Below are 144,179 nucleotides of genomic sequence, written 5' to 3' on the forward strand. Positions count from 1 at the left end.
TGTCACTTTGGCTTTCCATTTCACAGATCTGGGTCATACTTTCTGCCGTCTGCTATGTTTACTGATGCCCAACAATTGTCGAACATTGGTATTTGAACATGAACATTGATATTGCTATATTGCTATATTTCTATTGCTATATTTCTGAGAGGTTGCAATTACATATTTGCGAAAGTACAGACTGACTCCAGATTGATTTGTGATTCAAGGGTGTTTATTTCCGTGCTAATAAGTGGAGGGGGCTGTGCAATGGGCTGGGGTGATGGTGGCCGAATGTTCATGGTAGAGTCCAGTCTCTTGGTATCACAGGTGCATTGTCCAAGGGAGCATAGGAAGTGGATTAATGGCAGTTCAAAGTTGTCAGGGTGACAAAGTGGGACAAAAGGGTGACAATCAGGAGAGTGTTATTTCCTGGCGGGGGTCTTGGCAATGTTCTTTGTCTTGTTCCTGGCTCCCAGGGACCGTTTGCGGGCTGGTTCTCCTTCAGGGGGTGGGGTGCTGGTGGCCTGTTGTTCCTGTGGTGAGACCTCCTTTCCACTGGCGCCGATGGAGGTGGAGGGCTGTTCATAGTTCAGGCTAGTGTCAGGGGCCCGTTTGTGTGCCACTGTGTCCTTCATGCTGTTGGCCATGTCTGCCAGCACCCCTGCAATGGTGACCAGGGTGGTGTTGATGGACTTCAAGTCCTCCCAGATCCCCAGGTAGTGTTCCTCCTGCAGCCGCTGGGTCTCCTGAAACTTGGCCAGTACCGTGCCCATGGTCTCCTGGGAATGATGGTATGCTCCCATGATGTTGGAGAGTGCCTAGTAGAGAGTGTGTTCCCTGGGCCTGTCCTCCCCAGTCACACAGCAGTCCTCCCAGTTTCCCTGTTATCCAGTGCCTCTGTCCCCTGAACCGTGTGCTCACTGCCACTGACCCCAGGTCCCTAATTGTCTTGGGTTGGTGGGTTTGCCTGGGGTCCCTGTAGTGGTGGACACACTGCTGATTGACGTGTCCTGGAGACAGAGGGATGGGCCCGCTGGGTGGGTGCTGTGGTGCTGTTTCCTGAGGGGGGAGGCTCAGTGGTGGTTTGTGACTGTGGCAGGGGAACCCACTGTCCAGAGGTCACTGATGGGCCGGTCTGGTCATCTTGATCCAGGTGTACAGAGCTGCTGTCATCACAGTGGGCCTCTTCTGTTGGGGGACTGGATATGTCTGGCACCTCCTGTCCGGTGACATTGGGTATGGGTCCTGTTGGGGCGTAAATGCATAGTTATTGTATCTGTGTGTGCCATCTTGTGCAATGAGTGGGTTACCCTCTACTCCTGTGCTTGCATTATTGTGTTTGCCCTTGTGTGATTATTGATTTTGGGGTCTGGGTGGGTATCTGTACTAGACATGCTTTGGTGATGGGGGTCCATGCATAGGTGTTGCATGCAGGGCTTGGTATTGGGATGGGTGGGTTGTGATGGTAGGGCATATGTGAGGTGTTCGAGTGATGGGGGTGAGGGTGGGGGTATATGATGGCATGCAGGTGGGGTGGGGGAGGTAGTAGTAAAGTTTGACTTACCGGAGTCCAGTCCTCCTGCTACTCCTGCGAGGCCCTCAGGATGCAGTATTGCCAAGACTTGCTCCTCCTATGTTGTCAGTTGTGGGGGAGGAGGTGGGGATCCACCGCCAGTCCTCTGTACTGCTATCTGGTGTCTGGATACCACGGAACGCAACTTCCCCCGTAGGTCGTTCCACCTCTTCTTGATGTCATCCCGTGTTCTGGGGTGCTGTCCCACTGCGTTGACCCTGTTGACGATTCTCTGCCATAGTTCCATCTTCCTAGCAATGGAGGTGTGCAGCACCTGTGATCCGAAAAGCTGTGGCTCTATCCGGATGATTTCCTCCTCCATGACCCTGAGCTCCTCCTCAGAAAACCTGTGGTGCCTTTGAGGTGCCACAATGTGGTGTGGGTGATGTGTGTGGTGCTGTTTGTTGTGCTGTGTGATGTGTTGTGTTGGTGTGTGTTCTTTGAGGGACGTGGATGTAGTTTGAGTGATGGTGTTGTGTGCCTGTGGATGCTGGTGTTTATTATTCTCTCTCTCTCTCTGTGCCTTTTCAAAAAAATGTTGTTGTAAGGGGTTGTGGGTAATGTGGGTGTGTGTTTTATAGTGTTGTGGGTGTGTGGGTGTGGTGTGTGTATGTGTATCAGGTGTGTGTATTTGGAATTGTCCAATGTGGTTGTGTTTTGTAAATGTGTGTGTATTTTGAGTGCGGCGGTGTGTACCGCCAATGCATTACTGCGGTTGAAAGACCGCTGCGTTGATTCATGGATCGGGATACTGTGGGCGTAGTTCTGTTGGCGTGATGGTGTAGGTTTTGGTATCGCCAGTTTATCACTGACCTTTGGCGTGGCGGACTTGTGTGGGTGTCTGTATTGTGGCGGATTCCGAGATGTGGGTCGTAATACCTGTAGCGGATTTCCGCCACGGTATGTTGGCGGCCTTCAGCACGGCGGTAAGCGGGAGTTACCACCAGGGTTGTAATGAGGGCAATAGTCTCTCATAGACTAATGGTTCCTCACAAGGGACGCCTTTGCCAGCACCACTAAAGTCACCCACCTCTCATTAAATCATTAACCCCCAAGCCCCCTCATGGTCCTTCACATGGAAGCTAGCCCTGAACGCACACATTGTTTCTAGATGACCTTCACATGGGCATCCTAGACTTCTTTGTCCTTAATCAGGGGGCTGTTGATTCTCCCTCTACAATCTGGGAAGCATTTAAGTTTGTTACCCAGGGCATCAGCATGTCATAGTAATTCAGCATCTGAAAGGCATTCTGTATGCAAGTTACCAAGCTAGAAGTCGATATTTGTGCACTGGAATAGGAATTCTTCACCACGAGTAACTGTTTGGTCTTGCTGCACTTAGGGAAAAGCCTTCTGAGTATGCAGAGGAGGAGACCTGAGAGACCCACTATTTCAATTGGGAGACAGTGACGTGTGGATTTGGCGAAGGGGATAGATCGGGCAAGATGCTGGCGGATCTTCTATGTATACCCTGGGCTAGTTCATACTTCCCAGAACTCTTAGATGACCAACAGGTGCTTCATATACAGTCGAACAACGTTGTGCAGGCATCCTACTACTCTGACTTGTACACGGCCTGTATAGGCCACAACACAGCAGCTTTGGATACATATCTGGACATATTCCAACTCATATGATTGACAACTTGCTTCGCTTGTATTTCGATGCTCCCTTTACAACAGAGGAAATAGTGCAGGTCATTTGGAGCATGTCTGGCGATCGGGCTCATCATGTCCTTCTATAAGTAGTGCGCCACACTCCCTGCTCCTCATCTATTAGCAATGTATGACGACTCTCTGTCCCTGGGCCAGCTATCTTCTTCCCTGCATGAAGCAGTCATTGTAATGATTTTGAAACCAGGCAAGCCAGAAAATGAATGTGACTCTTATTGTCTGCTTTCGATAATAAATGTTGATAAGAAGATATTTGTCAAACTAATAGCCAATCGCCTTGTGTCTCTCGTGCCTAATATTGTTTGGCCGGACCAATCTGTATTCGGGCTGGGCAGTCAACAGTGCACAACCACTGCATCATGCTTGCACACATGCACTCCTCAGACCCCCAACCTCAGACACTTGCAGTACTTCTGGATGCAATGAAGGATTTTGATTTATTAGAATGGTTGTACCTTTTTTGCTTCTCACCTCCGTTTGAGCTTGCATTTTCTGTGTTTGGACAGGCTACTTATCATGGGGGTGTCTCCCCTTCATTCCCCATCACTAGAGGCACCAGGCAAAGATGCCCTTTACCTTCCATTCTATGTGTGATAGTAATGGAGTCCCTGGCTCCTCAACTATGCCAGCATCATACTGACAGAGACCTCTAATTCATTACCAGAGGGATACTTGTGTCCATGTACGTGAACAATATCACCATGTATGTTTGATACCCCCACTTCAACCTCTCTCATATAATCAAAGAGGTTATTCACTTTGGCAGCCTCTCTGGAACCTTCATCAACTGGTTAAAGTCTACCTTTTTCCCTCTCACCTCCGCCACATTTCGTTTGAGCCTGAGTACCCACTTCTGTGGGCAATGGAACCTGTCCGGTACCTGGGCATCTGACATAGCAGGGATGTTGATGAGCTGCGGTGGGCAAACTAGTCATGGCATGACTTGGGGAGCTTATCCTTATCTGGACCTAGTTGCCCATATCCATGGCAGGCAGGATAGCTATTCTTAAAATGTTTCTTTTCCCTCATTTTTTACCTCTTCATCAACATTCCGCTCCCACTCACTGCACACTTTTATAAACAACTTTGTTGAACTTAGTAACCCTGAAATGGATGTATAAATAACCAAGGGTGGCATGGGAAACCCTCTCATTGCAATTCCAGCAAGGTGGCCTAAATGCTCCCGACATGCATCTCTACGCTTACTGCATGCATGCCCAATTCATTCATTTTTGGCTGCACGCCACCTTATTTCAACCACATACTGCAGTAGAGATTGACCCTTAAGTATGGCACCAGCCGTACAAGTCTCCACATGCTGAGATTGACACACTTGCCTGTGTACATTAGGCATGGGATGGCCTGCGTAGGCAAGATCACATTCCCTGCCTATATAGGTCCAGTGTGCCACTGGCCAAGAGTCCTTTGCTCCCCATGCTAGCAGACGAGGGGCCTGTCGGTGAGCCCACCAGCTGGGACTCCACACATTTGGTGACCTATACCCTGCTGAGAAATTCCTTCTCACTCCTAACACTGACACCCAACTCCAGCCTAATGCACTTTAGCTACTGCTAAATGACCAGATGCGTGATGCTTGTTGGGCCCTGCATGACACGTTCCCATCAGCCTCCCTATGCTTTATGATTTAGAATACCTGATTGCTGATCCCTCTCCTTGCAAGCTTATCACTCATTTATATGCTATGATGCAGAAGAAGGAACCTGTGTAAGACCCTGGTCTCGCACTATCTGGGAGACGGACACAGATCCATCCATAACTGAAGTCCAATGGCGATACTGTTGCACCCATTTATGGCCCTATCTCTGAACTACAGACTTCACCTTATCCACTTTAAATTTCTCCACAGACTTTAAAGTACACCCACCCAACTGCACAGGATGAGGCTTGTGGAGGAAGCAAATTCCCTTTGATGTGCGGCTTTGCAGGCCTCCTTTCTTCATCTTCTCTGGAGCTGCCCTGAGGAGGTGTGATTTTAGGTCTTGCGTCAACACTGAGTTGCCCTAGATCAGTGGTTATCTCCCTGAGTGGACACCTCTGATGGCTCTCCTGGGGTATGTGCAAGAGGTTCCACCTGGGACTCGCCGCTTTACTGTGATCCTGCTTTTACTGGCTAAAGAAGAGTGACTATTGATTGGGAGAGCTAGCCTCTGCCTAGGACATTTGACTGATTGCAAGGCATCATATATTCTCAGGGACAGTTGATGACTACTGGGAACTTATGCCAGTGCACCCCTGGCCTAAGGACATCTGGGCCTCACTCGCTTAGTATTACAGATTATGAGATGTAGATGTGGACTTGTGAGATGTCGTAGCCCCATCAACTCCAGGGGATACCCTTCACTCATGAGCGGAATTCATTTGTGACTGGACTGGTAGCTGGCAGAGTTCCTCTCTGCATAGTGTGTGAACTGATCTATTTTGATATGAGCTAGTGAGAACGATTTGCCTGTTATGGCATCCTTTCATGTACGACTGATTGCTCCTATTTTATGCCGTTTTGCTTTCTGTAAGCTACTTTTTCCCCTGTCTCTCTCACCCCCCCCTTCTATTTCCGGTTTGCTGTTTGAAAATTAATACATTAAAACAAAGAATTGCTAGTAGAGGATGATTTCAATTAAGGCTTAATAGGTCCAAATTTGCTCCAGATGGTTATAATCTGCCGGACTCAGTTTACATTGCTAAGCTTCTATGGCTCTTTCAGATTACTGATGGCATTCCAATATTCCTGAAGTGATTGTAGTATCCTAGGAGAGTGAGTATAAGTAGGGTTATACATTTTTTATATGTACCTTTTTTTAGAGTAGCTGTATTTGTGTTTTTTTAATGATTTTATGTGATTTGAGTTGTGGTGTCCAACTTGGGCCCATGATTTGTATATCCTCTCATTTATCCCAGTGTTGCCAAATTTGTCTAAATTGTTTCAAAGACCCCACTCTTAGCGTAAAGATTTTCAGTTAACTTAACCCTGTACCTTTTTGTAATCCATTAATCGAATGTAGGGGTTAAACCCGATTTCCAGTTCACTAAAATCAGTGACCTAGCAACCAAGGTGGAGATGAAAAAAAATTTTATCCTGCCCTATGGACACATCATTATGGAGAGCCATGATACCATCAAATATCCTGTAGGCGTCAGGAGACACTTTACATTTCAGTATTGTACTGATTTCGAAAAAAAATCTCTGTCCCAAATCAACATCTTCTAGGGCAGGTAAATATTGTGTGTCTCCAGTTTCCATACTCTTGTGTACACCTAAAGCATGCCGATGATGCCTCCAGGTGCAATTTTTTAATCTTGGCTGCTGCATAGCTTAACAGCATTCTACTAAAAAATGCCATTCTCTTACAGTTTGAGGCGTGAATGAACTTAGAACTTAGGCAATTGTACAATTTCCAATGGGCAACATCGATTTTGTTATCTCGGATGATTTATGAAAGAAAAAAAAACTGATATCAGTTTTCCCCAATATTTTGATTTAGGATTCTGTACCAGTTTCTGACACCCACTAGTCCTGATATGAAATGAACCTTATTTATAATTTCGGCTTGTGGGGATGTCTCTGGTTTGTAGCATGCACAAAAATATTTAGTTTGTGTGTAACTAAACAAAAAAAGGAACTAACACTGTGGTCATTCTTAATGAAAGTCTGCTACTGGATAAATTCATTATTTTGATATAAATCCCTCACCTTCCGAAAACCCAAGTTAGTCCAGTGATTTAGAGTTTTTCGCCCTAATTGTAATCCTAATGAAATACATTCCATAAGATTCACTTGCAAGTGTAATCTAGGGACCTTATTTTCTTCCCAGAATTTGTTAAATCGCTTGTAGATGATACATGGGATTTTATATCTTGAACTCTTGGGTAATCTGGGAATTTTCAGATATACAAAAAGGTCAATTTCTGACCCTCCGAGCATTTTATTTAAATAACAATTGCTATCGCTTAATACATTTTTATTGCTCTAAGTGGCCACTGGGAGTGCCAATCCTCCCTCCTTCTGATCCAATTGGAAAGCCTGAATTTTAAGCCTCAGCTTCTTCCTTTGCCAAATAAAGTGACACATTTCTGAGTCAATTGCGTTAAAGAGTGATTGTGGAACTTTGATTATAACATTGATAAAAAAATAAAAAAATGACTGTAACATATTAATTGTAATCAAGGCAACTCGGCCCACAATTGTGAACGGTAGATTTTGCCATTGTTTCCATATGTTGCATACTTTAAAAAGAGTGAAAATGTAATTGAGTGTGTACAACTCTTCACATTTTGGAGAAAAGGATGTTCCTAGGTATCTTATATAGTGAACTGGGCAGTCGAGGGAGCTAATTGTTGTAGATAGAATTGCTGGTGAATAATTAAAAATTAAGAGCTTCAGACTTCGCTTGATTGATCTTCTAACCACCTATAAGCGTAAATGCATTAATTTTTACAAAAGCATTTAAATATTTGTTTATTCAGCTGCTAAATACAGAATCATATCATCAGCATATAATTTAACCTTGGCCACTCCTTCAATTGGGGGCCTGATATCATAATCTTGGGAAGTGGCACAAGCTAAATGTTTGTTGAACAGAGAAATCAAGATAGGTGACACGGGTCACCCTTGACATGTTCCGTGTCTGATAATGACCTCCCCTGTTTGTCGATTGTTGATAATTATATTGGCTTTTGAATTTGAAATAGGCATTGGACGTGATGAAGCAGAAAATGAAGGTTTTCATTTATTAGCGCTTAAACGTAGTACTGCAATAATCATGTGTGGCTTTAACCGAACTAATAAAGATTGTACGGGGACAAAATGTGCCCTCAGAGTAGTTTGCCAACATTTATAAGCGTGCTTTATATAACGTGGTGTATTAGAATTGCACTAATCCGACATAATTATAAATGTGTGCTACGATTTGCTTCCTTGAAATGCTTTAGCTTAGCATAACTTTAGTGGAGGCTTTGGCCTAGTTGCCTGGTCTCACGGTTTAGATGCTCGTATTTTTCCAATGTGCTATTAAACGTGTATTTTTGCTTGAAGCTGTACTTTTCCACTGAGATCGTTCACATGCTTATCTTAAGGTTTCGTGCCAGCCTGGCATATTTCTCTCCTTACTCCAAGGTCAATCTGCAGGTGTGGACAATGGAAGCTCTGAAAGTGAGTTAATTGGTATAAAATGTTGCAACTTGTGTACCCATCTCCAAGGATAATGTATGCTTAAGTAAAAGCTTGAGAACTGTTGTTTTTGATTGGACAATTTGAAGCTAACCTATGAACCCTCCAATGGAAAACCCTACTGGATTTGAACTGTTGTCTATTTAAACCAGGTGCACAAGAGGAAAGTAGCTATTATTGCGGTTACCAGCCATTACCAGCCATTGCAGCCATTATTGGACATCCCGCCATTTTGTAGATTTTGCAGCTATTATGGCCCACTTTGCTGCGACGCCATTTTGAAAGAGACTTTGATTCTTTCTCTAATTGAGAGAAAGGGACTTTAAATGATTCTTGCCCTAGAGACTTTAACTTTGATTTAATCCCTTGCATGAAGTAGTAGTTTTACCTTGCCGCTGTGAGGCAATTGCCCCGTCCACTTTGCCCTTTGCCCCGTCCCATGCTGATAGAAACGGTACCCATGCTGATCAAGAAACGGTACCTGTGAGACGAAGACTTCCTTGTATGCTGATCGTAATTGGTAAATATGAAAGGAAATTTGTAAAATTGCATTGTGTTTCTTTTAGGTAACCAACTGCTGATTTTGATAAGACCCCTAGTTAGGAGTTTTCCAAATTTATGTTGCTAAATTGTTTTTGCATGAAGTCCCACATGCCGATGTTAATTTGAGGATAGATGAGGATTCTTTTGTTGCACGATGCAATTTGAGACCTTGTTATGCTGACTAAATGTATGCAATTAGTTCATTACAGATTATCGTATTAGTGATTTGCATTGCTATTATCGAGTGCCTTGTTATTCAAATGCTACATAGATTGCACCTGTTTCGCCGCTATGGACAGCTATTAATGTTCATTTATGTTTATCATTTGGTGTTGAGACACATCTATATTGTGCTAGCTTTGTTAATATAGGGAAATAAATTTACTAACTTTGAATAAACTGGTGTGGTTATTCCTGACTGAAAGGTCCGGGTTTCGCCGAAATGTATTCTGGATTAATTGTTAAGTGTTATGTTGATCAAGGTATTGCTTATGTTCGTTATTGATTATTGATTTAATGAAATTGATTGATTAAGAGTACGGAGAGTCCCACTTAGCCAAAAGATTCATCGGCCTAAAGAGCGTCCGAATACAGGTAAAATTACTAGTACTGACCGCTCTATCAGTATATGGTAGCAGAGGACGGCTTCGCCTTTTGGGACCCTGTACTCTAAAAGTACATGGTGTTGAATTAACGGTTACGCCCTTTGAGACCCCACTCGAGAAGTTGAATTAGATTTTTCTTGGATAAAACAGATTGACAGAATGATGATGGGCTAGGTCCACCGCGACTTTCCCGGGATCTCGGAGCTTGCGAATGAAGAGAATGGAGGTGTGAGATCAGCGTTGGCGGTACTAGTGACGGTATGAGCGAAGTTAGGGTTTTGCGCTTGCACAGCTTACTGCCGCAGATTGTGTGAAAAGGTTGCGAGGAATTTCTTTCTTTTTAGAGGATAGCGGAGGTGCGACTCCGAGTGTAGAAGTAGAGAAGTCGTCGAACTTCATAGAAGATAGCGGAGGTGCGACTCCGAGTGTGAGAGTAGGGAAGTCGTCGAACTTCATGTGCGTGTGGCGCTTTGTGCATAAAAAGGTCCACGTGGTTGTTGTTGTTGAGACGGGCCCTGCGAGGTCAAGAGACTCCGGAGTATGTCGTTTTATGTTGTGGTCTGGGCGGTTTAGTAGGTTGATCGGGCGTGGTCAACGAGTCGGTACGTGTGTAAGGGAGTGAAAGAAACTTCGACTTCGGGCTTTGACAAGATTCTAAGTGCACTAGAATAGATCATTGACAAGTTGAGAGTAGGTCTGCGGGTCAGATTTGCTTGCGAACGTGGGGACCGAGAAAGATGGAATAACTGCCGAGGCTAGTGAAAAGTCCCTAAGGTCCTGAAGCGATTGTGTTACCCTTCCTGTAGTAAACCGACAGATCTGTTTTAGTTTTTGTAGCTCGCGATACATGCAAGAAGTTGTTACGAGAGGAGCTGAGTGAAGGAGGACTAGCCGCAAGGCTTTGTCAGCCGCAGTGTGTGTGAGTGTGACGTCACTAGGAGCCGCGCTGGGATAGGTTGGTTGGAGAGAAGGGTCGCCCACGGATTGGACGCAGTCAGTGGGGCTCGATTAGAAGGGGAAAGGCAAGCGAAGAGTATTCCGGGAATTAAAGTCACCTATTGATTACAAACTTTGTGAAATAAAAGACGAGAAAATGAAATTCTTTAAGGCATTCAGGAGTGCGATGAAGGGGGAGTCTTACATTAAAGCGAGCGTAGGAGAGGAGACGCCGCCCGAAGGCACACCAGCTTACATTGTAATGGAGGAAAAGGGGGTAGCTCCGTGCCTTTGGCTAAAGCAATGGCACAAGCTGACAGAGAAACATGGGAGCGTAGCGTTCCCGATACATGGGACATTCAATATAAGGATTCTAGAGAATTTGAGATTCACGATGTACGACATGAAGGTGCCTCCAAGGCCAGCCCAGTTTGAGGCTCTAGCAATTTGGGAACTAATGGCTAGACAGCAGCAGCAAAATAAGTTCGAGACCAGGATAAGGAAGGTAGAAAAGACACTAGCGGACGCTAGGTGGGATAATGCACAGAAGGTGTGGAGGTCAGATGTATTGCAGGGGATAAAATTGTTCCCCGCAATTACTAAGGAAGAAGAGGAGACAGGTAAGAAAGCTACCTGTAAGACAAACAGGAAGTGTTCCAAGGATAGAGAGGATGAGGAAAAGTTGAGAAGAGAAGAGGAGTTAGAGGATGAAGAGTTAATAATGCAATTGCTGAACGACCGTCCACCACCTTATGCGGAGAGTGGACAAGGTCCAAGTACCAGTTCTGCCCCTCCGGCACCGGTACAGAACAGTGAAACTCAGAGTTCAGGAGCAGCATCGGGATCTAAGGACCCGAGTTTACTGTTCACCCCGCAGATACCGCAGGTTAGAAGAATATATCCAGATGTGCCCATGTTGAAACCAGCAGAAAATTATCAGCCGCAGATGCCAGGGTACTACAGCAGTGACAACAGTGCAGGAATGATTCTAGAACAAACCGTAAGGGGAGTACAGAATGGTCACAACCAGACATTGGCACAAGCCGAATCAACCCAGTTTTTGATGCCTCAAAAGCAGATGCAGGGGGGAACAGCACATGCTCAGATGACGGGGAGTCAGATGGGCATGCCGGCAATGATGACCCATGGTGTGGGAATGAACATGCCTCAGAACATGGGGAATGGACAAAACCCAGACGCGATATCGCTACCCATTACTGTAGGTCCACCGGTACCTCTGTACAGTCAGCCTAATTTGGGTATGAGCGGTCAGGGATCAATGCTGCAGAATGGGACCGAAAGGAGGTGCATAGAAAACACTCCAGGGATAACTCCTATAGCGGCTCAGCCAAATGGATCCGGATCCTTGATGGAGTTTAGTCCCATATGTGCTCAGTCGACAGTGGTGAGGTCGAGCCCCCCACTGATAATACCTCTAACATCGAACACTGAAAAGCTGCCGCAACCATCGATGGCAGTCGATGTGAATGCTACACTGATGGGGTTGAATGCACAACAGCTGACACAGTGGTTCAACAGTCTGAATTCCACACAAAGCTCAGCCAGTGGGAAGGGAGAAGATTATCTGAACAGGGTCAGGTTGAACATGGAAGCACAAGAATTGGTGGAAGGGACTATGGGTGTGAATAGGTTAGAGTCCTACTCGGAAGAAGAGCTGAGGTATCTATGTCCCAGGATTACGAAAGAAGTGAATAAGGTACATAAAAGCTTGCAGGAAATAGCTGACAAAAACGGGGTGGATATAGACAAGACAAAACACTTGAGCAGGAGCTACAGATTGGATTTTGGGACCACAGATTTTGAACACATGAGGTCAGCAGGCATGAAGGCCCACCTTAGAGAATTGTTGCAGAGTGCACAAGTGTGGAGGTGCTTAGACAAATGGGAAAGCAGATGGGTAAAGAGAAAGGAAAAGAGGAAAGACAGTGTCCCGGAGACCAACGAGAAAAGACCGCAGAGTAGTGATGCAGTAACCATGTTACCAATGAGGGAGACAGCAGGGGGAAAATTAATACATGTACCATGGCACAGAAGCGACATTCAGTCTTTTACGGATGATTTTCCCAAACTGAGAGAGAAACCGATTGAATGGTATCAACAGACTGATAGGTTTGTGAAGCTTGCAAAATGTCTCTGGGAAGACCTGAATACTCTCTTTGAGATTGTGGTTCCTGCAGATTTGTGGGAGGATTGCAAAAGAGCTGTAGGTTGGCCGACAAGTGAACCAGAGAGAGACAGGGAGACGGGTGCACCATCACCTATGGTGATGAGCCTGTACTATAAGGTGATTGAGCATTTGAAGACGAAGGTTGCCGCGAAAAATGTGGATTGGCAGAAGATCGATCGAACTGCCCAAGAGGCTAAAGAGTCGATTCATAGTTACTATGAGAGGTTGTTGAAGGCGTTTAAGAACTACAGCGGCACGGAAACAATAGAGGCGAAGGACATGCTTCATTTTGTGTTTAGATTTGTGGAAGGGCTGAGACCAGAGATAAGTCAGATGATAAAGTCGCATTTGATTTGCTGGCAGTCGAAACCGATTGATGAGGTGTTGAATTATGCGAAATACTGTAGCGACGAAATTGAAGTGAAACAGAAAAAGTTGAAAGAGAAGGTGATGATGATGCAGCTTAAGGCAGCTCAGACAGGTCTGCCAGGTTTGCAAGGGTTACAAGGGTTCCAACAGCAGGTGCCGCAACCGCAGCCGCAGTTGCAGGGAAACATGGCGTTTCAGCCACAGCCTAGAGGCAGAGGCAGAGGAGGTTTTGTGAATAATGGTCCGGATTTGAACACTGTTGTGACGGGTGTGCAGGCAATGAAGAAGGTGATGCCGTGTCACGTGTGCGGAATTGTCGGTCATTGGAAACGCGAGTGCCCGATGGTGGTGCAGGAAAGTGCAGGTGCAGGTGTTGGTCAGCAAAACAATGATGTCAATGCATTTCAGACAATGAGGGGACCGAAAATGAGAGGTCCAAACCCAAATTTTCAGACCGTAAATCAGTTGCAGGGATTACAACCTATGCAGCCGCAGCAGATGCAGATGCCCCGTATGCAGGTGACGCAAATGCAGCCAATGCAACAGCAGTTACCCATGGTACCTAATCAGCAAATGCAAATACCTTTGGCACCAATGAGTCAGCAGCAAGTGATGGTTCCTCCACAGGTCTCGGGTCAGGTAATGAATACAAATGGCACCGTACAACAGTTCCCATTACACAGTGAGAGTGGAATAAACAATGTATGGGAGAGTGAAAGTTCAGGAGAGGAAGGAGATTGTGTGCTTGCAGCATCCTTGGAAGTTGATCAAAAGGGTCAGTACGTGGAGGGAAGAGTAATGGGTCATCGTGTCTCATTCCTGGTTGACACAGGAGCAACACGTTCAACTGTTAAGAGCATTGAAGTACCAAATTTGCCACTCTCAGGGAGGACAATTCAAGTGGTGGGAGTAGCAAATAGGCACCTGACAAACCCAATAACAGATCCGGTACCAGTCAGCATCGGTAACTATCAAGGGTTACTTCAGTTTGTGGTATGTGACTCAAGCCCGATAGCACTGTTAGGGAGAGACTTGTTGTGCAAATTGGGTTGTTCGATTATGTGTTCGAACGAGGGAATAAAAATTCAGACGAGCAGTGATGGGGAAGAAGACGACAGTGTAGAGGGGGATGAGATGGAAACTGTTGATGAAGAGTATCCTCTGATTTGCCTTTTCCCGATGATAACTGAAGAAGATATTCCAGCAGAATTACGGGAAACAGTCGGAAAGGAAGTGTGGGATATGACAGGGAAAGAGGTGGGATTGATGAAAGGAGTGGAACCAGTGAAAGTGACTGTAAAGCCCAATGCAACCTTTCCCCAGACCCCACAATACCACATGGCACAAGACACCCTCATGAAAGTTGCCCAACTTATTGACGAATTTGTAAAGCAGGGAGTACTGAAAGAAGTGTTAAGCAGTCCATGTAATTCACCAATCATTGGACTAATAAAGCCGAGTGGAAAGGTCCGAATTGTACAGGACTTGAGGAAAATAAATGACATCATAATTAAATGCTGCCCTGTCGTACCGAATCCAGCTGTGATAATGTTTCAAGTCCCTTGCGATGCCGAGTGGTTCTCAGTCATCGACTTGTCACAAGCATTCTTTTCTGTGCCTCTTCATGAGGACAGCCAATTTCTCTTTTGTTTCAAATTCCTAGATAGAGTTTACAGTTGGTGTCGAATTCCTCAAGGGTTTTCTGAGTCGCCGTCAATCTTCAACCAGATTCTAAAGAAAGATTTGGAAGCATTAGAATTGCCATTCGAGTCAACTCTAGTACAGTACATTGATGACTTACTGATTGCATCAAAGACAGAAAGTGGCTGCACAGCCGATACCATTGCTCTGTTGAACCATTTGGGAAGGAATGGACATAAGGTGTCTCCTTCCAAATTGCAGTTCTGTCAGAAGAAAGTGAAATACTTGGGTCACCAGATAGAGAAAGGGTCACGGAGAATAATGAAGGAAAGAATAACAAGTGTACTTCAAATGAGTCCACCAAAGACACGGAGGGAGGTGAGGAAGTTTTTGGGAATGGTGGGCTACTGTCGTCAGTGGATTCCCAACTTCTCAACTCTAGCAAAGCCTCTACTGAAGCTGACCCAGAAGGATGCCTTGGATCAAATTGAGCTGAAAGGAGATGAGATGGATGCTTTTATTGAATTGAAAGAATGCATGTGCAGGGCTCCAGCTTTAGGTATGCCTGATTACACAAAGCCTTTCACATTGTTTTGTCATGAACGTGATGCATGTTCTCTGTCTGTCTTGACTCAAGCCCATGGTGGCATAAACAGACCAGTAGCGTATTTTTCAGCTACATTGGATCCGGTAGCAGCAGCACTTCCAGGGTGTTTGCGCGCCGTAGCAGCAGTTGGTATCAGCCTCACTCAGAGTGAAGGAATAGTGATGGGACACCCAGTAACAGTCATGGTCCCTCACTCAGTTGAGATACTTTTGACCCGCTCCCGAACACAACACATGACTGGAGCAAGGCTCACAAGGTATGAAACGGTAATTCTGGGCTCACCGAATGTGCAGCTGAAAAGGTGCACTACGTTGAATCCAGCAACCTTGCTTCCTGGTGAAAATGCTGAAATTGAGAACGCTGAAGACGTCGAGCATGACTGCCTTCAGGTGACTGAATTTTGCACAAAACCTCGACCTGACATTAAGGATACTAAGCTTGATGAAAATGACCAAATTGTTTTTGTTGATGGTTCATGTCTAAGAGATGGGATGGGAATTTTGAAAGCAGGATATGCTGTATGTACTGTAACAGGTGTCTTGGAAGCGGGGTGGCTTCAAGGAGTCTATTCTGCACAAGTAGCAGAACTTGTAGCCCTTACAAGAGCATGTCAACTGTCTGCATTGATGAAAGTCACCATTTACACTGATAGTCAGTACGGGTTTGGGATTGTGCATGACTTTGGACAACTATGGTCACAGAGAGGTTTCCTGACTTCTTCAGGATCCCCAGTGAAAAACGGGGAGAGAATAAGGGAATTGTTACACGCCATTCAAATGCCAGCCGAAGTTGCAGTGGTAAAGTGTAGTGCTCATACAAAGGGACAGGACTATGTTTCTCTGGGAAATGCATATGCGGATCAAGTCGCAAGATTTTGCGCCTTGAATTGTATATTACTCAGAGATGAATGGAATTCAATAAGTGAACCAGAACTCGAACCAGCTGAAGCTTTTGCCTTGAAGGTTGTAGATACAATAGATGAACTAAAAGCACTACAGAATAACGTCAGGGAGGATGAAAGAGATTCCTGGATTAAATCACAATGTATAAAGAGACCAGACGAGTTATGGGTTTCAAATGAGGGAAAATTCGTTTTGCCAAACAGTCTTTTATCACAGCTTGCGCGGTTCTATCATGGGCAAGCTCACCTAGGGAGAGATGCCATGATAAGATTGTTCAAAACTGATTGGTTTAACCCCAGATTTCGTCAAGCTGCAGAAGCAGTTTGCCATCGATGTGTCACTTGCCAGCAGATGAACCCAGGAAAGGGAACGGTTGTGAACGCGAGCCACATTGGCAGAGCCAGTGGCCCGTTTAGTCGAATGCAGATGGACTTCATTGAGATGCCTGTACATGGAGGTCTGAAGTATGTGTTGGTGATTGTGTGCATTTTTAGTCACTGGATTGAGGCATACCCCACACGTAGAAATGACAGCCTTACAGTTGCAAAGCTATTGTTGAGGGAGTTAATACCACGTTTCGGATTCCCGATCTCTTTAGAATCAGATAGGGGAAGTCACTTCAATAACGAGGTGATAAAGTTACTTTGCGAAGCGCTGAACATTGAGCAAAAACTGCATTGTAGCTATCGCCCTGAAGCACTGGTGGAGCAGATGAACGGTACACTGAAATCACGAATGGCGAAAATATGTGCATCGACAAATTTGAAATGGCCTGATGCATTGCCCTTGGTGCTAATGTCAATGAGAAACACCCCTGATAGAAAGACTGGATTGTCTCCGCACGAAATTCTCATGGGCAGGGCTATGAGACTTCCTGCAGTTCCCGCAAATGCACTTTTGAATATTACAGATGATATGGTGTTAGACTACTGCAAGGGTCTGGCTGACGTGGTTCGCTCTTTCTCTCACCAGGTGGAAGCAACCACCTTGCCACCGATCCAAGGTCCAGGACACGCACTGAAAGCAGGTCACTGGGTCGTGGTAAAGAAGCACGTGAGGAAGTCGTGTCTGGAACCCCGTTGGAAAGGCCCTTTCCAAGTGATCCTGACAACAACTACCGCTGTGAAGTGCGCGGGGGTTCCCAACTGGATTCACGCCAGTCACACAAAGAAAGTGTTGTGTCCCACAGATGAGGAAGTTGAAGCGCTAAAACTACCAGTGCCTGATAAAACAGTGCTGAGTGCTGAGACAGAGCAAAACCGAGCTGAAAGTGAACAGGCAGGAACGGAAGAGAGAGAGATATTCTCTGAGGACGAAGAGACCAACTCACTTGGGGGAGACCAAGGAGAAAGTTCAGACAGCGACGAAGCAGCTGAAGGTGACAAAGAGCCTGAAGCAGCTGAGGGTAGCAAAGAGCCTGAAGCAGCTGAAGGTGACAAAGAACCTGAAGCAGCTGAGAGTGATAAAGAGCCTGAAGAAAGTAACGGTGACGAAGGGCTCGAAAAAGGTGAAGAAGAAGGAGAGCCTGATCAGAGGAGGGCTTTCCCAGAAGCAGACGATACAGAAAAAGAAAAAGAGAACGTGATTGATTCCCCAGAAGGAGGGGACAAGGCAGAACAGAACGAAAAGGTTCAAGCTTCCACAGAAAAGATCGCAGGTCCATCAAATGGACATGGTGCAAAGAGGAGGCTAAGCATATCACCAATAAAACAAAGGACTGAATAAAGTTTGAACGACGGAGAAAGGCCAAAAGTGAAAGAGAAAAGAAAAGAAGTAACTGTCGTGGTACCATCCCCGAGTGAAGAAAAAGACTTGACAAAAGTGGAAAGTACCAGCGAAGCAGAATCGAAAAGAGAAGCGAAATTGAAAAGGAAAAGGATACCGAACAGAAGATATTCCGGTCCTGAATGGGCATATGTAGTTCATGACGATTGGACTGACGAGTTTGTATCTCTTAGCCTCGAGAACGAAGAAGAAGAGATACCAATAAAAAATAAAAGTTTTATGGACTCTGTCGATTGAAAGGGTGATAAATGATATTGCTTGCTACAATCCAACGTGATACAAACAACCAGCTGAGACATTGCTAAACCGGATAAGACACTTGCTGAACTGATAAAGACTGAGTTATTGCCGAATTGAGACAAATGCTGCTAACCGATAAGTGACTGGCCTCCCGAAGAAGACGGTGTGAACATTGCGCTCGTTCAGCTTTGTAACTGAATTGCCAAATAGTTTTTTATAGGTGCTTCTAGCTCTCTGATTCTATACAGATCATGACGCAAAACAGTAGAAAGAAATATTGTAAATATGTGTGTGTAGGCTTGGTAATTGCATGTGTACTAATAATAATGGCAATAGTGCTTCCAATGCATGGAAAGGGTGAGAATGAGAGAATTGATGCTTCTACTTTTGCTCCTGTTACTGTCACTGAACTAACCGCATTGAAAAGATTAGAATTAGATGAGAGACACTTGCATGATAAGAAGGAGCTTTCATATAATGTTTCCTATCGCTTGCTAACAGAATATGTTGAGACTATGGATGCGAAAGATTGTTATGTGTGTACACAGATACCAACATCAGTAAAGGAAGGGGTGACTTATCACCACATGCCTCCTACATACGGGATTACGTGTAGTATAGTAATGTCTAGATTTTATGGTCAAACTAACATACAGTATTTTTACTCAAATTATGATGTTACCTTTGCATATGTTCCTATAATAGCGCAGCTAAGCCAGATTGCTAAAGATTGGGATGCCAAAATAATGAGGGAATTTTTCGAGCCAATGCAACCTTTTGAAATGGCTCACGCTCATAGGGAGAACCTTACCTGCTCGCTCTCTGCAGTAGAAATAAGCTTTTTAGATCGCACAGATGATAGAAGGGCACAAATGAATGCGAAATTAGAAAAAGAGCTACATAAGAGGGCTTCGGTAGACAATTATGATTTTGCCGCAATAAAGACACAAGGGAGAATAGCTTTAGATGCTTGGCATGTAGGGAAATTTTGTATATATCGAGGTGAATCTTATTATGATAACATTTTTGTAGGAGCGAGTGAGTGTAAACATACGTTTATCTTTAAGGCCAAATGTACATTCATGATGAACAGACTAGACCCTGTCATTCCAGGTGTATATTACATTTGTGGGTATAATGCCTATTATCGTCTTCCAAAGGGTTGGTGGGGGAGATGTTATTTGGGTATAGTGTTCCCAAAAGTTTATCAACTGGATGACCTATTGATGATTCAAAAGACATCTGGATCCCATCGTATCCAGAAAAGAGAGACCGCAGCTGCTGTGGTAGGAGATATGTTTGGAGCCATGATTCCTTCATTAGGAGTTGTGTTGAATTCCATCAAAATAAGAAAGTTGTCTACTATAGTGGATAACATGTTGACAAAGTTTTCAGGTGCTATACCTGATAGATGCTGAACTTGCAGCGGAAAGAGCTATGACTCCTCAAAATAGGCTTGCCTTAGACATTCTTTTAGCAAAGGATGGCGGCGTTTGCAAAATGCTTGGTGCACGACACTGTTGTACGTATATTCCAGATAACAGTGTGAAAATTAAAACTATGCTTGCTAACCTAACAAAAGAGAGTGCAGATTTGAAGGAATTGAAAGAACCAGGAGTGTGGGAGAAGGTTGGAAAAGGACTTGCTTCAGTGGGAAATTGGATTGGGGGGATTTGGAATGGGATATTGCTAAAAATAATAGAGGGAATTTTAATAGTTATAGTTTGCATTTTTGGAATTTGGGGAATAAAAAGGGGAATAATAATGATAATGGAAAGAATTAAAAGACGGAAGGAAGAGAAAATAATGAAAAGAATTGCAGAAGAATACAAAGCGAAAACTAGGGGAATTAAAAGGAAAAGAGAACTGACAGAATTTTAATGGAATAAAATTTGTGGGCATGATTTGGTGTGATGACAAGTAGTCATCAGAGGAGGGATTGATGAAGCAGAAAATGAAGGTTTTCATTTATTAGCGCTTAAACGTAGTACTGCAATAATCATGTGTGGCTTTAACCGAACTAATAAAGATTGTACGGGGACAAAATGTGCCCTCAGAGTAGTTTGCCAACATTTATAAGCGTGCTTTATATAACGTGGTGTATTAGAATTGCACTAATCCGACATAATTATAAACGTGTGCTACGATTTGCTTGCTTGAAATGTTTTAGCTTAGCATAACTTTAGTGGAGGCTTTGGCCTAGTTGCCTGGTCTCACGGTTTAGATGCTCGTATTTTTCCAATGTGCTATTAAACGTGTATTTTTGCTTGAAGCTGTACTTTTCCACTGAGATCGTTCACATGCTTATCTTAAGGTTTCGTGCCAGCCTGGCATATTTCTCTCCTTACTCCAAGGTCAATCTGCAGGTGCGGACAATGGAAGCTCTGAAAGTGAGTTAATTGGTATAAAATGTTGCAACTTGCGTACCCATCTCCAAGGATAATGTATGCTTAAGTAAAAGCTTGAGAACTGTTGTTTTTGATTGGACAATTTGAAGCTAACCTATGAACCCTCCAATGGAAGACCCTACTGGATTTGAACTGTTGTCTATTTAAACCAGGTGCACGAGAGGAAAGTAGCTATTATTGCGGTTACCAGCCATTACCAGCCATTGCAGCCATTATTGGACATCCCGCCATTTTGTAGATTTTGCAGCTATTATGGCCCACTTTGCTGCGACGCCATTTTGAAAGAGACTTTGATTCTTTCTCTAATCGAGAGAAAGGGACTTTAAATGATTCTTGCCCTAGAGACTTTAACTTTGATTTAATCCCTTGCATGAAGTAGTAGTTTTACCTTGCCGCCGTGAGGCAATTGCCCCGTCCACTTTGCCCTTTGCCCCGTCCCATGCTGATCGAAACGGTACCCATGCTGATCAAGAAACGGTACCTGTGAGACGAAGACTTCCTTGTATGCTGATCGTAATTGGTAAATATGAAAGGAAATTTGTAAAATTGCATTGTGTTTCTTTTAGGTAACCAACTGCTGATTTTGATAAGACCCCTAGTTAGGAGTTTTCCAAATTTATGTTGCTAAATTGTTTTTGCATGAAGTCCCAAATGCCGATGTTAATTTGAGGATAGATGAGGATTCTTTTGTTGCACGATGCAATTTGAGACCTTGTTATGCTGACTAAATGTATGCAATTAGTTCATTACAGATTATCGTATTAGTGATTTGCATTGCTATTATCGAGTGCCTTGTTATTCAAATGCTACATAGATTGCACCTGTTTCGCCGCTATGGACAGCTATTAATGTTCATTTATGTTTATCATTTGGTGTTGAGACACATCTATATTGTGCTAGCTTTGTTAATATAGGGAAATAAATTTATTAACTTTTAATAAACTGGTGTGGTTATTCCTGACTGAAAGGTCCGGGTTTCGCCGAAATGTATTCTGGATTAATTGTTAAGTGTTATGTTGATCAAGGTATTGCTTATGTTCGTTATTGATTACTGATTTAATGAAATTGATTGATTAAGAGTACGGAGAGTCCCACTTAGCCAAAAGATTCATCGGCCTAAAGAGCGTCCGAATACAGGTAAAATTACTAGTACGGACCGCTCTATCAGACGTAGCTGAATAAAACTTGGAGGGAAAGCGAATTTATGAAGAATGAAAAATAAAACTTCCCAATGGACTAGGCCAAATGCGTTTTCCGCATCAAACATTATGACCATCGCCATAATATTTTGGGTTGCTAAATAATCCATTGCTTGGATCAAGTAGTTTGTATTAATAGCAATACTCCTAACATTCAGTAAACCATTCTGACCTTTGTGGACAGTTTAATGGGTTACCAATGCTAGCCTTTTGGCTTTAATTGCCCTAAATAGTTTGTAGTCTCTGTTAAGTAGGGTTATTGGACGAGATGAATTGACGTTTTTGTCTGTTTTTTTTTTTTTTTTTTTTGTGGAAAGCAGCTGACAACGGATTCTGTAAATGTGTTTGGAATTTTACCACCCAAAAGAATCTTATTAAAAAGCCTGAGTAGGACTTTAATTAACATTACATTGGTATCCCTTCTTTACCGCATGCTTCAGCAGTAGGTGAGGAATTCAAAGCCCGTTGGACTTCTGCCATAGTTATCGGAGCTGTCATAAATTCCCTCTGCACTGTTGCTTATTTTGGCATGTAAATGCCATCTAGCCAGCTTTTAATTGATTCCGCTGAGGGGCTGTAGGAATCCAGGTAGAGTCTCGAATAATGGTCCCTAAATACGTCTGCTACCGCTTGAGAATGAGATATTGGTGTGCCCTTTTTAAGATCTAAAATCGTTTTAATCGTGTTAGTGTTGGTTCTATGCTTTGCTAGCAGAGTAAAATATTTGCCCATGTGCTCGTTCTTCTCATATCATTTTTGGAGACATGAATTGTGATTTAGTATTTCTGTAGATGTAAAAAAATCCTGAAAATTATATTCTGCCTGAGTTAGCTCTCTTTTGGTTTCTGTAGTTGGAGAAAGATTATATGCCATGCTAGCCTGGTTTAGAGCCGTCTGCAACAGCAAGTGCTTCGTTTTCTTTGATTTGCTTGAAAGGCAAAAGCCTTGCCCCAAAAAATGCTTCAATGAACGACCTGGACCACAAAATCAGGGCAAAGTCATCATCATTATGTTTTAAGAATTATTCAAAATTATGATGCATCTGCTCAACCCAGGTTTTATTAGTGAGAATGTTTTATTAAAAGCCTATCTGGGGCACTGGAGCTGATAAACTGAAATCTAGTGTGATTACCAAAGGATCTGTGAATGCACTGATAAATATTTCTGTCTTATTTCGATTGAGGTTGTGAGATGGTAGAAAAAAATCAATAAGAGAAGAGGAATTATATCTTTTGGAGTGGCAAGTATATTGTATTTCTTGTGGGTGATCTTTACACCAGGGGTCCACCAGCGCTAAATCTTGCATAAGCAATCCGAATATCTTGATATTTTGGGGTTTATTTTGATGTTTTTTAATGTGAGACAGGCCTAAAGATATATTCGGGAGTAGATTAAAATCGCCCCCCATCACTAACGTGCTCGGAATTTATTTTGCTATATTATATATGGCCTCTAGAGCCAGAGGAGTCTTCTATGGCATCATAGTGACTTCCGAAATTTATCAATTTATTTTGAATCTTGACTTTCGTGTAATTCCATCTGGCATCTGAGTCTCAAGTATTTCACATGGCAGTTCCTTAGCAATCAAAATCGCCACTCCTCTAATCGCAGTATGGGGGGAAGCAAAAAATGAATGCTGAATAAAATCTGGTGTTCTCGGGGAGAAGTCTTGTCTTTTAGGTGCGTTTCCTGAAATAAAATATTACACTCACTTTAATGATCTGAACCAGGCAAGCATTGTCCGAAATTTGGTTGTATTGTTTAAACCAATAGTGTTACAAGAAATCATTTTCACTGATCTAAGAGCAATGTTTTATTATAAACATTATGAACAAAGTTGATTTCCTTACCATGGGTTCTATGAGTTCTGCTGCATTCTTTTAAATGCGCTCTGAAAGCCCTCACCCCCCTCCATGGGAGCCCAGCCCACCATGGGTCCCCTGCATAACTGAGCCACCCTGGTGATGAGTGCCCACCATCCCTCCCCTTACCACCCCTTCCCCTAGGTGAGTGCTTTGACATGGCACTCAGGTGACTGCTAGCAGTCGGTGGTCGAAAGCTGTTTGCCTTCCAGACCACCTTGCTGTGACACTGACAAAGAGGCTGGAGTGCATAGAAGAATCTACAACCACATTACCATATATAGATAAGAAGAACACTAGCAAACAGAACTCACAGAGCTCAGGAAAACCTTACTTCTCCCCTAGACCTGGCTTCGAACCACACCCCCTCCTCCTACAACAAACTTCTTAATGTCTTGCAGGAACTGCTTGGCCTGGTCAACATTGTGGAAAGCCGAAGACTGCTCCTTGTGAATAACCTTTAGTTCAGAGTGTTGCACTATCCCAGCTGGAGACCTAGACTGTTGAAGTTGTTGATCATAAGCTTGAATTCTTTACGGTGTTAAGCTGCTGAAATGGACATGTCCGAGAAAATTCTAAAAGAAAAGTTATCTGAAGTGAGATAGACTTTGTCCCAAACGGCACTGGTCAGGGCTTGCTTTCTCACATGGAAGTCACCAAGATTTAATGAGATAGTTGTACGATACTTGGAGTTAGAAAGCTGGAATGCTGGTACACGATGGGCACATGTGATGGCATCCTCTGGTATCACATACTTGGCTATTCGATCTGAAATTAAGCTGGTGATGAACAACCACTTTCCTGGCCTTCAGGAATCCCAGCAAAGCAAACATTGGAGTGTTGTGATCTCTTCTCTACATCTTCAAGCTTCATTTGTAACTGTGAAAGTTCTGATTGGAGTTTTGATGTGAGATAATCTTGGGTGCTCCTGGAATCTTCAAGGTCGGAGATTCTTTGCTTGAGCTGAACCACTCGGGTACTGAGTAGCTGCATGTTGGCATTAGTCTATCTTTATCCTGTGAGATCTTCACCTCGCTGAGCTCGCCGAGAATTAGCTATAGAAAAATCTCGATTGGTTGGGATACGGCAGACTGTCCCTGTGACAGGGAATCCATAGAGGGAAGGTCTCTTTGGGCGGGTGGGCAAATTAGCAGTCCTGCCTCCCTCCCCTCCTCAATCTCGGCGACTTTCTACTGAAGCAGTTCTTCTACGGGATTCTTGACTAGGACTGCAGATGGTCCAAGGCTTGAAACAATCAAGAGAACAGAAGAATTGTTTCTACCCTGGGGTGCTTGGGGTGCAGGTTGACTTAGTGCGAGACTAGTCTCTTCCATTAATGATCCCTTGGGGCCTGTTGTGGGGATTAAGGGATAATTTGACAGCTTTTTAACCCAGAAGGCAGTGCCCGTGGATGGTGAGCTAGATGGGCTAGTCAAGCACGAGGCTCCTGGATTGGAGGAAGGCTGTTAAACAAGTCTTACAAAAGAGGTAGAGAAAACAGCAGAGGAGTCCACTGACACTGTTCCAGGTGGTTCGGTCACACACTCCCCCTTGGGTTGCCTAGCCCTGGCGAGAGAGATAATTTCTAATGAAAGGGCTGTCTTTGAAGGAGTGCTCAGGCTAGAGTTGAGCCCTGTTTCAGAAGCTGGTGAATCCCCAAGTACCCCTGAGCAATTGACAATCTGATTTACCTCTTGTGTTTCATGTGCTATGCTGAGTACATGATCATTATCTTCCAAACCTCTGGGCCCTGATATTGGAACAGAGGACGAACGAGGTCAATGCTTACTATCTCTTGCTGCGTTGCACGGTGCTTGGAACTTCATCCTGTCTTTTGTGAGTCACTTGATTGCTACCAGTGAAGCCCATAGATATGAAGACTGTCTTGGTGAAGAGGGCAGATCAGTTTATAAAGAAAAGTGGCAGAATAGTTTCAGGCACATATAAGAGAGGTGTTTTTTTATTATTTCAGTACTCGAGGGGTAAGTGGGTACCCCAGGAGGGTCACAAGCAGCATCTGCAGCAGCGCAGACATCCTCTGCAACCCACCAGGGTCTTCCAAGACTGAGAGGGCTCATAATGAGACCAAGCAGGACCTTCCTTAAATTGTGTTGTTTTTCCAGCTTTATCGATTGAGTATCTTGATGGCCTGTATCTCTTGCTACCATAATATCAATAGAATCTCAAAGCCAACTCCTGAGCCGGCCGTAACAGTCAGTTATAATCTACCCATCCACTCAGACAGAAACTCAAGCACTGCCAAGCGCTGCCCAATATGATAAAATTTGCCCTCTGCTCCCTCATCCATTTTGTGCAAACAAATACAAGTGTCCCACTATCTTAATGAGTTTTATAGTATTACTCGACTTGCCCCAGTGGCCCACTATGCATCTCACCAAATTCTCGGCAGAGGTAACAGATTGCCTGAAGTTCCAATTCTCGGTAGCTCAAAAGGAGTAAAGCAGGCAGGGTACATATGCGCATCAATGTGACTGCTGAGTGAGCATAATACAGGATCGGCAGCTAATCGACTTATGCTACCAGTGGCTCTGTCCATGAAAGTCTGATGCCTCAGGTGCAGTGGAAATGATGGGGCTGTTGTCCCGTAGAGGGTGCACCATAAGCTGAGAGAGAGCAGGAAGGCAGTGAGGAGAAGTTAGGTGTAACGAGTCAGCCTTTTCCTCACTGCCGTTTCATTTGTTGTAGATGCTGTTGCAGACACTGGTGTGAATGCTCCATTTTGCTTTCAGACACTCAGAAGCAGACCTTAGCCACGGAGCATAGCAGGAGCTATACCTGAGTCATTATCACATTTTTGGATTATTTGGTAACTTCCCGACCACCTCCATGTAAAGTCCTTCATCTGCCCAGAAGAAATCAACAGCCCCCAATGGGAGCTGCGGAAGGAGGAACCAACATTAGTGCAGATGAATAGAAAAGATGCCATATTTGCTTGTGAAAATCATGAAAGCTTGGAGGAGCTGGAGGAGCTGGCCATGGAGTTTAGAGTTGATCTGAGCAAAAGTCTTGATCTGAGGAAGAAACTCAGGCTGTTCATCAGTGGAGACACTTTTAAGGCTTTGAGAACTCCAGGCTTGAAATTACATGCCAGGGAGCTAATAGTTAATATTAGAAAATGGAGTAATATCCAAAATCTCAGGGACAGACAGTGCAAAAAGGAAAAGAAACAGAAGAGGGATGATGATACAGATAGGCCAGATGGGGAAGCTAGTTAGAGCAATACAGAGACAAAAGGTGCATGTTGTTGGGATATTTTCATACGTACAAATCAGTTTCCAACGTTTTGAGTGAAGCCTGACCTTCTGTTTACTCAAGAGGAGAGGTTTGTGAAGATTTTGGAGGTGTTGTGGGAGGACTTAAATACTTTCTTGGACATTGTGGTCAAAGGGTGTAGCTTGGCCAGCTGCTAAACCACCTTCTCCTACTGTCATGTCAAAATATAATAAAATAGTTTGATTGGCTTACTACAACCACCCAAGAGTTTACATTTAAAGAGAGCTTTGTATGCCTATTATGACAGGGTCCAGCAGGTTTTCTCAGAGCATAGTGGAGTTGGAAAATCCAAAAAGGGAAAATCTCAATAGTCTCCTGTTGCAATTCATCCTTGGTTTGTGCTCAGAGATAAGTGCCCGTTTACAGCAGAATGTCATTTGCTGACAGTCGAAGGGTCTGATTTCGATCTTGGCGGAATCAGTCCCCCTCTCATTTTTTCATTGGACAATCCCTCTGCTGACCAGGCAGTCCACCTAGTTTATTTATTGATGGGCTTACAGATGAAACTCCATCGCGAGTTGGAATTTTCACCTGTATAGATGGCAAAATAGGCAAAAGCGGTGGGCAGGTGGACCACAGGGAGCTTTACCACAGGGCCAATCAGAGTGTGCCTTCCTGCCAATGTAATTGTGGTGGCTAAACCTCTACACCTGAGTTGGCAGATTCTAAGGCATATAGGGTTGAAATCTACCTACTTTCTACTTTTTACTTTCCTTAACACCATCAACCTGATCGTACAAGTCCTTCTTTTGCTGCTGCTACTTCACCATGATGAAAATCAAGCCTCATCAAAGGTAAGTGACTTTTTTAACTGTTATTATTGGAATTGTCTGTTCACATTAGCTCTGGACTTGTGCATTTCTTATAAATACTTACAAGCTGTCAACACCAGGACAGTGTGCGCTCTACGGGAATCTAGAATGCAAAAACCCAACACTCGCAAGATAATGTAATTTATGCATTGTGATGATATGTCATTGTTTAACCTTTTGCATTGCAGAATTCCATCCAAAAGATTCATTTTTAAGGTGCTTATAAATACTGTACATTTGCAATGTATTGCTGCAGACATTCAGAGTGTGTTAGGGTGTGATCCCTTTCCAGGGCCTTCTTGAGACTTTCCCTGCAACATGCCTGGGCGTGGTTTAAGGCTGGGCCAAGACTCTATAAAAGAGAGTCAGCCCAACTTCCAGTACTCACTATTCAGAGGTCCCGGTGCAGAGCAGCAGCTTCTTCCTGAGCTCCTGTCCCGGCGGCCTATTTGGATTTTCCAGTCTTCTGCACTCATCTCTCATTGGTGATCACTGTTTCCAGGCGGTAAGACGGTGTTTGGACATTTCCCAACACCGTAATTGAGAATTTTCATATTCTTGATTTTAATTCTTAAATGAATAACAGATTACTTGTGCGCTGTCATTTTTTGACATTTGTATGGTGGTTTGCAAATAGGGAGGACGCGCAATTTATTCCATAAAAATTTGACTTCGTTATTATATTGTTGTTCATTGCGCGCTGATATTTCTTGACATTTACATGATGTTTTACGAGTTGGCAAGACGTGCAACTCGTTTCATGAGCATTTAACTTTGTTGTTCATTCCGCGCTACCTTTTCTTGACCATTGCATGGTGGCATTCGAGTCGGCGAGGCGCGCGATTCACTTCTCGTGTGTAGTTCGTGCTGTTCATTGTGCACTGCCATTTTCTGGCGTTTACGTGGTGGCATTCGAATCGGCGACACACGCGATTCTTTCCTTGAGTGTTTTTTCATGTTATTCATTGTGCGCTACCATTTCTTGGCGTTTGCATGGTGGCATTTGAATCGACAAGATGCGCAATTCTTTCCCTGAGTGCTTTTCGTGTTGTTCATTGTGCGCTACCATTTCTTGGCGTTTGCATGGTGGCATTTGAATCGACAAGATGCGCAATTCTTTCCCTGAGTGCTTTTCGTGTTGTTCATTGTGCGCTACCATTTCTTGGCATTTGTATGGTGGCATTTGAATCGGCAAGAAGCGCAATTCTTTCCTCGTGTATAAATAGTGTAAATTACTGTGCGCTACTATTCTAGGACATTTTCTTGGTAGCATTTCAAGTTGACACGTTGCGTGATTTATTCCTTGAATCTACGTTGTGTGATTTCATGGTGCACAATCCTTTATGGTGTTTAATACTCATATAAAAGTCTGCAATGTGCGCAATTCACTTCCCAATGTTTTTTCTGAGATGAACACAACAATACCAGAGTTCTATATGTAATGCTGTGTGTTCCTGATATGTATTCTTAAAAGGAGATTCATATGGTTGTTTAGAAATTGCTCAGAGTGTTTCCTGATTCTCATGCTAAAGAAAGTACTCAAATCTGAAAGTCCTATTTAACTTTCCCTGTATTCGGTCATCTAAAGCCTAGTCAGTTTTAGGACAATTCTAGGGTTGTTCATGTTTTTCGGAAAAGACGAACCTTAGAGTTGTAGCATGGTACTGAATTCATGAGATGTAATTTTGATGTTGTGTTTTAACCTTTTGCTTCCTACTGGTCTCCTTCCCAGCTGTTCCCGTCCTAATCCCCTTTTCCCCACTTGGACTCTCTTAGACTCTGTGATAAATCTAATCAGAGTATTGGAGCTGTCTTGTGGTGGAAGTGTTGGGAACGTGCACAGACCCCGAGGATCTGGTGACTCTGACACAAGCAATAGTAAAATAATGTGCAATGCATATGTGTGTAATGTAGTAGCTTAAGAGATTTAAAGAAGCACACCTGTATATTTTATTCATATTTATCAATCTTGTCCAAGCTGCCTTGATGCTAATGGATACCTACACAAAAAGTCACATTTATCCCAAATACAAAATGTGTCTGTCATGGGGTGTTTAATCTTTTTCCCTAAGCTACCAAAATCTGATCCATACGCATTTAACATTATTTGAACAAAAAAATTCTAATAAAATGCAACAAGTTGGTTTACAAGAAATGTGCATTCAATGTCACCTCTAAATTTAAAACATTTCATATATGTATTAATGTTACATATCCCCTTGCCTAGTGTATTTTCTGCAGATCATTACATTTCATTTAACTTTAAAGTTTGCTTATGTGCAATGCATATGTGTTTATTTGTAGCACTTATCATTTGAAATAAACACACCTGCATCAACATGTTAAAATATATATATTTTTTTTAATGTTGATGTACGTGTCCATAATCAACATGAATGCATGCACAATAAATTATCATGTCCATAGCAAATATGCATACATTAGTGCATAGTTAGTGCACTAATGTATGCACTGAACAAATATGTAAAAAATAAAACCTGTTTTTTTCACTGTCATAAATAAAATTAAGTTCATGTTGCTCACATATTAGGCATTGTCATCAATCAATCAATTACTTTTAATTGATAAATAATGTCAGGACAAAATTTGTAAAAATAAAAGTTTTTATTCTTTAATGAGATTCTTTACTCAATTGCATGTTTTTATTAAGAAATCATAAAAAACAAAACACACGATGCACTGCATCAACGTTTGGGTTTCTGCCTGAGGACAGGCCTCTTAATTACACTACCAAAGGACATCCTCCTCAGGAAGGGGCATCTAGTAGGCACAGAGCAGGCACCTCAAGGATCCTTCTTGGGAGGGGTAAGTTTGGGTTTTCAAAGACGTCAGGGACAGGTAAGAAGTGAAATCTGGGGAAGTTGGGGAGGTTTGGGAGGTAGAGGGAGCTGGAGTGGCTGATGTGTGTGTGTGTGGGTACGGTGTATGTGGTGTATGATTTGCTGTGTGTTTCTTGGGAGGTGTGTGGTGTTTGGGTAAGTGTGCGTGTTTCATGTTTGTTGTTGTGGGTGTGTTTTACTGTGAGTGTGTATGTTTAGAGGAGTGTGCTGTTGAGGTGGTTGGTGTGGTTGTAGTGCACGTGTCTGTATGTGTTGAAGATGCATGGGTTTCTGGTGTATGCTTGGATGAATATGTTGTTGTAGGTGTTTTTTTGTATTTGGGTGACTGTGAGCATGTGGGATTGGTGGGTGTTGTTTTGTGTGTAGGGGTGCGTATGTGTGACTGTTTGAATTAGTCTGTTGTTGCGGTGGATGTTGTGGTGCTTGTGAGTGTACTGGTGGTTGGGTGTGCTTGTTTTTCTTGTGGTTGTGGTGGTGACTGTGTATGTGGAGGTAGTTGTTGCAGTTGTGAGGCTGGTGCTTGTGGGTGTGGTGGTGGGTGCTGTCATTGTGGTGGTTGGTACAGTGCCTGTGGGTGTAGCATCAGTAGTGTGTGTGTATGTTGGATTGGTTTATGTTTGTGTTTCTTGGTGTGTTTGTGTTTATGTGTAGGTGTGTTTTGTGTGGCTGTTTGAGTTGGAGCGTACAAAGAAGTGAGTGTACCTGGGATTAGGGTGGGAGTTGGGATTTGGGATGAGGAAGGGACCAGAGTAGGAGCACAAGGTTTGGCCTGTTGGGGGCTGCAGTGTGTGCAGAGCCTACTTTCGCAAGCAGTCTCTCTGTGCCAGACATTGAACTATGAATGGCATCCTGAAATGCAACCATTTGTTCCATTTGACAACTAATGCCCTGGATGCCATTCATGATCACTGTCTGGTCTACAGAGATGCTGCGTAACGGGTCAATAGCCTCTTCACTGAATACGGCTGCTGTGTGAGGTACCTGTGGCAAAGGAGATCCCAGCCCTTTTAGGGGTCAGGTTTGGTTACTGGAGGGCGCAACAGGGAGGATGGAGATGGGAATCTGGGCAGTGGACAAGTATGAAAATGGACCAGGTTCTGCAGGGTCAGCCACCATTAGGGACTGGTCACTTATGGATGCCTCCAAAGAAGTTGATATGCTAATGGCCTCTATTCCAGTCCCCTCACCTTCCATGCCCCTGTGCCCAATGGTGTTTGAGGTCTCACCACCCGACACACAGTGGCTAGCTACTTCACCCCCTTCATGGACAATGCCCCTTCACCTGCTCCGGAAGATGCTGGGAAGACAGATACAACATTGCTATTGGATTTATACAAAGAAAAATCATCATGAGTTTTAAAAAAAAACAAAAACATTTCCTTATTTTCACATTTCACCTGCTTCAAGATTTTCAAACGTAGTTATGTCCAGGGCCACTGGAATTATGCGGTAAAAGAGGGTCATATTATGCAGCATGGTTGAGTAAATTATGCGGCAAGAAAGGGCAAATTATGCAGCATAATGCGGCACATTTTGGTATAGTTTTATTTTATTATGTGGTCATTTTAAAACTTGGTAACACTGCCTGGGCTTTTTTGCACCTCATTTGCACCAATTTAATGCCCAAAAAGAACAATAAGCAACAGAAAGGTGACCAGTCCAGTTTCGCGAAGGGCATTCCACCATGCAACAATGCATGTTACTTCATTTTTAGTAACTTTTGAACCGTTAGAGCTGGAAACCATTTTTTTGTTAAAATCTGCAGATTATGCAGCAGATGATAGATTATGTGACAAGTGCGGCAAATCAACAATTTTATGAAGATCACCGCAGGCGCACAATCGTATAATTCCAGTGGCCATGGGTATACCTTACCATTATCCCATGCCTGTAGTGAACATCTTAAGGACCCATTTGCTCACAATGTTGTAATTTACCATCATTACTCACATTTAATTTTTGATCATTTCTCTTAAACATTTCACATTTTTCCAGGAATTGTTCAACACTTCTGAATAGTACAGATTGGTTGCTTCGAATAGTGAGGTCATTTCACAAAAGTAAATATATACCAAGAAACCTTTGTACTGAATACATTATCCAGCTGCAAACGTCCCTTTCAATAAATCTTTTCATCAACATTGGTTTAGCATTTGGACATAAAAAAGAACACAAAAATGTTGTTTTGGGGCATGTATTATTCTGTCACTAATGTGTGCACATACATTTCTGTTTTATTTATTAATGCTTGATTACCAAATTCATGTTTTTAAAAACAGACTGGCTTACATGCACATTTATGAAGGCATTAAACTTCATGCCAGTCCGCAACTGTGAACATGAACTGACTTGAATTTTGAAGTGAAAACATATTTTTCATATGTTTTTGCAAAATCATTTTGCCATTGTTCTGATGTTCCTAGTCATTTTGGATCACATGCTTACCATTGTTTGTTTACTATAACAACTCATCAATATGATCATAAGTGCATTGTAAGCTAAGTCACCTTTAATCGGGTCAATATAAACTCCTCACAATTGTGATGGAGACTTACACCTTCCTGCTTCCTGCTTCCCTGCGGCCCCGCCCCCCTCGCGCCCCCATTTGCCGCTCCCTCCCGCCTCCCAGCTGCTCCTCCCTCCCCCCTCCCTTCTTAATGGCTGGCGCTGCGCGTCGCCAGTGAGCGAGTTCGGACCTGGTTCAGGTCCTGAACTCGCCCCTCACGACCGCAGCACCAACCTGCTGCCTTCTGCCTCTGCCCCACGACCACGCTGCCGTCTGCGTGTTCGAGGCCCTCCTCCACCCGCAGGCATCCTCCTGCGCCTCATCCCTGGTGGCTAGTGGGCTCACTTGACCCGAGTGCCGCTTCCGCCGTCCCATAAGTTTGTTTTTCAGCTTTTTTCCGCTTTTCTGCGCCTCGCCGCCGGCGCTTTTTGCCCCATTGTGCCCCCCTGATTGCTGTCTCCCCGATCGTATTTAGTGCCAGTATTGTGTCCATATTGTGTTTTTTCCTGTATTTGTGACTGTTTTTGCCCGATTTCTGTGCCTTTCGCCCCTTGTGCGCTCCTCGACCCCAGCCGCTGCTTCCCTGCGGCCCCGCCCCCCTCGCGCCCCCATTTGCCGCTCCCTCCCGCCTCCCGCCTCCCAGCTGCTCCTCCCTCCCCCCTCCCTTCTTAATGGCTGGCGCTGCGCGTCGCCAGTGAGCAAGTTCGGACCTGGTTCAGGTCCTGAACTCGCCCCTCACGACCGCAGCACCAACCTGCTGCCTTCTGCCTCTGCCCCACGACCACGCTGCCGTCTGCGTGTTCGAGGCCCTCCTCCACCCGCAGGCATCCTCCTGCGCCTCATCCCTGGTGGCTAGTGGACTCACTTGACCCGAGTGCCGCTTCCGCCGTCCCGTAAGTTTGTTTTTCAGCTTTTTTCCGCTTTTCTGCGCCTCGCCGCCGGCGCTTTTTGCCCCATTGTGCCCCCCTGATTGCTGTCTCCCCGATCGTATTTAGTGCCAGTATTGTGTCCATATTGTGTTTTTTCCTGCATTTGTGACTGTTTTTGCCCGATTTCTGTGCCTTTCGCCCCTTGTGCGCTCCTCGACCTCAGCCGCTGCTTCCCTGCGGCCCCGCCCCCCTCGCGCCCCCATTTGCCGCTCCCTCCCGCCTCCCGCCTCCCAGCTGCTCCTCCCTCCCCCCTCCCTTCTTAATGGCTGGCGCTGCGCGTCGCCAGTGAGCGAGTTCGGACCTGGTTCAGGTCCTGAACTCGCCCCTCACGACCGCAGCACCAACCTGCTGCCTTCTGCCTCTGCCCCACGACCAAGCTGCCGTCTGCGTGTTCGAGGCCCTCCTCCACCGCAGGCATCCTCCTGCGCCTCATCCCTCGTGGCTAGTGGGCTCACTTGACCCGAGTGCCGCTTCCGCCGTCCCGTAAGTTTGTTTTTCAGCTTTTTTCCGCTTTTCTGCGCCTCGCCGCCGGCGCTTTTTGCCCCATTGTGCCCCCCTGATTGCTGTCTCCCCGATCGTATTTAGTGCCAGTATTGTGTCCATATTGTGTTTTTTCCTTCATTTGTGACTGTTTTTGCCCGATTTCTGTGCCTTTCGCCCCTTGTGCGCTCCTCGACCCCAGCAGCTGCTTCCCTGCGGCCCCGCCCCCCTCGCGCCCCCATTTGCCGCTCCCTCCCGCCTCCCGCCTCCCAGCTGCTCCTCCCTCCCCCCTCCCTTCTTAATGGCTGGCGCTGCGCGTCGCCAGTGAGCGAGTTCGGACCTGGTTCAGGTCCTGAACTCGCCCCTCACGACCGCATCACCAACCTGCTGCCTTCTGCCTCTGCCCCACGACCACGCTGCCGTCTGCGTGTTCGAGGCCCTCCTCCACCCGCAGGCATCCTCCTGCACCAGAGGCAAGCCCGTCTGCGCCCGTCCGCGCCTGGACCGCGCCCAGCGCCACCCCCCCTGGTCCTCGCGCCTCCCGCGCCCACTTCTCGGCCGAAGAGCTCCGCGCCCTCAACCCCGGGCCCTCCACTGAATGCTTCCGGGCATCCCCGAAGCTCACTAAAGGACCTTTCTCCTGTCACATTCAGAAGGCTCCTCAAGACCTGGCTCTTCGACCGCTAAACAGCCTCTCCACCCCCCCCCCACCTCAGCGCCTCGAAACCCTAACGGGTACATAGCGCGCTTTATAAATACTATGATTGATTGATTGATTGATTGATTGATTACACCTGATACAGTCATGAGTAGTGGCCTGTTTGGTACAACTGTCCCTCATAACGTAGGCAAAATCCAGGTGCATCTTTCCTTTAGGCAAGCTTGTGTCTGCACTAAACAGTCCTTTGACAGTGAAATCTAGTGGGAACATTTTCCATAAATCAATACACAAAACACATCATCATACACCTTGTGCAAAGTTACACCTTCTAGAACTCTTCTTGTGCTTTGGACGTGCATCAACCTTTATGTTGATGCCATAATTTGCTGCTGTAACCAAAAAAGGATATCTAACATAAGAATAAAAATAAATAACTTATCTCCTTGATGGTGCTGTTGGGCTCTCAACTGCCCATCATGCTAAGGATAGGCCACTGCAAGTATAAGTGCCATTGTGGGGTCAGGGTGTGGAACGGCTAGCCAAGCTGGACTTTTGATGACTTCCTAGTCCATCATTGTAAGTCCTCCCATAACTTTTGACAGTGAAATCTGTGCCGCTTGTAGACCCCCAGGGTCCACACATTCTTGCCAATGGTCTTCCATATGGTTTTCTTTTGATGGGCGTTGACCTGTATGGGACAAAAAAAAGAAAATGTTTTGTGAGACTCTGTTTTTTTAATTGATGTAACACAATTTTGATAAATCTCTCACAAACGTTCTAAGAAAGTTAGTACAGCACATTTTTAAAATTTAATTATTTACTTGAAACTAAAAATTTGTAGTGCCCTGTTGACTATCCTCATCACTTTTCATGTCCTTCTTTTATATATAAAGGCCACTAACATTATCTAGGCCGGGGGTCTAAAACATTTCATGTAGCGAGAGCTACTTCTGATAAGTGCAAATCATTGTGAGGTATTGAAGGCTAAACAACTTGTGCATTGTTACTCCACCCCTCCAAGTCCAGCTGCATTGGCCTAATGGCTAATGTCCAAGGAGCCAGATACAGTGGTTAGAACCATATACCATGACTAAGGGCACTATATAAGGGCTGTCATATGTGTCAGTGAGAGATTTTTCTTTGGTGATGTTTGAACATATGTGTGTAGGAATGGGATATTTTTGTATGACTGAACAAGAGCCTTTGTTGTATGTACTTGTAGCACAGGGCATACCGTCCCCATATGGGTCAGAATTATGTGTAAAAGACAAACAGACAATCAATATTCAGAAAATAAAAGGCAAACAATAATTATTGAGACAAGTTCATGATTTGTATTTTTTAAGCTATTTACATTTCTCTTATTTCGACATATGGCTGTATTTTTCACTTATACTTATGTCAGTGTCTTCTGGCCACTGGAAGTAAAGGGTATGCAGATTCTGAGTGGAAAACTTTGAAATGTGAGTACATTGAAATGAAAAGTTATCCTAACCATCATTTCAATTTACACACATTTAAAAACATTGTTCAACATTATTTTGTTCACAGATAAATTATTAAGTTGAATTTACTCCAATCACTACACTTCACTCATGAACTAAAGGCAACAACTTAGCCTATGCTTAAAAAAGGAACAAGCTAGTTAGAAATACATGTTCAATTCAAACATGTACCTGTTCCTCTCGTGTCCCATGCAACTGGCTGTTCAGGGACAAGACTTCCATGGTCTGCAATTCCAACTCCTTTCCTAAGATGTTAGGAGCCCTGTCATCTGATTTTCCAGGCATTGTGGCTCACAGAGGTCGGTCACAGCAGCAAAAGTGGAGGAGATGTTGTTGGCTGCAGTGTCAGGAAGCAAGCAAGCTTCTTTTATAACACAACATACATGTACACAACTAAGCAATCATCAATGGAGACAGACACCTCCATTGTCTTTTGTATGTTGCTGTCACATACATAGGACTATGACTGTGTCTGTCATGGAGTTTCACACCCCCTACATGGTCAACTTCTGCCGGCAGCAGTCAGATTGCAAATGTTCTATTGGCAAGGTCAGGCTGCCTCCATTTTAGGAATGTGAACCAGTGTATTTTTCAAAGTTGAGTGTGTCGCCACCACGCAAAATGGTGGTTAGTTTGTTTTCATATACAAAATGCGAATATTACTGTTTTAAAAAATGTTTTGAACAATATAATGTGAAGCGTTACTGTGGTGAAATGCAAAAGTGGGGCTGTTTATTTTATAATTCTGTTGACTGAATTTTAGACGAAAAAAGAAAAAATAATGTGTAAATATTACATTTAACATGTATTATTTACACATTATTGTAAAAACATATCAGACATTTAAAAAATGTTAATATAATTTACAACAGCAGTAAAAAATGTTGTCTACATATATGTCACAAAAACATGAGATGTGTGTTGAACATCAAAAAAAAATGTTTGGACATTTTAATAGATATTGCTCAATGAAGGCATATGAACCCAGGCAGAGGTAGCAGAGTACACCCTTGAGTGTTTAGACCATTTCCAGGCCCTGCCACCATAGAAGAATGGGATATTATCAAAGAATTCAGATTTCATTGGAAAACTATTATTGATTGATGTAATCAGCTGGAGCCAGATGTACTCAGCTTGATGCCTCACAATAGAAATCCCACAGCAATACCACCAATAGTCAAAATCATGGCAGTACTCCATTTTGTGGCTACCCACAGGATCCTTTCAATACACTGTGACAGTATCTGGTGGCATGTCACAACCAACTTTCACTGGTGTACTACAAGAAGCTCTTTCTTCAGTGATGGGACACATCGACAGCTTCAGCCAGTTTCCATGAAATGAGGATTTTGCCAATGTAAAGGGAGATTTCTAAGCTTTGTGTAGCGTACCACTGTGTTTGGAGCAATTGATGGCATACATATTGCGTTGGTGGCACCACACAACAGCAATCGTGTCCACTGCAATCGGAAGAACTTCCATTCGATTAATGTTTCAGTTATCTGCTTACCATATTTGTACATCTCAAGTGGGTTTGCCCATATCCCGGGATCAACACATGATTTGTTTATACTACAGAACCACAGCAAACCCCTGCAAATGTCACAATTTGGAGCTGAAAGGACCTGCCTTATTGCTCTATATAAATATTTTTTTATTTCATATAGGAGATGCAGCCTATCCTATCGGACCACAGCTGACAGGTTATGTCTGCTAAAATGAGGCCCATGGAAGAAATTAGGTCAGTGGAGCGGGCTCCTAAAGGCCTGATTCTGCTGGCTGGATAAGACTGGTGGAGCCTTCCTCTACTCACCCGATAAGGTGTGCAAAATCACCATGCATGCTGCATGATGCACAGCATAGCCCTGGAACGGAACATCCCATACATTGCAGAGGATGGAGACCATGATGAGCCGCCAGGTAAGGATGTTGAAGTGCCAAATTAAGATGATAGTGGTGAAGAGGAAGGAATTGACGTACATCAAGATGTTATTGACAACTTCTTCACATGAGTGTAAGTATGTCTTTTCATAACGTTACCGTCAATGTCAAAACAATTTGTAGTGTAATAAGCATGTCAGTCTGTGTTGGATATTTTTTAAGAATGGGTAGCTCAAAAAATTCCAGGGTAAAAATTTTTGTTGATCAATGTTCTGACACATTGACTACTGTGTTCTTTTACATTGTTTTTCTTTGAATGTTCTAAGTAAATTTGTCAATGTTTGTCATTTGAAATGTGTCTATTTTGTCATATAAAATTCTTAAGTAGTTCTTGTTATTCTGTTTTAGGATCCTTCACCGTGTCATCTTCATTTGGGCATTTCAGGGTTGTGACAGTTGCTGTTATATGCTGCTGTTGCAAAGTACAAAGGGAACATGGGTTGAGCCTGTGATACACACACACACACACTTTTGACGTACATATCTTGTACAAAGACAACTTGCACACTTATTGAATAGACTTTTTTGAGAGTGCATTAGAGTTGTTTTCTGTTCAGTGTTGCCACCAAGGCAATATGTGCTGCTTAACATGCTCTAAGCACATATTTGTCGACCCATAGCATACTTATCTCAATTTATTTTTGCAAAATCCTATGTTTGTGTTGTGTATAAAACTTTGGATGTATCTCATCATTGTGGAAAGAACTTTGTGTATTACACCACTTAAAATTGGTTGTGACATGCCACCAAATATCTCCATAGTGTTTTGGAAGGATCACTTTGTGGTCACTAAATTGAATACTGCCACTGATGTGGGATTCCTATTGTGAGGCAGGAGGTCTGGCTGAAGCTGATGCCAGCAATCTATAAAAGTTTGCATGCTGAATCTGATGTCTATGATTCTATCCTGTTCTATCATGGTGTAAAGGATTGGAACTGTAAAAAAAAAGTCACAGATTATTTTGGTGATGCATGAGTAGTACATTTTCTTTGAATTGACAAAATTCTTATTTACAAATGTATGAAAATAGTACATTAAGGTTTGTTGTGTTGGATATTTTATTACTTTTTTGTAAATGGGTGAAACATTACCTAAATGTACCATGTTTTTTGGGTAAAAATCATTTTGATTATTTGTATTTTGAAAATAATGATGGAAGGAAGAAATTAAAAAAGTAAATACCTCCAGAAATACCACACCAGTCTTTGACTTTGTTGTTTTAGATTTTATTTTACAAACACAAATAAACTGACACAAGATAAAAACCAAATAAGAAAGGAACAAAAAACAGTCAATCTTGGAGAATGACACAATTATTGTAGAGCCAAAACTTTAAGTCCAATGTTCGAAATACAACTGACATCAAAAAGGTAAATGTGGTCTGAAAATAGGCCACAAAGTGACTAGTAGTCATACATTAGAGGAAGTTACGTTCTTCTTCTCGTGCTGGTGCTCCTGAGGGGGAGGTGGGTCCATAGTTACAGGGGCTGAGGTGGTTGCAGGTGTTTCTGCTTGTGGCAGGGCCTCCCTTTCAGTGGCTGGGGCAGGTGCCATGGGAGCAGATGTTGTATGGCCACAGAAAGGGGTAGATGTTGCTGGGAAAGCTCTGCACATATGGTGATAAAAGTCAAACAGCACCCCAGTCAGGGAGCTCAAATTTGACTTTAGAGTCTGCATCTCTACATTGTACCCCCTCTGTAACTGTTTAGTGTCCTGGAGACATCATGTCTTCGGACTGATGTAGGGATCCCAAGACCTGGTTAATGGTGGCCTGGGTGACAGTGAACCCAGTGGACTCACTTTCCTGGCCCACAGATTCCCTCCCACAAACCCTACCCCATCACCCCATGCTCTTGAGCCAGTGTGCCCATCCCTCTGTGTCCTGGCTGAACTGGAGTTGGTGGTGGTGATGGTGGTGGTGGTGTTCGCTCAACAATAGACAGAACTGGGGCAGAAGATTGGGGTGATGTTCTTTTAGAGACAGGAAGTGAATGTTTTAATTGACTGATGTGTTGTAACTGCTTCGGTGGGCGGTGTAGGTGTGGGCCCTGTGAGACTCACTGGAGCTGTCTGCCTAAACAGACCAGATAGACAAGGCTGACCCTCATCATCTGGACTTGCACGAGTGGAGTCTTCATTGAAGGCTTAATCCTGGTCGAAGAGGAGGTATCCTCATTGGCAGATTGTTGCCCGCGCACTGTAGGTGCAGGACCGAATATGAATTACAAGAAAGCAAATTGTAAATGTCTGAATTATGCACCAAATGTGTTTTGAACTACAAATGAAGCAACCTAAAATAAAAAATAGTATTAATAGTATGATTAGACCTTTCAGTGTTTTTGGTAACTACCCAAACCTTATAAATTTCACTCAAAATTTTAAAAAGTCACGTGAAGAGATGTCCTGAAAAGAAAAAAATTACTTTGAAAGTGTTTATGAAATATGCCACATATTTAACCCAACCCAGTAAAGAGGAGAAATGAGAAGTAAACCATTCCAAGGCCTATGAGGATAAAAATCAGTGTATTATACAACTTAGTAGAATTAATGGCATTGGTCATCATATGAGCGTTGCAACATAAATTTATTATCATTACAACTTAGAATCTGCATGCAACATAACATGAAAGACATTCTTTAAGTCAACATACTTTGATTTGTGAATCCAATTACATCACTTCAATGAAAAGACAAGAAAGTGACCACATACAAAATTCTATAAAATAATCGAATTTTTATTCATTGCATAAGTGGGGTTTGAGAAATGACTTGCATTTTGACATACATGCATATATGGAAGAAAAGAGAGAATGACCAGCATCACATTGGAAACATATTTTACAGATACAAAAACAAGGCATCGTGGTAGTAGTAGTCCTTTCAATTTGACATTGCCAACATTTGGAAAATTATAAGTTGAACACTCCTAGTAAAATAAATGGAGTGGAGATGTTCACACATTTACTAAGTTATGACATCTGTGAAATATGCTAAAAGGTAAAAAAAAAAAAAGACTTACAAGCACCATACCTTCATGGTTTAATAGATGGGGTTTTGAACCTGTTATCTTAACTACAACAAAATACATTTGTTGGAAATGGGTCCTCTAGTTGGCAGTGGGGCACACCCTGTCCAAGTAGAGACCCTCACTCTAGTCAGTTTAAGGGAGTATTGTATTGTATTGTATTGTATTGTATTGAATTATTTATAGAGCGCATTCAGGCGGGAGCATCGAAGCGCTTTGCAAACCTTAAATGCAAAAAAGGTGAATACAGAAAGAAACTGCTAATTAGTTTGCGAAGAGCCAGGTTTTCAGGCACTTCCTGAAGGCCAAATGATTCCGTATTTGTTGCAACAGAAGCGGCAAACCATTCCAGAGTCTGGATGCTTGCACCGAAAAAGCGCGATCTCCCCATCTCGCTTTTTTGCAGCGTGGGACCTTGATCATAAATCTAGAAGCTGATCTCAGAAGTCTCGGAGGTTGATAAAACGAAAAAGTAGTTTTTAAATAGTCACATCCTAATGACTGAAGTGCTTTATGCGTAAGGCAAAATGTCTTAAATAATAATTCTCTTCCTGATTGGGAGCCAATGGAGGGATGCCACACACCTAGAAGCAGAGGCAAAATGGGGCATATTTAAAGTTAGGCGGGTCGCTGCATTCTGGATAGACTGTAATTTATCGAGAGAGGACTTATTAGCATTAAGCAGTAAAGAATTACAGTAATCTAGTCTAGAGGTGACCAACGCCAAAACCACCAGCGTCTAAGGTCTTCCTCCAGAAGGTGAAGAATTTTCTTGAAAGTTTTTAGTGTCCAAAAACAAACCTTAACCAGCTGATTGATCTCTGGTTTAAAAGACAGTAAATCGTCAAACATAATACCCAAATTTTTGGCGGCTGATACCAGTGAAGGGCAGCCCCCACACACGGGTGGCCACCAGTTATTATCCCAAGGGGACTCTTTACCCCCCAAGTACATGATCACTGTTTTGTCCCCATTAAGTTTCAACCAGTTGCAGGTCATCCATTTATTAATAGCTGTCATACAGCAATGAACATTTTCCTTTGAGTCCTTCACATTATGTGAAATAGGCCCAATCAGCTGTGTATCACATTAAGATACACACTAAGATAACCCTGGCTCACTTCCTTTGTAGCTTGGCTCATGCAGTTAGGCTTATCTCAGAGGCAATGAGTAAAGTATTAATACACACACAAAGTAAGATAGTGAAACCCACAAAAGTATTCCACACCAGTTTTAGGAAAATCACCAATATTTATCTGAACAAATCAATATAAGACCAAAACAACAAAAATCCAACATACACAAATAAAGAAAAAAATCTTTAAAGATTAAGGCCCTCATTACGACCCTGGCGTTCGGCGGTAATTGGGGAAAGGTACTGCCAACAGGCTGGCGGTACCTTTTCCCGAATTATGACATTGGCGGTTTGGCCCAAGCCAAACCCCCAATGTACCACTCCGGCCGCCAGAGTGGTAAGAGCCGCTGGGCTGGAGACTTCGGTCTCCAGCCTAGTGGCCGTCACAATCCCACTCTCGGGATTATGACTCTGCCTACCGCCATGGTTTTTGTGGCAAGCATTGCCATGGTGGTAGGCACTATCAGTGCCAGGGAATTCCTTCCCTGGCAGCGATAGGGGTCTCACCTGCCCCCCTCCCCCGGGTCCTTCCCCACCCTCCCCCTCCCTCTCCTGCCCCCCCACAATTAAACACCCACATGCGCACACATACACAATCATACACACATGCATACCCACATCCACCCACGCATGCACTCATACACACCCACACACCAACATACATTGTCGCACACACGCATTCACAACACACAACATACACTCACATTCAGTCATTCATGCATGCATTCAACGCGATTCACACCCACATGCATGCATACAAAAACAGACACCCCCCCACAAACACCCTCACACACGCACACACCACCCCCCTCTCCCGTCAGAGTTCCTGACTTAACTGCTTGCAGGGGGTCCTCTGGCATGAGATGGGACGCGGTGCTGCTGTCAGCCATGACGGTTGAGGGTATTCCCCCACCCTTCTGGCAGAATTCCGTCAAGGGTCATAATGCGAGTGGGCGGCTGGCATGGCAACGGTATGTTGGTGCCGTCGCGGCAGGTGGCATTTGCTGCCAATGTCATAATGAGGGCCTAAATGTAGTAAAGTGCTTAGAAACACAATAGATCTAACTAGGGCTAACAAAATGGCTTGACAGAGTAGTTTCCAACAGTCAGATGCCACCTGTGAGGGAGGGCAGCTGGCCACGGAGTCATGTACACCCTGGTTACAGTACCTTGGAAAATAATGAGGAATCAGACGCTGCATGGAGTCATGGAGGGGAGGCATCACTGTAGCCAGTGCACGACAGTTCCTTACTGCTACTTGGGAGGTGAGGTGTTGATTCCTTACTGCTAGGCAGAGGAGGTGAGGTGTTGGTTTCTTTCATTTGCAGAGGAAGCAACACAAGGCGGTGTCGCGATCACACTACAAGGTCACAGGTGCTGCAGTGGAATGAGGTGTCATGGACATCGGTGACATGGTACTGTGGACTCACGCTGGGTGGGACTTTGGAGGTGCTGCAGCAGCGTCAAGCTTGCATTGTAGGTTGTGGTTGCTGTACTTAGAGGGCACCACAGCTCCAGTGCAGGCAAAGTTGTTCTGGAAGTCGATGCACTGTTTTCTTCCTTGCTGCACCAGAACTCACTTCCAAGGGCACAGGAACTGGATTTGCCACCACTTGGCAAGTCACATCTCTCAGCAAGATAGCCCAGGCACTGGCAGGTGATGTCTTTGATGTCCTTGAGACTTTCCAATGAGAGGCAAGCTCAGTCCAAGCCTTTGGAGAACCTTTGGAAGCAGTATGTAGAAAGCTAAGTCCAGTCTTTTCACTCTCAGGAAAGAAGCAGCAAGCAGCATGTGAGCACAACAAAGCAACAGGCAGAATGCCAGTCCCTCCTGCAGCATCCAGCTCTTCTTCCTGGCAGAGTTTCCTCAGTCTAGAAGGACTCTAACTATGTAGTGTCAGAGGGCCAGTACATATACCCATTTCTGTTTTTGAAGTAGGCATACTTCAAAGAGAAGTCCCTGTAGTGCAGAATACCCTGACGTGGCCCCAGACACAATCCAGGGGGTTGAAGATTGCTTTGTGTAAGGACAGGAATAGCCCTGTTCAGTTGTAAGTGTCAGTTTTTCCCACCACTCTAGCTCAGGAACTCCCATCAGCCTGGTGATGTGCCATTAGGATATGCACGGCACACCTCAGCTCCCTTTGTGTGATTTTCTAGAGTGAATGCACAAACAGCCCAACTGTCATCAAAACCCAGATGTGCATTCAGCATACAGGCAGAGGCACAGAGTGGTTAAGCTAGAAAATGACCAGTTTCTAAATGTGACATCTTCAAACTCACAGTTCAAAAAACAACTTTACCAAAAGATGTATTTTTAAATTGTGAGTTCAGAAACCCCAAATTCCATATCTGTATCTGCCCCCCAATGGGAATTTACTCTTAAAAGATATTTCAAGGCAATCTGCATGTTACCCTGTAAGAGAGATATGCCTTGCAATAGTGAAAAACGAGTGTAGCAGAATTTCACTATCAGGACATGTAAAGGACACCAGGTTGTGTTCTACCGTTTAAATACACTGCACCCTGCACAATGGGGCTGCCTTGGGCCTACTTTAGGGGTGTCGTACATGTAGTAAAAGGGAATGTTTGGTCCTGCCAAGTGGGTGCACTTGCCAGGTTGAAATGGCAGATAAAACACAGAAACATGACTGGGGTTTAGCAAGCCAGCATAGTGTTCCTACATCTAAAGCTTACCTACTGGGCGACATAGAGGGAGGCAATACCGTTTCCCTAAATGAATCAGCTATCGTCCTAAAACAAATGAAAAGGGAAAAGGGCCCTGGTCTTAATGGTATCCCGTGTGATATGTATCTTTCCCAACCTGACGTATGGATTCCTTATCTCAACTTCCTCAGTAATGCTATCTTGAGGGGTAAGGGTATTCCTTCCTCATGGTAAGGGGCGGTCATAATCCCATTATATAAAAAGCGGAATTGAGATGAGCTAGGTCAATTGTAGGCCCATAAGCCTAATTGACACAAGCCAGAAGATCTTCTGCATGCAGATTCTGCCTAGACTCCAATCTTGGCTTGATAACAACTCGATCCTTGCAGAAGAACAGGCAGGCTTTAGGGCCAAAACTAGTACCCTTGACAAGGTTTTTCGTTTTATAACTATATGCTGGAAATATGTATCTTGAGGCAGGACCACCTGTATGTCATATTTATGTTGCATTTATAGACTTACGAGCAGCATTTGATCTGGTACTGAGAGACGCCTTATGGGAAGTTTTGTAAGCATATGGAATTTCTGGTGATCTCTTGTGGATCCTGCGAGTATTACACCAAGAGACACACACAAAAGTCAGATAGAGTAGAGGAGGGGACCTTACATCTAAAATCCCCATTAGGTGAGGCGTTAAGCAAGGGTGCATGCTTGCCCCACCATTGTTTAGTCTGTGCATAAATGGTGCAGTGAAAAGGCTGTTACAATGTAGGCAAGATTCGCCTAAACGTGCTGGGGTATCTGTTCCACTCTTTATGTTTGTGGATTATACGCTTTAAATATCAAGATTCCATGTGGGACTACAATGTGAGCTGGATACCGCTGCTGCTTTCTGCCATGAAAGAGGTTTAGAATTAAATCCGTTAAAGTCCAAGTTTATGATGATCAACCCACTTCGGTCCTCCAGAAGGAAGCCGATACTTTGTAGAGCCCCACTTGAACAAGTAAAAAATGTTGACCTGGGGTAAGGCTGGCGGATAACATGCACTGGGGACCTCAACTAGACAAAAGTAAGTCTACCATATTTTAGAGGGCAATGGCTGTACAGACAAGATATAAAGCTACCAGGGGGCTTGGTTTCACCAGTTCTAGGTGTTTTTGTGGCCGCTGCTGTGCCAGCAACCACATATGGGGCTGAGATTTGGGGCTATGCAAACGTAACACCATTGTCACAGACAGAAAATAAGTTTGTCAAGGCTTTGTTTGATCTCCCAACGAGTGTACCCTTTCTACCACTAATTTATGACCTGTTCCTAAATAGGATTCACCATTTGGCTGCCTTGGGATCCCTTGTGTATTGGGTAAAATTGTGGTAATCTGCAAATTATTGGTCGAATTGGTATCCCTAGACTCACAAGTACGCATACCCTGACTAAAACATCCAAAACAATGAATGGATATGCTACAAATGGGGGAATTGGAATTATGGAGCAGGCCTTGTTCAATGGGGAAAGGACTGTGCAGAAATTGAAAAAATAATATTTGGATCACATAGTGTGAAGAGCCTGAAAAATGGGAGAATAACTGCTCAATTTTTGTTACATAAGTGTTTTCTCAAATTTGAACCATGTGTTGACAGAATCACTCCCCTCCAAGCAAAACGACTATATATTTTGTTCAGAAGTGGGTTCTTCCCCTAAAGTCCTTCACTGCAAGTTGGGGAAAAAATGTAGCATCCAATCTTCCTGCCCACATTGCTTAGTGCTCAACGAACATGAGGCTCATTTTTTCTTCTTTTGTCCACAATACGCCCAGGCGCAGAAAAAATTGATAATTCCACTATGTAAATTAATGGGTGTGAGACAATACAAGATAATGTTATGAATCTTAATGTATCTTAAAAAGTGAAACCCAAGAAGCAATCATGTTTGCAGTTTATCACTATTTACACTGGGCTTGGAGACTGAGACCGAGAATTAATACTTAAAAGACTCAGTAACCATGTGAACCCAAACAGATACACTCTATTTATGACTCTGGTATAGCATTTTATGTGATTGTGGAATTTATTGTGGGTTGCCTGATGTAAATATTTGACATGGCAAATTGTATGATTTTTAAATGATTTTTAGTATGTACATGATTTGCAGGCTCTCATTATTTGCTCTGGTATTGGAAATTGAGACTGTGAACTAGTACTCAAAAGACCCAGTAATTATGCAGGCCCAAATAGAGACAATCTATGTAAACTTTGGTATAGTATGCCAAGTGGTTGTTGAACTTATTGTCGGTTAACTGTTGCAAATATTCTACATGGCAGATTGCACAAAATCTAATTGATGTTAGTATGAACGAGATTTTAATGTATTTTACTTATTTATTATGATATGCACTTTATGGCTTTATAGCCTTAAATAAAGTGTTTGCTAACTAGTTAGGCAGATTAAAACTGCACACACAGACACTGCAGATGCAGGTCTGAGATGTTTATAGGGCTACTTATGTGGGTGACACAATCAGCATTGTACTAGGGATTTATTGGTAAATCAAATATGCCAATCATAGCGAAACCAAACATCAATACAATTTACAAAGGGAGCACTTGCACTTTAGCACTGGTCAGCAGTGGTAAAGTGCCCAGTGTCCTAAATCCAGCAAAAGCAAAATTCGGCACAGGAGGTTAGAGACAAAAAGACCACACCAAGAACTGACAGTTCTAACAGCATTCAAACACACAAGCAAATAAGATAAATGATCAATGAAGAACAACACACACATTAACCACACATATTCCCCAGCAGTAAAAGGACTGATGGCACAATAATGCTACTAATTTGATGATGGCAATATAATTGTGATTTTTAGAATTGTGTTAATATGTTTTACAAAGGTGCAAAACACATTATTAACAGCTAACTTGAGAACAGCAGCAACATTTTTGTTTGGTGAGACATTCAAAAGTGTAACTTACCGGTCTCCACTCCACCTGGGATTCCTGTAAAGCCTTCAGGATAAAGGATGTGCAAGTTCTTCTTCTCCGATGGGAAATAGCTGTAATGGGGGTGCTGGGAGAACCACCATCAGTCCTCTGGGTCTCCAGGTGACGCTTGGAGGCCAGGGAATACACTCTCCCACACATGTCATTCCACCTCTTTCTGATTTCCTCCTGTGTGCTCAGGTTGTTGGCTACAGCATTCACTCTGTCAACTACTCTGGACCACATTTGCCTTTCTGAGATATGGATGTATTTTGTGCTTGTGCTCCAAATGATTGTGACTCTACTCTAATGCCTTCATCCACCATGACTGATGATTCACCCTCTGTAAAATGGGGATTTCTCCTCCCTGACATTATGAGTAACTAAAATTGAATATAACAGAGGACCCACAAGTTAAAAGGAAAAAAAGTAAACAAGTGAAAAATTAAACAAAGGGAGTAAAAAAGAAAATAACCAGACTTTTGTGTGTCAAATTCAGCTGATAAATGGTGTTGTGCCGTGGAATGGTAAAGGATCATGGTCTAAAATGAAGTGAAGCACTATCTGAATAATATAGAGGAGGTGAGGTGAGATTTAGAGAGACCAAAATGAGTTTGTTAGCTTAGGGAAATAGGATTAGGTTTAGAAAAAAACGTGGGAACTTCCCAGTTACCGAGCTGCTAGATACCACAAAGTTATTCATTCTGGAGCAGCGATTGTATTAGGCCTTAGAGAGAGTTGATAAACTATTTCACAATAGTATGATAGCTGTAAGCAAATGAGACAGATAACCCTGAGAATATTGTTTAAAGTAACAGACTGAGGCCCTCATTACAGCCCTGGCGGTAAATGCCGCCTACCGCCATGCTGACGGCAGCCAACATACTGTGACCGCGGCGGTATTCTGCTCTTAAAGGAAAACGAGTTGCAATACAAAAGAAAAAATGAAACCATTTGGTTTCATTTTTTCAGAGCAGGCAGTGGTCCATTGGACCACTGCCTGCTCTGAAAAAATATTTTTTGCCCCATTCCCTTTTGCGAATGAGTTAGCACCCACTTGACATGGGTGCTAACTGCGAATTGCTTTGCGACCGCGGTCACAAAGCAATTCTCATTGCTGTGCGAATCGCAAATAGGAAGGGAACACCCCTTCCTATTTGCGAGTCACATTCCCATTTTGCGAGTCGGTACCGACTCGCAAAATGGGAATGTGCATTGCGATGCGCGTTTTGCATGGCGCAAACTGTGAATTTCACAGTTTGCACCATGCAAAACGCTTTGTACATCTGGCCCCAGGTAGCTGTACAGAGGACTGGCAGTGGACCCCCACCTCCTCCCCCACAACTAACATGGTAGGAGCAAGTCTTGGCGATAATGCATCCTGAGGGCCTCGCAGGAGTAGCAGGAAGAGTAGACACTGGTAAGTCAAATCTTTACTACTATATCCCCCACCCTACCTGCATGCCATCACAAACTCCTACCCCTACCCTCACCCCCTTCACTCCACCACCTCACATTACCACTACATTATCACAACCCACCCATCCCAATACCAATCTCTACATGTTACACCAATCCATGAACACTCATCACAGACCTGCATGGACACCCATCACCACAGCATGCCCATTAGAGAGAATCATCTAGCCCACAAAATCACCACGCACACAGGGCAAAGCTGACGGGACAATCCCAACCATACAGGGAAACAAACCCATGCACAAGATGGCACACGCAGATACAATAACACTGCATTTTCATCCCCACAGGACCCCTACTCTATGTCACCAGAAAGGAGTTGCCACCAACTTCCAGTCCCACTACCCCCCCCCCAGAGGAGGCCCACAATGATGACAGCAGCTCTGCACACCTGGATCACGATGACCAACCTGGCCCATCAGGGACCTCTGGACAGTTGGTTACCCTGCCACAGTTCCAACCCACCACAGAGCCTCCCCCCTCAGGAAACCCCAGCACAGCACCCACCCAGCGGGCCCATGCCACTGTCCCCAGGACACATCAATCAGCAGTGTGTCCACCACTACAGGGACCCCAGGCAACCCCACAAACACAGGATGATCAGGGAACTGGGGTCTGTGGCAGTGGGCACACAGTTCAGGGGACAGAGGTACAGAACAACAGGGAGACTCGGAGGACTGCTGTGCGACAGGGGGAGGACAGGCCCAGGGAACCAACTCTCCAAGGGGCCCTCACCAACATCCTGGGAGCATACCAACATTCCCAGGAGACCATGGGCCAGATACTGTACAAGTTGCAGGAGACCCAACGGCTGCAATTAGGGACAGTAGCTGGGGATCAGGGAGGACCTCAAAAACATCTACACCATCCTGGTCACCATTGCAGGTGGGCTGGCTTTCATAGGCAACACCATGAGGGAGGTAGTGGCACAACAACGGGTCCCTGACACTAGCCACACCAAAGAACAGCCCTCCACCTCCGCTATTGGACAGGAGGACCCGCCACAGGACCAACAGGCCACCGGCACCCACCCTCTGCAGAAGAAGAACCACCCCACAAACGGTCCCTGCGATCCAGCCACAAGCCAGAGAACATTGCCAAGACCCCGCCAGGAAATAGGACTCTCCTGATTGTCACCCTTCTGTCCCATTCTGACACCCTGTCCACCTTGAACTGCCATTACTCCACTTCCTATGCCCCATTGGACAATGCACCTGTGATACCAAGAGACTGGCCTCTAACTGGACATTCCTCTACCATCACCCCATCCCATTGCACATCCCCCTCTACGTATGAGCACTTAAATAAACACCCTTGGAACAAATGCAAATCTGGAGTCTGTCAAATGATTGAAATATGTAGTAGTACAACAGTCTAAAAACATTGCAAGTCATATGTACAGTAATATATACATTGGTATGACCTTTAGCGGGTAGCAGTAAACAAACCAGGATCCAGAGTGGGGCACAGAGATCTGAAAATAGAGATGCCAAAGGGTACAGTAAGTGGCCATAGACATAGGGAAATCAGGCTGCCATGTACAATGTCCAACAGAAAACTGAAATGTAAAGTTAAGTTACAGTGTCCTACCTGTGTCTCACTGGAAGTACTGCTGTTATTATATTACTTCTGTTGTCTACATCTTCTTCCTCTGCCTCCTCTTCCTCACTGTCCACAGGCTCCACATCTGCCACAAGACCATCTCCAGGCTCATCCTCCTGCAGAAAAGGCACCTGGCGTCTCAAGGCCAGGTTGTGCAACATGCAGCGATGATCTGGCACACCCTCTTAGGTGAGTAGTACAGGGATCCACCTGTCAGATGGAGGCACCAGAACCTGGCCTTCAGGAGGCCGAAGGTTCTTTCAATTATCCTCCTTGTTCGCCCATGTGCCTCATTGTAACGTTCCTCTGCCCTTGTCCTGGTATTCCTCACTGGGGTCAGTAGCCATGAGAGGTTGGGGTAACCAGAGTCACCTGCAAATATTGAGGGATACCTGTAAGACACACACTAACCCTTAGGGACAACCCCCATACCCAGACACCAACTTATACAGGGTGGGGACCTTGGGCTCACCTATTAGCCACACTCTGTGCCTCTGGAGTTAGCCCATCACATATGGGATGCTGCTATGACTCAAGATGAAGGCGTCAAACACAGAGCCAGGATACTTGGCATTCACATGGGAGATGTCCTGGTACGCCAAACACCCCATCTGCACATTCATTTAGTGATATCTTTTTCTATTCCTGAACACTTGTTCATTTCTCCAAGAGGGGACAAATGCCACATGTGTACCATCAATAGCACAAATGATGTTGGGGATATGTCCCAGGGCATAAAAGTCAGCTTTCACTGTGGCCAAATCCTCCACCTGGGGGAATACGATGTAGCTGCGCATGTGTTTCAGCAGGGCAGACAACACTCTGGTCAACACATTAGAGAACATTGCTGAGACATTCCTGATGCCATGGCCACTGTTGTTTGGAAGGAACTACTTGCCAGGAAATGGAGCACTGACAGAACCTGCACTAGAGGGGGGATACCTGTGGGCTGCTGGATCGCTGACATCAGGTCTGGCTCCAATTGGGCACACAGTTCTTGGATTGTGGCCCAAACAACCAAGATCTTATGTTAGTATAATGTGTCTGTCCTCCATTGTCGCAGGGTCCACCAGGGGTATGTACACCGGAGGATGTCACCATCTCATAGTCATCCTCAGTGGTTGAAGCCTATGGAGGAAAACGGTGAGCAGAGGGTCATATTCACACATCAATTGAAATAATGATGCAACTTTTCCTTTACAGAACCTGTTTGTGAATCCGAGAGTCAGTTGCTGTGCCAATGTCTGCTGTGACACAGTTAGGTGCCATGGCCGGTGCCCCCCTAAAATGGCGGCTGCCTGACCTGTGAGGAGGGACGAGTGGAAATTAGGTAATTCTGCTGACGCTGAGTGCCGTTGCGGTAGGCCTTCGATGACCGCCGCGCAACTTCACATTGGTTATCATTGGGCCCTATGGGTTCCAGGAGCCAATGGCTATGTACGCTGGCAGTGACCGTGTGCACCGCGGCGTATATCGCCATTGGCGCCGTGACCGCCATTTTCTAGCTATTCACTCGCTTGCTACCTGACCTTCAACAGGAGAAGACCTACACTGCAAGTGCTGCTGTGACCTGTGTCTGGAAGCGACAATGGCTCATGTGTCTGGGGAAAGGGCCCCTGCCTTCCCTGCAGAGTAGTTGGAGAAACTGTGGACGGGGTCCTACCCCAGTACATGTTACAATACGTTCCTCCAGAACAGGTGAGTACACTGTGAGCATGATGCGTGGGCCATGAATGTATGGATTGCTGTGTGTGTGAGCCACATGTAGGGGGAGATGAGTGCTGCATGTATTGTGGTCAATGTATGTGCATCAGCGGATGGGAGGGATCTGGTGGGCCATGAGTGTGATGGTCTGGACAATTAACTAATTCCATTTTCTGCCGTCTTTTCCATGCAGGTCAGCACCCATCAGAAAAAGAGAATTTGACGTGCCATCGCCAAGGAGGTGCAGACCCTGGGGGTCTTTGACAGGCAGAGCACCCACTGTCGCAAGCGGTGGGAGGACCTGCGCCGCTGGGCAAGGAAGACAGCGGAGGTCCAGATGGGGCTGGCCTCCCAACGAGGAAGTGCTGCCCCTCGTACCCTGATTCCCCCGATGTTCTGCATCCTGGCGGTGGCCTATCCGGAGTTGGATGGACGCTTAAAGGCATCACAGCAGCCACAAGGGGGTGAGTACAGATTAAGAATCATGACTGCGCGAAGTGTGGGTTGTGGGCTGCGGGTGCCCCTAGGCCAGGGTGAACTTGGCAGGGTAGGTCCCTTGTTGGGCAGGCTCTGAAGCACTCCAACCCCAATAGTGTAAGTGGGCATCTACTACTGGGCAGGATCCTGTGGGTTTCAGGTGTGCAGCTAATTGCATTAGACATTGTACCTCATGGGCTGGTGACTATCTTAGTAACTGGTGGTGCATGGCCTTGTGCATAGGGCTGCTCCCTGTGTGTTGTGTACGCCAACGGTAGTGGTGTTGCTGGCATTTACCAAGTGTATCCTCTGTCTCTCCCCCCCTTTTTGTTTTGGCATCCTGTCCTTGTGTGCATTAGCATCATCTGGTGGAGGAGCAGAGGCACCGGCGACGGAAGGAGCTGCATCCCACATGGGCCATGACGTCGAATCCATCGACGGTGAGGGCACCAGTGAGACGGAGGGCGAGGGGAGCACCACCACGGGGACTGGAGGGGACACCACAGGCAGAGACTCCTCCTCCAATGGAAGCTCCCTGTCGGTGGCGGACACCTCTGTGCCCACTCCAACAACAGGTACAGCCGCCACCCCCCACAAGCACTGCCCTCCCAGCAGCCCCTCAGCGTGTTTCCTGTGCCCGCTCACCCAGGAGGGTGGGCATTTCCTTCCTCCCAGGCACCTCAGGCCCTTCCCCAGTCAGCCCTGCTGCCCTCAGTGAGGAGGATATTGACCTCCTGAGATCCCTCACTGTTGAGCAGTCAACCATTCTGAATGCCATCGAGGGTGTGGAGAGGCAGTTGCAACAAACAAATGCTTTCCTGGAGGGCATTCATTCTGGTCAGGTGGCCCTTCAGCGAGCTTTTCAGACTTTGGCCTCAGCACTCATGACAGCCATTGTCCCTGTCTCTAGCCTCCCCCCTCCAACTTCCTCCACCCAGACCCAATCCCCTTTACCTCAGCCTATCCCAAGCACACCTTCACACCAGCATGCACACACGTCAACACACAAGGGAAGCTCAGGCAAACATAAGCACCACACATCCCACAGGCACTCACACAAGCATCACACACATGCAGACACACCAACATCCACTGCCTCCACTGTGTCCCCTCCTCCTCGTCTCCCTCCTCCCTCCCAGTCTCGTCTCCACTCACACCTGCATGCACGACATCTACAGCCACTACTGCCATCACCAGCACACACACCAGCACACCCCGCTCACGTGCAGTCACCACCCCCACTGCCATTCACACGTCCCCTGTGTCCTCTTCCAGTTTGTCTGTGATGCCACCTCCCAAGATACACAAATGCAGGCACACACCCACCCAACAGCCATCCACCTCACGACAGCCTCCAGCGCATGCACCTTCACCCAAAGTCACCAAACGAACACCTCCTACAACCACAACCTCTTCCTCCACTCCCAAACCCCCTCCAGCTACCCGTCCCAGTGTTTCCAAAAAACCTTTCCCGTCCAACCTTGACCTCTTTCCCACACCTCCCCCACCCCGTCCGTCTCCTAGGGCCCGACTCTCCAGGTCCCAACCTAGCATCTCAGCCACAACATCTCCGGGACCAGTGGTGCCTGTAGTCACCGGAATCTGGAGTGCACCGGCCACCAGGGCAGCCAGTGTGGCACGGAGCCACAGCACGGACAGTCCCCCACCTGTGAAGCATCAAAAGTTGGCCAGTGCCCGGCGGGAGAGGGGGAAGACTCCAGCCACCAAAGCCGCTCCCAGGGGTACAGGTGGAAGTGTGGAGTCAGCTGCTTCCAAGGTGGGGAAGGGCCACAAGAAAGTCAGCTGGTCTGGGAAGAGCAGCACGGCGGAGAAGACCGCCATCATCCACGCTGCCCAGGAGCCCACCGCCATCATCCCAGCTGCCCAGGAGGCCACCGCCAGCACCTACCCTGCTGCCCAAGAGGCCACCGCCAGCACCTGCCCTGCTGCCCAAGAGGCGACCGCCAGCACCAGCCCTGCTGGGCCAGAGAGGACCGCCAGCACCAGCCCCGCTGGGCCAGACAGGACCGCCAGCACCAGCCCCGCTGGCCCAGACAGGACCGCCAGCACCAGCCCGCTGGGCCATGAAGGACCACCAGCAGCTGAGTCACTGCAAAGGACACCGCCGCTACAAGCACCGCTGAACAGGGCACCGCGGCCACAAGCACCGCTGAACAGGGCACCGCGGCCACAAGCACTGCTGAACAGGGCACTGCTGCCACATGCACCGCTGAACAGAGCACCGCCGCCACAAGCACCGCTGAACATGGCACCGCCACCACATGCACCACTGGCCCATGAGCGCCAAGGGCACTGACGCTACTGAGTCCGTCACGAGCAGGATGAGGCACTCTGGGCACCAAGCCCCCTCCAGAACCAGTGGAGCGATCCATCCACTACCTCAGTCCTTGGCAGGATGAAGCATTCTGGGCACCAGGCCCCCTCCAGAACCAGTGGAGACTGTTATCCACTTGAGAGACTGTGGCTTTGCACTCCCCAGGATTGAACAGTGGACAAACAACCCACTGTAGAGACTTGTGAGACTGTGGCTTTGCACTCCCCAGGATTGAACAGTGGGCAAACCACCCACTGTAGAGACTTGAGAGACTGTGGCTTTGCACTCCCCAGGATTGAACAGTGGGCATGTGGCCCCCTCGTGGATTTGGCGTTGTGCACTCGCCCGGCTGAGGTGCACCCCCTTTCCCTCCCCCTGAGGTGCCTGTTTTATTGCTATCTGATGCCCCTGCAGTGTTCTCTCCGTCATGGTCAGGGATCTTGTGTGGGCCCAGTGTTCCATGGACTTCAATGGAGCACTACCTGGACTACTATTCTTGGTGTATATATATATTTTTGCGTACTGGATTTTAATATATTACAATGTTTACACCCATTATCTTTTGTCTTTGCATTCTTCCGGGGGGGTTGGTGGGTGTAACTATAATGTATCATGCTGTATTAGTGTGTGTGTTGTCGTGGGTGAGGGTGGGGGTGTTGCGTGTTTCGTGTGTGTGTCCCTGATTTTTCCCTCCCCCCTCCCATGTGTCGTAGGTGCAGTACTCACTGTGGTCTTCGCCGCCGGCGTTCGTGCTCCTGGTAGAGGAGCAAGAAGATAAGGGCTGGCAGGATCTGCAGCTCTGGTTCCATGGCGTCCTGGTTCCTCGTGGGGTGTGTAGAGGTGAGTGTTTTCCCTTCGAGGTCCTGTTTCCGCCGTGTTTTTGTCCGCAATGAATCTGCCCCGGAAAAGGTGGCGGATTGGTAGGTTGTGATACTGTGGGCGGTGCTTTGTCCTCCGCCTGTCTGTTGGCGGTGACCGCCAGGCTGTCTGTTTGTACCACCGTGGCGGTCGGAGTGTTAAAGTGGCTGTCTTTGTTGGCGGTTTCTGCCACAGTCGTAATTCAATTTTTTTTACCGCCGGACTGTTGGCGGTATTACCGCCGCTTTAACACCATCCGCCAGGGTTGTAATGACCACCTTAGTGTTACAAAAATAAAGATACTTTATTATAGTAACACAGCACCGAAAATACTATGGAGACAACACCCCCTTACGGGGTAAGTAACACATAAGATATATACACTAGTAGTCAGAAATAGGCAAAACAACAATTAGAAAACAGTGTAAAACACAATAGAGAATAGTGGCCCTTGTAGAGCACAAACCACATACTAAAAAAATGAAATGCGCAAGTTGGACATGCAGATGGTAAGTGGAGTGTGTAGAGGAGAACTGGGTTACTAGGAAAGCACAAAGGTAAATACCAGAACACCCCCCAGTGACCAAGAAAGCAGGAGTAAATCACTAGAATTTCCCCAAAACACCCACTAAGAAGAAAAGAAGAGAAATGCAAAACCCATAGACGACTGCAAGAAACCAACGGTGGATTCCTGAAGAGGAAGACCTGTAGAAATAAGGGACCAAGTCCAGAAGACACAACAGAGTCCAGGGGAGGGAAGAGCCCCTACCCACCACACTGAGGATGCAGGATTTTGGTCAACGTTGAAGAAGGAAAGTCAGCACTGCAGCCCTGGATTCAGGGTCAAGTTCCCTGAGGATGCAGGTGACGTCCCACGCCAGAAGAAAGATTGCAGTCGGGTTTGCATGTTCAAATTCCAGCAACAGGCCTTGGCACAGACAAAACTCACAGTTGGCAAAAAGCGGTGCTGCTGGGGACCAGCAAGACCTAGGGGGACTCAACATAGAAGGGGGAGTCAGAGGGGGCCCTCGGCATCACAAAGAGCCCACAGAAGCACAGGCAGCACTCACAGGAGTCCCACAGGATGGGGACACAGAAGTTGCAGATGAAGCCCATGCAGCACTACCAAACGGAGTCCCACGCCGCGGGAGAGCCACTCAGAGAGCTGTGCATCACAGGAAGGATTGCTGGGGGCTGGACCTACACGATGCCTAAAGACCCCTTGGAGGAAATGCCAACAAGCCTTGTCAGGTGCAAAAGACGCAGTGCACAGGAATACTGTCCTGTGTGGGAAGGCAAGGGCATACCTCCACCCACGTGGGACAGCTGGTAGAGAGGACCATAGGAACCACGTCAGACCATCACCGATGATGCAGGATCCACGCAGCTCAGCAGGAGAGGGGATTAACACAGCCAGTTGTCATAACTGTTGGTGCTTGCAGGTGCAGGGGAGTGACTCCTTCACTCCAAGGGAAATTCCTTCTTCTTTTCTGTGCAGACTGAAGTTACTTCCCTCTCCAAAAGGAAATCCTTTGTTCTGCCTTCCTGGGCTTGATCAGATCAAGCAGCAGGAGGGCAGTATCCTTTCTGAGGGGTGGCAGCAGCTGGGCTGCCCGGAAAACCCTGAAAGACTGGCGGTAGCGATGCTGGGGTTCCTCTAAAGAGCATGAAATCATACTTCCAATATTTGCAATAGTATTGGGGTATGATTCCACAATGTTTAATACCAAACATACCCATGTTCGGAGTTACCATTATGTAGCTGGACATAGGTAGTGACCCATGCCCAGTACTCGCATAAAATGGCATCCCCACACTCACAAAGTCTAGGAAAATGGATCTGAAGTTTGTGGGGGCACCTTTTTTATTGCTGGGGTGCCCTCACACCTAGGTACCTGCAACCTGCCCTCTGGGCTGAGAGGGCCTACCATAGGGGTGACTTACAGTGACCTGGTGCAGTGACCTGCAGTGAAAACAGGTGCATGCACCCGGTTCACGTAGACTGCAATGTCTGGCCTGCAGTACCCTTTGCATGGGTTCCCTATGGGTTGCAGAATAACTGCTGCAGCCCATAGGGATCCCCTGGAACCCCAATGCCCTGGGTACCTGGGTACCATATACTAGGGGCTTTCATGGGGCTCCAGTATGCCAATTGTCGGGATAAAAAGTTACCAGCAACCAGATTTAGAGGCGAGAGAACACTCACTGGGGTCCTGGTTAGCAGGATCCCAGAGAACACAGTCAATCACTCTGACAACCAGTCAAAAAGTGGGGGTAGCCAAGCTAGAAAGAGGCTACTTTCCTACAGCCACAGATACGGTCACAAGTAATTATAGCATTACCAATTGTTTCACAGCCTGTTGTCATGCAGCCTTTGACTCAGCAAGCTATTGTTAGAACTCCTGCTCAAATTAGGACTTCCAAATTGATATCTCCATCCGAGATGTCAGTTGGACAGGTTACGGTTTCTCAGACTACTGGACTGATGCCACTGCAAACAGGATCGATGCAGATCACAATGACTGTAGAGACTCAGCAAATTTCATGGGATAATCTAGTGAATAGGTTTCACGGAATTTGCAAACTATGGTTTGGACGCCCCACAGAATGTTTTGGTATTAGGAGAGGGAACTCGATTCGTCTTTATGGCACAACCTCCACAAGCAGAGAATGATGGGTCACAGAATGGATTCAGGAAGTTATTAGAAGGTACAGAAAGACAGAAGGGGCAGAGAAACTGAGCACTCACACCAGTGGAGTTAGTGCTTGAGTCAAACCCAGAAACCTAAAAAGAGACTAATAAACACTGCACAATTAAAAGTAGAATTGGAAGAAATCTTGAGAGGGTGTTTAAACATTGAGCATATTGAACAATATCAAGAAAAAAATGGTCTACTTGTGTAAAGAAATGACCAGAAAAGCAGCATAAGTACCTGACCAGTTGACAGAATTAGCAAATAAATACGATGTAGCTATTTCAGGAAGTGTGCCCCTTGAGAGGAATTTTAGGGTGCAGCTGGATAATCATTCCATTGACAACAATCACACACCAGGTTTACGAATATATCATACTGAATTGGTGAAATGTGTACACAAATGGATTGAGATAGGAAAAATACAAAGTAACTGGGCACAAAAGCAGGAAAAGAAAAGGAAGCTAGCAGAGGAAGCTGAGGATAAAAATAAAAATAAACAGCAGTCAGAAAAGAAAGGAACCACTACTACATATCCCTTGAGAGAAACACCAAGTAGGACATACATTAATGTGCCATAGAGCAGAGGTGATCTTCTGTCATTTACTAACAATTTCCTGAAATTGAGAGCCATTTCAATGCAGTGGTATACCCAGGTTGAAAGGTTTGTGAAACTGTCAAAGGTTTTGTTGGTTGATTTGGATACTTTTTTGACATCGTAGTGCTGGGTGATTTGTGGGCTGAATGCAAGGTAGCAGTTCAATGGCCAGCCTCAGTGGCAAGTTGGTACGAGTGCGCCGTCTCCTGTAGTGATGACAAAGTACAATGAAGCAATTGAGTTTTTGAAAAGAAGGATTCCTCCCAAGGATTTTAATTAAAGTTAAACCAAATTTAGCAAGAGGTTAAGGAAACTGTAAATTAGTTTTGTGAACAATAGATGGAAGTCTTTCAGTAGTATACAGGACAGACGCATCTGAGATCCAGGAGATATGGGTTTCTTTATTACAACCTTTATGCTTGGATTGTGACCTGAAACTTTTCAGAATGTTGTCAGACAAAGTCTTTGGATGAGATTATGAAGTATTTGCAGTATTGTAGTGATGAACAGGGAATGAAACAGCAAAATATTAAGGAGAAAGTCATCCTAAACCAAACTAAGTTAGCACAGTGAGTGTTTCAAAATCCTACAGACATTGTCAATGTGACCGCTGTTGGGATGAGAGGATTGATGCAGACAGGAATTCAGATATATCAGGGAAGGGAGATCTTGTAGATTCAGGAACATGTGTTGCTATTGTGACATTGAAGAAAACAACTGCCTGGCACATATGCAATAAGGTGGAGCATTGGAAATGGCAATGTGTCAATATCAGGACAGTGCACGCTCTATGGCCGACAAAAATGCAAAAACCCAGTCTTTATGCAAGAGCATAATTCATGCATTGTGTTTATATACAGTATGTTAACCTTTTGCATTGCAGAGTTTAACCTTGAAAAGCACTAATAATGATGTTTGCAATAACTGTTCATTTGCAAGGAATTGCTGCAGGCTTACTGAGTGTGTTAGGGTGTGGTACCTTTCTAGGACCTTCTAGAAGCTTTCCCTGCAGCACGACTGGGTGTGGTTTGTGGGCTGGGCTTGACTCTATATAAGGGAGCCAGCCCAGCTCCACATGCTCACTATTCAGAGGTCCCGGTGCAGAGCAGCAGCAACTTCCTGAGCTCCTGTTCAGGAGGCCTACCTTGATATTCAAGGCCTGCCCTCATTATATTGGTGATTCTTGAGCAGGGCGGAAAGGTGAAGGTCGGGCTGGGCCCCCGACCTCCGTTCTCAAAGATATTCGAGTTTTGGGCCTAGTTGTGAAACTCTCTGTGTGCGCGAGTGTGATTTCATGGCATTTACATATTCTTGTTCGAATCGGCAGAGTGCGCAATTCAATTCTAACATGTAAACCTTGGCATTCAGATCGGCAACAGTGTGCGCGATCATTTCATGGCATTTGCATATTCTTGTTCGAATCAGCAGAATGCGCGATTCTTTTCTAACATGTAAACCTTGGCATTCAGATCGGCAACAGTGTGCGCGATCATTTCATGCCATTTGTGCATATTCTTGTTCGAATCCGCAGAGTGCGTGATTAATTTCTAATATGTAAACCTTGGCATTCAGATCGGCAACAGTGTGCACGATCATTTCATAGCATTTGCATATTCTTGTTCGAATTGGCTGTGAACACGATTAATTTCTAACATGTAAACCTTGGCATTCAGATTGGCAACAGTGTGCGCGATCATTTCATGGCATTTGCATATTCTTGTTTGAATCGGCGGAGTGTGCGATTCATTTCTAACATGTAAACCTTGGCATTCTGATCGGCAACAGTGTGCGCGATCATTTCATGGCATTTGCATATTCTTGTTCGAATCAGCAGAGTGCGCGATTCAACCCTGACATAAAACGCTTGGCTTTTAGATCAGCACTGTGCGCGATCATTTCATGACATTGAAAACTTTGCTGTGCCGTGTTTGTTGAGGTGCACACATTAATCCGGAGCTTTTGGATTTCTTTGAAATGCTTAATTCAAAGTGTGATATTCTTTGTGCATATTAAGGGGCATATTTATATTCTGTTTGCGCCGGAATTGCGTCATTTTTTTTTACGCAAATCCGACGCAAAGCTAACTCCATATTTATACTTTGGCGTTAGACCCGTCTAGCGCCAAAGATCTTGGAGTTTGCGTCATTTTTTTGCGTGGACACCTACCTTGCGTTAATGATATGCAAGGTAGGCGTTCCCATCTAAAAAATGACTCCAAGGCATGCGCGCCTTATTTAAACTCCCGTGCAAAAATGGCGCACGGGAGTGGGCGGGTCAAAAAAAATGACGTCCAGCCGCTTTTGCGTCATTTCTTAACGCCTGGTCAGGGCAGGCGTTAAGGGACCTGTGGGCTCTGAAGGAGCCCAGAGGTGCCCTCCCATGCCCCCAGGGACACCCCCTGCCACCCTTGCCCACCCCAGGAGGACGCCCAAGTATGGAGGGACCCATCCCAGGGAACTTAAGGTAAGTTCAGGTAAGTATTTTTTTTTTAATTTTATTGTGGCATAGGGGGGCCTGATTTGTGCCCCCCTACATGCCACTATGCCCAATGACCATGCCCAGGGGACAGAAGTCACCTGGGCATGGCCATTGGGCAAGGGGGCATGACTCCTGTCTTTGCTAAGACAGGAGTCATGTCAATGGAGGGTGGGAGTCAAAAAAAATGGCGCAACTCGGGTTGAGGCAGATTTTTTGCCTCAGACCGACTTGACCCATTTTTTGACGCCCAAGCTCCATTTTCCCCTACGCCGGCGCTGCCTGGTGTGGGTCATTTTTTTTTTACGCACACCAGTCAGCTCCGCCGGCTAACGTCATTCCATAAATAAGGCGCCCGCATGGTGCTTTGGAATGGCGTTAGCCGGCGTTAAAATTTTTGACGCACAACTGCGTTGGCGCAGTTGTGCGTCAAAAAGTATAAATATGGCCCCAAGTTCCTAATACAGTTCCTGTTGTTTCCAGGGAATGTTCAGATAGCCTTTGTCTTTATGTAAAAATGCAATGTTTATTCTGAAACATTATTGATGAAGGTTCTTGTATTCTAGACAGTATGTGCTATTTCCTGAAAAGTTCATATGAAACATTGTATTAACCCATTCTTTCTTTTTCCAGGTACCTAGATTTCTTGAGATCTAGTTATAGTCATTTCTTAGGTTATCCATGATTACAGTATAAGAACTCTTAGAACCATAGTCTACCTCTTGCTTCCTACAGGTCTCCTTCCCAGCTTTTCCCTACCTAATCCCCTTTTCCCCCACTTGGACTCTCTCAGGCTCTGTGATATATCCATCGGGGCTTTGGAGCTGTCTAGTGGTGGACATGTTGGGAACGTGCTAAGGCCCCGAGGATCTAGTATCCCTGACGGAATGTAAATTTAATCCTGATGAGAATTATATTAATCAAATGAAAAGGGTGAATCAGGACTAACTATGAAATGTCCCTATGAGACAAACTCAAGTCTCTATGCAGAGTCAGAATCAGTTAATACTCATGCCACAACCCACGTGATACAGCCTAATGTGAATGGAGCTCAATTTAATCCAAATCAATTACCTCAAAATGTAAATCAGAATAATAATGGTGCCTGAGAGGGGGGGCAGATTGCATGCTTGGTGCAATGTTAGCTGTAGACTACAGTGGATCATATTTAGATGGAATTGTAAATGGTCACTCAAAAGTTTTTTTAAGAGACACTGAGGCTACCCATTCTACTGTGAGAACAGTGGAAGTACCAGACGTACTCTTCTTGGGAAAAATAATAAATGTAATGGGTGTTGCACATAAACTGGTTACTAATCCAATTTCAGAAGAAGTCCCTGTAAGAATAGGATCTTTTTGACCAAACATCCATTTGTAGTATGTATTTCGATTCCTGTTAACCTGATAGGAAGGAATCTATTGTTCAAGTTAGATTGCACCATTAGTTGCACTAGGGACGGAGTTACTTTCCAGACTCATGATGACAAAAATGTGGAAATCAGACCAGGTTTCATAGAAACTGCAGAGTTCTTTCCAATATTGGTATTAACCCCTTAGCTGCTGGGCCTCCAACCAGTGTTGAGCCCTTTTTTGTTTTTTTTGGGGTAGTTTGCGCTTAGGCCCCCATAACCTTTTGTCCACATAAGGTATCCACAACAAATTTGCATCCTTTTTTCTAACATTCTGGGGATTGTAAAGGTACCCAGAGTTTGTGGGTTCCCCTGGAGGAGACCAAGAAACTAGCCAAAATAAGGCTAACATTTGTTTTTTTTGTAAAAATGGGAAAAAGTGTTGCAGAAGTAAGCATCTGTTTTTTCACCTGAAAATGGCATCAACAAAGGGTTTGCGGTGCTAAAATCACCATCTTGCCAGCTTTCAGGAACAGCAGACTTGAATCAGAAAACCAATTTTTTTAACACAGTTTTGGCATTTTACTTCGACATACCCCATTTTTACTATTTTTTTGTGCTTTCAGCCTCCTTCCAGATATTGACAGAAATGGGTGTGAAATCAATGGTGGATCTCAGATAGGTAAACAGTTCTGAAACGTAGACAAAATTCTGATTTCAGCAAGGGGTCTGTCGCAGGATTGGCGCTAGCAATCACACAGGACTCGTTGCTTCTACAAGTAAGTGGATTTTATTATTTGTATATAACACTTTCTGGTGATGAAAGTCTTTTGCATTATGTTTTTGTTCTCCAGACGTCTCCTCCAGACAGGGTTTACTGATCTCTTCTTCTTCTTTCTGTATTCTTCGTAGGCCTCTCGGGAAGCATGTGTGGAAAGAAGAAGAAGAATAGTCTCGGTAAGTGACTGTGGAAGTCCCTTCCCTTATTCTCTTTTCTGTCTATGTCTCTGTCTTTCCCTTTTCCTCTTCTGGTCCTTTTCCTGGTATTTAGGGGGGTGACTTATTTTGTACTTGTCTCTTCTCTCTCCCTCTTCTCCTGTTTCTGCTTTTCTCAGTTCTGTCCTGCAGAGGTTGTTTCTGGGCTTTCTTTTATTTCTTTTCCTGTGTTCTCTCTGCTTTTCCTGAGTCTAATTTCCCTATAGTTCCAGTTCCTCGTTCCTCACTTTTCTTTCTTTTACCTGATCCTGGTTCTTCTATTCTTCAATGCTTTCCTGCTTCTTCTATACTTCCAAACCCCTTTTCCCCCTCTTGATCCTCCCCAATGTGTGCCCCAACCCTTTTGTGCTTGCCTTTATATCTCGTGTCCCATATATTTCAATAGTGCAACCCAAAGTGTTGTCTCCCTCCCGTCCTCCCTAACCCTGCCCCGGCCACAGCCCCGTACCTGACGTTGCCACGCTTCTCCTGAAGCGTGGCAGGTGTTAGAGTTCTGCTTCCCGGAGCCGACTTTCTTCGTCCCTGGTCGGGACCGCGGCAGTCCTGGTCTTCACTCCTGTACCGCACTCTAGGAGTGCCGATGGTACTGGAAGTCCCCTCAGCTCTTGGATCCTGGCAAACCTTCCGAACTCATCCTCGGCGTCCTCGGTACTCGCCGTTCCCACACTTCCGATCCTCCTCCGAACACCCGCCGTCTTCCCTCTCTGCTGCGCGACTTGGCTCTTTGAGCTCCCAGTTTCCTGCGGAGACGGACTCGAGCGCACTGGATTGGTTGAACCCGGAGACACATCCAGGTCAGCCCAAGAAGCATCAGCGCCGGCCGAGATATTGTGCGGGTCGGACCGGTCCGGCCCGTCACAGGGTCATTTGTGGAGATCCTTCAAGGTTTTCTCACAGAAAGTAACAGCTGAAATAAAACAAATATTGAAATTGACTTGAAAAAAACAGCCATTTTTATCTACGTTTTCTTCTGTAACTTTTTCCAACTATGGCAGATTTTTGAAAGCAATATACTGGTATGTCTGCTTGACTCTTCTGTTTGTGGGGATATATAGGGTTTGTAGGTTCATCAAGAACCCTAGGTATCCACAGCCCAAAAATTAGCCGCACCTTGCAAAGGGTTTTCATTGTATCCGGGTATACAATATGTCATTTGGTAAAATATGAAGAGTAAAAAATAGGTATCAAGGAAACCTTTGTATTTTCAAAATGGGCACAAGATAAGGTGTTTAGAAGCAGTGGTTATTTACACATCTCTGTATTCTGTTGTCCCCATACTAGCATGTAAATTACAGGGCATTTCTCAAATAGACTTCTTTTTTACACACTTTCTTACATTTGGAAGGATAAAATGTCGAGAAGGACAATGGGCAATAACAATTGTTCTTCTATTCTGTGTTCCCTCAAGTCTCTCAATAAAAATGGCACCTCACTTATGTGGGTAGTCCTAGTGCCCGTGACATGAAACACCCCAAAACTCAGCATGGAAACATCAAATTTTTATAATGAAATATGACGTTTTTTAGAAAGTGCCTAGCTGTGGATTTTGGCCTCTAGCTCAGCCGGCACCTAAGGAAACCCAACAAACCTGTGCATTTTTTAAAACTAGACACCTACAGGAATGAAGGATGCATTGACTTGTGCACCTCTCACCAGGTTATGTTACCCAGAATCGTTTGCAAACTTCAAAAGTTGGCAAAAAAAACTTTTTACTCACATTTTGGTGATGGAAAGTTCTGAAATCTGAGGGGAGCCACAAACTTCCTTCCACCCAGCATTTACTCTAGTCTCTCAATAAAAATGGTACCTCACTTGTGTGAATGCCTTGTGCCCGTGACAGAACCCATCACATTTTTATAATAAAAACTGACCTTTTTTGCAAAGTGCCTAGCTGTGGATTTTGGGCTGTAGCTCAGCCGGCAATTAAGGAAACCTATCAAAACTATTCATTTTTTAAAACTAGACACCTAAGGAAACCCAGGATGGGTTGACTTGTGGGGCTTTCGCCAGGTTCTATTACCCAAAATGCTTTGCAAACCTGAAAATATGGCAAAAAAGCACCTTTCCCTTACATTCGGTGATGGAACGTTCTGGAATCTGAGGGGTGCCACAAACTTCCTTCCCCCCAGCATTCCTCCAAGTCTCCCGATAAAAATTGTACCTTACTTGTGTAGGTAGGCCTAGTACCAGCGACAGGAAACCCCCCAAAATACAACGTGAACACATCACATTTTTCTAATGAAAACAGACCAGTTTTTTGTGAAGTGCCTAGCTGTAGGTTTTGGGCTGTAGCTCAGACAGCACTTAAGGAAACCTTCCAAACCTATGTATTTTTGAAAACTAGACACCTAGGGGAACCCAGGATGGGGTGACTTGTGGGGCTCTCACCAGGTTCTATTACCCAGAATCCTTTGCAACCTCAAAATGTGGCAAAAAACACGTTTTACTCTAATTTTGCTGATGAAAAGTTATGGAACCATAAACCTTCCACCCAGCATTCCCCCAAGTCTCCCGATATAAATGGAACCTCACTTGTATGGGTAGGCCTAGTGCCCACGACAGGAAATGCCCCTACGCGTAACATGGACACATCACATTTTTACTTTGAAAACTGATGTTTTTTTGGAAAGTGCCTAGCTGTGGATTTTGGGCTGTAGCTCAGCAGGCACTTAGGGAAACTTGCCAAACCCACCCATTTTTCAAAACTAGACACCTAGAGGAATCCAAGATGGGGTGACTTGTGGGGCTCTTATCAGGTTCTATTACCCAGAATCCTTTGCAAACCTCAAAAGTTGGCAAAAAAACACTTTTTCCTCACATTTTGCTGATGGAAAGTTCTGGAATCTGAGGGGAGCCACCAACTTCCTTCCATCCAGCATTCCCCCAAGTCTCCCGATAAAAATGGTACCTCACTTGTGTGGGTAGGCCTAGTGCCCATGACATGAAACGCCCCTAAACGCAACTGGACACATCACATTTTTCTAATGAAAACTGACCTTTTTTTTGCAAAGTGGCTAGCTGTGGATTTTGGGCTGTAGCTCAGCCATCACCTAGGGAAACCTACTAAACTCACACATGTCTTAAAACTAGACACCTAGGGGAACCTAGGATGGGATGACTTGTGGGGCTCTCACCAGGTTCTATTGCCCGGAATCCTTTGCAAACCTGAAAATTTGTCAGACAAAACACTTTTTTTCATATTTTGGTGATGCAAAGTTTTGGAATCTGAGGGGAGCCACAAGCTTCCTTCCACCCAGCATTCCCCCAAGCCTCCCGATAAAAATGGCATCTCACTTTTGTGGGTAGACTAGTGCCCGCAACAGGAATGGATCACCCAAGCGACAATGGTAGTACTTGCTTGAGGGCTACTGTTAACCCTGGAGTGATCCATTCCTGTCGCAGGCACTAGGCACAGGCCAAAGTGGGGGGGTGGGGGGGGGGGGTGTTTTTATCAGGACAAGTGGGGAAACACTGGGTGGTAGAATTTGGGGATCCCTGCACATTCCTGTGGTTTCTGTGACAAAAAAGCAAGGAAAAATAGTGTTTTTATTCAACGTTTTACCTTTGCAGTGTATTTACGCCACACTTCTGTGGACTGCCCCGGGTGTCTAGTTTTCAGAACTGTCTGGGTTTGCTAGGTTTCCCTATATGGCTGCCGAGCCCAGGACCAAATACTCAGGTGACTGTCTTACAAAACCAGGCTATTTTGTGGTAGGTAATTTTTATGTCTCCACAATCCATTTTGGGTACTTCCCTGTCGCGGTCACTTGCCCACCCACACAAGTGAGGCAATGTTTTTCCCTGGAGACTTAGTGGAGCGGTCACTGAAATGCAAGGCAAAAGTGTTTTTTAAGCAAAGTTTGGGATTTCAAGGGATTCTGGGCAAAGGAAAACTGGTGAGATCTACGCAAGTCCTTCACCCTTTGACTCCCCCGGTACTAGTTTGTTAAAGTTAATAACCACTCACACTGGTTGGTTTTAGTACCTCCAAAAATTATGGGTTCAAAGCATGAATACTTAATATTGAAACCAAGCCTTATGAAGTTGAGCCATAAAGCCACGTCAAGGCACCAACCACTTTATGGTCCACTCACACGCCATTCAGGCACAACAAACAACCCGTTCATATCGCTGGCCATGGGCCTAATCCAACCAATCTCTGCACTCACATTAACTTACCGTTGCCAGACAAGGGCCCATCACATTCATACACAACATGACGGAATAAGTTTGACTACATTTTACCACCTGTCAAGTAACCGCCTCCTTCTTCCTGAACATTACCGAAGGCATGCGTAATGAACCTTTACTAATGACTCCCATGACAGCCACCTGGTGCTCAGGAAGACATGTTGTTCACGTGTCTTTAGCGTACTCACTGTGCTAAATCTAACTCCTTCCAGTTTGTGGATGCAAGTTGGGGGTGTCCGAGTATGCCGTGCAAGGCCTATTCCCCGAACTGAGCAAGCATATCTACCTTTGAAACTAAGGCAGACATGCTGGGGAATTCTTGTGATGTTCCCTAAAGAGAAGGTCATAGGCTATAAAAAAGGGTACTGTTTGGCACACAGGGTAGTCCGTGAGAACGTAGCATATGTCCCAGTCAACATTATGTGCAGTGCTGTGACTGTAATGCACTTATCATACAGCAAATTGAAAATCTACTACGTTCTGATGGAGGATGAACATGAAAAGTAGGTCAAACATTGACCCATACATGTCATTGTCCTTCAGTGCTGGGATGGCATCAATGGGTTTGAGTCCATAGGTGTAGATGATGTACATCTGACCTACCTTTACTATCTGCCTTCTACCTGTGCAATATCCCAGCGAAAGCACACCTACCATAAGTTTTCCTTACCCATTCATGTCTCTGCCCTTATCAGAGTCCTGACCAAATCCTGTATAATTGGCAAGTGAACCTATACTAATGCCTTTCAAAATTAGCTACTTGAAGCTCAAGAAAAAGTCTTTCATGCGCCATCAGCACACTCACTGGGCTAAATACAACTCCTTCCACTTTGTGGATGCAAGTTGGGGGTGTCCACGTATGCCTTGGGAAGCCTATTCCTCAAAATGAAAGAGCATATCTACCGTTGAAACTAAGGCAGAAATGTTGGTGAAGAAATCCTAAGGTTTCTAAAGTAAAAAGTCTTATAAATATCCTGTGTGACTCATTCACCAACACCTCTACTTTTGCTTTGAAAGTGAAGCTACAAATTGAGTTTGCACACTTTCAAACAAGTAGAAATGGTGGTGAATATGTCCAAAAAGACATTTGTTTGACTTATTACAATTACTCTGTTTCTTGTTGGCAATCATGGTGGTCCTTGTGTAGGATACACAAGTTCCCTAACAAGCACTTCAAAATTCAGTTATGCCTTTAACATTTTGCCACACACGGTACTCCGTGACAATGTGGCATGTGTTCTGTCCATTAGTATATACAGTATGGGGACTATAATGTATGTTAATTGAACAGAACACCTTTCCACGCTCTGATGGTTGATATAAGGCCCATATTTATACTCAGTTTGCGCTGAATTAGCGTAATTTTTTTAACGCTAATTCAACTCAAGCCTAACTTCATATGGAGTTAACGTTGTTTTCTGGACATGAAAACCTCCATTGCGTCAATGAGATGCATTGTGGGTGTTCCTGTCCAGAAAAAAGACAATATGGCCTTAGCGCCATATTTATCCCCCTGTGCGAAAATCCAGCACCGGGGGATTGGGGCCTTAAATAATGGCGCTAAGCTTGATTAGCGCCATTATTTAACGCTTGGATATGGGCAGGCGTTAGGGGATCTGTAGGCATATTTCCATGGTCATAGACCATGGTAAGAGCCCACAGATGCCCTTCCCTAAGCCCCAGGGACACCCGTACCTGCCCCCACCCACACCAGAGGGACACCACAGGATGAGGGACCCATCCCAGGTAAGTCCCGTTAAGTATTTTTTTAAAAACAATTTCACGCATGGGGCCCTGACTTGGGGCCCCCTGTATTGCGCTGGCCCCAGTGGCCATGCCCAGGGGAAATTTGTCCCCTGGGCATGGCCATTGGGTGGTGGGCATGGCTCCTGTCTTTACTAAGACAGGAGTCATGTCCGTGGGGGTTGTGCGCCAGAAAACGGATTGTATGGTTCAAGAACCTGGTCCTTCTTGTCCACTCTGCCCATGTACTTATTGTAATCAAGTATACAGATGGGCTTGTGGACTTCGGCCATATGACCCCAAACCATGATGGGGGAAGCACTCTCTTCATTAATTGTAGTGAGCACGTATACATCATGCCTATTCAAGAACTTGACTGCGAGCAGCTCATTGGAATGCAACGCAGCACTCTGTGATTTCTGGAGCTTCTTGCAAACAAACTCCTGAGGGAGTCCTTTGCAGTTACAACGAACTGTAACTTATGCCACAGTGCCAGCTTTGTAGAGCTCACTGAACAGCTCTTCTCCTGTATAGAAATTGTCCTCATAAAGGTTATAACCTTTGTGAAGGAGTGGCTGAACAAATTCCTATACAAACCGACCTGTGACCCCTAACCTGGAAGAGCAACCTATAGGGTTTAGGGTGGAGTCCTTCACTGTAAACACTCTTAAGATGTACACATAGCCAGAAGTGCTCTCACACAGCATATAAAGCTTTATGCCGTAGTAAGTTATTTTGCTCGCAATGTACTGTCTGAACAGCAGTCTTCCTTTGTACAGGATTAAGGACTCATCGACTGCTATATTCTTTCCAGGAGCATAAGTCTTTGGAAACCTGGCAGACAAATGTTCCATGACAGGCCAAATTTTGAACAACCTGTCATGGTCTGGATGGTCCCGGGGCAATGCAGAAGAATTGTGATGGAAATGCAGCATGCACTGCAACAGCAAAAAACAATCTCTGCTCATGGATGTTGCGAAGCTAGGGGTTACCCAAACTGTGAAAGTCATCTAGTAGGACTGCAAGGTGGGTTTCTGTACTAATCCCATTTTGAGCGTAAGGCCCAAAAATATCTTCAACTCTGCCAGCAAAGAGGGAGGCCACTTGCGTGTCCTAGAATGGGTCCCTAGAGTGTCCCCATAAACCCTCAGAAATTGGTCTGCACGCAAATTTGTTTGCTGCACAATTTTCTGGAGGAAGTCAACATCCCAAAATAGATGGACGGAGACGACTGGCAAAAAGTTGGCTGTATCGACTTTACGTCCAGTGTCACCAGTAAAAGGTGGAATTTGGGGCTGAACTAAACTGGGAGCCTCTGAATAGAGCACTCTCCCTGTGCTTGCCACCACACACATTGGCTCTCTGTGTTGGGTTAACCCGCTGTTGTCCCGATGCACAGACTGTGCTTGCAAAGGGACAGCACGGCTGTCCTCATCGTCTCCCTCAGAATCACTGGAAGAGGTGTTGTCCGATGGGACTCCGCTGACTGAAAAATCACTCCCAGATTCTGCCCCATTGTCCTCTTCCTCAGATGCTCTCTCAGTCTGTGATCCTGCCTCAGAGCTGTCCTCCATAACCTGAGTTAGGGCTTGAGCACCAGTCATCCAACAAGACGCCATCTCTGCTACTGGCTAAACTATCCCTCTAAAGTACTAGCCTATGTAGATGGCGGATAGAGTCACAAAATTGCTTGTGGGTGTGTGTGATGTGTCCAGCAGTAAATGTAGTCACCTTACTTTGCTTCTTCTCTGATTCAGCAGATTCTCCGAAGACACTGAAAATACAAAACAGACACACTATTACTTCACCTTACCATATACACATCATCACAGCCTTTAGCGCTGGTGGCACCCACTGTGACCGTCATTTTTGGTGTTCTGCCTTCCATGACTTCCTCTTCTAATTCCTTCAGTACCACCCAGCAAAAGTGTCCCTCCTATCTCCATAGCCCCCCCTCCACATACATTTAATTTGTTTTAAAGCAAAGGTAACACCTGGCTTTACCAATCCACTCAGCTAAATACATGTATATCCTTTGCAGCAGGCATATATATCATCTGCGCTACTTTATGGTGTCAAGACTGCCACTAGACTAAAGACAGATCTATTTCTATATATAGAAAATCTCTCTCTCTCTCTACTCTCTCTGTCTCTATCTCTCTCTTTTTCTCTCTCTCGCTCTCTCTCTCTCTCTCTCGCTATCCCTTTTATATATGTGTGGTTTCCCTGGGGGCCGATCGTGTAAAACACATGTAAAAAAGTTATATACATATATATATATAGACATGTATATAGAGATATATGTATATACATACATATCTATAGAGAGAGAGAGAGACTCTCTACATCACTTGTTTTCTTCTACATGAGTGCTTTCCCTGGGGCCAATCGTGAACCCCTGGCAAACCACACATGTATATAAGAAATGCCACCATGGGGGTTCAGCCTATGGGCTGATCCCAACATTTTCATTTTTCAAAAATATTCCCTGGAGGGGGCGCAATCGCCCTTCCCCCAGGGGAAACCATTGCTGTGCTGCAATCCAATCCCTGGCCAGGAAACGATGCGAGGAAGGCATCGAGGGAAATGGGAGACTCTCCCCTTTCCATCAATGCCTCCCTGGCATCTAGGGAGGGAGGTTTGGTCTTTTTTTCCCTACCAGAATGGGCAGAGGACACTTACCTGCACCTCCGCTGCTCTGATGGGGAAAAATGTGACGTCAGTGCATGTTGTGGATGGGCGGGAGGAGCGGCGGGGGGAGATGCAGAAGTTCTTCCGCGTCTACCAGGATAAATAAAATCCCTCCCTGGCATCAGCCACTGGTTATGACCCGCAGTAGAGAGGGTGTGCACGCATTGGCCAATGGCCGATGCGCCTACCTATGGGGTTAAATCACTTGCCCAAGGATCTCATTGAAAAAAGGAAGCCAGATGTCTGGGACATTACCGGTTCAGACACTGGATTAATAAAAGGAGATGAGCCAGTACAAACAAAAATTAAGCCAGATGAGATTTTTCTCAGAACTCCTTCTTACCCAATGACTCAGAAACAATAGCGGAATTACATGTTGAAAAGGGAAAAATTAAAGACCTAGTTGGAAGTCCATGCAACTCACAAATCATGGTATTAAACCAAATGGCAAATATAGAATAGTGTAAAATTTGGGAAAAATAAATGAAATCGTAATCCCCTGTTGTCGCCTGGTACCAAATCCATCTATCATATTTTACCAGATACCGTGTACAGCTGAATGGTTCTTGGTGATTGACTTCTGTAATGTAGTCTTCTCTATATCTTTACATGAAGACAGCCAGTTTTAAGAGAGTGTCGCTTTTTCATCAGATTTTAAAGAAATATTTAGACCCTTTGAGTTTGTCATGTAACTCAGTCTTAATTCAGTACATTGATGATCTACCAATCGCATCTAGGAATGAAGAAAAATGTCAGGAAGATTCCATTGTATTGATAAACCATCTAGTTGAGAATGGACACAAGGTGTCACCAAAGAACTTCAATATTGTCAAAAAGAAGTCCAATATTTGGAACACATAATGGAGAAAGGAAGAAGGAAAGTGTACAAAGAAAGGATTGAAATGATTTTAAAAATGAATACCCCCAGAACACAAAAATAGGTTAAAATATTTCTATGAATGGTTGGCTACTGTAAACAGTGGATACCTAACTTTTCCCTAGTGGCAAAACCCGTTGTTGAAACTGACTCACAAGGATACTAGTGATCCAATTCCATGGGACAACAAATGCATGAAACCATCCCTAAAATTGAGGGGCAGTGTTGCGGACCTGCATTGGAAATGACGGATTATACTGGAGAGTTCATTCTGTTCAGCAGTGAAAGAGAAGGGTGCACTCTTTCAGTGTTGACCCGAATCACAGAAATTGCCAAAGACCAATTGCATATTTTTCTGTGACTCTTGATCCAGGAGCAGCTGCTTTTCCTGGATGTTTGAAAGTGGTAGCTGCAGTAAGTGTGAGTCTCAAAAAATGCAAAAACACTGTGATTAGATTCCCCTCAACTGTTAAGGTCCTGCATTTGGTTGAGGTGTTACTAACAAAAACTGAAACACAGCACCTCATGAATTTGAAATTTACTAAGTATGAGCTTCAGATGCTGTCTAGAAACAAAGTGGTCCTAAAAAGATGTCATGTTTTAAACCCCAGTCCTCTGTTGAAAATACCAGAGGAAAGTGAATCTGATCATTATGAACATGATTGCCTTGATGTCATGGATTTGTGCACCAAGCCCAGACCAGACATAAAAGATAAGCCTTTGATTAATCCAGATTATGTCCCTCATTACAACCCTGGCGGTCAGTGTTAAAGCAGCGGTAATACCGCCAACAGCCCAGCAGGAAAAAAAATGGAATCACGACCATGGCGGAAACCGCCAGCATAGACAGCCACTTTAACACTCCAACCACCACGGCGGTAGAAACAAACACTGCAGCGGTAACCTCCATCAGACAGGCGGAGGACAAAGTACCGCCCACACTATTACAAGAGACCTATCCGCCACCTTTCTTGGGGTGGTACCAACGCTATCAAAAGCACAGCGGAAACAGGACTTGTAATGGAAACCACTCAGCTCTCGACACCCAGCGAGGAACCAGGAAGCCATGGAGCCCGAACTACAGGTCCTGCCCATGCTGATCTTCCTCCTCTTGTATCAGGAGCAGCAAAGACGCTGTAGCACTACTACGGTGAGTACTGCACCTACAACACAGGGGAGGGGGGGAGGGGGGGAGGGGGGGAGGGGGGAGGGAAAAGTGAATGACACACACACGCAACACGCAATACCCCCACCCCACCCTCACCCACAACACCATACACACAAATACATGCAGCAATATTACATATACACCCCCTCACCCCCTGGAAGATCGCAAGGACAAAAGGAAATGATTGTAACGATTGTAATCAATAAAAATCAGATAGTGCAATTTCAAAAATCAGTATATACAAATATGTACACCAAGTGTTCCAATCATTGTCCGTGACCAGTGGTCCCAAAATGCATGAGCAAAGCCCACACAAGAAACCTGATTCGAAATGGAGAGAACACTGCAGGGGCATCAGATCGAAATGAAACAGGCACCTCAGAGGGAGGGAGAGGGGGGATGAACGCACAACTCCACTGCTGCACGAGGGGGCTCCGTGCCCACGGCTGCATCCTGGGGAGTGCAAAGCCACAGTCTCTCAAGTCTTTCCAGCGGGTGGCATTGCCCACTGTTCTATCCTTGGGATTGCAAAGCGACAGTCTCTCAAGTCTTTCCAGTGGGTGGTTTGCCCACTGCTCTATCCTGGGGAGTGCAAAGCCACAGTCTCTCAAGTGGATGCTATTCTCCACTGGTTCTGGAGGGGTCTTTGTGCCCAAAGTGCTTCATCCTGGCAAGGACTGAGGAAGTGGATGTATCTCTCCACTGGTTCTGGAGGGGTTCTGGAGGAGGCTTTGTGCCCAGAGTGCTTCATCCTGCCAAGGACTGAGGAAGTGGATGTATCTCTCCACTGGTTCTGGAGGGGTCTGGAGGGGGCTTTCTGCCCAGAGTTCTTAATCCTGCCAAGGACTGTGGAAGTGGATGTATCTCTTCACTGGTTCTGGAGGGGGCTTTGTGCCCAGAGTGCTTCACATGCAGTGTGGCAGGTCCCATTCCCTCACCTGGGTGTGTGTGCCATGAGATTGCCTGGGAACAGGTATCATGATATGCCATGGAGGCAGAGACACACTCCACTCTGCTGCGACTTCGCCTGCCACCTGCAGGGACAAACAGTGCTGAGAGTCATGCCTCATGGATGATGGGCAGGGTCCAGGACGTCTCTTGCAGTCTCGGACGGCTGCCCACTGGGGATGATTGCCATGTCAGATGTGGTGGCACTGGCAGAGCACGTCGCGGGGCTGGTGGCGGTGGTTGCGGCGGTGTCTGTGGCGGAAGTGCTGGAGGTGGTCAATGTGTCTGCACCTGTTGAGAGACACAGCAGGACGTCTCCTGCAGCCTCGGACGGCTGCCCACTGGGGATGATGCTGGGGACTGTTGCTGAGGTAGAAGACATGCAGGTGGAGGTGCTGGTGGCGGTGCTGGTGGCGGTGCAGGTGGCAGTGTCCGCTGCCATACAGGCGTACTGGTTGACAGAAGGGGTGACTCTGGTCCCTCAGCCAGAGCCACCGTGCCCTGTCCTGACCTGCTCTTTGGTTTGTGTCCCTTCCCCACCTTTGATGTTGCTGCTGGTGTCTTGCCACTGTCCCCTTTTGGTTTGGAGGAGCCCTTGCTTGGTGGTAGGTGCTGCTTCTCCCTCTGGAATGTGGGCACATTCTTCACCTTGGCAGGTGGCGGAATGGCCTGCTCCTTGGCCTTGCTAGGTGGCACACTGGCAGCCCTGATGGGTGGCGGCTGCGATGAGACCGGAGTTGCTGTGACCACTGTGCTTGGGGATTTATTGGCTGAGGTGCTAGGCTGGGACCAGAACAGCCAGGCCCAAGGGGAAGGACGAGGGGAGGTGTAGGGAAGAGGTCAATGTTAGCCAGGAAAAGTTTCTTAGACACATTGGGACGGGAAGATGGAGAGGGTTTGGGAGTGGAGGAAGAGGCAGTGGTTATAGGAGGTGTGCGTTTGCTGAATTTGGGTGAAGGTGCATGGGCCGGAGGCTGTTGTGAGGTGGATTGCTGTTGGGTGGGTGTGTGCCTGCATTTGTGTACTTTGGGAGGAGGGCTCTCAGACACACTGGGAGAGGACACAGGGGATGTGTGAATGGTAGTGGGGGTGGTGAGTGCACGTGAGCGGTGTGTGGTGATGGGCGTGCTGGTGATGGAGGTAGTGGCTGAGGATGTAGTGCATGCAGGTGTGAGTGGAGACAAGACAGGGATGGAGGAGGAGAACGTGGAGGAGGGGGACACAGAGGAGGCAGTGGATGTTGCTGTGTCTGCATGGGGATTGTGCTTGTGTGAGTGCCTGTGGGATGTGTGGTGCTTATGTTTTCCATGTCCACTCTTGTGTGTTGATGAGTGTGCATGCTGGTCTGATGGTGTGCTTGGGATAGGCTGAGGTACAGGGGATTGGGCCTGGGTGGAGGACGTTGGAGGGGGAGGCTGGACACAGGGACAATGGCTGCCATCAGTGCTGAGGCCAGAGCCTGAAATGCTCTCTGTGGGGCCGTCTGCCCATAATGAATGCCCTCCAGATGTGCATTTGTTTCCTGCAAATGCCTCTCCACACCCTGGATGGCATTCAAAATGGTAGATTGCACAACAGTGAGGGATCTCAGGAGGTCAATAGCCTCCTCACTGAGGGCAGCAGGGCTGACTGGGGCATGGCCTGAGGTGCCTGGGGTGAAGGAGATGCCCACCCTTGTGGGTGAGCGGACACAGGACACATGCTGATGGGCTGCTGGGAGGGCAGTGCTGGTAGGGTGGGTGGTGGCTGAATCTGTTGATGAGGTGGGCACAGAGGTGCCCGCCACCACAAGGGAGCTTCCATCAGGGGAGGAGTCGCTGTCGCTGGTGTGTGCTCCTGTCCCCGTCGTGGAGCTCCCCTCGCCCTCCGTCCCACCGGTGCCTTCAGACTCCGTTACTTCACCCTCCAGGGACATGTGGGATGCAGCTCCCTCCTGCTCCGGTGCCACTGCTCCTCTGCCAGATGATGCTAATGCACGCAAGAACAGGGTGACAAAACAAAAAGGGGGGGGAGACAGAAGATACACATGGTCAGTGCATGCAACACCACTACTGTTGGGGGACACAACACACAGGGAGCAGCCCTATGCACTAAGCCATGCACTAACAGCGCAGGGGAAAAGCACATGCCCAAGGGGGACTCTGTCTAGACCCATTTCATGCACAGCTGGCACCCATGGGAGCCTGACTAGGTGTAGAGGCAAATACCACTTTTGGGGTTGGACTGGAAATTAGGCTGCAAAACAATTAATCTACCTTTGCACGTATGCCCTTGCGTAGGGGAACCCACAGGCCACCAACCCAGACACCTCGTCAAGCGCACAGAGTCAGCTGAATGAGAGTGTACTCACCCCCTTGTGGCTGCTGTGATGCCCTCAAGCGCCCATCCAGCTCTGTATATGCCACTGCCAGGATCCGGTACATCAGGAGGGTCATGATGCGACGGCCACCCCTTCCACGTTGGGAGGCCATCCCCAGCTGGGCCTCCGCCATCTTCTTGCTCCAACGGCGCAGGTCCTCCCATCTTTTCTGGCAGTGGGTGCTCCGTCTATGGTAGAGCTCCAGGGTCCGCACTTCCTTGGCAATGGCACGACAAATCCCCTTCTGCTGGTGGGTGCTGACCTAGAAGAAAAGTGAATAATGGATGTCACTATCCCGTACTGTTCTTATCACGCATTGCCTAAAAACCTCCCACCCTGGCCCATACATACATACACACACACTATCCTCACATGCTGGCCTGTCCCCCTCCCCTCCCTCTTCCATCCACGACACTCCATACAATTATGTGCCATCCACCATGCTCATAGAGTACTCACCTGTTTGTCTGGAGGACCGTACAGTTGCGTGTACTGGGGCAGGACCCCATCCACTAGTTTCTCCAACTCCTCCGAAGTGAAGGCAGGGTCCCTTTCCCCAGACACTGTAGCCATTGTCGCTTCCAGACACAGGTCACAGTAGCACATGCAGTGTAGGTCCTCTCCTGTTGAAGGTCAGGTATCAAGTGAGGGAACAGATATAAAATGGCAGCCACGTCCGCGGCAGTGCATACCGTCACCATTGGCGTACATTGTCATTGGCTTCTGGAACCCATAGGGCCCAATGTTAACCAATGCTAAGTTGTGCCGTGGTCTTCGACCGCCTACCGCGACGGTGTCCAACGCCAGTGCAGTTACCTCATTTCCCCTTGCCCACCTTACAGGTCAGGCAGCCGCCATTTCAGGGGGCCACATGGCAGGCTAAATAACTGCATCACACCTATTTAGGAATACGGACAGACAAAGGCACATCGTGAAATTGTTACGTTTTTGCTAAACGGCATTGTGATACTTAAGTGTTGTATGACCCTCTGATCACCGTTCTCCTCATTAGGGCACGTCCGCTGGGTCAGGTGATGACATGGCGGCATCCTCCGGTGTACAGACCCCTGGTGGACCTGTTGACAATGGAAGAGAGACACATGATTAACCCTTACAGACTTGATCGTGCAACACTCCAGCAACTGTGTGCCCAGTTTGAGCCAGACCTGATTTCAGCTATCCGCCATCCCACAGGAATACCCCCTCTAGTGCAGGTCCTGTCTGTACTCCATTTGCTGGCCAGCAGGTCTTTTCAAACAACAGTGGCCATGGCATCAGGGATGTCCCAGCCAATGTTCTCTAACGTTTTGTCCAGAGTGTTGTCTGCCCTGCTGAAACACATGCGCAGCTACATAGTTTTCCCTCAAGTGGAGGATTTGCCCACAGTGAAAGGTGACTTTTATGCCCTGGAACATATCCCCAACATCGTTGGTGCCATTGATGGTACACATGTGGCATTTGTCCTCCCCTACAGGAATTAACAGGTGTACAGAAACCGGAAAAGCTATAATTCTATGAATGTGCAGATGGTGTGTTTGGCAGACCAGTACATCTCCCATGTGATTGCCAAGTATCCAGGCTCAGTGCATGACACTTACATTTTAAGGAATAGCAGCATCCCTTATGTGATGGGCCAACTCCAGAGGCACCCTGTGTGGCTAATAGGTGACCCTAAAGTCCCCACACAGTTTCATTTGCTGTCTGGGTATGGGAGATTCCCTAATGTTTGGAAGATGTCTAACAGTTGTCCCTCGATATTTGCAGGTGACTCTGGTTACCCCAACCTGTCATTGCTACTGACCCCAGTGAGGAATCCCAGGACAAGGGCAGAGGAACGCTAAAATGAGGCACATGGGCGAACCAGGAAGATAATAGAGCGCACCTTCGGACTCCTGAAGGCCAGATTCCAGTGCTTCCATCTGACAGGTGGCTCCCTATACTACTCACTGAAGAAGGTGTGCCAGATCATCGTGGCCGACTGTATGATGCACAACCTGACTTTGCGACGGCAGGTGCCTTTTCTGCAGGAGGATGGGCCTGATGCTGGCCTTGTGGCAGCTGTGGAGCCTGTGGACAGTGAAGAAGAGGAGGCAGAAGAAGAAGATGTAGACAACCGAAACAACGTCATCATGCAATACTTCCAGTGAGACACAGGTAAGAAGATGGAACTGCTTCCCACATCTCATACTATTGTAGGACCTAGCATAAGTCTGCCTTTTTACCTCTGTGTATGGACCCTGAATTGTCACTTTGCTTTTCATTTCACAGATCTGGGTCCCAATTTGTGCCCTCTGCTATGTTTACTGCTGGCCTACAGCTGTGTAACATTGGTATGTGAACAAGTACATTGACATTGCTTTATTCCAGAGATTTTGCAATTACACATTTGTGAAAGCACAGACTGACTCCAGATTGATTTGTGATTCAAGGGTGTTTATTTCTGTGCAAATAAGTGGAGGGGGTGTGAATTGGGCTGGGGTGATGGTGGAGGAATGTCCATGGCAGAGTCCAGTCTCTTGGTCTCACAGGTGCATTTTCCAATGGGGCATAGGAAGTGGAGCTATGGCTGTTTATGGTGGACACGGTGACAAAGTGGGACATAAGGGTGACATTCAGGAGGGTCTTATTTCCTGACGGGGGTCTTGGCAATGTTCTCTGTCTTGTTCCTGGATCTCAGGGTCCGTTTGCGGGCTGGTTCTCCTTCTGCAGGGGGTGGGGTGCTGGTGACCTGTTGGTCCTGTGGCGGTGCCTCCTGTCCACTAGCACTGGCGGAGGTGGAGGGCTGTTCATCATCCAGGCTAGTGTCAGTGGCCCGTTTGTGTGCCACTGTGTCCCTCATGGTGTTGACAATGTCTGCCAGCACCTCTGCAATGGTGACCAGGGTGGTGTTCAAGGACTTCAAGTCCTCTCTGATCCCTAGGTAGTGTTCCTCCTGCAGCCGCTCGGTCTCCTGAAACTTGGCCAGTACCGTGCCCATGTTCTCCTGGGAATGGTGGTAAGCTCCCATGACGTTGGAGAGTGCCTACTGGAGTGTTAGTTCCCTGGGCCTGTCCTCCCCCTGTTGCACAGCAGTCCTCCCAGCTTCCCTGTTATCCTGTGCCTCTGTCCCCTGAACCGTGTGCCCACTGCCACTGACCCCAGGTCCCTGATTGTCTTGGGTTAGCGGGTTTGCCTGGGGTCCCTGTAGTGGTGGACACACTGCTGGTTGACGTGTCCTGGGGACAGAGGTATGGGCCCGCTGGGTGGGTGCTGTGCTCGTGTTTCCTGAAGGGGAGGGTCTGTGGTGGTTTGGGACTATGTCAGGGGAACCAACTGTCACGAGGTCCCTGATGGGCCGGGCTGGTCATCTTGATCCAGGCGTACAGAGCTGCTGTCATCACTGTGGGCCTCTTCTGTGGGGGGACTGGATATGTCTGGCACCTCCTTTCTGGTGACGTTGGGTATGGGTCCTGTTGGGGTGTAAATGCATAGTTTTAGTATCTGTGTGTGCCATCTTGTGTGCATTGGGTGAGGTACCCTCTACTCCTGTGCTTGCATCATTGTGTTAGCCCTTTTGTGATAGTTGGTTTGGGGTCTGTGTGGGTTTCTGTACTGGACATGCTTTGGTGACGGTGGTCCATGCATAGGTGTTGCATGCAGGGCCTTGGTATTGAGATGTGTGGGTTGTGATAGTGGGACATATGGAGATGATGGTGTGATGGGGTGAGGGTAAGAGTGGGAGTATGTGATGGCATGCAGGTGGGGTGGGGGATGAAGTAGTTAAGATATGACTTACCAGAGTCCAGTCCTTCTGCTACTCCTGCGAGACCCTCAGGATGCATTATTACCAAGACTTGCTCCTCCCATGTTGTTAGTTGTGGGGGAGGAGGTGGGGGTTCACCGCCAGTCCTCTGTACAGCAATCTGGTGTCTTGATACCACAGAACGTACCGTCCCCCTTGGTCGTTCCACCTCTTCCTGATGTCATCCCGTGTTCTTCGATGCTGTCCCACTGCGTTGACCCTGTCAACAATACTCCGCCATAGCTCCATCTTACTTGCAATGGATGTCTGCTGCACCTGTGATCCGAGTAGCTGTGGCTCTACCCGGATGATTTCCTCCACCATGACCATGATCTCCTCCTCAGAAAACCTGGGGTGTCTTTGAGGTGCCATGATGTGGTGTGAGTGATGTGTGAGGTGATGTGTGGGGTGATATTTTGGGGTGTGTGGTATTTTGTGCGTGGATGTTGTATAAGTGATGGTGTTGTGTGTCTGTGGATGCTGATATTGTGTTAACTAATCTCTCTCTCTTGCCTTCTTTGAAATGTTTGGTTGTAAGGGTTTGTGGGTAATGTGGGTGTGTGTTTTATAGTGTGAGTGTGTGGGTGTGGTGTGTGTATGTGTATCAGGCATGTGTATTTTGAATTGTCCAATGTGGTTGTGTTTTGTAAATGTGTGTATTTTGAGCGTGGCGGTGTGTACTGCCAATGGATTACCGCGGTTGAAAGACTGCTGCGTTGATTCGTTGGTCGTGATAGTGTGGACGTATTCTTATTGGCGTGACGGTGTAGGTTTTGGTATTGCCAGTTTATCACTGACCTTTGGTGTGGCGGACTTGTGTGGGTGTCTGTATTGTGGCGGATTCCGAGCTGTGGGTCGTAATACCTGTAGCGGATTTCCGCCACCGCAACGGTATGTTGGCGGTCTTCAGCATGGCGGAAAGCGTGATTTACCACCAGGGTTGTAATGAGGGCCTATGTGCTTTTTGTTGATAGCTCCGGCTGAAGAACGAATGAGGGATGCTTAAGAGCAGCGTATGGACTCTGCACTATACCAGAAGTAGTTGAAGCATTTTGGTTACAGGCTCAAGTTGGAGAACTGATTGCTCTTACTAGAGCCTGCAAACAAACCAATTGAGTAAGAGTATCCATTTTCACAGAAAGTCAATACGGGTTTGATGTCATCCATGGTCTGGGGCAATTGTAGTCGCAGTAAGGTTTCATGACCTCTGCTGGAACGCCTATTAGAAATGGACAACAAGTGAAAGTTATGTTGGAGGCTTTACAAGAACACATTGAAATAGCTGTTGTAAAATTGGCGTGCATAGGGGTGACTGAAGCTATGTTACAATCCGAAACAGGGATGGTGATGAAGTGGCAAGCTACTGTACGACTATGTCTTAACTTACAATGGATCATACATGACTGGAAATCAGGAAGGGAGCCTTCTTGCAACGATCCTAAGAACTACTGCAAACAATTGGGATGAATTGAGATGAATGCAAGAGAATGCACCAATTGAAGAAATGGAAGGTTGGATCAAGACCGAATGTGGCATTGATGGTAATAATGTGTGGGATTCCTTAGAAGGACAACCAATATTACCAGACAGTTTACTGATTCCAGTGACACAACATCTACATGGTCAGGCACATTTAGGTAGAAATACCATGATTAGAACATTCAAACAATATTGGTAGAACCCAAGATTTAGAGCACAAGCAGAAGAGGTTTGCAACAGATGTGTTAAATGTCAACAAATGGATGTGGGAAAAAGGACACATGCTACACTGAGTAATGTAGGTAAATCAGGACGGTCCTTCAACAGGATGCAGATGGATTTAATTGAAATGCCACCTTGCATCGGGCTGTGGCACATTTTGGTGATTGTCTGCATCCTTGCTCGGTGGGTGGAGGATTATCCAACAAGAAATATCAGTCTAACAGTGGCTAAATTAATATTGAGAGAATTGAAACCAAGGTACGGTATGTCTGTTTCTCTAGAATCAGATTGAGGTACTCACCTTAATAGTGAGAATATACAAATGTTGTGTGCAGCATTGAGGACTGATCAGAAACTTCTCCGCAGTTACCGTTCAGAAGCTTCCAGGACTTGTTGAGAAAATCGCCAGAGCTAGTAAATCAAAATTGGTTAAAGTCTGTGCATCAACATCATTAAAGTGGCCAGATGCAGATGCCTTATCCCTAGTCCTGATGAGCTTATGAAACACACCAGGTTGAAAAACTTTGTTGTCTCCCCATGAGGTATTGATGGGGAGAGCCATGAGATTGCCTACAGACCCAGCAAATGTGCTTGTGAACATAAAAGATGACATGGTACTCAATTACTGCAAAGGTCTGGCTGATGTGGTACGTTCTGTGTCTTGACAGTTTGAAGTTGCAACTGAGAACCCAAGTCAAGGACAGTACCACAATCTAAATCCTCGAGATTGGATTTACATTAAGAAGCGTGTGAGCAGGACCTGTTTAGAGTCTCGTTGAAAAGGGCCCTTTCAGGAATTCTGATCACCAACACTGCTGTAAAGTGTGCTGGAAATCTGAATAGATTCATGCCTTAAACACTCGAAAGGCAAGAAATCCAGAATGAGAAATAGAGCCTAATGCTTTGGTGTACGTGCCACCCAACCTTGCACGGGAACAAATCAGTAGTTAGAATCAGCAAAAGGAAAATTGGGATGATAAACCTTTTGGTCCAGTTGTTGGGCATCTTATAGAGTGGATACAACTATGAGGTGCAAACTGTAATTGTCGGAAACCAAGGTTCAGAAGGAAACACCATGGGAACTTGAAGACTCAGGAGAAGGTACCAGTTCCGGTACCGGCAACAATAACCAAAGAACAGTAACTGAGATATGGCAGAGGGGTGCCAAAAAGGAACAAAGATTGAGTGTAGACAATAATCTACCGCTGCTGGAAACAATCAAAGAGGAAAAAGAATCAAGTGATGTTAGTGAAACTGAGGAATCTGGAACACACTACATATCCACCTCAGACAGGGCCCTTTCTGAACCAGTTGAAGAAGTACCTCAAAACCTGGCTCTTGGACTGACCAGCTCCCCTTCGACAGTGACTTGAGACCCTATGGGTGATAAGCAGTGTTATACAGATTGCTGATTGATTGACTGAAGAATCATCAGACACACTCAGGTGGTCAAAAAGAGCACAAGTACCTTGTCGAAGATATTCATCACCAGAACGAGCATACTATCTGTGACAAATACTGAACATACCAATCTCTGACATACTTGAACGGACCGTAGACCAGCCTGATACTTTCTGAAAGAAAAGAATGATACTCTGAAAGACAATAAAGAAACTTCAAATTGCAAAAGACATTCAATGAAAATATAAAGAAATAAGAAATAACAAGAAGAAATTTACTTAGAGCCGAGATTGAGAAGAATATAGGCATAACAATTAATAAGAAAACGGAGTAGGTTTAGGGATTGTCAAACGAAGATTATGTTAACAAAAAAATAAAGAAAACGTTGCTGATTGAATAAAAAAAAAGTATATATATTCATTTTTTTCTCCTCATTACTGCTATTAACAAATTATTTGGTAGTGAATCTGATTATAGAGAAAATGAGTACTGTAACTAGAATCGGAGTAAAGATATTTCTACAAACTCTTCTTGTTTTAATAGTATTAATAGATGTGGGAAATTTTTCTAGTGATTTACTTTACACCTGAAACCAAGAAGACAATATCTTTATTAAAGAATGCAACACTTCTTTCAACAATAGCCAATGACAGGCTGAAGACTTCCTTTGTAGATTATATGAAAGATGATTATGCAATGAATGTGTATTCATGATTAGTGAAAGAATACAATAGAGCTTTAGATGCTAGGGATTTCTTTTTTTTTTCTTTTTCAGCAGATAAACAAGTGTCATATCAACATATAACGCTCACGTAGGTTACTTCTTGCAGTATATTGCTTAGTCTAGTACATAGATTGCGACATTTTGAATATTATTTTTCAAATTATTAAATTGTGCTGTCAAAGGTACTATTAGTGAGAGATATGAATCAACACCCAAAAGCAAGAGAAATTGGGACAGCTTGGCGGTATTTTGGACCTTGTTTTCCTATAAATGCTGTTAAGGCTCATGAAAGAAATTTAACATGTAAAATTAGTCAACAACAGAAAATCTGTATACAAATGTTAGAAGAAAGAAAGAAATGAAAGGCTTTCAAAGGCTGGGAATACTAAAAAGGATGCACAAAGAATGTATTGAAAAGAGAAGATGAATTCAGGAAAAATATAACTTTACCTAAATTAAGATTGGGTGGGAGATTGATTGGAATGATATTTGCATACAAATGACCAATACAAGGAAAAAAATATTAGTGGGGAATTGTAGGTGTGAACACACTTTTGAATTATCAGGAGGTGAATGGCAAATCTTGCAAGAAGATAATCCAACTATACTAGGAGTGTATTTTATTTGTGGAATAAATGCTTATTTCAAATTGCTGACATTTTGAGAGGGAGTATGCTATTTTAGACTAATCTTTCCCAAAATGTAAAATGTGGATTCTTTGGATGCACTAACCATGACAGCTACAATCAAGATGTGTGAAGGAAGGGACACACTTGTGGAAGATATATTTGTAGCAGTTATTCCAGCTGTGGGAGTGGTATTGAATGATAAGGTAAGAACATTATCAACAGTTGTGGACAGATTAGCAACACGTACATCTGGAGCTATATTATTAGAACATAGTTTTAGATCAATGGTTTTACAAAATCAATATGCTTTAGACAATTTTTTAGCTAAAAAGTTTAGAGTCTGTAAATGTAAGCATATGCAAGCAACAATACTGATTTGTAACTAGATGTAAAACCTTTGGAGAGTCCAACTACAGCCGAACATATTTCTACAGGTTTTGCTAAAGCCAGTACATTGACTCCGTAGTTATATACTAATCCCTATTTAAGTGGAAATAATATGTATTATTGCTTTTTAGTGCCTCTGTGCAATAATAAGATTCCTACTGAAGAAACACAGAGAAAGCAAATGAAAAAGGAGAATAAAAAAGTATATAGAAATGAGTGAAAGGGTGAGTGAAGAATAAAAGAAAACAAAAGAAAGAGAACATGTTACGACTCGGTCGTCCCATTTCCAGGGGGCGCTGTAAGGGGACTGTCAGAAGCCTGGGAATCACCTTGAACACCTATCTAGAGTCCCTTGCTGACTCCTGTTTGTTTCTCTTTTTTCCATGGTACACTTGTGTAGGACTACATTTGCTTCTTGGGACTGCAAATCCCATAATGCACAGTTTGGTAGTCAGGAAAACCCGGATTCTGTTTCCCATTGTTTTCAATGGGAGAAGTCCAGTTGCTCCTTTTCACTGGATCCTCTCCTCCAGGACTTGCAAGTGTCCGAAATCACACACACCTGAAACCTCTCCTGTGCAGCCCAGCTTGGAACTGCTTATAAGCAGCCATTTCCTCAAGCTCCTCGTCGTGCATCGGACTTCAATTCCTTTGTGTTACAGACCCCTTGTCGGATGGTGTTCCAGTTTTGTTCCTGTTCTGTTCCAGCCTGATCCTGTTTCCTGTTTCTCTGCCCTGCTCCTGATTGTTCCAGCCAGAGTCTGCTCCCTACTTCTTAGCCTTGTACCTGTTTGTTTCTTCCAAAGCCTGCTCCCTGTTTCTCTGCCCTGCTCCTGCCTTGTTTCAGCCTGAACCTACTCTCTGTTTCCCAGTCCTGTTTACTGCTCATTTCCTACTCCCTGTATTCCAGTCCTGTCCTTGCCTGTTCCAGCCAGAGCCTGTTCTCAGTTTCCCAGTCCTGTCTCTGTCTGTCCCAGCCAGAAGTTTGCGCCCTGTTTTCAAGTCCTAGTCCCGCCTTTGCTTCAGCCTGAGCCTGTTCCTAGTTCTTGCCTCTGCCTCTTTGTTTGTTCCCTTCTGTTTCTGTTTCTTCTTGGTTCTTTGTGTCTGGTAAGTGTTCTATCAGTCTTCACCAGTGTATACGTGTCCTCCTGTGTACTGGGGTTGGCTCCTGGTTTCCAGGAGGCAATTCCAGCCCCCATCCTTGTCCAGTGTTATACGTTGTATTTCGTGCCTAACAGTGACAGTGTGCTATTGCTGTTTTCTCAGGAATCGCCACTGTGTTTCCAGCTGGACCCACAAGAGCGTGTCCTGTGTATGTAAGTACTATCCTTGTTTGTGCTCTAGGGTCCAGAGACAGAATCACTTCTGCTGCCTCCTTTCTATGGGGCTGGCAGGGTGACTATCTGTAAGAGCAAACTGCACAGAGGCATTGAGATTCCCTGTCACTGTGGGAGGTTCTGCGCCTTACTCTGTGTACAACCCCAGCGTGTTTGTCCACTGGTAATCCGTTTCCTGTTTGTTCACACAAGGGTTGCTCTGCTTTTACTTTCCTGTTTCCTGTGCCTATCCATAGCTGTCCTTTCCGTGTATGCCTTTAGCTGCTCTTCTGCCCCAGTACACTACCTCTGTAGGATATTCGGTGACCTCAAGGGGTGTCCCAACCAAAGTCCTGATCAGCCCTGCCCGAAACCGTGACAGAATGCACGACCCAAACATTTCAAGCTCCCCTGGCAGTAAAGGCACACACAAACCTAAAATGCTTTCCTATCATGTTAAGACACCCCTTTCTAAGCCTATACATTCTCTGAAATCCTCTAAAAGAGACCTTAGTTTAAAGGATAGACTTGTTAAAGAAAACCATAACTTGCAAGTTCAGTACTATACTGAGTGGCTTGCTAATCTTTCAATGATAGACTATTATGTTATTTGTGGATATGACCCCCAGTCCCTGTCTGTAGAAGAATTACAAGGATGTAATGAGTTTTTGCAATATCTATTAGCTGAAGCCAGTAAGAATGTTCGTAACCGTGGAAGTGCTTTTGCTACCTCTGCACAAGACACTCACACTCAGGAAAAGATGGTTAATTCCTCGCCTCATGCTAGTGCATCCCAAATTCACTTCCAGGACTCCGTCAAAACAAAGAACCCTGACACTGTTCAAGAAGCCACACTAGGGATTCCCTTGTTTTCTGTTGAGTGCTTCAGCCCATCTAGGCCAGTTTCTCAGAATTCAAAGTGCAGTGCTGACTCTTATAAAGACCTATCAGTCCCTCAGAGCTTTCAAGTCAGCAGGCTAGACCCTGTATCAAAGGGATCAGTAAAGACTGTGGGATTCCTTAGTTCAACTCAAATGGCTTGTGCTCCTCCCAAATTGGATGACAGTACATCAGTCTCAATTCCTAAGTGTTGTGCTGACTCGTGTGAGGATCTACCAGTCCCTCAGTGCTTTCAAGTCAGCAGGCTAGACCCTGTATCTAAGGGCTCAGTAAAAACTGTGGGATTCCTTAGTTCAACTCAAAAGGCTTGTGCTCTTCCCAAACTGGATGATAATACACCAGTTTCAATCCCTAAAAGCTCTGCTAAACCGTTTTCTATCCTGAGTGGGTTTGATAACAATATGGACATACACACACTAAAAGAGCAGTTTTGGCAGATTAAAAGGCAGATATCGGACTTCTATGATGAATATGTTGTAACATACACAAGAAATCTTGCACATGGGCTCTTTTCATCAATACATATTTCACTGTTGCCAGAACCAGACATTCTGTTTATCTGTAAGGTAGAAAAAGTAACAGAGCAGCTGATGGAAACTACTGCAAGGCAATTTGAAAACCTGAAAAAAGAAAATGATCACCAGCTTTGGCTTAAAGAACAGTATGCTACCTCATGTGCCTCTCCAAAGACTGCTATAAAGCAGATTTTCCCTGCTATGAATGAATGTCAAAAGACTGCTCCAGTTATAAATATATCAGCCTCTTCTTCAGACTCTCTCTCAGCTTGTAGTTTTCCAGAGAATATCCCTGTGCAGTTGACTGAATCTCTGACATCTCTGAGAGATTTGACACCTCTTGATTCAAAGGATGGATCAGAGTCTTCAGAAGGAAGTGTCTCAGCCCCTCTATCAGAACAAATAAAGCCAAAGGAAGAAGAGAGTTCTGATGCAGACTCCAATAGCTGCACCTTAAGAAACCAAGATATGACTTTGCTGGAGATTAATGGCAAGTTGTGCAACAGTGTTGAAGAATCTGAATCTAGTGATGACAGTGGTTCCTGCCTTGTCATGGACAAACCTGTAGATAGTACTGTTCAAATGGCGCACATACCACAATTTTCAGATTGTGGGAATACTCCTGCCCTTTCAAACAATATCATAGAATTTTCAGATAATGAAGAGACAGTTCCTGTTTCAAGTGAACTAATGGATTTTTCTAACCGTGAAGAAATACCCGCAATTACTAAGAATGTAATGGACTTCTCAGAAAGTTTAAAAATCTCTTCTGTGTCAAAGCAAACTGTGGAGAATTCAGACAAGGAAGAAAGCCAGCAATCTGAAACTAAACAGCCTGTCATAAGAAATGAGAGCCTTCTCCTAGAACTGGACACAGTTGCAGCCTCAACCACTGATCCTGACCTGCTGATCCCTGCCAATGTGTATCCTGTTTCCAGCTCCACGATTAGTGAAGACAAGATCTCTGAGCTACCGGTATCTGATCTTGATGTGAAACCAGCCACACCAATGTCACCTGCTGTGTCCCTGAAACTAAAGACTCCTAAAAACCAGCAAACTGAAAACGAAGCTCAAGTACTGAAAGATGTAATATTTCCCACTGAAACTAAAGACTTGAATTTGAATCTTGTATTCGAAGATCTGATGATAAGTACTGTTCTTAGTGTTTTATTGCAAGAAACCATCATCAATTCAAAGGCTAGAGCTGAAAATGTAGGTAACAGTGTAAAGGTGATTTCTGAAGAGACTCCAGTTCTACTTCTTTCCAAAGAACAACCTTTCAGTGTAAACAGAGTTGAAGATCAACTATCTGTAGTAGAAACGCCTTGCAAAGAAACCATTTCTGATACCACAAACACACCACAGAGCACTTGCAATAAAGAAATCCCAGTCTTGTCTGAAGATCACCCTAAAGAATTAGTTTGTGGAACTTCTACATTTTCAGATGTTAATCCAGTTTCTAAAGACTTAAAAACTCTTGTTGATCCTGTGATTGATACTCCGAAGTCATCCAAAACTAAAGAAAATTCTGAATTTTTCATGTTCACCTTGAGAACACCAGTTACCCATGTCTCCCAAGTTTCTATGCTTTGCAAGCCTCAGACCACAATCAATGCAAATACTGCTGCAGAAACAGACATATCCTGCTTGTCGGAAGGAGTTACAGACCTTACTAATACGCCAATTATGTCCTCCAAAGAAGACAGTACTGAACAGGAAACTAAAGTCCTAAAGAATACCGCCCATGATGCAATTCCAGATCTCCTTGCTCCTGAATCCACTTCACCAGAAACCAACTCCATGCACTCCTCCCGTATCACTCGAACAATAAAGAGGAAAGACATCGGAGCCCATATGGGTATTAATACATGCTTTGCTCATTGAAGTTTCACCTATGGCAGGACTGTAAACTTATCAACCAAGGTTGGTGTTGGATTTTCTTGTTGTGGCTTTTCCTCTTCAACTTTTTTCAGCCAAAGGATCGCCTTCTCTTCTTGAGCAGACTGGTGGGAGGGGGTATACTGTTACGACTCGGTCGTCCCATTTCCAGGGGGCGCAGTAAGGGGACTGTCAGAAGCCTGGGAATCACCTTGAACACCTATCTAGAGTCCCTTGCTGACTCCTGTTTGTTTCTCTTTTTTCCATGGTACACTTGTGTAGGACTACATTTGCTTCTTGGGACTGCAAATCCCATAATGCACAGTTTGGTAGTCAGGAAAACCCGGATTCTGTTTCCCATTGTTTTCAATGGGAGAAGTCCAGTTGCTCCTTTTCACTGGATCCTCTCCTCCAGGACTTGCAAGTGTCCGAAATCACACACACCTGAAACCTCTCCTGTGCAGCCCAGCTTGGAACTGCTTATAAGCAGCCATTTCCTCAAGCTCCTCGTCGTGCATCGGACTTCAATTCCTTTGTGTTACAGACCCCTTGTCGGATGGTGTTCCAGTTTTGTTCCTGTTCTGTTCCAGCCTGATCCTGTTTCCTGTTTCTCTGCCCTGCTCCTGATTGTTCCAGCCAGAGTCTGCTCCCTACTTCTTAGCCTTGTACCTGTTTGTTTCTTCCAAAGCCTGCTCCCTGTTTCTCTGCCCTGCTCCTGCCTTGTTTCAGCCTGAACCTTCTCTCTGTTTCCCAGTCCTGTTTACTGCTCATTTCCTACTCCCTGTATTCCAGTCCTGTCCTTGCCTGTTCCAGCCAGAGCCTGTTCTCAGTTTCCCAGTCCTGTCTCAGTCTGTCCCAGCCAGAAGTTTGCGCCCTGTTTTCAAGTCCTAGTCCCGCCTTTGCTTCAGCCTGAGCCTGTTCCTAGTTCTTGCCTCTGCCTCTTTGTTTGTTCCCTTCTGTTTCTGTTTCTTCTTGGTTCTTTGTGTCTGGTAAGTGTTCTATCAGTCTTCACCAGTGTATACGTGTCCTCCTGTGTACTGGGGTTGGCTCCTGGTTTCCAGGAGGCAATTCCAGCCCCCATCCTTGTCCAGTGTTATACGTTGTATTTCGTGCCTAACAGTGACAGTGTGCTATTGCTGTTTTCTCAGGAATCGCCACTGTGTTTCCAGCTGGACCCACAAGAGCGTGTCCTGTGTATGTAAGTACTATCCTTGTTTGTGCTCTAGGGTCCAGAGACAGAATCACTTCTGCTGCCTCCTTTCTATGGGGCTGGCAGGGTGACTATCTGTAAGAGCAAACTGCACAGAGGCATTGAGATTCCCTGTCACTGTGGGAGGTTCTGCGCCTTACTCTGTGTACAACCCCAGCGTGTTTGTCCACTGGTAATCCGTTTCCTGTTTGTTCACACAAGGGTTGCTCTGCTTTTACTTTCCTGTTTCCTGTGCCTATCCATAGCTGTCCTTTCCGTGTATGCCTTTAGCTGCTCTTCTGCCCCAGTACACTACCTCTGTAGGATATTCGGTGACCTCAAGGGGTGTCCCAACCAAAGTCCTGATCAGCCCTGCCCGAAACCGTGACAGAACAACTAAGATGGAAAAGAAAAGAATCTCAAATACATGAAGAATAGTTATTGAAGTAGGTTCATGGTGGTTTCGAACCATAACAGGGGGAATGATAAGGGCAAATTAGAAAATTAGGAATCATAATACTAATCACTAACATAAGAATGAATTGCTAGACCCAAAACTGTTGTTGCTTGAACACTTATAAACATGCTCTGAACTCTGTCTAATCTGTGCTGCATGACTTGTGAAACTTTACAGGCTAGCACACTTTTTTAAAAAAATGTTCCTCTTATAATCTCTCTTTGATTTGTGAAATGGCACAACTTTCTTTAAAACAATAGAACCAGTATTACGTACACCCTTCCCCACCTACTAAACTGCTTTGAAATGCACTGACATGTATTTAGAAATAACATTTGCTTGAGTTGAAACATGAACATAACAGGAATGATGTGAAATGGGTAGATGTTGTACTTAAGTATGGAAAATTGTTCTTACAGAAGTGAAAAGCATATGGGAAAGGAAGCACATGTAACCGATCTTTGACAATGCATTGTTTACTGTTACAACATCTCAAGAATTCATAACATTGTTAACAACTTTATCAATCAAATTAATTATGAAAGGTGTCCAAGGAAAAGAGATGAACACAGATGAGGGTAGATGAGAGACAGGTGACAGAACTTCTTCAGAGAGAGACTGAGAGATGACCCCTGTGAATTGACTGCTAATTCTTGCCGCTACTGCTGTTGGAACCCGGAGTTATGAGTAACTAGTGAGCAAATTCTGTATAATATAGAGGAAGTGAGGTGAGATTTTAGAGATACCAAACCAAGTTTATAGGGCAATAGGATTAAGTTTAGAAAGAATCATGTTACCAAGCTGCTAGATAAAACACAGTTATTCATTCTGCTGCAGAGATTGTGTTAGGTCTTTGAGAGAGATGATGAATTGCTTCAGAATAGTACGATAGCTGTAAGCACATGAGGCAGATAACTGTGAGAATGTTGTTTAAAATAAAAGGCCCTCATTATGACATAGGCGGTAAATCCCACCTACCGCCACGCTGACTGACGCCAACATAAAGCCGCCCTGGCGGATATCCGTTCACCATATTATAGCACACATACACCAATACATTACTATTCAGCCACATACGCAAATCCGCCAGTCCAAAGGTCAGTGATAAAGTGGCAGTATCAAAACCCACACCGTTACGCCAACAGAACAATGCCAACCACATTATGACCCACGGTGGATATTCAATGGTGGCAAACCATTGGCGTGCTTACCTTTGCGCTCAAAATACAAGCACACATACAAAACAACACCACATTGGACAATTCACACCTGAGAACCACACACACACCATACCCACACACCCACACCACTATAAAACATACACCCACATTACCCACAACCCTTTACGAATTCAAACCATTGGCACAAGACAGACACCAAGACCACAGGAAAAAAAAACAGAGGCACACACTACTTACACCTATACACCACTCACGCACCCCACATCACACACCCCAACACATCACCCTCCACACCCTCACCTACACATCTCACATAACACCCATGGCACCACAAAGACACCCCTGATTCACAGAGGAGGAGCTAAGGGTCATGGTGGAGGAAATCATCAGGGTAGAGCAGCTATTTGGAGCACAAGTGCAGCAGATATCAATAGCTAGGAAGATGGTCTATGGCGGAGAATCGTGGACAGGGCCAACGCCGTGGGACAGCACCCAAGAACAAGGGATGACATCAGAAAGAGGTGGAACGACTTTCGGGGGAAGGTACGATCCATTGCAGCAAGACACCAACTAGGTGTACAGAGGACTGACAGTGGAAACCCAACTCCTCCCCCACAACTAACAGCATGGGCGGAGCAAGTCTTGGCAATACTGCATCCTGAGTGCCTGGCTGGAGTAGGAGGAGGACTGGACTCTGATAAGTCAACTCTCTACTACTACTACCCGCCTACCTGCATACCATCACATGCCCCACCCTCATCCTCACTCCCATCACTCCACCACTTCCCACACACCCCACCATCACATCTCACTTATCCCAATGCCAAGCCCTGCATGCTATACCAATGCATGGACACCACTCACAGGCCTGCATGGACGCCTATCACTAAAGCATGCACACTAGAGAGAATTAGCTAACCCACCATATACCAACTTACACAAGTGAAAGCTGCCAGGGCAAATACAACCAAAGAGGGCAAGCCATGGATGCACAATATGTCAGACACAGAAACAATAACACATCATTTACATCCTCACAGGTACCCCAGCCAATGTCAGTGGAGAGGAGGTGACAGCAAAATCCAGTCCCCCAACAGAAGAGGCCCACGGTGATGACAGCAACTCTGGTCCTCTGGATCTGGATGACCAACCTGGCCCATCAGGGACCTCTGGACATCCAGTTAACCAGGCCCAGTCACACACCACCACAGAGCATCCCCCATCAGGAAACACCACCACAGCACCTACCCAGCTTACCCACACTTCTGTCCCCAGGACACGTCAATCAGCAGTGTGTCCACTGCTACAGGGACCACAGGCCACCCCTCATACCCAAGACAAACAGGGACTTAGGGTCAGTGACAGTGGGCACATGGTTCAGGGGACAGCGGCACAGGCCAACAAGGAAACTAGGAGGACTGCTGTGCGCCAGGGGGAAGGACAGGCCCAGGAAACCAACTCTACTGGAGGCACTTGCAGAGAACCTCGGAGCACATCGACATTCCCAGCACTCGATGGGCCAGACCGTGGAAAATGTGCAGGAGAACAGGCGGCTGCAGGAGGGACAGTACCACGGGTTCAGGGAGGACTTGCAGGCCATTAACAACACCCTGATCTCCATTGCAGGGGTGCTGACAGACATGGGCAACATTATGAGGGAGGCAGTCTCACACCAGCGGCCCTTACTGCTGGCCAGATATTTGAACAGCCTTCCACCTCTGCTGCCACTAGTGGCCAGGAGGCCCTGCCACAGGACCAACAAACCACCATCACCCCTCCGCCTGCAGAAGATGAACCACCCCACAAATGTTCCCTATGATCTAGACAGAAGACAGGGGAAATGAGACTCTCCTGATTGTCACCCTTGTGTCCCACTCTGTCACCCTACCCACCTTGAACTGCCATTGCTCCCCTTCCTATGTCCCCTTGGACAATGCACCTGTGCTAAAAATAGACTGGGACTATATCTTGGACTTTCCTCCATCATCACCCCATCTCATTTCACTTGCCTATGCATATTTTAGCACTTCAATCAACACCCTCACATTTTGAAAGTATGCAGTAATTTCATCAGGTACAGACAATGCAATTCAACTGTACAGAAAATGAACATAGGTGTATGACCTATAGCTGGCTGCAGTGATCACACCAGAAGCATACAGTATGTGAGGTCACCAACATCTGTAAAATGAATTGCCAAAGGGTACAGTAAGTGGGCATAGGAGTGGGAAATAACAGCATGCCGGTGCCTCAGAAATGAAACAAAATGTCATTTAAATGTGAAGTAACACTGTCTTACCTGTGTGTCATTGGAAGTACTGTCTGATGACTGATGTTCTTTTGTCCTCAACCTCATCCTCTGCCTCCTCACCCTCGCTGTCCACTGGGTCCACTGCTGCCACACGGGCATCTCCAGCCTCCTTCTCCTGCAGAAAAGGCACATGGCATCTCAGGGCAAAGTTTGCAACATGCAGCATGCCACTATAATCTGGCAGACCTTCCACCTGTTAGATAGAGGCACCAGAACCTGGCCTTCAGGATGCCAAAGGTCCTTTCTATATCCTTCTTGTTCGCCCATGTGCCTCATTACAACGTTCTTCTGTCCTTGTCCTGGCATTCCTCACAGGGGTCAACAGCCATGATAGGTTTGGATAACCAGAGTCACCTGAAATATTGAGTGACAACATTTATCCACACACTATCCTATATGGCCCACACCATACACCAACATATACTGGGTGGGGACCAGGGCTCACCTATTAGCCACACCCTGTGCCTCTGTAGTTGGGCCATCACATTTGGGATGCAGCCATTCCTCAGGACAAAGGCATCATGCACCAACCCAGGATACTTAGAATTGATGTGGGAGATGTACTGGTCCGCCAACCACACCATCTGTAAATTCATAGAGTGGAAACTCTTACGATTTCTGAACACATGTTAATTTTGACAGGGGGACAAATGCAATATGTGTTCCATCAATCGCCCCAGTTATGTGGGGGATATGTCCCATTGCAGAGAACTAGGCCTTCACTGTGGCTAAATCTTCAACCTGGGGGAAGACAATGTAGTTGCACATGTGTTTAATCAGGGCAGACAACACTCTGGTCAGCACTATTGAGAACATTGGCTGTGACATCCCTGCTGCCAAGCCCGCAGTCACTTGGAAAGAACCAGTTGCCAGGAAATGGAGCACTGACAGAACTTGCACAAGAGGGGGGATCCCAGTGGGGTGACGGATAGCTGATATCAGGTCAGGCTCTAATTGAACACACAGCTCTGTGATTGTGGCCCTGTCAAGCCTATAGGTGAGAATGATGTGCCTGTCCTCCATTGTTGCCAAGTCCACCAGGGGTCTGTACACAGGGTTATGTCTCCACCTCCTATTCATCCGCAGCGGTAGCAATCTATGGGACAAATGAGTGAGGAGCTGGTCGCAAAATGAACAAAGGGGCTACAACAGAACTTTGCATGCTGTTAACTTGCAATAGGTAAGTGTGACTAGTATAGTAAGTCCAATTTTCAACAGTGATGCAGCAAATATCCAGGGTCTTAGAAATGGCATCCGCCGTTGTGCGCCGTTGCGGGAGGCGGTCATGAACCGCCGTGCAACTCCTCATTGGGTAACATTGGGCCCTATTGGGTACAGTGGCTAATGGGGATCTACGCCGGTGGTGACGGTATGCGCCGCCATGGACGTGACTGCCATTTTCTATAATATTCCTCACTTGCTACCTGATCATCCACAGGAGAGGACCGACACTGCATGTGCTGCTGTGACCTGTGTCTGGAACCTATCTTGGTCCATGTGACTGGGGAAAGGGCCCCTGCCTTCACTTCGGCGGAGTTGGAGAGACTGGTGGATGGGGTACTACCCCAGTACTGACTGCTGTATGGACCTCCAGACCAACAGGTGAGTACACTTTGGGCACGATGCATGTGGCATGAATGCATGGAGTTGTGTGTGAAGGCCTTGTGTAAGGGGGTGGGTGGATGTCCTCTGGGCAGCGTATTGCTTGTGTGCTGGGCCATGTGTGTGAAAATGGTGATGTGAAGGGGTATTGTGAGCCATAAGTGTAACAGGCAGGACTGTTTGACTAAGATTATTTGCCTGTGTGTATTTTCTCTGCAGGTCAGCACCCATCAAAAGAAAGGTATATGGCGTGCCATCGCCAAGGACATGGAGACCCTGGGGTCTATGACAGGTGGAGTACCCACTGTCGAAACATTGGGAGGACCTGAGATGCTGGGCACGGAAGACGGTGGAGGCCCAGCTGGGGATGGCCTCCCAATTACGAAGGGGTGCTTGTCAAACACTGAACCACCTGATGGCCCACATACTGGCGGTGGCCTATCCTGAGCTGGATGGGTGCTTGAGGGCATCACAGCAGCTACAAGGGGGTGAGTACAGTGCCCATTATTACAATGTACGCATGGTAGGGTGGTATCTGGGTGGGGGTTGTGTGCCAGTGGGTGCCACTAGGCCAGGCCTGACAGTGCAGCATAGGTCCCCTGGTGGATAGGGTTCTGAGGGGATAAAGCTTCTACCTAGCTCATAAGCATCCACTACTGGTCAGGGCTGCATGGGTACCAGGTGTGCTGCGTTTGGTGGTGTGTGCCCCTCCCCATGCCTTGGATGCTAACTTTTTCTTTGGTAGTGCTATTGCATATTGCATAGGACTGTTTCCTGTCTGTGAGGGTGCTGTGTACGCCAACAGTGGTGTTGGTGCAGCCATTGACCAAGTGTATCCTTTGTCTCTTCACCCCCTTATTGTTTTGTCATTCTGTCCTTAGTTCAGGCAAACACAAGCACCACACTTCATACTACAGGCACTCACACAAACACCATCCAGATGCACAGATACCAACATCCACTATTTCAACTGTCTCCCCCTCCACCTCCTCCTCCACCTCCCTCACAGTTCCGTCCACACTCACACCTGCATGTACTACATCATCATCCACTACCAGCATCACCACCACACCGAGCAGGACACACACCTTACTGGCAGACACCACCACCACAGACATGCACACATCCCCTGTGTCCTCTGCCACTGTGTCTGTTCCTCCCCCTCCCAAGGTACACAAACACAGGCACTCAATCTCCCAACAGCCATCCACCTCACAACAGCATCCAGCCCATGCTCCTGCACCCAAAATCAGCAGACGGACACCTCCAACAACCACTCCCTCTTCCTCCACTCCCAAACCATCTCCCTCTTCCCGCCCCCTGTGTCCCTAAAAAACTGTTTCTATCCACCATTGACCTCTTCCCTACCCATCCCCCCCATCCTGCACGTCTGGCCAGGGTGGGAGGAACCCAGCCAAGCACCTCAGCCACCCAGTCCACGGGCCCAGTCGACACCACACCCACTCATGGTAGAAAAGGATCCAGGGCACATGTCCTGAAGGTAAAGGAGCCTGCCCAAGCTGCTGCCAAGAAGGAAAAGGAGCCTGCACAAGCATGCAGGAAGAGCAAGGGGCCTGGGCCAGGAACTGTGATGGAGCCACCACCACCAACCATGGTTGTGCAGCCGTCCGAGGTTGTAGGGGATGGGCAGGAGCCTCCCCCCACCAGCAGCACTACAACCATCACCTCCAGTGAGCAGCTGCCCAAGGTTCTAGGGGATGGGCAGGAGCCTCCCACCACCAGCAGCAGCACCACCACTGAACAGCCATCACCGCCGGAGGACTGTATGTAATCCTGCCTCCATGGGCTGCTGTGTGGCCTGCCCCCTGCAAATCCAGTGGCTATGACACCCACCTGAGCGACTGTGACCTTGCACTCCCCAGGATCAAGAGCACAAGGCATGTTGCCCCCTCCAGAACCAGTGGGTAAGACACTCACTCAAGAGACTGAGGCCTTGCACTAACCAGGACCAAACACAGGGCATGATGCCCACTCCAGAGCAAGTGGGCAAGTCACCCACTCAAGAGACTGTGGCCTTGCACTCACCAGGACCAAGCACAGGGCATGTTGCCTCCTCCAGAACCAGTGGTGTTTTTCCATCTCCCGGCTAAGGTTCCCCTACCCCCCATCCCCCTGAGGTACCTGCCTATTTACCAACAGATGCCCCTTCAGTGTTCTCTCCATGTTGAGGCAGGTGCCATGTTTGGCCTTGGACTTTGGCCTGTGTTCATGTGGACTACGTACATTGTGGACTGGGATGTGTCCCTTTTTGTTTACATATGTATATATCTCTTGTCTTGCCTCACTTATTTATGTCGATGTGTTTCTCTCATTACATTAACTTTCTCAAAATCGTTTTGTTCTTGCATTATTCATCCGAGGTATGAGGTACAAATGTTTTGGTAATATGGCTGGTTGTATGTATGGTGTTGGGTGTGTGTGTGTGTTGCGTGTGTGTGTCACTCTCTTTTTCCTCCCTCCCTCCTTTGTGTGCTAGTCAGCTGTACTCACCTTCGTCGTCTTCGCCAGCGCTGATGCTCGTGGTGGAGCAGCATGTAGAAAATCATGGGGAAGACATGCAGCTCGGGCTCCATGTTGGCGTGGTTCTACCCTGTGTCTCCAATGGGAAGTCCTTTGACTTCTGTGCAGTGCTTCCACCACGCTTTTGATGTTGTTGGTACCGTCCCGGAAAAGGTGGCGGAATAGTGTGTCTTAATATGGTGGGCGGAACATTGACTTCCACCTGGCTGTAGGCGGCTACTGCTGTGCTGTCTGTTGTTTCCGCCCTGCCGGTCGGTGTGATACATTGGCTGTCTATCGGAGATAACACCGCCATGGTCATAATTTGGTGATAATTACTGCTGGCATGTTGGCGGTATTACCGCCACTTTAACACCAACCACCAGGGATGTAATGAGGGCCTGAATGTTCTTTACCAGACCAAGAGACAGTTTAATTTAGACATACTACAAATGTGGGATGGAGAAAGAGTAGGGACAGATTCAGAACATTCTTCATGTATGTTTCTGCAACCTGAGATTTTGATTAATAAAAACTATATTAATTTGTTAAATAACTCTCTTTAGTGAATCTACAGAAACTAAAATGTTATTTAAGTAATTGTTATTGCAGGTTAAGAATTTCTTCAGCCACTCTCAGATAAAGATTCGTACTGAGGGTGCAGCTAAAAGTAAGTGAGATATAGAAAGGGGTATGGTACACCCAGCACATCCATATACTAGCCGCAGCCATAGTAAAATGTAGAGCAGGTCCCATAACAGACTCCCACCATCAGGAACCCGCTGCTAGTACAACACCAGCACAAGGGTGAAATCTAAATATGCTCGGAGCAAACCCACCACCCTAACGGCGACAAAGTAAGTTAGCCAGCATAGGAGTCCACCACATTGGCAGCGGGAAACTGCTTACATGATGGACTACACTATGGGGGTCATTACGACCCCGGCGGTCGGCGAAAATGTGGCGGTAAGTACCGCCAAGAGGCTGGCGGTACTTACCGCCACATTATGACATTGATGGGTTGGCTTCAGCCAGCCCACCAATGTACCACTCTGACCACCACGGGGGTTAAAGCCACCGGGCTGGAGATGTCCATCTCCAGCCCGGCAGCTCCCATTGTGCCGCATGCGGGGTTATGACCCCGCCTACCACCATGGTTTAAGTGGTGTTTGTAATGCCACGAAAACCATGGCAGTAGGCCATATCATTGACAGGGAATTCCTTTCCAGATACCCCCCACCTCTCGAAACCCCCCCAACCAACCCCTACGTCCACAGCCCCCCTTCACACACACACACACAATCACAGACACACTCGTTCACACATACCTACACACATGCATACATCCAATCGCAGACACATCTGCACACTCTTCCAAACATACACGCAGACACGCATTCAGATTTCACAACATACACGCAATCACATGTCCGTACATGAACAAATGCATTCAACACTAAATACACACCCGCATACACGCACACACATACATGCACACAGCCCCACACCCCAACACAACACCCCTTACCTCCCTCCCCTGTCAGAGACCCGACTTGCCTGGATCCAGGCGGTCTTCCAACAGGAGATGGGACGGGCGCTGCTACCGCCAGCAGCGCTCGGCAGCAGAACACCGCCTAGTCATATTATTTGTCATAATAATATGGCTGCCCGTGGTCCACTGGCGTGGCGCTGCTGGTGGTAGCAGCACCATCTTACTGCCATCTGCCAGTATAGCCACAGCCGGATTTCTGCCATTCTTGTGGCGGAAATCCAGCTGTGGTCGTAATATGGCGGTTGGGTGGTAGCCGCGGCAACAGTCTTTTGGCAGCCTTCGCCGCGGCGTCAGGTGGTTTTTACCACCGATATTGTAATGAGGGCCGTTGTCAACAAGGATGAAGGTTCAGCTGCCATACATCTAAATACCACGGCTGTAGCTCTGTCAGTTTGACAGAGTACTTGAAACCACCATCACGGAGTGACTACAGAACTCTTTTCAAGATCTAAATCGGGTCCTTGATGAGCTGTTGAGATGTGCAAAGTAGTGCACTGATGATTTGGAGGCAAAGCTGAAAAATACATGTGGGTGCAAACAAAATTGTCACAAAAGGCTATGACAGAGCCCATACGTGGCAAATTCAGGACATACCCCTAGTCCTGGTGAAGGAATGAAGGAAGTTAGCCATCAAGGTGGAGGTAAGATGATGCAGAATGGGAATTTTGCTTCCAAAGCAGAGCCCAGGGGTTACTGCATATCATATTTGTAACAAGGTGGGGCACTGGAAATGTGAGGGTGTGGAATTAATCCAAATTGAATGCAAAATGCTTTTCACATATCATACATGAATGTGACGTCAATGCAAAATATGCATGTTCAGAGACCATATAATGCCATAATGGCTCCAAGCTCCATTGATGCAACAAAGCATGAGCAACCTAAGTTATAACCCTAACTCAAAGTGGCAACAGAACCCATTCATACATACCGAGAGCCTCCAACAGTTCCCCATCTATGACACTGCAATGAACTGGATTCTGAATAAACACAATGACAGCGCCTGAGAGGGGAGGAGGACTGTATTCGTAGTGCAGTTATAGAGTAACCAAGAGTTGTCCATATGTAGATGAAGAGGTGAATGGCCATCCCACATAATTTTTTATCAATGCTTGACCTACCCCCTCTACTATTAGAACAGTATCAGCCCCACACCTACTCTTAATCAGGAAAACAAGTGCAGGTTGTAGACATTGCTAATAAACAATGCACCAAATCCAGTTTCAGCTAAAGTCCCTGTGAAATATGGCCGCTTGAAGAGAACCATCAGATCCTAATATGTGATTGTAGTCCAGCCAATCTGTTGGGCAGAGACATACTCCTTAAAGTGAATTGTCTGATCTATTGAACACTGGACAGCAATGAGCATCAGACACACAATGAGAACATAGAAGAGGAAACTGTTTGGTTGTTTCCAGTCCTATCGAGAAAATACTTACCTTCCAACTTAAGAGATTTGGTGAAAGGGGAGGTCTGGGACTTTACATGCAAAGATATTAGTCTGATCAAAGACGTTGAACCCATGACAATAACAAAGGAAGGGCAGGGGCACCATAAATATAACCTTTAAGTGTTGTGTGGTGGTGCAGTGCAGCACCATCCTAGGAGTGATTTAGAAAACTTTAACCCTATGTCTCCCAGGTCATAGGTCTTAGGATGCATCGCTTGGGAAGACTTGTCTAAATTTTTTAAATATTCCTGAGGCTAGCAGCTCCAGAAATATCCCTACTGCTCAGGGATATTTGGACCCCAGTGATTGGCTGCAATTTATGTAGCCTAATGAGTGTAAAGAATGGCTATTGGAAATGACCATCTTTTGTGCGGTATTTTCCCAGATGTTTGCCTTCTTTAGCTGAACCCGTTTTTGTTGGCCTAGAACTCTGCAAAGGTTAACCCTGCTAATCAGTGCTACAGTGCTGGTGCTTTTACTTTAAACATGGTTACATTGGCATATAAGTATTTAGCACATGTATGTTATTGATAAGTTGCATGTACCCAAAACATGTAAAGCGCATGCTACTAGTGGATTGCAGCACTCATTGTGTCACCTGTTAAAGTAGTCCTGTATAACATGTCTCCAGGCCAGCCCCTGCAGCCTGTGTGTGCAGTTGTAAACTGCCATTTCAACTTGCCAAGAAAACACCTTTTGCCAGTACTAGACCATTCTTTAAAAACCTTTACGTCACCTTTAAGGTTGGACCTAAAGGACCATAGAGCAGGCTCCATGAAATTTTAAAAGTAGGATATACATATTTTATGTTTTATACATCCTGGAAGTGAAAAACCTACTGAGCTATTTTCACAGTAACAACACTTGCTTTCCCAAAGAAAAACACTGGGTTACATTATAACAATTTATACTGCTCAACTTCAGTTTCATGGCAGCTAGAAAAATGATTGAAGGGTTCGTTTGAATAGTAATTTAAAGGCCAACACAATGGTAACGTCAGATTTTATGTAACTATTTTGGACATTAAAGTTGTCATTTTTCTACTGTTAGAAATGAGATTTCTAGTTGGCAGAGGTGTTCACCTTTGTCCAAACAGGGACAACAATCCTATTCAGGGTAACTCGCACACAATCCAAATTATCCTGTGCCCACCCTCTGGGAGCTTGGCACTGAGCAGTCAGGCTTAACTTAGAAGGCAATGTGCAAAGTATTTGTGCAATAAATCATACAGTAACACAGTGAGAACACCACAAAAATACACCACAAAGGTTTAGAAAAATATATGATATTTATCTGGTTAAATTAAGGTCAAAACAACAAAGATTCAATAAGCACAAGTTGAGATATCACTTTTGCAAGGCTAAGAAATCAACAGTTGTTTCTTGTTTGCACAAAGTACCCGGTGTGGATAAAAAAATACACGCACTGAGGCCGCAGTGGAGGAGATGCATGGAAAATAGGGTGTGCGTCATGATTTCCGGCAAGGCACAGAGGAGGCATTGTTTAGTTCCAAGTTGCAAGGGGCTTTGCGTCAATTTCCATTTGCAGTCTTGGTTCCTCACTGCGATGTGGGGATCTTTTTGACACCCAGGGACAAAGCGTGGAAATCTTGGGTGTGCGGGACAAAGTCCCAGGCATGTGTCAATCCAGTATGGCAATGGGTCGCATTTTCTGTCACGCGGCAGGCACTGCATCGATTCTTCACTTGGGAAGTGGAGCTGCGTCCTTCCAGTTTGGCTGTGCGTCAAACATGTAGGGTTGTGCATCGAATTTCCGGTCGCAAGGCAGGCGCTGCATCAAATCTTCACTCGGGAAGTCGGCCGCTTTGTTCCGGTTCGGCAGGCTGTGCGTTGTTTCCGGCAAGCTGTGCACCGATTTTCCGCACGCAAGGAGTTCCTTGAAGTGATGGAGTATTTTTGGCCCTGAGACTTCAGAAAACAGAAGGCAAGCTCAATCCAAGCCCTTGGAGAGCACTTCTCAACAAAGTCAGAGGGCAGCATGCAGCAGGGCAAATGCAGGGCAGAAGTCCTTCTCAACAAAGCAGTCCAGATGAGTCCTTTGGGCAGCTCGGCAGTTCCTCATGACAGGTTGCAGGTTCAGGTCTAGAAGTGTCTGCTCCGGTGGAGTCAGGGACCCAGGTTACATACCCAAAAATGCCTTTGAATTGGGGGAGACTTCAAAGAGTGTTTTTGAAGGGCAGAAGGTCCCCTTTCAGTACAGGTTGGTCCCAGTAGGGGGTTTGGCAGTCCATTGTGCCTTTGAAATGTAACTGTCAGGCCCTCCACCCTCCCAGCCCAGGACGACCCATTCAGTATGCAGAAGAGTGCAGGTGTCACTGAGTATCCTCTGTTTGTGTGTGGTTGTCTGGGTGAAATGCACAAGGGAGCTGTCAACAAGCCCAGCCCAAGACGTAGATTGTGGACAGGCTGTCAAATATAGATGGATTTTAAGTGCAGAGAAATGCTCACTTTCTAAAAAGTGGCATTTCTAAAATAGTAATATAAAATTCAATCTCACCAATAAGCAGGATTTTCTATTACCATTCTGGCCATATTTAATATGACCTTGTTACCCCTTTCTGATCAAAATCAACCACTCAAACAGTATATGAGGGGAGTCCTTATGCTATCCTATGAAAGGAGCAGGCCACACAGTAGTTGAAAATGAATTTAGGAGTTTTCCTTTACCAGGACACATAAAACACACATGTACATGTCCTGCCTTTTACCTACCTAGCACCCTCCCTACGGGTTACCTAGGGCCTACCTTAGGGGTGATTTATATGACAAAAAGGGGAGTTTGAGGCTTGGCAAGTACTTTTAAATGCGAAGTCGAAGAGGCAGTGAAGCTGCACACCCAGGGCCTGCAATGGGAGGCCTGAGACATGGTTAAGGAGCTACTTACGTGGGTGGTGCAACCAGTGCTGCAGGCCCACTAGTAGCATTTAATTTACAGGCCCTAGGCACATGTAAAGCACTTTACCAGGGACTGGTAAATATTAAATATGACAAATGGGCATGAGCCAATGTTACCATGTATAAAGAAGAGAGCATATGCACCTTAGCACTAGTTAGCAGTGCTAAAGTGTGCAGAGTCCGAAAAACGCAGCCAAAACAGTGTCAGAAAAGTGGAGGGAGGCAGGCAAAAAATTGGGGGATGACTACCCTAAAGCTGTCAAGTCTAACATGTGCCTCCCCCAGCTGAAAGTGGGGAGAGCTACTCAACCTCTTGGGGGCTCTCATCGCTAAGGTGGAAGCATTTGGATCACACCATCAGCATTGGCGTGGTCAGTCCCCCAGCAATGCTCCATTGTAAAGCCCATCCCCTTTAGGGAAATGGACCACCTCAAGAGTTTAGGATTTTCACCCCTCACCTGTAAGAGCCATCTGATGGACCTGTCGTCTGTCTGAACCTGGATGTGAGTCCCAAACAGGTAGGGTCTCAGCTTTTTCAGTGCCCAGACCACTTCAAATGCTCCTCTTTCTATGGCACTCCATCTCTGTTTGTGTGGTAATAGCCTTTTGCTAATAAAGGCTACTGGTGGGTCCAGCCCCTCCTCAGTCAGCTGTGCTAGGACCACCCCATGCCATGCTCGGGTGTTTTTGTCTACACAATGAACTCTTTGGAGTAGTCAGGGGCCCTGAGCACGGGTGTTTGCACATGGCTTCCTTTAGGGAGTCAAAGGCTTTCTGAAAAGACTCTGTTCAATTCACCAACCTAGTTTTTTTTTTTTTTATGTTAGTTCTGTCAAGGGGGTCACTATGGAGCCATAACCCTTGACAAACATACGGTAGTACCCAGTGAGGTCAAAAAAGGCTCACACTTCTGTTAGGGTTCTAGGTGGTTGCCAGGCTGTAATTGTCTCAATCTTGGCATGAAGAGGCTGCACCTTACCACCACCTCCTACCAGGTGTCCCAAGTACACCACTGAACCCTGCCCAATCTGGTACTTACTGGCCTTGATTTTCAGGCCTACCAGTTGCAGGGCCCGGGCCACCCAGTTAACCCCACTATATCTGGGTAGAATTTAAGCACAAAAACTTAGGTGGTAAAATAGTAGGGAAAAATACAACTCTTAATATTGAAAGTGAAATTCTATATCAGTCATTGAAACTGTAATATAATCACATACTCTTAATTCATTATATTTCACTCAAACTTAAGAATAGCCTATAGACTGTATAATACACATAAATCAAAATACAAACAAACAAACAAATTATGAATTCCATAAAAGATATTGGCCCTCATTATGACATTGGCGGTAAATGCTGCTTACAGCCACGTTGACAGCCACCAACATACTACCGCGGTGGTGTATATCCGTTTGCCATATTATGACACACACACACCAATCCGACAAAATACAGCCACATACAGAAATCTGCCAGCTCAAAGGTCAGTGATAGAGGGGCGGTACCAACACTCATACCGTTACGCCAACAAAACAACGCCCATCACATTATGACCCAAGAATCAACACAGTGGACATTCAATGCGGTAAACCATTGGTGGTACATACCGCCGCACTCAGAATGGACACCCACATACAAAACAACACCACATTGGCCAATACTAAAGACACACACCTGACATTCATGCACACACCACACCCACACACCCACAGCACTATAAAACAGACACCCACATTGCCCACATTACCCACAACCCTTTATGAATACAAATCATTGCCACCAGACTGACACCAAGACCACTGCAACAACTAGACACACACACCACTTACACCTATGCATCCCTCACGCACCTCACATCTGACACCCCACCACATTACTCAACACAGTCTCCCCAACACACAGTACACAACACCCAAGTCCCCACAAAGGCACCCCCGTTTCAATGATGAGGAGTTAAGGATCATGGTGGAGGAAATTGTCAGGGTAGAGCCATAGCTGTTTGGAGCACAGTTACCCCAGATATCCATTGCAAGGAAGATGGAGATAGAGCGGAGAATCGTGGGCAGTTTGAACACCATGGGACAGCACCCAAGAACAAGGGACGACATCAGGAAGAGGTAGAACAACCTACGGGGGAAGTACGTTCCACAGCAGCAAAGTACCAGCTTGCCATGCAGAGGACTGGCGGTGGACCCCCAGCTCCTCCCGTCTCGGCATCAGGGCATCCTCAGGGACTCGCTGGAGTAGCCGGAGGACTGACACAGGTAAGTCTACATTTACTACTTATTACCCCCATACCTGCATTGCATGACATCCCCTCACTCCCATCACTTCACCCTATCCCACATACTGCACCTACACACAGACTAACCCAATGCTAGGCCCTGCATGCGACACCAGTGCATGGACAGCCATCCCAGCCCTGCATAGACACTCATCACAAAAGCATGCACAGCATAGGGAAACTAACAATCCCACAATACATCACCATATACAAACATAGGTTTCAGGGTAACACCAACGATAAAGGGGAAGCCAGGGATTTACAAATGTCATGCACATGAAGCATAATACATCACTTACATTTCCACAGGTACCCCAGCCAATGTCAGTGGAGAGGAGGTGCCACCACTATCCAGTCCCCCAACAGAAGATTCACCCAGTGATGAGAGTAACTCTGGACTTCAGGATCTGGATAACCTACCTGGCCCATCAGGGAACACTTGTCAGTCGGACACCCAAGCCCACTCACAGACTACCACAGAGCCTCCCCCTTCAGTATCCCACACCACAGCACCCACCCAGCGTACCCACACCTCTGTCCCCAGGACACGTCAATCAGCAGTCTGCCCACCTGTACAGGGACCCCAGGCCACACCTCGCCCTCAAGACAATCAGGGACCTAGAGTTATTGGTAGTGGGTACACCGTTCAGGAGACAGAGGCATAGGCCAATAGGGACACTGGGAGGACTGCAGTGCACCAGGGGGAGGACAGGACCAGGAAAACTGACTCTCCAGGAGTCACTCTCCGAGATCCTGGGAGTCTACCAACATTCCCAGAACACGATGGGCCAGATCCTTGACAACGTGCAGGAGAACAGGAGGCTGCAGGAGGAACAGTATCAGGGGATCAGGGAGGACTTGCAGGCCATTAATACCACCCTGATCTCCATAGCTGGGGTGCTGGCAGAAATGGCCAACATCATGAGGGAGTATTTATGGAAACAGTCACATCCATTGCAAATGAACTGTAAACTGTGAGAGCATAGAAATAATGACCTATAGCTGGCTGTAGTCAGCACATCAGTACACAGTTGTTATATCATCAACATCTGTAAAACGAAAAGCCATAGGTGACAGTAAGTATAGAGAAAAGTAAGTTAATGCAATCATGCTACAGCCACACGGAATACACTAATAGTCATAGGAATGTGCAGTTGCACTGTCTAACCTGTGTTATTGGAATTACTGACGGATAACTGATGTTCTGTTGTCCTCATCCTCAGCCTCTTCATCATCACTGTCATCAGGGTCTACTGCTGACACAGGGGCATCTCCTGTCTCCTCCTCCTGCAGAAAGGGTACATGGCTTCTGAGGGCTAGGTTGTGCAACATGCAGCATGCCACTACTATCTGGCAGACCTTCTCGGGTGAGCAGCACAGGGATCCACCTGTCATATGGAGGCACCTGAACCTAGTTCACACATGGGCCTCATTATAACGTTCCTCTGCCCCTGTCCTGGCATTTTTCACAGGGGTTAGCAGCCAGGATAGGTTTAGGTAGCCAGAGTCACCTGCAAGTATTGAGGTTGCACATTTAGCCACACACAATCCCACGGGATTAACACCAGAGGTATACACTAACATACAGTGGGTGGGGACCAAGGCTCACCTATTAGCCACACCCTGTGCCTCTGTAGTTGGACCATTACATTTGGTATGTTGCTATTCCTCAGAACAAAGGCATCATGCACGACTCAGGATACTTAGCATTGACGTGGGGGATGTACTGATCCACCAGGCACACCATCAGCACATTCAGTGAGTGGAAACTCTTACAATTCCTGAACACCAGTTCATTCTGGCAGGGGGACAAACGCAATATGTGTACTGTCAATCGCCCCAATAATATTGGGGATATGTTCCATTGCATAGAATCCGGCCTTCACAGTGGCCAAATCTTCCACATGGGGGAAAGCAATGTAGCTGCACATGTGTTTTACCAGGGCAGACAACACTCTTGTCAGCACGATTGAGAACATTGGCTGTGACATTCCTGCTGCCAAGCCCACTGTCACTTGGAAAGAACCAGTTGCCAAGAAATGGAGCAATGTTAGCACTTGCACAAGAGGGGGGATCCCAGTTGGATGACGGATAGATGAGATCAGGTCAGGCTCCAATTGGGCACACAGCTCTTTAATTGTGGCTCTGTCCAGTCTATAGGTGAGGATAATGTGACTGTCCTCCAGTGTAGCCAAGGCCACCAGGGTTCTGTATGCAGGGGTATGTCTCCACCTCCTATTCATCCGCAGCGGTAGGTATCTAATGGACACAAGAGTGAGTAGGTTTTCACAATTGGAACAAATGAAACCACAACTGCAGTCCACACGGTGCACTTACGTATTTGGACAGTGTTAATCGTGAAGTATGTGCCAATCTAATCTGTGACGCAGTAATTGCCGATATGACTGTTTCTCCCACCCTGAAATGCCAACCGCCTGTCCTGTATGTAGGGACAGGTGGAAGTGGTGTAATTCCACTGACGTTGGGCATCATGGCAGAAGGCAAGCTTGCACCGCCGTACAATTCCTCATTAGATTATATTGGGCTCTATGGAGTACAGTGGCCAATGGGGATCTACGCCGCCGGTGACTCTGTACACCGCCATGGACGTGACCGCCATTTTCTATTTGATTCCTCACTTGTTTCCTGACCTTCAACAGTAGAACACCTATGCTGCGTGTGCTGCTGTGACCTGTGTCTAGAACCTACCATGGCCCGTGTGACCGGGGAAAAGGCCCCAGCCTTCACTTCGGAGGAGTTGGAGTGACTAGTGGATGGGGTCCTACCCCAGTACGGACAGCTGTATGGGCCTCCAGACCAACAGGTGAGCACACTTTGGGCACGATGCATGTGGGAAGGATGCATGGAGATGTGTGTGCAAGCATGGTGTAAGGGGGTGAGGGGTGGGGGAATGTTTTGTGGTGGTGTACATGGTGTGTGCTGGGCTATGTGTGTGCCAATGGTGTGGAAACAGGTATGGTGGGCCATTTGTGTGACAGGCTGGACTGTTTGTTTAATGGTGTTCTCCTGTCTGTATTACCTCTGCAGGTCAGTGCCCATCAAAAGAAAGGAATATGGTGTCCCATCGTCAAGGACGTGCAGACCCTGGGGGTTTATGGCAGGCGGAGCACCCACTGTCGGAAACAATGGTAGGATCTGAGATGCTGGGCTCGGAAGGCCGCAGAGGCCCAGCTGAGGATGGCATCCCAGCGAGGAAGGGGTGCCCGTCGGACCCTGATCCCCCTGATGGCCCCCTGATGGTCTACCCTGAGCAGGATGGGCGCTTGAGGGAATCACAACAGCCACAAGGTGGTGAGCACAGAGGGTATCAATACCTATTTTGGCTGTTGGTGTGGTATCCGGGTGGTGGATGTGTGTTAGTGGGTACTTCTAAGACCAGGCCGGACATTGCAGCATAGGCCATCTGATGGGTAATGGGTGTATGACAAATATAGGTAACCTTGCTTGTTAGCAGTCCATTTCAGCCAGGGCATCATGGGTCCCAGGAGTGCTGTGCTTGGCGGTGTGTGGTCCTCATCTTGCCTTAGTGACTAGCCATATCACTGGTAGTGCTATGCATAGTGCTTAAGCCTGATCTCTGTGTGTGACGGTGATGTGTATGCCAATAGTGGTGTTGATGCAGTCATTGACCCAGTGTATCCTCTGTCTCTTCCCCCCCCTTACCTTGTTTTGTCATCCTGTCCTTGTGTGCATTAGCATCACCTGGGGAGGAGCAGGGGCACTGGTGGCAGAGGGAGCTGCATCCCACAGGCCCTAGGAGGCAGAGTCCAACGACCCTGAGGGAACCAGGGGGATGGAGGGTGAGGGGAGCATCACGGCTGAGAATGGAGGAGACAGCACAGACTCAGATAGCTCCTCCGATGGGAGCTCATTGGTGGTGGCAGACACCTCTGTGACCACTCCAGCTGCAGATACAGCCACCACCCCATACCAGGACCACCCTCCCAGCAGCCCCTTAGAGAATTGCCCGTGCCCGCTCACCCAGTTGGGTGGTCATCTCCATCGCCCGAGGCACCACAGGCCATGCCCCAGTGAGTCCTGCTGCTCTGAGTGAGGAGGCTATTGACCTCCTATGATCCATCTCTGTAGGGCAATCAACCATTGTGAATGCCATCCAGGGGCTGGCATCCCAGATGCAGCAATACAATGCATTCCTGGAGGACATTCACAGTGGATTGGCGGCCCAAAGGAGATCGATTCAGGCTCTGGCCTCCTCTCTGATGGCAGCCATTGTCCCTGTTTCTTCTGTCCCCCTCCAAGTACTGCTTACCAGTCCCATTTTCCTCAACCCCAACCTATTCTAGGCACACATACAGATGAGCATGCATAAAAGCCAACACCCAATAGTGGCACAGGCAAAGACAAGCACCACACTTCATTATACAAACACTCACGCAAACACCATACGATTGCAGACACAACAACATTCACTACTTCCACTGTATTCCCTTCCTCCTCCTCCTCCTCCTCCCTCCCAGTCATGTACACACTCACACCTGCATGCACTACATCAACATCCACCACCAGCATCATCACCCCAAGCAGCACACACCTCACTAGCAGACACCTCCACAAAAGCCATGCACGTGTCCCCTTCTGTCCTCTCCCACCCTGTCTGTCTCCCCTCCTAAAGGACACAAATCCAGCAGACATACACCTCCTACAACCACTCCCTCTAACTCCACTCCCATCACTCCTACCTCCTCCCACCCCCCTGTCCCTAAAAAGCTTTTCCTTGCCCAAAGTGACCTCTTCCCTCACCCTCTTCCCCCGTCCTGTCCCTATGAGCAGGGTACCAAAGACCCAGCCCAGCACCTCAGCCAAGGGTCCACGGTGGGACAGTGGTGGCACCACATACTTGTGGTTGGAAGGATACAAAACCTCCATCGAAGAAGTGGAAGGAGCCTGCACCTCCACCGGAGAAAGGGAAGGAGTCTGCACCTCCATCAAAGAAGGGGAAGGAGTCTGCATCACCATCGAAAAAGGGGAAGGAGCCTGCACCTCAAGGAAAGAAGAGGAAGGAGCCTGCACCACCATCCAAGAAGGGGAAGAAGCCATACACCCCTGCCAAGAAGGGTAAGGAATCCACACCCCATGTAATGGAGGAGACGAAGTCCTCTACTCCAGCGGAAGCTGTCAGGGTGACACCTCCACCACCACCAGAAGTCACTGGGCCCCCACTGCCAGCTGAGAAGTGCAGCCATCACCAACTGCAGGGGCTGCCTCGGAGGCACCTCCATCCACCACCACACTGCAGCCATCAGCAACTGCAGAGGCTGCCCAGGTCACACCTCCATCCACCACCACACTGCAGCCATCACCAACTGCAGAAGCTGCCCAGGAGGCACCTCCATCCACCACCACACTGCAGCTATCACCAACTGCAGAGTCTGCTCAGGAGGCACCTCCATCCGCAACACACTGGAGCTGTCACCGCCAGTGGACATCATGTAGGCCACCCTCCAGGGGCTGCTGTACGAGGGTCCACCTCCAGAACCAGTGGAGAAGTCACCCACCTGAGAGACTGTGGCCTTGCACTCCCCAGGACAGAGCAATGGGCATGTTGCCCCAACCGGAACCAGTAGGGAAGTCACCCACCTGAGAGACTGTGGCCTTGCACTCCCCAGGACAGAGCAATGGGCATGGAGCCCCCTCCAGAACCAGTGGACAAGTCACGCACCTGAGAGACTGTGTCCTTGCACTCCCCAGGACAGAGCAATGGGCATGTTGCCCCATCCAGAACCAGTGGGGAAGTCACCCACCTGAGAGACTGTGGCCTTGTACTCCCCGGGACAGAACAATGGGCATGGAGCCCCCTCCAGAACCAGTGGGCTTGTTGCTGCATCCGTATGAGGTGCCCCCACCCCCCTGAGGTGCCTGTCTATTTGCAAACTGATGCCCCTGCAGAGTTCTATCCAGATTAAGTCAGGATTCGAGTTGGGCCTTAGACTGTACCCTGTGGCCCCTTTAGACATTGGACTGGGCAGTGCCCCTTTGTGTACATGTGTACATATCTGTTTCATTGACAAATTGATGCATTTTTTAGATGTTGATTTGAATACAATCACTTTCGTCCATTCCTGTTGTCCTTGCATTATTCTCGTGTATCGGGGGCAAATAATTTTCCGTATGCAGCTGGTTGTGTGTATGGTGTGTGTGTGTCGGGTGTGTGTTGTGCATGTGTGTGTCCCCTCATTTTCCTCTCTCCCTCCCTTGTGTGCTAGGCGGCTGTACTTACCGTTGTCGTCTCCATGGGCATAGGCCTTCCATGTGGAGCATAACGTAGAAGATCATCTGGAAAACTTGCAGTTTGAGTTCCATGGCAGCGTTTTTCTTCACTGTGCTCCGAAGGTGAGTCCTTTCTCTTCTGTGATGCTTTTCCGCCAGGCTTTTGATGACGTTGGTGCCACCCCTGAAAAGGTGGTGGTTTGCAGTGTCTTAATATGGCAGGCGGTACTTTGTCTTCCGCTTGGCTGTGGCTGGCTACCTCCGTGGTTAGTGTTGTTTCCGCCCTGGCAGTCGGTGTGGTACATTGGCTGTCTATGGGAGTTATCACCACCATAGTCATAATTTGGTGGTAATTACTGCCAGCCTGTTGGCTGTATTACCCGCACTTTATCACTCACAGCCAGGGTCGTTATGAGGGCCATAGTCCTTCAATCCTCTGGTCATTTCAAAACCGTGTGGTTATCACCAATATTTTCAACATAAATCCACAGAAAGTGATGGTTGCATCATCTAACACAACTCTATGTCCTCTTTCTTTTCATCCATGTTTAAAGAAAGATGTGTTCAAAAATCCTTATAGGGTGTATATAGTTTCTTCGCAACCCATCTTAACCCATCTTAACCCTTCCAACATACAAAAGGTCGATGCATTTCGGCCCACTTTAAATAGGGCCTAATCAGAACTAGCTGAGACAGAAGTACCTAATAAATACAATCAAATTAATTACCAAACGAACAACTTCAAACCATTGAAAACCTCCACTGTGAAGAATTCTATTGAGACTCAAAACCACAAAATGGTGTCTCCAGAAACTGACCTAATTAGTAACTTCATGATTCTCATGCTCAGCTGAGTGATAATCATTAAATATAGAAGCCATCTCAGTGGCTGATCTCTTGTGATGGCATTTCATTCCATGTGAAAGCAATTTGCAGCGCTGTTTCATCCCACACCCCCATGCCAGAAGATTGATATATGTACCTGTATTCATTAACTCTTGGTCAGACTGAAACTTGACCAAAATCACCTCTTTCCTAAAGGGCAAACCAAATGCAAAACCACAATTAAGGGAAATACTTTACTTGAGCTAAAAGCCAAAGCACTGTGTTCACAATCCTGGGTTGCTGGGAACTTACTGGCATCTCAACCTTGTATCAACTTGCAAAGTGCGATGGAGTCACATGGAGCTCCCGTCATGCTCCGTGACTGAACCCGACCAAGAGGTGCAAGACGGCCGCTGTTAGCACTGAGGAGATGCTGGGCGAGTAAATCATGTGGCAGAACGCAGGAGCGGGGCAGGGACGCAGTAATGATTGCGTCGCTTTATTGCACCATACTCCGTGATTCCTGATTCTTTAAAGGCACCCTGCCCGGCGAGACCAGCACATACGGAGGCGGTCGGAGGTGCCGGAGCCGTTTCGAGTCCAAGGAGGCAAGCGAGACAGCATGTGACAGTGCGAGACGGAAGAAAGGGGCATGACGGCCCGAAGGACCTGAGGACCTGAGGAGTCGCAAGTAGTCAAAAACTTTTAACCATTGGGGACAGATTAAGGGAGCTATTCAGAAAATGGCAAGTGCTAAAGCTTGCGGTGGCGATGGCTTTCCAGTTAAATTCTACAATACCTTCTGTGAAGAGCTTGCACCTTTTCTAACAGTTTTATATAATACAATACTCAAGGGAGCAGTAATTCCTGCAACCTTCAAAGAATCAACGATAGTTAGCTTTCTGAAAAAAGGATAAAAATCTGCTAAAACCTGATCTATACCGTCCCATCCGTCTGCTGAATGCAGATTATAAAATCTTAACAAAGATTTGGGCTATCAGGATCACACCAGTCGCGCAGCAATTAATACAAAAAGATCAGAACAGTTTTGCAGCTAGCAGGCTGATGATTTCCAATACAAGCTTCTTAATACAGGCAACTCACTATTTCTCGGTCAATATTATCCCTGCGGCAATGATAATGCTAGGCGCAGAGAAAGCTTTCGATTTAGTTAACTGGGGAGCCTTGTTACATTGCCAAACTAGATTTGGTTTCCCTATGCAACTTACTTCAAAGATAAGGCAGCTGTACCAGGGTGCTCAAACTAGAATTGTTATTAACTCAAAGGTTAGAGGCACAATCCAGATTAGAAGAGATACTAGACAGGGATGACCCCTCTCTCTCATACTCTTTGCCTTTTTTATTGAACCTCTCACCCAGATAATGCGTAGTTCGAAGGAAATCATTCCGCCTACTGCTGATATGCCCATAATCAAGCTCTTAGCTGACGACATTATTTTATACTTAAAACAGAGACTGATAATATCCAAAGAGTACTGGATCAGATCAATGAGTTCACTCAAATAGGGAGCTACAGGATTAATGAATGTTAAATGAAGGTTCTTTTATTTAATGAAGGAATAGAGAATCTTCCTCATACTTTACAGTCACAAGCTAATTCATTTGAACCTATTAGGTATTTGGGAGGTTATGTCACAAAGAATTACGGACAGCTGTTTCATCTTAATTATCTTAAGATGCTTGCAAAAGTACAAGCACTTTTGGATAGATGGATAGCTCTTCTGTTGACTTTGATAGGGAGAGTCTCCTCCTCCAAGATGTCAATTCTCCTGATGTTTCTTTTTTTATTCAATAATGTGCCGATAAGAATTAACAGTGCTTATTTTCGTGAACTTGATTCCATGATACAATGTTTTATATGGCGGAAGAAAGCTCCAAGGGTAGGGCCTTCAGTTATTCAACTAAATATAATGCAAGGGGGCTTGGCATTCCCTAATTTTCAGGTTTATTATGAGGCCGCATTGCAGGATATATTTGCACGACTTTTGGCTATTGGAGGAATCATGGACAATTTTTTGGTTAGAAGAATGATTGCAGAATCAGCAATAAGTCTCCCAGCATTTCTTAAAACCACGAAACTCGATATAAATATATTTACAATTTTGGGAAAAGAGCAGAGATCTTAAGCAAAACGTATCAAATACCAACAGGTTATATTTATTTACAGTTACAGGAGTGTAAATATTTTGGTCTATTTTGATCTATATCTTCCAGAAACGGTGATAGCCCAATGGAATAGTAACGGTTTTCAAAGAGATGGGTGACTTTATTTTAAGTAGTAGGTACATTACTTGGGCAGAGATTACAAATAGGCTTGGGGATACAGCAACTAGACCTTTTTTTAGCTTTTTCCAGATTTCCCATTTTCTTAGAGCCAATACACCTCTGGAAAGTACCCTGGAATATCCAACATGGAGGGCTTCAATCAAAAGTAATGTACTTGGCACAGGGAATTGGTACAGACTTCTAGTTGATAGCCACACCTCAACAATAATTTCAGATTTCAAGGATAATATTGTCAGAACAACACAATGTTTAATATCTAATGAAGAATGGAGAATTATTTCGGAATTAGGCTATAAATCTTTGAGGGCAGCTAATTATAAAAGAATGTCTTTTCTTTCCAGATTGATGGCTTACTATACTCCTGAAAGGATACATAAAATGTTCCCTGTAGTTTCCGATCAATGTTTTCGTTGCCATCAGGAGGGTCGCGGGAACTAGCTACATGTTTTTTAGACTGCCCTAAACTAACAAAGTTCTGGCTGGAAATAGAGAATTTAATAAACCTCAACTCCAACTTTAGGATCCAGCTAGATCCAAGCTTAGTTCTGTTTGGAGTTTCCGAGAAAACACATCAGCTAATATAATATATCAACAATATTTTATAGCAATAATTTTTGCTGTCGCCCGATCATTAATACTTCAGCATTGGTGCACTCAAACGATTCCTATTATGCAGAATTGGTGGAATAAAATGCTAAGAACTAAGAAATATGAGGAAGTATACTCTATAAGTGTTGGGAGCATAAAATGATTGACAGCTATATGGCACTACTTAGAGGAGTAGTAAGTTATAAACAAGGAAAGATAGTCTGGTGGGAAAATAGAGCTCATCAATATAATATAATTATGGACACACTATATTAAATGATTGTAAATTTGATATGGTTATAAATCGAACAGCGATTAGAACCAATGTTTCAGTGATTCTGTCATCAAGGTTTATATGCCAAGGTTATTATTTCGATCTGAACACCCAAAGAAAGTGGATTGTCTCAGTTTAATGCTACTTAGGCATAATTCTTGTGCTATTTTTGTATATTTTCACCTGAAATAAAAATAAAACTTTATAAAAATCAAGCATTGCGTAATGGTAGCTCTTAAATGCGTTAGCATATATTACGTTTTTGTGCCCGGAAAACCCTTGGTCCCTCGGCTATATGTTCAAGGCCCCTTTGGATGGTCTTTGTGTGTCTCGGAATATATTCTCGATTCTGTGGCGGGCTTTGTGTGGTGGCCATCTTAGAAAAGGATAAAATACCCTTTCTCCAACTAGCGTGGCAGCCATCTTAATTTAGAATATACATTTTATCAGGAGCGGCTGTCTTAAAATGGGTATTATTTATGAGAGCCCAAATCACAAATACTGCTGCTATCACTAAGCACCCGTCCAGTTGAATGGAAATCTAACAAAATACTGTCACGGGGCCGCACACTACATCATGGCTCCTCTTACATGAAAGCGCATCCTATCTTGGAACGCCTGCCGTTTTTATTAAATATGTGATAATAGGCCCCTATAGTAGGCTTCGTACTTGTCAGAACATTCCCAGACCTTTTTGGCAGCCATCTTAGAGGAAGAAAGCATTCTTTCTCCAGTAAGAGTGGTGCCACTTTCTTTGTGCATTGAACCAAGAAACAGCCCTCTAAAATGGGGCAAAATCTTACTATTCTAGGCCTCCAACCCCAGAAATCCTTCCATCTTGTTCCATCCAATTCTGCTGCATTGTGAATGCCACAGAACTCCACAACATCTACAAAAATCTATTTCATTGGAGCCTCAAAAATCCTTTCCGATCTTGTACTCTCAAAAGAAAACGAACTCTCAAAAAAACAAAAGGTGTCTTATTTATACTTATGTGTTCCTTTCATTGTAATAGAGATGTAAGACATTGTTCTAAATAAAGTTACTGTGCAAATCCTTAGGATACAACATGAGGAGTGTCTGCAGTATACTGAATACAAGATACATTTATACATTGTCAGAAGATATAGATAAACAATCCCTCTAGATCAAGGCCCACATTTCGTCCAGATCATTTAGGCCATGCCTCACTGTTCCATATTTTTCAATTAATCTGGCCTCCATTCTGACCAGACTCGTGGGTATAGATCATCCCTCTCGTTTGGCATGTACTACCTGAAGTACTGTCCACCAGATATCATCTGGCATACGGTTACGTTTATTATAGTGTTCCACCAGTGGCGCTCCTCGTAATGCGCATTTAATTCTTGATCTGTATTGCAGAATTCTTGTTTTTACCGGCTGTGATGTTTGTCCAATGTATATCTGCTCGCAGGGGCATTTAATGCAAAAAAAATCACATGTTTTGTATTACAGTAAGAAAAACATGTTTGATAATGTATTTGTGCATTCAACATTATTTCTTTAGTTTCACTTGTAAATTGACATGCCATGCAGTTTTTACATTTATAATGGCTCTGGAAAGTAGAAAGCTGAAACATCGTTCTGTGGTCTTTTCCCTTTTTCCCAGAGTAAGCTGCTTTAACCCAATGTTCATGTGCATGCCATGCTTTTTTTAAAGCAAACAAAGGTTTCTCAATACCCAACCTGCTTAAAATTCTCCAGTTTCTTTCAATAATAGATCTTATTTTGTTCGCTTTCTGGCTATATGTAATAACGCAAGTCAAAGGGGTCTCTTTCATCCATTGTCTGGAAGGTAATAAAATTTCTCTAGGGGTAAGCCATGCTCTTTTCGATGCTGATTTTACAAATTTTTTAGGTAGCTTCTACTAACTAGTTTATTCACCAAATTGGTCGCATTTTCAAAGTAGTCATCTTTATTGGAACAGTTCCTCCTGATCCGGAGAAACTGACCATAAGGTAAATTTTCTTTCAATGTTCTAGGGTGGCCACTGGAAAAATGCAACAAAGTGTTGTGATCAGTAGGTTTCTTATATAGACTCACTTCTAAAAACCTCCATTTGGTAAAATCCATAGGTCTAAGAAATTGATTTTCTTTACATCACAATTTATCGTGAACTTAAAGTCTAGTGTGCGTTGGTTTAACCATTCATGAAAAGCTGCCAGGGTGGTCTTATCTCCTTCCCAAATCATCAATATAACATCTATAGATCTAAACCATTTTATGATATTATTTCTGAAGGGATACGAATGTTCATACAACCATTTCTTTTTTCAAAAATCCATCACAAGATTAGAGATCTCTGGTGCAAAGCTGCAGTCCATAGCCACTCGCTTCGTTTGTAAATACACAGTCTCTTTGTACTGATAGAGCGGTCCGTACTAATAATTTACCTATTTTCGGACGCTCTTTAGGCCGATGAATCTTTTGACTAAGTGGGAACTCTCCGTACTCTTAATCGATCAATTGCATCAAATCAATAATCAATAACGAACATAAGCGATACCTTGATCAACATAACACTTAACAATTAATCCAGAATACATTTCGGCGAACCCTGACCCTTCAGTCAGGAATAACCACACCAGTTTATTGCGAAGTTAGTGAATTTATTTCCCTATATTAACAATGCTAGCAGAATATAAATGTGTCTCAACACCAAATGATAAACATATATGAACATTAATAGCTGTCCATAACGGCGAAACAGGTGCAATCTATGTAGCATTTGAATCACAAGGCATTCGATAATAGCAATGCAAATCACTAATACGATAATCTGTAACAAACTAATTGCATACATTTAGTCAGCATAACAAGATCTCAAATTGCATCGTGCGACATATGGAATCCTCGTCTAACCTCAAATTAGCATCGGCATGTGGGGCTTCATGCAAAAACAATTTAGCAACATTCATTTAGAAAACTCCTAACTAGGGCTCTTATCAAAATCAGCAGTTGGTTACCTAAAAGTAACACAATGCAATTTTACAATTTCCTTTCATATTTACCAATTACGATCAGCATTCAAGGAAGTCTTCGTCTCACAGGTACCGTTTCTCGATCAGCATGGGTACTGTTTCGATCAGCATAGGACGGGGCAAAAGGGGCAGGGGTGGACGGGGCAAATGCCTCACGGCGGCAGGGTAAAACTACTACTTCATGCAAGGGATCAAAGTTAAAGTCTCTAGGGCCAGAATCATTAAAGTCTATTTCTCTCGATTAGAGAAAGCATCAAAGTCTCTTTCAAAATGGCGTCGCAGCAAAGTGGGCCATAATAGCTACGAAGTCTACAAAATGGCGGGATGTCCAGTAAAGGAATACTTTCCTCTCGTGCACCTGGGTTTTATAGACAACAGTTCGAATCCAGTAGGGTCTCCATTGGAGGGTTCATAGGTTAGCTTCAAATTGTCCAATCAAAAACGACAGTTCTCAAGCTTTTACTTAAGCATACATTATCCTTGGAGATGGGTACGCAAGTTGCAACATTTTATGCCAATTAACTCACTTTCAGAGCTTCCATTGTCCGCACCTGCAGATCGACTTTGGAGTAAAGAGAAAATATGCCAGGCTGGCACGAAACCTTAAGATAAGCATGTGAACGGTCTCTGTGGAAAAGTACAGCTTCAAGCAAAAATACACGTTTATTAGCACAGTGGAAAAATACGAGCATCTAAACCGTGAGACCAGGCCACTAGGCCGAAGCCTGCACTAAAGTAATGCTAAGCTAAAACATTTCAAACGAGCAAATCATAGCACACGTTTACGATTATGTCGGATTAGTGCAATTCTAATACACCACGTTATATAAAGCACGCTTATAAATGTTGGCAAACTACTCTGAGGGCACATTTTGTCCCCGTACAATCTTTATTAGTTCGGTTAAAGTCACACCTGATTATTTCACACTACGTTTACGCGTTAATAAATGTAAAACCTTCATTTTCTGCTTCATCAATCCCTCCTCTGATGACTACTAGTCATCACACCAAACCATGCCCACAAATTTTATTCCATTAAAATTCTGTCAGTTCTCTTTTCCTTTTAATTCCCCTAGTTTGCGCTTTGTATTCTTCTGCCATTCTTTTCATAATTTTCTCTTCTTTTCTTCTCTTAATTCTCTCCATAATCATTATTATTCCCCTTTTTATTCCCCAAATTCCAAATATGCAAATTATAACTATTAAAATTCCCTCTATTATTTTTAACAATATTCCATTCCAAATTCCCCCAATCCAATGTCCCACTGAAGCAAGTCCTTTTACAACCTTCTCCCACACTCCTGGTTCTTTCAGTTCCTTCAAATCTGCACTTTCTTTTGTTAAATTAGCAAGCATAGTTTTAATTTTCACACAATTGTCTGGAATATAAGTACAACAGTGGCGCGCACCAAGCATTTTGCAAACGCCACAATCCTTTGCTAAAAGAATGTCTAAAGCAAGCCTATTTTGAAGAGTCATAGCTCTTTCCGCTGCAAGTTCAGCATCTATCAGGATTATAGCACCTGAAAACTTTGTCAACATGTTATCCACTATAGTAGACAACTTTCTTATTTTGATGGAATTCAGCACAACTCCCAATGAAGGAATCATTGCTCCAAATATATCTCCTACCACAGCAGCTGCGGTCTCTCTTTTCTGGATACGATGGGATCCAGATGTCTTTTGAATCATCGATAGGTCATCCAGTTGATAAACCTTTGGGAACACTATACCCAAATAACATCTCCCCCACCATCCCTTTGGAAGACGATAATATGCATTATACCCACAAATGTAATATACACCTGGAATGACAGGGTCAAGTCCGTTCATCATGAATGTCCATTTGGCCTTAAAGATAAACGTATGTTTACACTCACTCGCTCCTACAAAAATGTTATCATAATAAGATTCTCCTCGATATATACAAAATTTTCCTACATGCCAAGCATCTAAAGCTATTTTCCCTTGTGTCTTTATTGCAGCAAAATCATAATTATCTACTGAAGTCCTCTTATGTAGCTCTTTTTCTAATTTCGCCTTCATTTGTGCCCTTCTATCATCTGTGCGATCTAAAAAGCTTATTTCTATTGCAGAGAGCGAGCAGGTAAGGTTTTCCCTATGAGCGTGAGCCGTTTCAAAAGGTTGCATTGGCTCGAAAAATTCCCTCATTATTTTAGCATCCCAATCTTTAGCAATCTGGCTTAGCTGCGCTATTATAGGAACATATGCAAAGGTAACGTCATAATTTGAATAAAAATACTGTATGTTAGTTTGACCATAAAACCTAGACATTACTATACTACATGTAATCCCGTATGTAAGAGGCATGTGGTGATAAGTCACCCCTTCCTTTACTGATGTCGGTATCTGTGTACATACGTAACAATCTTTCGCATCCATAGTCTCAACATATTCTGTTAGCAAGCGATAGAAAACGTTATACGAAAGCTCTTTCTTATCGTGCAAGAGCCTCTCATCCAATGCTAGTCTTTTCAATGCAGTTAGTTCAGTGACAGTAACAGGAGCAAAAGTAGAAGCGTAAATTTTCTCATTCTCACCCTTACCATGCATTCCAAGTACGATTGCCATTATTATTAGTACACATGCAATTACTAAGCCTACACACACATATTTACAATATTTCTTTCTATTGTTTTGCGTCATGATCTGTATAGAATCAGAGAGCTAGAAGCACCTATAAATGAAACTATTTAGCAATTCAGTTACAAAGCTGAACGAGCGCAATGTTCACACAGTCTTCTTCAAGAGGCCAGTCACTTATCGGTTAGCAGCATTTGTCTCAATTCGGTAATAACTCAGTCTTTATCAGTTCAGCAAGTCTCATCCGGTTTAGCAATGTCTCAGCTGGTTGTTTGTTTCACGTTAGATTGTAGCAAGCAATATCATTTATTACTCTTTCAATCGACAGAGTCCATAAAACTTTTCTTTTCTATTGGTATCTCTTCTTCTTCTTCGTTCTCGATGCTTAGAGATACAAACTCGTCAGTCCAATCGTCATTGACTGCATATGCCCATTCAGGACCGGAATATCTCCTGTTTGGGATCCTTTTCCTTTTCAATTTTGCTTCTCTTTTCGATTCTGCCTCGCTGGTACTTTCCTCTTTTGTCAAGTCTTTTTCTTCACTTGAGGATTGTTCCACAACAGTCACTTCCTTTCTTTTCTCTTTCACTTTTGGCCTTTCTCCGTCGTTCAAACTTTCTTTAGTCCTTTCTTTTATTGGTGATATGCTTAGTCTCCTCTTTGCACCGTGTCCATTTGATGGACCTGCGACCTTTTCTGTGGAAGCTTGAACTTTTTCGTTCTGTTCGGCCTTGTCCCCTCCTTCTGGGGAATCAATCACGTTCTCCTTTTCTTTTTCTGTATCGTCTGCTTCTGGGAAAGCCCTCCTCTGATCAGGCTCTCCTCCCTTTTCACCTTTTTCGAGCCCTTCGTCACCGTTACTTTCGTCAGGTTCTTTATCACTTTCAGCTGCTTCAGGTTCCTTGTCACCTTCAGCTGCTTCAGGCTCTTTGCTACCCTCAGCTGCTTCAGGTTCTTTGTCACCTTCAGCTGCTTCGTCGCTGTCTGAACTTTCTCCTTGGTCTTCCCCAAGCGAGTCGGACTCTTCGCCCTCCAATAATATCCCCCTCTCTCCTGCTTCTGCCTGTTCGATTTCAGTTCGGTTTTGCTCTGTCTCAGCACTCAGCACTGTTTTGTCAGGCACTGGCAGTTTTAGCGCTTCAACTTCCTCATCTGTGGGACACAACACCTTCTTTGTGTGACTGGCGTGAATCCAGTTGGGAACCCCCGCACACTTCACAGCGGTAGTTGTCGTCAGGATCACTTGGAAAGGGCCTTTCCAACGGGGTTCCAGACACGACTTTCTCACGTGCTTCTTTACCACGACCCAGTCACCTGCTTTCAGTGCATGTCCTGGACCTTGGATCGGTGGCAAGGTGGTCGCTTCCACCTGGTGAGAGAAAGAGCGAACCACGTCAGCCAGACCCTTGCAGTAGTCTAACACCATATCATCTGTAATATTCAAAAGCGCGTTTGCGGGAACTGCAGGTAGTCTCATAGCCCTGTCCATGAGAATTTTGTGCGGAGACAATCCAGTCTTTCTATCAGGGGTGTTTCTCATTGACATTAGCACTAAGGGCAATGCGTCAGGCCATTTCAAGTTTGTCGATGCACATATTTTCGCCATTCTTGATTTCAGTGTACCATTCATCTGCTCCACCAGTCCTGAGGCTTCAGGGCGATAGCTACAGTGCAGCTTTTGCTCGATGTTCAGCGCTTCGCAAAGTAACTTTATCACCTCGTTATTGAAGTGACTTCCCCTATCTGATTCTAAAGAGATCGGGAATCCGAAACGTGGTATTAACTCTCTCAACAATAGCTTTGCAACTGTAAGGCTGTAATTTCTACGTGTGGGGTATGCCTCAATCCAGTGACTAAAAATGCACACAATCACCAACACATACTTTAGACCTCCATGCACGGGCATCTCAATGAAGTCCATCTGCATACGACTAAAAGGCCCGCTTGCCCTACCAATGTGGCTCGCGTTCACAACTGTTCCCTTTCCTGGGTTCATCTGCTGGCAAGTGACACATCGATGGCAAACTGCTTCTGCAGCTTGACGAAATCTGGGGTTAAACCAATCAGTTTTGAACAATCTTATCATGGCATCTCTCCCTAGGTGAGCTTGCCCATGATAGAACCTCGCAAGCTGTGATAAGAGACTGTTCGGCAAAACAAATTTTCCCTCATTTGAAACCCATAACTCGTCTGGTCTCTTTATACATTGTGATTTAATCCAGGAATCTCTTTCATCCTCCCTGACATTATTTTGTAATGCTTTTAATTCATCTATTGTATCTACGACTTTCAGGGCAAATGCTTCAGCTGGTTCTAGTTCTGGCTCACTTATCGAATTCCATTCATCCCTGAGTAATATACAGTTCAAGGCACAAAATCTTGCGACTTGATCCGCATATGCATTTCCCAGAGAAACATAGTCCTGTCCTTTCGTGTGAGCACTACACTTTACCACTGCAACTTCGGCTGGCACTTGAATGGCGTGTAACAATTCCCTTATCCTCTCCCCATTCTTCACTGGGGATCCTGAAGAAGTCAGGAAACCCCTCTGTGACCATAGTTGTCCAAAGTCATGCACAATCCCAAACCCGTATTGACTATCAGTGTAAATGGTAACTTTCATCAATGCAGACAGTTGACATGCTCTGGTAAGGGCTACAAGTTCTGCTACTTGTGCAGAATAGACTCCTTGAAGCCATCCCGCTTCCAAGACCCCTGTTACAGTACATACAGCGTATCCTGCTTTCAAAATCCCCATCCCATCTCTTAGACATGAACCATCAACAAAAAGAATTTGGTCATTTTCATCAAGCTTAGTATCCTTAATGTCCGGTCGGGGTTTTGTGCAAAATTCTGTCACCTGAAGACAGTCATGCTCGACGTCTTCAGCGTTCTCAATTTCGGCATTTTCTCCAGGGAGCAAGGTTGCTGGATTCAACGTAGTGCACCTTTTCAGCTGCACATTCGGTGAGCCCAGAATTATCGTTTCATACCTCGTGAGTCTTGCTCCAGTCATGTGCTGCGTTCGGGAGCGGGTCAAAAGTATCTCAACTGAGTGAGGGACCATAACTGTTACTGGGTGTCCCATCACTATTCCTTCACTCTGAGTGAGGCTGATACCAACTGCTGCTACGGCGCGCAAACACCCTGGGAGTGCTGCTGCGACCGGATCCAAAGTAGCTGAAAAATACACTACTGGTCTGTTTACGCCACCATGGGCTTGAGTCAAGACAGACAAAGAACGTGCATCACGTTCATGACAAAACAATGTGAAAGGCTTTGTGTAGTCAGGCATACCTAAAGCTGGAGCCCTGCACATGCATTCTTTCAGTTCAACAAAAGCATCCATCTCATCTCCTTTCAGCTCAATTTGATCCAAGGCATCCTTCTGGGTCAATTTCAGTAAAGGCTTTGCTAAAGTCGAGAAGTTGGGAATCCACTGGCGACAGTAGCCCACCATTCCCAAAAACTTCCTCACCTCCTTCCTTGTCTTTGGTGGACTCATTTGAAGTATACTCGTTATTCTTTCCTTCATTATTCTCCGTGACCCTTTCTCTATCTGGTGACCCAAGTATTTCACTTTCTTCTGACAGAACTGTAATTTGGAAGGAGACACCTTATGTCCATTCCTCCCTAAATGGTTCAACAGAGCAATGGTATCGGCTGTGCAGCCACTTTCTGTCTTTGATGCAATCAGTAAGTCATCGATGTACTGTACTAGAGTTGACTCGAATGGCAATTCTAATGCTTCCAAATCTTTCTTTAGAATCTGATTGAAGATTGACGGTGACTCAGAAAACCCTTGAGGAATTCGACACCAACTGTACACTCTGTCTAAGAACTTGAAACAAAAGAGGAATTGGCTGTCCTCATGAAGAGGCACCGAGAAGAACGCTTGTGACAAATCGATGACTGAGAACCATTCGGCATCGCAAGGGACCTGGAACATTATCACAGCTGGATTCGGTACTACTGGGCAGCATTTGACTATGATGTCATTTATTTTCCTCAAGTCCTGCACGAGTCGGACCTTTCCACTCGGCTTTATTAGTCCCATTATTGGTGAATTACATGGACTGCTTAACACTTCTTTCAGTACCCCCTGTTTTACAAATTCATCAATTAGTTGGGCAACTTTCATGAGGGTGTCTTGTGCCATGTGGTATTGTGGGGTCTGGGGAAAGATTGCATTGGGCTTTACAGTCACTTTCACTGGTTCCACTCCTTTCATCAATCCCACCTCTTTCCCTGTCATATCCCACACTTCTTTTCCGACTGTTTCCCGTAATTCGGCTGGAATATCTTCTTCAGTTATCATCGGGAAAAGACAAATCAGAGGATACTCTTCATCCACAGTTTCCATCTCGTCCCCCTCTACACTGTCCTCTTCTTCCCCATCACTGCTCGTCTGAATTTTTATTCCCTCGTTCGAACACATAATCGAACAACCCAATTTGCACAATAGGTCTCTCCCTAATAGTGCTATCGGGCTTGAGTCACATACCACAAACTGATGTACCCCTTGATAGTTACCGATGCTGACTGGTACCGGATCTGTAATTGGGTTCGTCAGATGTCTGTTTGCTACTCCCACCACTTGAACTGTCCTCCCTGAGAGTGGCAAATTTGGTACTTCACTACTCTTAACAGTTGAACGTGTGGCTCCCGTGTCAACCAAGAATGAGACACGATGATCCATTACTCCTCCCTCTACGTACGGACCCTTTTGATCAACTTCCAAGGATGCTGCAAGCACACAATCTCCTTCTTCTTCTGAACTTTCACTCTCCCATACATTGTTTATTCCACTCTCACTGTGTAATGGGAACTGTTGTATGGTGCCATTTGTACTCATTACCTGACCCGAGACCTGTGGAGGAACCATCACTTGCTGCTGACTCATTGGTGCCAAGGGTATTTGCATTTGCTGATTAGGTACCATAGGTAACTGCTGTTGCATTGGCTGCACTTGCGTCATCTGCATACGGGGCATCTGCATCTGCTGCGGCTGCATAGGTTGCAATCCCTGCAACTGATTTACGGTCTGAAAATTTGGGTTTGGACCTCTCATTTTCGGTCCCCTCATTGTCTGAAATGCATTGACATCATTGTTTTGCTGACCAACACCTGCACCTGCACCTTCCTGCACCACCATCGGGCACTCGCGTTTCCAATGACCGACAATTCCGCGCACGTGACACGGCATCACCTTCTTCATTGCCTGCACACCCGTCACAACAGTGTTCAAATCCGGACCATTATTCACAAAACCTCCTCTGCCTCTGCCTCTGGCCTGTGGCTGAAACGCCATATTTCCCTGCAACTGCGGCTGCGGTTGCGGTACCTGCTGTTGCAACCCTTGCATCCCTTGCAAACCTTGCAAACCTGTCTGAGCTGCCTTAAGCTGCATCATCATCACCTTCTCTTTCAGCTTCTTCTGTTTCACTTCAATTTCGTCGCTACAGTATTTCGCATAATTCAACACTTCGTCAATCGGTTTAGACTGCCAGCAAATCAAATGTGACTTTATCATCTGACTTATCTCTGGCCTCAGCCCTTCCACAAATCTAAATACAAAATGAAGCATGTCCTTCGCCTCTATTGTTTCCGTGCCGCTGTAGTTCTTGAACGCCTTCAACAACCTCTCATAGTAACTGTGAATCGATTCCTTAGCCTCTTGGGCAGTTCGATCAATCTTCTGCCAATCCACATTTTTCGCGGGTACCTTCGCCTTCAAATGCTCAATCACCTTATAGTACAAGCTCATCACCATGGGTGATGGTGCACCCGTCTCCCTGTCTGTCTCTGGTTCACTTGTCGGCCAACCTACCGCTCTTTTGCAATCCTCCCACAAATCTGCCGGAACCACGATCTCAAAGAGAGTATTCAGGTCTTCCCAGAGACATTTTGCAAGCTTCACAAACCTGTCAGTCTGCTGATACCATTCAATCGGCTTCTCCCTCAGTTTGGGAAAATCGTCCGTAAAAGACTGAATATCGCTTCTGTGCCATGGTACATGTATTAATTTTCCCCCTGCTGTCTCCCTCATTGGTAACATGGTTACTGTCTCGCTGCTTTGTGGTCTTTTCTCATTGTGCTCTGTAGCACTGTCCCTCCTCTTTTCCTTTCTCTTTACCCACCTGCTTTCCCCCTTGTCTAAACACCTCCACACTTGTGCACTCTGTAGCAATTCTCTAAGGTGCGCCTTCATGCCGGCTGACCTCATATGTTCAAAATCTGTGGCCCCAAAATCCAACCTGTAGCTTCTGCTCAAGTGTTTTGTCTTGTCTATGTCAACCCTGTTTTTGTCAGCTATTTCCTGCAAGCTTTTATGTACCTTGTTCACTTCCTTCGTAATCTTTGGACATAGATACCTCAGCTCCTCTTCCGAGTAGGACTCTAATCTATTCACACCCATAGTCCCTTCCACCAATTCTTGTGCTTCCATGTTCAGCCTCATCCTATTCATATAATCTTCTCCCTTCCCACTGGCTGAGCTTTGTGTGGAATTCAGACTGTTGAACCACTGTGTCAGCTGTTGCGCATTCAACCCCATAAGTGTAGCATTCACGTCGACTGCCATTGATGGTTGCGGCAACTTTTCAGTGTTCGATGTTAGAGGTATTATCAGTGGGGGGCTTGACCTCACCAGTGTTGACTGAGCACATATGGGACTAAACTCCATCAAGGATCCAGATCCACTTGGCTGAGCCGCTATCGGAGTTATCCCTGGAGTGTTTTCTATGCACCTCCTTTCTGTCCCGTTCTGCAGCATTGATCCCTGACCGCTCATACCTAAGTTAGGCTGGCTGTACAGAGGTACCGGTGGACCTACAGTAATGGGTAGTGATATCGCATCTGGGTTTTGTCCGTTTCCCATGTTCTGAGGCACGTTCATTCCCACACTATGGGTCATCATTGTCGGCATGCCCATCTGACTTCCCGTCATCTGAGCATGTGCGTTTCCTCCCTGCATCTGCTTTTGAGGCATCAAAAACTGAGTTGATTCAGCTTGTGTCAATGTCTGGTTGTGACCATTCTGTCCTCCCCTTACGGTTGGATCTATAATCATTCCTGCACTGTTGTCACTGCTGTAGTACCCTGGCATCTGCGGCTGATAATTTTCTGCTGGTTTCAGCATGGGCACATCTGGATATATTCTCCTCACCTGCGGTATCTGCGGGGTGAACAATAAACTCGGGTCCTTAGATCCCGATGATGCTCCTGAACTCTGAGTTTCACTGTTCTGTACCGGTGCCGGAGGGGCAGAACTGGTACTTGGACCTTGTCCATTCTCCGCATAAGGTGGTGGACGGTCGTTCAGCAATTGCATTATTAACTCCTCATCCTCTAACTCCTCTTCTCTTCTCAACTTTTCGTCGTCCTCTCTATCCTTGGAACACTTCCTGTCCGTCTTACAGGTAGCCTTCTTACCTGTCTCCTCTTCTTCCTTAGTAATTGCGGGAAACAATTTTATCCCCTGCAATACATCTGACCTCCACACCTTTTGTGCATTATCCCACCTAGCATCCGCTAGTGTCTTTTCTACCTTTCTCATCCTGGTCTCAAACTTCTTCTGCTGTTGCTGTCTGGCCATTAGTTCCCAAATTGCTAGAGCCTCAAACTGGGCTGGCCTTGGAGGCACCTTCATGTCGTACATCGTGAACCTCAAATTCTCTAGGATCCTTATATTGAATGTCCCATGTATCGGGAACGCTACACTCCCATGTTTCTCTGTCAGTTTGTGCCATTGCTTTAGCCAAAGACACGGAGCTACCCCCTTCTCCTCCATTACAATGTAAGCTGGTGTACCCTCGGGTGGCGTCTCCTCTCCTACGCTCGCTTTAATGTAAGACTCCCCCTTCATCACGCTCCTGAATGCTTTAAAGAATTTCATTTTCTCGTCTTTTATTTCACAAAGTTTGTAATCAATAGGTGACTTTAATTCCCGGAATACTCTTCGCTTGCCTTTCCCCTTCCAATCGAGTCCCACGGACTGCGTCCAATCCGTGCGCGACCCTTCTCTCCAACCAACCTATCCCAGCGCGGCTCCTAGTGACGTCACACTCACACACACTGCGGCTGACAAAGCCTCGCGGCTAGTCTTCCTTCACTCAGCTCTTCTCGTAACAACTTCTTGCATGTATCGCGAGCTACCAAAAATAAAACAGATCTGTCGGTTTACTACAGGAAGGGTAACACAATCGTTTCAGGACCTTAGGGACTTTTCACTAGCCTCGGCCGCTATTCCGTCTTTCTCGGTCCCCACGTTCGCAAGTAAATCTGACCCGCAGACCTACTCTCAACTTGTCAATGATCTATTCTAGTGCACTTAGAATCTTGTCAAAGCCCGAAGTCGAAGTTTCTTTCACTCCCTAACACACGTACCGACTCGTTGACCACGCCCGATCAACCTACTAAACCGCCCAGACCACAACATGGATCAACATACTCCGGAGTCTCTTGACCTCCCAGGGCCCGTCTCAACAACAACAACCACGTGGACCTTTTTATGCATAAAGCGCCACATGCACATGAAGTTCAACGACTTCCCTACTCTCACACTCGGAGTCGCACCTCCGCTATCTCTATGAAGTTCGACGACTTCTCTACTTCTACACTCGGAGTCGCACCTCCGCTATCCTCTAAAAGAAAAAAAATCCTTGCAACCTTTTCACACACCCTGCGGCAATAAGCTTTGCAAGCGCAAAACCCTAACTTCACTCATACCATCACTAGTACCGCCAACGCCGAATCCACACCTCCATTCTCTCCATTCGCAAGCTCCGAGATCCCGGGAAAGTCGCGGTGGACCTAGCCCATCATCATTCTGTCAATCTGTTTTACCCAAGAAAAATCTAATTCAACTTCTCGAGTGGGGTCTCAAAATGCATGCTCGTTAATTCAACACCATGTACTCTAAGAGTACGGGGTCCCAAAAGACGAAACCATCCTCTGCTACCATCTACTGATAGAGCGGTCCGTACTAATAATTTACCTATTTTCGGACGCTCTTTAGGCCGATGAATCTTTTGACTAAGTGGGAACTCTCCGTACTCTTAATCGATCAATTGCATCAAATCAATAATCAATAACGAACATAAGCGATACCTTGATCAACATAACACTTAACAATTAATCCAGAATACATTTCGGCGAACCCTGACCCTTCAGTCAGGAATAACCACACCAGTTTATTGCGAAGTTAGTGAATTTATTTCCCTATATTAACAAAGCTAGCAGAATATAAATGTGTCTCAACACCAAATGATAAACATATATGAACATTAATAGCTGTCCATAACGGCGAAACAGGTGCAATCTATGTAGCATTTGAATCACAAGGCATTCGATAATAGCAATGCAAATCACTAATACGATAATCTGTAACGAACTAATTGCATACATTTAGTCAGCATAACAAGATCTCAAATTGCATCGTGCGACATATGGAATCCTCGTCTAACCTCAAATTAGCATCGGCATGTGGGGCTTCATGCAAAAACAATTTAGCAACATTAATTTAGAAAACTCCTAACTAGGGCTCTTATCAAAATCAGCAGTTGGTTACCTAAAAGTAACACAATGCAATTTTACAATTTCCTTTCATATTTACCAATTACGATCAGCATTCAAGGAAGTCTTCGTCTCACAGGTACCGTTTCTCGATCAGCATGGGTACCATTTCGATCAGCATAGGACGGGGCAAAAGGGGCAGGGGTGGACGGGGCAAATGCCTCACGGCGGCAGGGTAAAACTACTACTTCATGCAAGGGATCAAAGTTAAAGTCTCTAGGGCCAGAATCATTAAAGTCTCTTTCTCTCGATTAGAGAAAGCATCAAAGTCTCTTTCAAAATGGCGTCGCAGCAAAGTGGGCCATAATAGCTACGAAGTCTACAAAATGGCGGGATGTCCAGTAAAGGAATACTTTCCTCTCGTGCACCTGGGTTTAATAGACAACAGTTCGAATCCAGTAGGGTCTCCATTGGAGGGTTCATAGGTTAGCTTCAAATTGTCCAATCAAAAACGACAGTTCTCAAGCTTTTACTTAAGCATACATTATCCTTGGAGATGGGTACGCAAGTTGCAACATTTTATGCCAATTAACTCACTTTCAGAGCTTCCATTGTCCGCACCTGCAGATCGACCTTGGAGTAAAGAGAAAATATGCCAGGCTGGCACGAAACCTTAAGATAAGCATGTGAACGGTCTCTGTGGAAAAGTACAGCTTCAAGCAAAAATACACGTTTATTAGCACAGTGGATAAATACGAGCATCTAAACCGTGAGACCAGGCCACTAGGCCGAAGCCTGCACTAAAGTAATGCTAAGCTAAAACATTTCAAACGAGCAAATCATAGCACACGTTTACGATTATGTCGGATTAGTGCAATTCTAATACACCACGTTATATAAAGCACGCTTATAAATGTTGGCAAACTACTCTGAGGGCACATTTTGTCCCTGTACAATCTTTATTAGTTCGGTTAAAGTCACACATGATTATTTCACACTACGTTTACGCGTTAATAAATGTAAAACCTTCATTTTCTGCTTCATCAGTACATACTTTTTTTTTGTCTCAAACAGAGTGTGGCTAGAGCATTTATAAATTCTGTTGGGACGTTAATCGGAGGTAATCTGGTACCTAGAACCAATTGATCACCTCAATAGCCTCATCCTGAGGGATGTTGGTGTAGAGAGCTTTAATATCAAAGTCACCAAAAGTTTATTATGTTCATTAAATGGTAAACCTTCTACTTTGTTAATAATGTCCATCGAATCACGGACGGATGCCCGAGTTTGAACTACAAAAAGTTTGAGAAAGGTATCTCTATGTTGAGCCAATGGCTCCAAAATTGAGCCACATGCAGAGACAATAGGTCTCCCTGGGGTATTCTCGATATTTTTGTGAATTTTTGGTAGCATGTAAATAAGCAGCATCCTCCCATTACTTTTGTTAAGGAATTTGAATTCCCTCTTACAGATCCATCTATTATCAAGAGCCTCACTTGGAATAGTTTCTATTCTATGTTGGAGGTCTCGAGAAAGATCTTCATTGATTAATCAGTAATGGTCTTGGTTATTTAACTGTCTCATTACTTCCTGATCGAATTTATCTTTATTCCACTTGACTATCCCTCCTCCTTTGTCATCTGGTTTGATGATAATTTCATGATTATTAGTCAAGCTGTAAATCGCCTCCATTTCTGCCTTTCTACAATTCTGCCTGAAAAAAAACCTTTTTGTTGTTAAGATTATCAATTTCTCTTAGTACTATGGGGGTAATTCTGACCCTGGCGGTCCATGACCGCCATGGCGGAGGGCGGCGGAAGCACCGCCAACAGGCTGGCGGTGCTTACTGGGCGATTCTGACCGCGGCGGTAAAGCCGCGGTCAGAAAAGGGGAGCCGGCGGTTTTCCGCCGGTTTCCCGCTGGCCCAGGGAATCCACCATGGCGGCGCTGCTTGCAGCACTGCCGTGGGGATTCCGACCGCCTTCCCGCCAGCTTGTTTCTGGCAGTGTCCACCGCCAGAACCAGGATGGCGGGAACAGGTGCCGTGGGGCCCCTGGGGGCCCCTGCACTGCCCATGCCACTGGCATGGGAAGTGCAGGGGCCCCCTAACAGGGCCCCACAAAGATTTTCACTGTCTGCTTTGCAGACAGTGAAAATCGCGATGGGTGCCACTGCACCCGTCGCACCCCTGCAACTCCGCCGGCTCCATTCCGAGCCGGCTTCATTGTTGAAGGGGCTTTCCCGCTGGGCCAGCCGGCGGTCTTCTGGCGGTCGCCCGCCGGCCCAGCGGGAAAGCCAGAATGGCCGCCGCGGTCTTTTGACCGCGGAGCGGTCTTTCGGAGGGAACCGCTTGGCGGGCGGCGACCGCCGCGGTCAGAATGACCGCCTATGTCTTCAAAGACTGCTATTTTAGCATGCAAATTGTTTTTTTCTGGGCAGAAAGTCGATTTTGGTCTAAATCCACTAAAGTTTACTTCCGTCTCTAGAGGAGGATCGGAGAAAAAAGCTTTTAGTCTAACTTTCTGCAGGAATCTTAATACCTCTGTCTTGGGTTCGACAGGGTCCTGATTTTTAAGTGGTACAAAAGATAATCCCTTACTCATTCCTTGTATTTCAGTGATACTCTGGGAATATGTAGACAAATTATAGATCGAAGGGTAGGACACTAGCCTTTGAAATGTAAGTGTCAGGCCCTCCACCCTTGCAGCCCAGGAAGACTCCTTCAGTATGAGTGCAGGTGTGACTGAGTATCCTGTATTTGTGGTTGTCTGGGTGAAATGCACAAGAGAGCTGTCAACCAGCCCAGACCAGACGTGGATTGTGGACAGGCTGTAAGGCACAGGTGGATTTTAAGTGCAGAGAAATGCTCACTTTCTAAAAGTGGCATTTCTAAAATAGTAATATATAATTCAACCTCACCAATAAGCAGGATTTTCTATTACCATTCTCGCCATACTAAATATGACCTTGTTACCCCTTTCTGATCAGAATCTATCACTCAAACAGTATATGAGGGTAGCCCTAATGCTATCCTATGAAAGGCACAGGCCTCACAGTAGTGGAAAACAAATTTAGGAGTTTTTTCCCTACCATGACATATAACACACACATGTACATGTCCTGCCTTTTACCTACATAGCACTCTGACCTACGGGTTACCTAGGGCTTTCCTTAGCGGTCACCTATATGTAGAAAAAGGGGAGTTTGATGCTTGACAAGTACTTCTAAATGCCAGGTCGAAGTGGCAGTGAAGCTGCACACCGAGGCCCTGAAATGGCAGGCCTGAGACATGGTTAAGGGGCTACTTTTATGGGTGGCACAACCGGTACTGCAGGCCCTCTAGTTGCATTTGCTTTACAGGCCCTAGGCTCATGTAGTGCACTTTACCAGGGAATTATAAGTAAATTAAATATGCCAGTTGGATTTGAGCAATGTTACCATGTACAAGGGAGAGAGCATATGCACTTTAGCACTGGTTAGCAGTGGTAAAGTGTGCACAGTCCTAAAACCAGCAAAAACAGTGTTAGAAACGTGGAGGGAGGCAAGCAAAAAGTTGGGTACGACCACCCTAAGGATGTCAGGTCTAACAGCTACCTAAGCCAAATATGTGTATAAGTATCACCTGACCCCTGATGGCTCACCTGGAGTGCTATGTGTATTGCTCCCAGAGAATGGACAAATCGACTTTGGTGGGGGAATGGGTGTTCCTCTCGTAAACAGGATAGTCTAGGAGTTGGTCTCAGCCCCTGTCTTACTTCAAAGAGTACCTACCCTGTCACTGACAGATGCAGCTCACATCTGGGCCTTCCTTTCCTTTATCTGTCTGGTCAGGCTGGCACCAAATCCAGTGAGGGTAGAGGAACTGATCAGAACTGGTTTAGTGGTGGACAAAGGTTCCACTTACAGGCTGCCACTAGGCTTAAAAATGGATGCCACAGACCTCCACTTAGAAACCTCCTGGGTCTCTGTGGATCAGAATAAGAACTGCCTTGCTATCTGAAGCACCTGATCAAAGAGTGTGCCTGCTTGCCTTGAACCCAGAAACCCAGAAGTGACTCCAAGGGGTATTTGGCTGACATCCTGTTTGAGTTACAGGGGCACAACAAGCTTCCAGAGGACTTTTTCTCCCTGCAACTGCCTAGTTGATCAGTACCAACTGGACCTGCCAGGGACCCTGCTACATGAGGTGCCCCCAGGTCCCTGACCCTTGGCTGGTATTACAGTTTACTCCTCCTGTGCACAAACTGCAAGATCAAGGACTTTTTGCCAGCTTCCCACCCACAGGTGCTGAAGTTGAATTGTGGGTCAATTTCAGCTTGTTGGTTTGCCCCGCTATCAGGGATCTGACTTCCAGAAAATGTTTAAGTCCGAATATAGTGAGCTTCATGGGACTGATGGTGAAGAGCAACCTGTTGATGTGGAGCCCTTTTCAGGCGTAGACTCTGGGCTTTTCCCGCTCTGATCTGTCCCACCTTCATCGACAACTGCATCAGGACCCCTCTGTGTAGCAACTCTCCATCACTGAGCCCTGCATTGGATCCAGCTTGCTAGTTTCTAAGTCCAAAGATAAACTTTTAACTAGGAGGCACCTGGTTCCTGTATCTGACCCATTCTCAATAACAGTTTCTACAAACTTTTGACTTTCAGCCAGTCTAGCGCGACCAGGTATCCACAGTAGGAGTTTTGAGCTTTTTGGTAAAATTTTTACTTCAAACTTTAAAAATGCATGTCTCCCAGTTACTGGATGTGGATTCACTTCAGTTATGAAAAGTTACTCTATTTTTTTTAATTGGATTGGACTTTTTGTTGTGTTTTCATTTAATTGCTGCATGAGTACTGCATAAATACTGTACATATTCCCTCCAAATTAAGCCTGATTGCTTGGGAGCCAAGCTACCAGAGGGTTAAACACAGGTTTATTTAGTGGCTTTTGGGATTCACCCTGGAAAGTACTGTGATAACTATTTGTGGTGGGTTCTCATCACCTCACTAATACCCTAATATCTTACATAGACTCTCACAGATTTTAGTATGATTAGCAATTCTTTATCCAAAAAGATTTCTAGACAATGTTTTTGAAAAACCTTGGAATGATTTTATTAATGATAATAATTTTTTACAAACATGTGTTGGTTTTTAATCATGACCCTTTAACCAAGCCAATAGACTTGCCATACATTTTAATGGGGTGACCCGTGACAAAGCCAATAAGCTTGCCTTATATATTGATGTGTTGACCCCTTGACTATGCAAACAGGCCTGCATTATTTAAATTAACACACTGTGATGTTGCATCTGGTGTAGGTGAGGTGGGGTATTGTGATTATGGGGTTTATGACACAAGAGGGGTCAATGTGATTTCAGACTGTCACCAAAGCTATTTCAATCTACTTTATTTATATATGTATACATTAACGCATAGTATTTAGTGGTGTGTGCAATAAATGAATTGATCCTTTTTTTTAAAAAAAAAAACACTGCCTGGACAATGATTTATTGGGTAGTGTTGTGGTGTGCCTGCAAATGAAAGTTACTCACCCACAGCCTCTCCCTTGAGTAGGCCTTGGACTGGTCTGCTTCTCTACCATGAGAGAGTCAAATGCTAAAACTGGGTACATGGTTCTCAATAAGGAGACAATTGTGGGTCTTTTATTTGTACAGACCTCACATCCTGCACAACCAATAACCCTTTTTTTCACAACGCTATATAAACCTTTGAATAAATATATAAATAACTAAATGCTATTGAAAGGAAGACAAGACAGGAATGCTTCTGTACAGAACGGTATTAAATAATTTGGAATAATATTGTTACTGATTTAGATTTGTTCAACTGCTTTAATCACAGTGAGAAAGTGATTTGGAAGGACTGGTGAGAGTTCTAAAGGTGGCATCAGTCCTGCATTGCCTTTTTACATGCAGAATATTTTTCTTTATTATTTTCTGATTGGAGACAGAGGAGTTTCTATAAACCATTTTTGACAGTAACATGAAAAACAAGAACGGCCGTTCATGCGCCGACCTTAATTCCAAAGGGCGTCTCTAAACAAGGATTAATTACCGAGATTATAGAACCAAAGTTTGCTGAAATTGAAGACAAAACATATCCATAATGGCTTCTGGTTCAGGAAATGGGATGGATTTGCGCGTTCATCGAGACCAGCTGTGCCCTGTACCAGACAGAAGCAGTGGAGTATGAAGGAGGTGGGAGCCCCATTAGTGCCGATATAGGGGGCGCGAAAAACGAGGCACTGCGAGGAGCTGGGGAGACAATGTATTTGTCAGACATAGGGAGTAAATGATGGAGAGAGCGCTCAATGAAGAAGGGGATCGAATCATGGAATGAAAAAATACAAGACAGGTAGGAGAAATGAGGGCCGAAGAGGGGAGGAGAAAGCAAGGAGGGAGGCAGGGATGGCGAGAAGAATTTATTGAGCTTTACTGACACCAGGCCTTAGAGTTATCAGTAACTGGTAAACTGCTGGGTATGTCCAATAAGCAAATTCAGTGGTAGAAACCGAGACGGCGTGAGGTCTTAAAACCGCAGACCGGTGACAGTCTCAGGTGCCCCTATCCGCTTGACTGAGATGATGGGCGTTTACCTGTCTCCCTGTCTGTCTCTTTTTGTTCGCATATATTTAGTATTTATTTACAGGCAAGATTTTTTTTCCTGGGAGTGAAGCCAGGCATATAGAGAAATCCTTAAGATGCTATAAAGCCGCTGAGGTATAAAATGGAAAGTGCTTAGCCTGCCTGTACGGAAATATCTCACAGCGCGGCGGAGGAAGTCACGGACGCCGGGCACTGTAAATCTCAGGGAGTTTAGCTTGTTTGTTTACACCATGACGATGATCTAAAGAGAAGGAGAGTGCGATAGAGGGAGAATCTGTGAGCGCGCACCATCCCTCCCACTCGCTACACACCGCCCAGCAGATCATCAAACCAAAACCATAAATTTACCCCCTCCCTCCGTTCGCCCCTACCGCCGCCGCCATAGCTCGCAGATCCCATGCTTTTCGCAAACATTTACAAAAACCATGGCGTGGCCCCTGGAGGATTGCTGTGCTATTGACCTAAATGCAGAATGCATTTAAGGTTTCCAGCCGGCACACACACGCTGACTTTTAGCTTATTGGTACTGAATTCGGTGGGGTTTCTTGTCATGGAGCCTGAGTAAGATACTTGGTTGTAAGACAAGTATCCTGGGAGCAGGGTAGATTTGTTTCTCACCTAAAAGTCAGAAAAAGACAGTGTCTTGCACAACTGCTGTCTGTACCGGGCACCACAATGACTTGTGTGGGGCTTTTTTTAGAAGTCACTTTCTGTCCATGCTTTCTTGCGGCCAGCAGAGTGAGGCACTAGACTAGTCTTTTTATAGCCACATTAAATTCATATTCCATTTAATGCAGTGGGTGCCTTGCGTCTAATTTGTTTTAGTAGGCGTCTCAGTGCTGCAAGTAACTTAAACCAAGCTGCACGTTTCTGACCATGGTGCCAAGAAAGGCAGCTTATTGGTTGGATAGTGAGGGGTATATTTGGATGTTATATATACCTTCATTCATTAGGTATCTATTCACTATGTAAGTGCCAATGCGTGGCGTCAGGGGTTTGCAAAACTACACATGCTGACAAATGGTACGGTTTTGTGTTTTTAGGGCCTGTTTGGTCATGCCTTGTCTAGAGTAGATTTGGTAGCTGAATGTCCCTGCCTGATCCTCTTTGTGCTGTCCAATAAATTTTAGAAAGCTAACTCTCCGTCATTCTGACTGAGCCCTCTCATACTATCCGTAACACTAACCGAGCCTCAACTATGCATGGCTTCCACAGAGTTGGGAAAGAGAACACTTTCCTTGTTGTGAAAAAATACACCACCAAAAGATTGTGGGTGTCCTTCTGGATAACCAGAGTGGAGGAAGAAAGTGGCTTGAAGACAAATGTGGGTGAGAGTCAAATTGGCCATGGTCTAATGCAGCTGTCACAATGGTCTTAACTGGGTTACTACTTAGAGGTGTACCTGTGAGGCCTCCAGTAAACATGCACAAGCATATCCCACTTTCTGGCTCTATAGACAAACAACTGTACTTTTAATATTCCAGGCAAACTTACCCTTGCAGCGGTTACTGAGAGGAATGAAAAATCAGAACATTGTAGGTCAAAGGAAGAATCAACAACATTTTATATGAGACAGAGTCATGTTCTATATGTCGAGTCAAGGTTTTTGGCTCAAATCACTTATGAGCCAACTCAAATGTGGAGTCGCAGCCCACAGAAAGATGCTCCATGATGTCACCCTCTATGTCTGACATCCACTGTCTGTAGCACATCATGCAGTGTCCTATCACACCTAAAAGAAGGTATTTACTGCAGTATTATGAGGAAATCTCTACTGTCTATCCATGAAACCAAAATAAAGTAACATTACAACCATAACTATGGTTTGGAGGGTTGGAATGCATACATGTTAGGAGGAGGGGGAGGGCACAGTAGGAGGTATTCAACAGGTTCCCTTTATCTAAAAGTGGCAACAGTGACCAGCAAATATATATTTTTTTTCCATCTGTGTATTTTTTTAATATTTCTGTTTTTGGTACTGAGTAGCCATGACACACTTACTGTACTTTTTCTGAAACCTGCTTTTTAACTTTTTAATCTGGGAACCGGCCTAAATTGAGATGAAGAACGAATGCATTATCTTTTGTATGACCACGGTGCCTACAACTAAAATACTACCAGTGCTAAATTTAACCAGGAAAAGTTAAAGGAGATGAAAGGTAAAATAGCTCTACTCGACTTTAAACAGACAATAGCATATTGACTCTGTAATTAAAAAAACGTATCTTATTGTTGTATTTATTACATAACTAATACATAAAACAACATTGAATGGAGTAGATTTTGGTGTAGAGTGCTTTAGCGAAAACAAACATAAGGAACACACAGTATAAGTATATTCCAACCCCTAGCACAATGGCGTTAGCCACTTCCAGGCGGCATTGAGTCCTTTCATGCATCCTTGCTCTGTGCCGCTATAATGACGATTTTGAATCATAAAAGTTGACAGCAACCATGAAGATTCCTTGTCCG

The sequence above is a fragment of the Pleurodeles waltl genome, chromosome 6, assembly GCF_031143425.1.
Source record: "Pleurodeles waltl isolate 20211129_DDA chromosome 6, aPleWal1.hap1.20221129, whole genome shotgun sequence".
NCBI lineage: Eukaryota > Metazoa > Chordata > Amphibia > Caudata > Salamandridae > Pleurodeles > Pleurodeles waltl.